General features: G+C 35.0%; 11 protein-coding genes, 1 long non-coding RNA gene and 1 pseudogene across 15 annotated transcripts; 10 read left to right on the plus strand and 3 right to left on the minus strand.

The window, feature by feature from the left end:
- The first annotated feature begins 3345 nt into the window (after positions 1-3345).
- LOC140804371 (transcription initiation factor IIB-2-like) lies at positions 3346-8112 on the plus strand. The gene is made up of 7 exons (XM_073160348.1): positions 3346-3786; positions 4518-4542; positions 6090-6219; positions 6297-6430; positions 6580-6668; positions 7368-7444; positions 7795-8112. Exons 1-7 carry the CDS (start codon positions 3440-3442, stop codon positions 7932-7934), a joined length of 942 nt encoding a protein of 313 aa, XP_073016449.1. The 5' UTR covers positions 3346-3439; the 3' UTR covers positions 7935-8112.
- Positions 8113-10288: 2176 nt separating this feature from the next.
- Positions 10289-12909, minus strand: LOC140805147 (UDP-URONIC ACID TRANSPORTER 1-like). Its single transcript, XM_073161353.1, has 4 exons — positions 12275-12909; positions 11358-11461; positions 10833-11061; positions 10289-10632 (listed from the first exon to the last, which is right to left on the minus strand). The coding sequence occupies exons 1-4, from the start codon at positions 12737-12739 to the stop codon at positions 10486-10488; spliced, it is 945 nt and encodes a 314-aa protein (XP_073017454.1). The 5' UTR covers positions 12740-12909; the 3' UTR covers positions 10289-10485.
- A 581-nt stretch (positions 12910-13490) lies between these two features.
- Positions 13491-15729, plus strand: LOC140805725 (probable glycerol-3-phosphate dehydrogenase [NAD(+)] 1, cytosolic; annotated as a pseudogene).
- An 8548-nt stretch (positions 15730-24277) lies between these two features.
- LOC140805148 (S-formylglutathione hydrolase) lies at positions 24278-27188 on the plus strand. Its single transcript, XM_073161354.1, has 7 exons — positions 24278-24504; positions 24655-24772; positions 25118-25165; positions 25691-25887; positions 25961-26059; positions 26162-26227; positions 26878-27188. Exons 1-7 carry the CDS (start codon positions 24358-24360, stop codon positions 27055-27057), a joined length of 855 nt encoding a protein of 284 aa, XP_073017455.1. The 5' UTR covers positions 24278-24357; the 3' UTR covers positions 27058-27188.
- Positions 27189-28407: 1219 nt separating this feature from the next.
- Positions 28408-34780, plus strand: LOC140804223 (eukaryotic translation initiation factor 3 subunit E-like). The gene is made up of 8 exons (XM_073160082.1): positions 28408-28732; positions 31691-31845; positions 32256-32483; positions 32571-32692; positions 33146-33365; positions 33573-33715; positions 34272-34409; positions 34548-34780. The coding sequence occupies exons 1-8, from the start codon at positions 28522-28524 to the stop codon at positions 34645-34647; spliced, it is 1317 nt and encodes a 438-aa protein (XP_073016183.1). The 5' UTR covers positions 28408-28521; the 3' UTR covers positions 34648-34780.
- A 611-nt stretch (positions 34781-35391) lies between these two features.
- Positions 35392-40444, minus strand: LOC140804224 (cytokinin dehydrogenase 1-like). The gene is made up of 5 exons (XM_073160083.1): positions 37435-40444; positions 37144-37271; positions 36804-37064; positions 35783-36045; positions 35392-35719 (listed from the first exon to the last, which is right to left on the minus strand). The coding sequence occupies exons 1-5, from the start codon at positions 38093-38095 to the stop codon at positions 35392-35394; spliced, it is 1641 nt and encodes a 546-aa protein (XP_073016184.1). The 5' UTR covers positions 38096-40444.
- A 24195-nt stretch (positions 40445-64639) lies between these two features.
- Positions 64640-65732, plus strand: LOC140805751 (uncharacterized). Its single transcript, XR_012112324.1, has 2 exons — positions 64640-65477; positions 65561-65732. It is a non-coding gene; the product is annotated as an uncharacterized lncRNA (long non-coding RNA).
- An 809-nt stretch (positions 65733-66541) lies between these two features.
- On the plus strand, positions 66542-70390 carry LOC140804805 (uncharacterized). Its single transcript, XM_073160940.1, has 11 exons — positions 66542-66972; positions 67376-67463; positions 68378-68469; positions 68555-68673; positions 68845-68960; positions 69036-69163; positions 69251-69337; positions 69537-69597; positions 69686-69726; positions 69813-69933; positions 70077-70390. The coding sequence occupies exons 1-11, from the start codon at positions 66626-66628 to the stop codon at positions 70134-70136; spliced, it is 1260 nt and encodes a 419-aa protein (XP_073017041.1). The 5' UTR covers positions 66542-66625; the 3' UTR covers positions 70137-70390.
- Positions 70391-70628: 238 nt separating this feature from the next.
- LOC140806112 (uncharacterized) lies at positions 70629-74803 on the minus strand. The gene is made up of 13 exons (XM_073162592.1): positions 74726-74803; positions 74562-74643; positions 74402-74466; positions 74237-74334; positions 74111-74162; positions 73899-73991; positions 73570-73680; positions 73069-73369; positions 71825-72294; positions 71602-71711; positions 71444-71502; positions 71167-71354; positions 70629-71080 (listed from the first exon to the last, which is right to left on the minus strand). Exons 2-13 carry the CDS (start codon positions 74632-74634, stop codon positions 70892-70894), a joined length of 1809 nt encoding a protein of 602 aa, XP_073018693.1. The 5' UTR covers positions 74635-74643; positions 74726-74803; the 3' UTR covers positions 70629-70891.
- Positions 74804-90034: 15231 nt separating this feature from the next.
- Positions 90035-90955, plus strand: LOC140805225 (probable calcium-binding protein CML36). Its single transcript, XM_073161464.1, has one exon. It carries the CDS (start codon positions 90123-90125, stop codon positions 90738-90740), a length of 618 nt encoding a protein of 205 aa, XP_073017565.1. The 5' UTR covers positions 90035-90122; the 3' UTR covers positions 90741-90955.
- Positions 90956-92669: 1714 nt separating this feature from the next.
- Positions 92670-94536, plus strand: LOC140804413 (mitochondrial fission 1 protein A-like). 4 transcript variants are annotated; one of them, XM_073160423.1, is made up of 5 exons: positions 92670-92826; positions 93374-93512; positions 93800-93921; positions 94090-94153; positions 94245-94536. In XM_073160423.1, the coding sequence occupies exons 1-5, from the start codon at positions 92734-92736 to the stop codon at positions 94328-94330; spliced, it is 504 nt and encodes a 167-aa protein (XP_073016524.1). In that variant the 5' UTR covers positions 92670-92733; the 3' UTR covers positions 94331-94536. The 4 variants fall into 4 exon arrangements, with proteins under 4 accessions (XP_073016524.1, XP_073016527.1, XP_073016528.1 ...); XM_073160426.1 differs by having other exon boundaries at positions 92720-92851; XM_073160427.1 differs by lacking the exon at positions 92670-92826 and adding an exon at positions 92886-93073.
- A 2154-nt stretch (positions 94537-96690) lies between these two features.
- Positions 96691-104736, plus strand: LOC140804412 (condensin-1 complex subunit CAP-D2). Its single transcript, XM_073160422.1, is given in 23 exon segments — positions 96691-96841; positions 96917-97248; positions 97250-97273; positions 97353-97513; positions 97601-97748; positions 97750-98175; positions 98177-98350; positions 98352-98783; positions 98944-99135; positions 99965-100087; positions 100089-100137; positions 100140-100603; positions 100696-100872; positions 101264-101331; positions 101430-101640; positions 101642-101653; positions 101737-101836; positions 101925-102040; positions 102122-102179; positions 102677-102828; positions 102937-103138; positions 103961-104116; positions 104198-104736. Coding segments are annotated over 23 exon segments (4047 nt in total). The 5' UTR covers positions 96691-96699; the 3' UTR covers positions 104326-104736.
- Positions 104737-105665: 929 nt separating this feature from the next.
- LOC140804348 (uncharacterized) lies at positions 105666-113517 on the plus strand. The gene is given in 17 exon segments (XM_073160303.1): positions 105666-105967; positions 106389-106487; positions 106577-106668; positions 107120-107220; positions 108008-108098; positions 108648-108706; positions 108810-108930; positions 109281-109349; positions 110068-110120; positions 110202-110310; positions 111487-111657; positions 111741-111899; positions 112111-112203; positions 112301-112328; positions 112331-112497; positions 112673-112890; positions 113005-113517. Coding segments are annotated over 17 exon segments (2130 nt in total). The 5' UTR covers positions 105666-105834; the 3' UTR covers positions 113372-113517.
- The last annotated feature ends 8379 nt before the right edge of the window (positions 113518-121896 follow it).

Genomic DNA, 121896 nt, shown 5'->3' on the forward strand with positions numbered 1-121896 from the left:
AAATAGGGAGCTTTGTTTTCATAATCATTGGTCTAGCAATCATTTGGAGACGTTTAATCAATGATTCAGCCAATCCATTCTGTGTATGTACATGAGCAACAGGATGCTCAACAATGATTCCCATAGACATACAATAATCATTGAAAGTCTGGGAAGTAAATTCACCAGCATTATCAAGTCTAATTTTCTTGATTGTATAATCGGGAAATTGATTCCTCAATTTTATTATTTGAGCAAGTAATCTTGCAAATACAACATTTCGAGTTGACAATAAACATACATGTGACCATCTGCTGGAGGCATCAATCAATACCATAAAGTATCTGAATGGTCCACATGGTGGATGGATTGGTCCACAAATATCACCCTGAATACGTTCAAGAAACATTGGTGATTCAGTTTGGATTTTGACTGGTGATGGTCTTATAATAAGTTTTCCAAGAGAACATGCTTTACATTGAAACTTATTATTCTGAAAGATCTTTTGGTCTTTCAGTGGATGACCATGTGTATTTTCTATAATTCTTCGCATCATTGTTGAACCAGGATGTCCCAATCGATCATGCCAATTGGTTAATATCGAAGAATTATCAACTACCATGTTTGATTCAATGAGACTTATATGTGTATAATGCAATCCAGTAGGGAGCATCGGTAGTTTTTCAATCACATATTTCTTTCCTGATTTATATGTGATAAGGCACATATATTTCTCATTCCCTTCATTCATTGTTTGAGTATCATACCCATGGGAATATATATCATTAAAACTCAACAAATTTCTTTTCGATTGTGGTGAATATAAAGCATCTTTGATCAAAAATTTTGTACCATTAGGTAACAAAAATTGTGCTTTACCACATCCTTTAATCAAGTCTACAGGACCTGATATTGTATTCACCGTTGTTTTTGTTGGTTTTAGTTCCAAGAAATATCTTTTATCTCGGAGGATAGTGTGCGTTGTACCACTATCGGGTATGCAAACTTCAGCTTTGCTCATAGCATTTTCCATATTTGAACTTCAAAAAAATATGCAATGAAATAAAATTACTGGCAAAATATAACACATATCATAATTATACAATAAAACATTATTACATGAATATATGAAAAATAAATTATTGTACATTTATATTCTACCATTAAATTGTTCATTTTCAGAAAAATCATTGAGAAAATCTGCAGCATCAAAATTGTTCATTTCTATCCCACCAACATATTGATCATTTCCAGAGAAATCGTTCATAAAATCACCAGCATCAAAATGAGTTGAATCACTCAATCGGTCACTGCGTTCATTGAAGTTGGTCTCCTTTTCTTTCCCCTTTAATGATTCTTTATAAAGTTTATAAAGATGCTCAGGGGCTCGACAAACTTTGGACCAATGTCCTGGAGTACCACATCTGTAACAAGAACTTTCATATCTTTTTGAGTGATTCTCATTAACACTTGTATTCTCATGATGCCTTTTCTGTGGATGGTTTGGGACGCTCTTTTGAGATGAGTTATAAAAATAACTATTTCTATTATTTTCAAAACCACGGCCTCGACCACGACCACGGCCAATTCCACGTCCACGTCCACGTCCACGTCCACGTCCACGACCTCGACCTCGACCAAAATCTTGTCTTTGAATTTGATTTTGGTTCCGAGGTTTAAATTCATTTTTATTTACAGCATTTACTTCGGGAAATGCTGTTGATCTAGTGGGTCGGGACTGATGATTTCTCATTAATAGCTCGTTGTTCTTTTCCGCCACAAGAAGACAGGCGATGAGCTCAGAATATCTCGCAAATCCACGTACTCTATATTGTTGCTGTAGAGTAATATTTGATGCATGAAATGTGGAAAATGTTTTTTCAAGCATCTCGGATTCTGTGACCTCATGTCCACAAAATTTTAGTTGCGAGATTATTCGATACATCGCCGAATTATAATCACTGACTTTTTTAAAATCTTGGAATCTCAGTGTATTCCATTCATCCCGGGCGGTCGGAAGTATAACTTCCCTTATATGTTCAAATCTTTCTTTTAATCCCTTCCACAAAGCCATGTGATTTTTTTCAGTCAGATATTCACATTTCAATCCATCGTCGAGATGTCGACGTAAAAATATCATGGCTCTTGCCTTTTCTTGTGACGTGCATATGCCATTTTCTTTAATGGTCTCGCTTAGACCCAATGACTCAAGATGCATTTCTACATCTAGAGTCCATGGCATATAATTTTTCCCAGTAATATCAAGAGCGATGAATTCGAGCTTTGTCAAGTTTGACATGGTGGTACTAAAAAAAAATTACGATGCATTTTATTAGTTAATAAATATTGCAATACAAAGTAACGGATAAACAACAAGTACAAGTATTTGTAAAAATAAAGAAAACGCACGAGGAGGATATTCTCCGATAAATACAAGACTCGTGAGTATGATAACCAAAATAATTAAAAATATCCTTGAGAAAACCATCTTCTTTTTTCTTCGAAAAATTTGATGATAGAATAATTTTTAGAGATGAAGAGAAAGTTGGAGTGATTGAATGTGTTTGTGAGATGATATTTATAGGGCAAAAACTAGCCGTTTGTTACCGTTTATGACCGTTGGTGTACAAAAAATAAATGTATGTATTTGTATAATTTTATGGTAATAATATGATGTATATAATATTAGACATGTTTAAATAATTATGTATATCATATCATAATATTATAATGAGTGTCATAATTTATTTTGTTTAAAAACCTTATAGGCTTTTATACTTGTCGTATCCCTTACCGGGAGTGTGGGATGTCGTCTTAACATCCTCCCAGGATTTATAACAAGTTTATGAAAAATTTATTTTTATTATTTATAATAATAACATTATATTGTATATTAAATAAATACACAATAAATAAATAACAGTAAAATAAATATTGTTACTTTTGTTATCTTTTTCTTCTGTTTGGAGCTTGGAAAAGTATGTAGGACTTTTAGAGCTTCGTGCTGATAACGTGTTGTGAAAAAGTAAAAATTTATGGTAAAAAGTAAAAATCTCAAACTCTCAAAATTTACCAAACTACTACACTTTATAATATTTTTCTCTCTACTCAATTGTGATTTTCTTCACAAATGAGAGATCTATTTATAGAGTTTCATTACACATAATCCAAAAATAAAATACATCATTACTATAGTCATCACACACAAATTTCTAACTTTACAACTCTTATTTTCAACATTCAAATATTCAACTATTACTTTTTTTCATATTAAAATATATTATTTCAACAAAAAGAACTTTTTTTATTGATTCTTTTATATAGGAACAAAAAAATAATTAGATAGATTGTAATAAAATAAACAATTTTGAGTTGAGATATTACTTCCGGCATTTCATTTCTCCCAGTTTCTTTCCCTTTGCCCCCGCTTGACGATAAATCTTTCAGGTTGACCCGAACCATGTCTGACACCTACTGTACAGACTGCAAGCGAAATACAGAGGTGGTGTTTGATCACGCCGCAGGGGACACCGTCTGCTCCGAATGCGGCCTTGTACTCGAATCTCGCTCCATCGACGAGTCATCCGAGTGGCGCACCTTCGCCGATGAGTCCGGTGATCACGATCCCAATCGTGTCGGTGGACCGGTTAACCCCTTCTTGGCTGACGCTGCTCTTTCTACCGTTATTTCTCGGAGTGCTAATGGTTCCAATGCGGATTCATCTCTGGCCCGCTTGCAGAATCGGGGTGGGGATCCAGACCGGGCTATTGTATTGGCCTTCAAGACTATTTCAAGCATGGCTGATAGGTGGGTTTATTTTGTTTTCCTTTAGATTTTATGGTTTTGTGAATTACCACTCTGTTGTTTGGATGGTACTTATCGGTTAGGACTCAGAGGTAGATAAAGATTGGAGCTTTGATGCGATCTTGTTCCCGGGAGGTCGATATTGGCTGCGATTTAAAATTGGATTTTATCACCTTTTTCCCCTCATTGGTTAGGATTGTTTGGGGGTTAGTCGTTTAGGGTTTTGGTTGATATTGTAATTTTTATGGTGTCAGATGAAATTGTTTTTCTTGCTTCTTAGCTGTTCATGTTTGGCGGTCTGTGTGTTTTTGGATTAGCTGGTTTACTTTATGCTTCTGGTCGCAGTATTAGTGTGTTAGAATCTTAGTTGTTGGTGTCTTGGTTTGCGATATGGTGGTTTTATGCACATAGATCATAGGGACAAAGATCTCACAGTGTTAAACTGCTGCCGTACATCAAAGGTGTCATGCTAGAAACACGGATAAATTTTTAGATAGATGAACAAGTGTCTTTTAGTTATGAGTATTCTGAAATTAACTCGAACTCTATTGACGACATGATTTTTAGATTTCCGTATGGGTGATAGATAGTGGGCTGGAGATTTTGTTATTTAAAAATAAGGATATGATACATTTATGGTTAATTTAGATTTAGTTTATTTACATCAATCATGGGATAAATTGATAGGATTTCTGATGAACACTTCTAACACTAGATTTTTTCCCTCTGTCCAGGTTGAGTCTTGTAACAACAATTAAGGTATGCTTGTTGCTTCAATTTTGTTTCGTCAAATTTTACGTAAAATATATACTCTCCATTCATTTGGAATTTGTTTGTCATACTTCATGCATATCTCTTTTGTCGCTTTCATTTCCCTTTTAAGTTGCTATTATTTTTTTTATCTGTTCTGGAGATGACGGAAAGTTGCTACAATATGTTGTTTATGGTTTGTAACAAGTTTATATCTGACATTAGTCAAAACTTTGTTTGCTGGGGAGAAAATTTATCAAATGACAAAGGCTGACAATCTATGTAGTTATAATGATTTTTTCAATGCTTGGCATGTCAAAATGTCTGCAGTTCTTTTTAAATTTTAACACCATGTGACGCCCTGTCCCAACCAGAAATTTGGAACCGAAAAGGAACCGCCCATCGTGACCATTGCTAATAAAAAGGTTCTCTTAGAATAGGCAAATAAATCTAAATAAAATTTGAGTGTACTACGTCTCCGAACCAATAACTTGTCTTAAATTTTGAAGATACCAATCATAAATTTTCTTAGTTCTGATAAACTTCCGACTTGTAATTTCACCTAGCTTATTTGATTTATGCCTGAAAAATTACGTCTAGCCCTTCTGAATTCTTGAATACTTTCTTTTAGAGCTCCTGATTAGTCTTAATTTATTGCCTTATCTAGACTTAAATATGACAATATATTGGCACAGATATCGAATTAAATTAAATGAAAAAATACATAATATAATCTTTGTTTTGTGAAATAATCCGATGAACAAAACAATGATACTTACATTGTCATGATTACCTAACATGTTATTTCACAAGTAATTACATAAATATACATCTTGATCTATACCCGTTGCGAGTGTGTAATGGAAAATCCTCAGTTATTCGCCATGGATCACACTTATGTATTTATTTTATCTCGCCGCCAAAAAGTTATATATAGATAGAGTTCGTCCACCGTCCCAAGTCCACAACGAGGATTAGGGCTCGAAATGTTATTGTCACATAATTTTTTCAGTTTATATAGGTGCCACAATACTCATAATTCTAAAATAATTCAAAATACAACGAATATTAAAAATTCTCTTAATTTTTTTTAAACTCTCTACTGATCAAAGTTCTTATCACTGTTCAGTGTTCATCATAAAATACATTTTCTAAAAAATTTCTTCATTCATGATTTAAAAGCTGTTTGCTTAAAAAATATTTTTAAAAATGACCACAACGGTTGCAATTGCTCACCCATAACTTACTGATTACTGACTACTAACCTTCATATCCTACTCACGTGTAGGTCACGGATTACTTCCGTTCCTGTCTGACTTTCTCAATTCAGATATGATTAGCTCTACAGCTTTTAAATTATTTCCTAATGAAATAGCCCCTTATTCGGGTGCTAACTTTGTGATATCGCGACACATAAAGGTTTTCGCACAACAGTTCCTCATAGGCTAGTTAGCTTTTCGCACATTCCCAACAGTTCCTCATAGGCTAGTTAGCTTGGTCAACATTTGAAATTTTCAAGCCCTTCCACACCTTCTGTATTGTGCTTTTCGTTGAAGGACCGGGCTAGCGAACTATATAAAAGGTTGGAGGATCAGAAGTGTACAAGAGGAAGAAACTTGGAGGCTTTAGTGGCTGGCTGCATTTATATTGCTTGTCGGCAAGAAGGCAAGCCACGCACAGTAAAAGGTGTCCTCCTTGATCATGTGAATAGTATTTTACTTTAATGTAGTTTGTGAAGGTCTCTGAATCTGAGTCTCAACCAGAAATTTGCTCAATGGTTGCTGGAGGAGCTACAAAGAAAGAAATTGGAAGAGCAAAAGAATTTATTGTGAAGCAGCTAAAGGTTGAGATGGGCGAATCCATGGAGATGGGCACCATACATGCAGGGGACTATCTGGTATGGGTTCCTCATATTTAAATTTGTCACAACTAGACCAATTTGATCTATACTTGTCAATTTCAAGCATTTCCTATGTGCTTTCTTGTTGTAAAAATCCTTCTTGTTTTGAGGGCTATCTCACTTTCCCACGCCTTCTGGTGTTGCAGAGACGCTTTTGTTCAAATCTTGGTATGAGTAACGAAGAGGTCAAAGCTGTTCAAGAAACTGTCCAGAAGTCTGGGGACTATGATATAAGGCATACTCTACTCTTCTTGGAACCTTAAAGATATTTTCCAGGAAATAGTTTTGTTTTATGTTGTATTCGAGGCAGTCACCTGGCCTTTCTCTTACATGGGAGTGTGCTTGCAATGAACCTGAAACCTTTGAATCCCCCAAACCAAAGTATTTATAACTTTACATCTCAAAAACTTTTTGTAAACATGTCACTTGTATTTTGCAGTGTTGTGTTCTAAAACAGTGATTAATGGACAAAATGTATTATATCTTGAATTAGTTGGAGATCATAAAATAAAGATCACTCCATTTGGTGCTAATGTTAATGTTCTTCACTCAAGATGAAGTATGATGCAGAATGTTTGTTACATTCAGTGATTGGTCCTCTTAATCCACAATTGATGATACCACGTTATTTTCACTTTTGGAAAGGAGATCAGTGTTTTTAATTTTCTCATCCGTCCAAATGCCTCATGTTTGTTTATGTTAATTTTGTAGCTATCTCTTGGCAAGTTAGAAAATTTTAGTTTTTGCCGGAAGCACGATCACAATTCATCCTTTGTTGTACCTAAATATAAGATATGGCTTGAAAATGCACTGATGAAATACCCGACAAGATTGTGTGTGTGTTGCCCAATTGATAGGAAACTGCTCAGTTTAGTTGTGTTACCTGTTCATAACTCAAAAGATCTATGCCAACAGTATGCTTCTTATCTTGCAGGAGGAGCCCTATTTCGATTGCTGCTGCAATCATTTTTATGATAACCCAGCTCTCGGATTCAAAGAAACCCTTAAGAGGTTCAAGCATTTACCATCTTTTTGTTCCTTCCATTTAAATTGATGTTATACATTGCTAACCATCTGGCTATCTTGAATTCTCTATTTACTTTCTTATTTATCTGCTGGAGGCCCTTGAAAGGGGCTATTACATGTGCGATGGTGAAAAGTTTTGTTTGTAAACGTTATGTAATATTTCTTGGAGGATTGTTATTCCCATTTTGTGCTGGATGGACTGGCCATTCAATCCCATGGTTTTAAACGTATTTAATTTATGTGTGTGTTGGGTAGTTTTAGGTGTTTTTCACGCTATCAAAGATTATATATTGTGTGTTTTTGGCTGATTGAATTTTGAAATGGCGTTTTTGCAGATATATCAATCGCTACTACCGTTGCAGAAGGGACGATAAAGAATTCTTACAGGGATCTGTACCCCCACGCAGCCAAGATAATACCAGAGTGGTATGCAAAGGAAAGGGATGTTAAGAACCTTTCCATTCCTAAGGCCTAACTGAGTGGGTTTTGATTGTGATAATTTGTATTGGGTAGGGTATTTTTAAGTTTATCTAGTTGGGAAGACACAAACAAAGTACATTTTTACTCGATTTTAAACTTTGTTCAAATTTTTAACCTTGTGATGTTCAATCTACCAAAATCGAAAAGAATTTATGGCGGAATTTCTTAGATAATATCGGGGAATGATAATCTTATGTTCAAACTCAGATAATTTGACCGTAAAACGTTATCTTGAAAGAAGTGGGACTATAAGTACACCTTCCTAGGTTGGATGTAAGTATTAATGCTTGATATTTGAATTCATGAGATGAGAGGTTGAATCTCAAAAACAAGAAAAGATAAAGGACAGTATGGGGTGGTATTTTTGGAGGAAGATTGGTTAGATGATCTTGTGAACAATCTTGTGGTCTTGTTCCGCTGTTTTGATGGGCTTTCAAGATTGTACTGTAAAATCGGTTGATTTGGTGATTTAGAACATGGAGAGCGCGTCTGATATTTGATACGATCTAATGTCTAATTTTTATGCAGCAATCTATTTTACCACAAGTTTATATATATATGGTCGTGAAATTTTATTATTAATGATGTATGTTGTGACAATGATAATGATGTATGAGTCCCTCTTTTTTTGTGGTCCATACGAAGGAGTTCCCCAGCGATCCCTTTTAAACCTTTACTTTAAGCATAGAATACGAAAAGCAAAGGCGAAGGTTACTTTACATCTCAGTCGAAAGCAATCAATTATAAAATTTGAATCAAACGTTTAATGAAACAAGATTAAATATATATATATATATATATATTTTATCAGTCTCCAGTCTCCACATTATACAAATGCATACAAACCGAATGATATCTGACATTGACTTACAAGAAATTTCCTTGAAACATAATTTTGATTGAAGTGAACGCTAAAAAAAGAACACCCTAAATCGATCTTTGGATTTCTATTTTCAAATATCTCATTAGTTGTTTGGTTGTTTAATCAAAGGAAGCTATTGGAGTGTCAAAAGAAAGGGGAGGTAGGGACAAAAGAAACTCAATCATTGTTTGGGCATATGATTTGTTCTGCCCTCTCATAATTGGTTCTTACTGTTTCAACTGGCTTTCCATTTATCTATTTGATGTTGGGCAAGGAAGTTCCTGTTTTTTGTCCTCTGCTAAATCATGAATTTTTTTTTCTGGCGTCATCCAGTTCTTCAATGAAATAAATAGCCGTGATATTGAGAAGATAAACATTTTCCATGAACTGTTCGGAAACTGGATATTTTTAGGAATCATCGCCTCTACAGTGGCATTCCAAGTGATCATAGTTGAATTCTTGGGCACATTTACTGGCACTGTACCTTTGAACTGGCAACTATGGTTACTAAGCATCCTATTCTATTGCAGTGGTTGACAGAAAGACTACCGTTGCTACTCGACAGCATGATGGTTATGATCAGCTTCCGAGTTGTCCAGACATCGCCTAAAAGAAATTGCATTCAAATGATATATATCTGGAGCAGCCCTTCAAATGATTGATTGAAGAGTATTTGTTGAATTCCATGTTTAGCCCTGTCATGGCACTTTCTAAAGTTCCATGGAACATTTTCGAATTTTCAACTTCAATTATGAAAAAGAAAATGAAACATATAAAACATTGGATACAAGTAGGTTTGGACTGGGGATGGTTTCAACTGAGGCCAATGTGAGTATTGGTATGTGTTTGGTATCAGGGATTGGAATTGATGACTCTTCTGTCTTCCTTGTGCCCATTCATGAGTAGATCCAGAAGTTCATGACAAGAAATTTGGGACTTGTGAATCTGAGCTTTTGCCTGCTGGTTTTCGTATTACTTTGATGATTGAAGCCTCTAGGGTTATTACAAATAAATCTATTTCGAATATTTTATGCCGAGCCTCGATCGGTTACACGTACCTTTTGCCCATAACGACACTCATTGTCAATGAAATGAATGTTGGTTTTTCCCAGCTCCGTGTTCAATATATTGGAGGTTCCCAATCATTGTGTTTATTAGTCATGAAGTCTTAAGTTTGTAATTCTCCCACGAAAATTGTTGCAAACTTTGTTTCGTTGGTTTGACTGAAAATGATGTATAAGCCAATTATTCAGATATCTAAATGGACGATTAATATAGTTTAAGACGTTTAAAGCAACAAATGAAATAATAATTACAAGGAAAATCCATCTCGAGGTACGACTTATTGTCAATTCCAGACCAAATCAATATCAATAGACTCGAAATTCATTCTATGCATTTAATCACATGATAATCGCATGTGTATTACATTTGTCCCGAATGGAATTACTAAAAGTACGAGGACTACGACTAAACTAAACTGATTCCCATCGGCTTCTTCTCCCTTCCATCCACAGGAAAGTAGATCCTGTTCTACACTACATCCAATTTACTACTTTACACCAGCTGATTGATGATGAACGCTCATCCAAAGATGCATGTCGTGCACATGTATGTATGTATGTATAAACATTAAATGAAAGGATATGAAGAACACAAGATCCAAACCGCAGAGATGACATCATCATTTGTATCTTCTTTTGGTTTCTCCATAAGCAACCACCCCCATCACAGTCATAGTGTAACCAGCAATACCGATAAACGTTACAGGGTTGCGAAAAATAAGTATTGAAATGACAACGGCTACTGCACCCTTTGCATTGCCCAACACCTGATCAAGAATAACAAATAATGATTCATATATCAACAAATTCAAAAGACGCTAATCTAAAAAGTTTTAACTTATCAAGTTTTTTCGTTCAAGATTCAAAGATTTCAGTTCTTCAGAGGTTTCGGAGCGAATATTTTGCAGTCATGTCCATAAGTAGAAGCTACACTGCCTTAGTCAATTGTGTGAGAGAGAGAGAGAACCTGGAGAGTTAATGCACTTGTATGCTTAGTCACCAAGAAATTGCACAAGTTGGCTCCATAAGCCAAAGTTGAATTAAGCAAAAGAAGAAGCCACATGAATTTATGTTCAATTCCAAGTAAAACTGTGACTTCCAATACATTGGGTTCCATCAGAAGGGCTGCAGGAAGTAGAACTATGACTGCTATTGGGGACATGTAAAGCATCAAATTCATTGAGTTCAACTTTTCCCTGCATCATCATCAAGGGTATGTTATATAGGCTTATTGTATATATATCAATCAAAGTGGACTCAAAACTTTTACCGAGCAAAGCAGAAAAGGGGCAATTATTGCTGTTTCTACTTCATACTTTCGACGATTATTGATGAGAGAGTGGAGCTTGAGGTAATTAAATTTCAACGCTAGACGCGGATGCAAGCAAATTCTCAAATAAAGAAAATGGATATAAAGCATAACAATTGAAGTTTATTTATTTATATGAAATGAATGGCGACTCATTCGCATGTATATACATTTGTAGCATACCCTTCGTTTGAGAGGAGGACTCCTTGTAGCACAGACTTGAAAGCCCTAGCTGCAGTTGCTCCTATGCACATGACAAATCCATAAAGATGAAAGCTTGGCTCGCCCTGCAACCAATTACATGCTTACATGTCGTTTCAAGCATAGGAACCACAGTTCACAATTGACGATAGGCAGAGGAGAAGATAAACAAACCAAAGTCCACTAATAGTGAATATATCTTGAAATGCCAACTCATCATGGAGATTATCGAAAAACTATGTCCAAGACGCGAATTTCTTGAGAATGCAGAAACTATAGTCCACTGTACAAATTGCTTTAGGTTAATGTTCGAGAATATTTCAGCAAGAATGAAGCTCGACAGAAGACGAAACATTGGGTTTCTTAGCATAAAAACACAAAAAGCAGATAGTGGCAAAATTTGAGGCTCATTGCAAGCCATGCAACACTATAAGAAAAGGGGTAGAAAGTAATTTTCTTGAATGTCCACTTCCTATGCATGCACTTTGAGGCATGAATATTTTAGTTTACAAACTCTACGTCTCCCCAGGTAAACCGTCCAGACTTGTACGTCTTTTCTCATTCGGAGGGGATACAGTGTAAACGGAGACTACATAGATTCAGTTTTATGTCTCACCACAAAAAATGCAGCCAAATTAAAATGATTAAACAGCCCACGAACAATACCCATACAACATAAATTCAAATCTGAACATTGAACAAATTCCAGATCTGATCTTAGAGAACACTCAAATCACACCACGTCAAAACTAAATCTGGACAAATAATATTAATAATGATGATGATAAAGATCAAATCTTCCGCAACAGAACCCACACGAGATTGAAATCTTGCCAAGAGAATCGCCATAAAAGAAATGACAAAAACAAGTAGATCTAAGTAGGAGATAAAAAGCATACCCCGCTAGCAATGACAACCCCAGCAACCACAGGTACAAGACAAGCATAGGTAACCCATGCCTCCCGCTTAAGGGTCATCATATAAGCAAACAAGGCAGTAAAAAAGGGTGTGGTCGAACCCACAGCTTGATTAAACGATACGGGCAAATATTTCAAAGAAATGTTGCCACCCACGACAGACCCACAGAACACAACGCTGAGGGTGGCGATCCTGAAGAACTGAGACCTGGATTTGATCCTCTGCATCGGCACAACTTTAAGTAACACAATGGAGATGTAACTGAAGACCGCACAGGCTGACATGTGGCACATTGTGAGGAAGATGGGAAAGGCAAATCCATAAGTTGAGAGCAAGAACTTGTTGAGGAGGAGGACACCAATGTTGGTTGAGTACCAAAGGATTATGAGGGAGGTGACGAGGATGGCCTGTTTTCTTGAAGCTGGAGATTGAATCAACGATGACATATTTTTCTTTGTGGGACTTTCGGATTTTATGATTCCTTAGTTTTCATAACATTTTGTCAGATTTGAGTGTGTGTTTCTTGGTTCTGTTATCACAAAAGGGAAAGGCATTTGGTTAGACCAAGATCCAAGAATGGGAGTAAATTGAGGGGATGGAATGTATTAGGGATCATTAAATTATGATTTGCAGCACTAAGTACAATTTTACAATATGATCATTAATATCATCAGGTTCCTATTTCTAAAACTTTTGCAATTATTTTCTTACATTCATGACTTGTGATTGTGACCTCGGATTTTTAATTACGTAAAATAATAATAATTAATCTAATGATGTGATTAATTATACTACAGGCTAGTTTGACACTTAAGTTTCGCTTTTAACAAGAAAATTATTTAATCGATTAATTAGCTCCCTCAGATACTATGTTATATTATATTATACACCATCACTCTTGTATGGTTGCGTTACATTTGTAGTTTGGAGTTGAGAATGTGAACAAAATAGCCTCCTAATTAATATCCGTTGTGTTTGAGAAGATGAGTTGGTCAAAACTTTAAATGCGTATGGTTTGGTTTGGCACCCACCCCAATGCCCAACTGTGTCCTCTTTCATAAATCAATCGAAAGTAAGACTCACATAGGCATACACATTTTACATGAGTGAATGTACAAAGATATAATCTTGAATGAGAAGCTGAAGGGTCACAAAAGCTAGATAATTGTCAACTGCTCAGTTTTCACAGGTGCAAGCAAGCATTTTTCTTGATTTCTCTCTTTCTATTATACTCATACTTGCAAATCTTAATTGGTTTCATGGGTTTTTAGAATTTTGATTAATTATTTCATGCCATCGACATGTAAAGGTTTGTGTCTTTTTTTTGGAAATCTGGCGCTTTTGTCTTGGAAAATCAAAAGTTGGTTGTTCCAAGTATTAAGCAGAATCCAAGAATCAAGTTTCTGGGGACCGCTGTTCTTGAGATTTATTTACTTTTTGGTACTTTGATAGTTGCTGCATTGTTTTGGTAATTATCAGATTCTGATTGTTTCTTGAAAAAGATGGTTGGCAGCATCGGCTTGACTAGCAACAAGCCGTTTGTGAACGGACTCGTTCTAAACCATAATGGTCTTGAAGAAAAACTCTATGAACTCCGATAATACTTAGGCAAGGTGGATGGCGATCTTTTGGAAGATTGTTGGTGTCGGGGCAGGTGCTTGGGGAAGTGTTTTTGCAGCATTGCTTCAAGATACATATGGACAGTTTCGAGAAAAAGTTCAAATCAGGATATGGAGGAGGGCTGGAAGAGCTGTTGATAAAGCGACGGCTGAGCGCTTGTTTGAAGTGATAAATTCAAGAGAAGATGTGTTGAGGAGATTGATAAGGAAATGCGCATATCTAAAGTATGTTGAGGCTCGTTTGGGTGATAGGACTTTGTACGCCGACGAGATTTTAAAGGATGGGTTCTGTCTTAACATGATTGATACTCCACTTTGTCCTATGAAGGTTGTGACCAACTTGCAAGAGGCTGTTTGGGATGTCGATATAGTGATTAATGGATTACCATCAACCGAAACTCGCGATGTTTTTGAAGAAATTACTTAATATTGGAAAGAGAGAATTACCACGCCAGTTATCATATCATTGGCAAAGGGTATAGAGGCTGACTTGGCACCTTTTCGTCGCATAATTACTCCTACACAAATGATCAATAAAGCGAGTAAGCAAGCATTCACTTGTTATGCTTCCTTTCTGTATTCGGTTATAGTTAATTATACAGCATCATCTGGCAGCTGGAATCCCAATAGAAAATATTTTGTATCTTAGTGGATCAAATATTGCTTCGGAGATTTACAATAAGGAAGGAATATGCTAATGCTCGTATATGTGATGCTGAAAAATGGAGATTGCCTAAGGCAGTCTTACTTCATTGTATGGGATAATAACGATCTTGTGACGCATGAAGTTATGGGAGGCCTTAAAAATGTCTATGCCATTGGAGCTGGTAATCTTGATCTCCATTTGAACATTAACATATTTCTTCTGAATCTGGAATAACTCGTGGTAGTATTTCACAGCTGATTGCAGGGGAAACTAGTGAATATTTGCTTATGATATTGATCAATTGTAGTCCTAAATTTGAACTTGGTTTTCCTCAGGTATGGTGGCAGCTCTAACAAATGAAAGTGCGACCAGCAAATCTGTATATTTTGCACACTGCACATCAGAAATGATATTCACAACACATTTGTTGGCTGAAGAACCTGAGAAGCTTGCATGTCCTTTGCTCGCAGACACATACGTCACCTTATTAAAAGGTCGCAATGCATGGTACGGACAGATGATAGCCAAGGGACAACTGAGCTTGGATATGGGAGATAGCATCAGTGGCAAAGGAACTATTCAGGTCTATCTCAAACTGTTAGATATGCATATTCATTATATTTACTTATTCTAGAAATTTTCCAGGGAGTTTCAGCTATCGAAGCGTTATACGAACTTCTAACTCAGCCAAGTTTGAGTGTGCCGAACCCTGAAGCAAACAAGCCAGTAGCCCCACTCGAGCTCTGCCCCATCTTAAAAACTCTGTATAGAACTCTTATAACAAGGTGATTTTTGATCATATCCCGATACATACTAAAGAGAGTGGTTAATATTTTCTTGTGATTTTTGTTGCCATGTGAAGGGAACAAGGAGTGCAAGCAATTCTGGAAGCTCTGAGAGACTAACACTTGAACGATCCCCGAGATCGCATTGAGATTGCACAAAGCCATGCCTTCTACAGGCCTTCACTTCTTTGCCAGCTTTGAGCATACTATTAATGATATGTTTTAATACTACATTGATTTATGGGGGTAGGCCTTTAATCTTCGTTTGTATATGTGTTCATTGTATAGAACTTGGTATTAAGATGTATCAGTGTTAGATAATTTTGCCTTTTGTTTTCTCTTTGATTTGGAGTGCTGTGCGACACAGTAATAGTTTATGATCACATGTCACTGTGTGATTTTATTTTGAATCACAGCAGTCTTAAAGTGAAAGCGAGTCGTGAGTAACTCGTAAACGGATCGGTTAAAATTTTACTCGAGTTCGATACGATATACAGACTCGCTCGAGTCGAGTTTGGATTTTAAATATATTATTTTGTATCCAAGAAAATGAAGCAATTTATCCTCTTAACAAACACAACCTACAGTTCTAAAATCGACAATTTTGGTACAAGAATCAATGGTTTTGGTTCCAAGTAAAGATGATTCTGGTTCCTTTGAACTAAAATATAATTTATTAAAAACAATTATGATAGAAGGGAAATTAACATTACAAAATTAATAATTAATTATATTTTATAATGTTGTTGATATTTAGTTGTTATTACATAAAAGTAAGATGTTTGTTGAAAATATTGAAAATTAGTGTGGAAATTAACATTACAAAATTAATAATTAATTATATTTTATAATGTTGTTGATATTTAGTTGTTATTGTTATAATAAAAGTAAGATGTTTGTTGAAAATATTGAAAATTAGTGTGCGATGATGTAATTATATTTTCAAAGAGATTCTATATATAGGTCTCTCAATTTGTGAAGAAGATATACAATTGAGTGGAGAAATTTTTATAAAGTGTGTAGTTTAATATATTTTGTGAGTTTGAGATTTTATTTTACCGTAAATTTTTTATTTTAATACGTTATCAGCACGAAACTTTAAGGTTCTCCATATTTTTTCAAGCTCTAAAATACAAGAAAAATGTAACAATATTCAAATACAATAATATTTATTTTACTGTTAATTTATTTTTTATTGTGTATATATTTAATATATAATATCATGTTATTATATAAAAAGAGTTTATGATAACTCATTATAATAACGTGATATGATTATATTATTATATTGTTTATATATTTTTTTTGTATTACTGTTTATTTATTGTGTATATATTTAATATCTAATATCATGTTATTATATAAAAATGTGTTTATTACACCTCATTACAATAACGTAATTAGATTTATATTATTACACAATTTATATATTGTTATTGTGTTACTGTTTATTTAGTGTGTATATATTTTATATATAATATCATGTTATTATATAAAAAGAATATATGATATCTCATTATAATAACGTGATGTGATTATTTCACTGTTTATATATTTTTATTGTGTTATATAATTATATATATATATATATGTATGTTTTTGAATAATGTCAGAGTATTATATAAAAGGAGTCCATGACATCTCATTATAATAATGTGATGTGATATACATAATTATTTAAACATTATTAACATTATATATATATATATCATATTATTACCATAAAATTATGCATATATATACATTTATTTTTTTAAAGATTTTGTATTTGTATAAACGGTCATAAACGGCTAGTTTTTGTCTTATAAATATGATTACACAAACACATTCAATCACTCTAAACTTACTCTTCCTTCCTAAAAAATTTCTTCATCAATTTTTCGAAGAAGAAGAAGAAGATAGTTCTTTCAAGGATATTTTGTATAATTATTTTGGTTATTTGGAGAATATTTGCCTCATGTTTTTTTTAAGTATACTTGTGCTTATAATTTATCTGTTACTTTGTATTGCCATATTAATAGATTTAGAACTTAACTAATAAAATGAATTGTTATTTTTTTTCTAGTACCGTCATGTTAAATTTGACAAAGCTCGAATTCGTTACGCTTGACATTAGAGGAAAAAATTATATGTCATGGACTCTCGATGTAGAAATGCATCTTGAGTCAATGGGTCTAAATGAGACACTTAAAGAAAATGGTATCTCGTCATCACAAGAAAAAACAAAAGCTTCATATTTTTGCATCAACATCTTGATGAAAGATTAAAATGTGAATATCTCATTGAAAAAAATCACATGACTTTATGGAAAGGATTAAAGAAAATATTTGAACATATAAGAGAAATTATACTTCCGACCGCCTGTTATGAATAGAATAGGTTAAGATTCCAAAATTTTAAGAAAGTCGGTGATTACAACTCGGCAATGTATCGAATAATATCGCAATTAAAATTCTGTTGACAAGAGGTTACGGAATCGGAAATGCTTGAAAAAATATTTTCCACTTTTCACGCATAAAATATAACTCTACAACAATAATATAGAGTGTGTGGATTTACGAGATATTCTGAACTTATCGTATGTCTTCTTGTGGCAGAAAAGAACAACGAGCTGCTAATGAGAAATCAACAGTCTCAATCCATTGGATCAACAGCATTTTCAGAAGTAAATGTCGTAAGTAAAAATGAATTTAAACATGGAAAACAAAATCAAAGTCATTGACAAGGTTTTGGTCAAGGTCGAAAATGAGGTCATGGTCGTGGACGTGGAAGTGGTCGTGGTCGTGGTCGCGGACGTGATTTTGAAAAAAAATCGAGATAGTTAGTTCTATAACTTATCTCAAAAGGGCGTTATGAACCACCCACTAAAAATGTATCATGAGAACATGAGTGTTAATGAAAATAACCCAAAAAAATTTGAAAGTTCTTGTTTTAGATGCGGCACTCCAGGACATTGGTCTCGAATTTGTCGATCCCCTAACGTCTTTGTAAGCTCTATAAAAAATCAATAAAGGGAAAATAAAAAAGATCAACTTCACTGAACACAGCGATCATTTGATTCATTTCATTTTGATGCTGCAGATATTCTGAATGATTTCTTTGAAAATGATCAATATACCGGTGGAATAGAAATTTAAAATATTTTATTTTTCATGTACTCATATGATAATGCTTTATTGTATAATTATGATTTGTGTTATATTTTTCAATAATTTATATATGTATTGTCAGTAATTTTTTCATAGCATATTTATTTTAAGTTCAAATATGAAAAATGCTATGAATAAAGCTAAACAATGAACTAATCACATGAAAATTTGCATACTTTTTAGTGATTCAACGCACACTATTCTCCGAGATAAAAGAAATTTCTTAGAACTAAAACCAACAAAACACTGGTGAATACAATATCAGATCATGTTGACTTGATTAAAGGTTGTGGTAAAGCACATATTTTGTTATCTAATGGTACAAAATTTCTGATAAATGATGTTGTTGGGTGCAATAATTGTCCCTGCTTGGTAGAGCGATCGAACCGTGGTGCTTGTGCTGTTGTGCGGTTTAAAAGATTTGAGTTGCACCATTACCACCAGCTATAGCTTTTGGTAAAACGGCAAGCACTCGGTCCTACAATTGGTATCAGAGCCAAGGTCACGGGTTCGATTCCCATTGATTGCAAGGAGTGCAATTATTGGGAGGGAGATTGTTGGGTGCAATAATTGTCCCTGCTTGGTAGAGTGATCGAACCGTGGTGCTTGTGCTGTTGTGCGGTTTAAAAGATTTGAGTTGCACCATTACCACTAGCTATAGCTTTTGGTAAAGCGGTAAGCACTCGGTCCTACAGATGTTTTGTATTCACCATAACCGAAAAGAATTTGTTTTAATGACATATCCCATAGGTATGATACTCAGACAATAAATGAAGGAAATGAGAAATATATGTGTTTTACCACATATAAATCACGAAAGAAGTATGTTGTTGAAAAATTATCAATGCTTCATACTAGATTGCATTATACACATAGAAGTCCAATTGAACCAAACATGGTACTTGATAATTCTTCAATATTAAATAATTGACATGATCGATTAGGATATCTTGGTTTAATAATGATGCGAAGAATTATAGAAAATACACATGATCATATGCTGAAAGACCATAAAATCTTTCAGATTAATAAGTTTCAATGTAAAACATGTTCTCTTGGAAAACTTATTATAAGATCATCACCAGTTAAAATCCAAACTGAATCTCTCATATTTCTTGAACATATTCAGGGTGATATTTGTGGGTCAATTCATCCACCATGTTGACCATTTAAATATTTTATGGTATTGATCGATGTCTCCAGCAGATGGTCACGTGTATTTTATTATCAACTCAGAATGTGGCATTTGCAAGATTACTTACTCAAATAATAAAATTACGAAATCAATTTCCCGATTATAAAATTAAAAAAATTAAACTTGATAATGCTGGTGAATTTACTTCCCAGATTTTCAACGGCCATTGTATGTCAATGAGAATCACTGTTAAACATCATGTTGCTCATGTACATACACAAAATGGATTAGCTGAATCATTGATTAAACGTCTACAATTTATTGACAGACCAATGATTATGAAAACAAAACTCCTTATTTATATATGGAGACATGCAATTTTACATCCTGATGCGTTAATTCCTATCAGATGCATATCATAAACACTCCTCATTGCAGCTTGCATTTGGTAAAGAACCAGACATTTCTCGTCTAAAAATTTTTGGATGTATGGTATATATGCATATTGCACCACATCAATGTACAAAAATGAGACCTCAAAGAAAGATCAGAATTTATATCGGTTATGATAGCCCATCAATCATTCGATATCTTGAGCATCAGATAGGCGAAGTGTTTACAGCACGTTTTGTTGATTGTCATTTTAATGAGAAAATCTTCCCAATGTTAGGAGGAGAAGAGAAACATATCGAAAAAGAAATTACATGGTATGTATCATCATTGTTACGTATGGATCCAATATCTAAACAATGTTAAAAAGATTTACAACAAATTGTGAATTTGTAAAGAATAGCAAATCAAATATCAAATACATCTGCAGACACAAAAGGGGTGTGTATATATATATATATATATATATATATATATATATATATATATATATATATATATATACACACCCCTATATGCGGTAAATGCCACTGTTCGAGTTGAAATTCTAAAGAAACAAATTGAAGACACTCGTGATATCATAAAACGATGGAAGCGTGGAAAGTCAATCGGTTCCAAAAATAAAAAATCCTCAAAAAATGCATAGAGTAAAACGATGATCATAAAATAGAAAATGATATTTCGACACAAACACATGATGATGAAAATGTTCTGTTAGAACCACAAACTAATGAGAATCGTGAAATATCTATCAATTATATTAATATTGGAAAAATATGGAACCGAAAAGATATAAAAGAAATTGATGAGATATTTTCTTACAATATGGCATTTGACATCATAAATGACAATGAAAATCATGAAACAAAATTTTTTTTGTGAATGTAAAAATCGATATGAAAGGAGAAAATGGAAAGACGTCATCATGTTGAATTGGATTCGTTAAATAAACGTAACGTTTTTGCACATATAGTCCTTACACCTGAAGGTGTAAAACCTATTGGGTACAAATGAGTTTTTATTCGAAAGAGAAATGAGAAAAATGAAATAGTAAGATATAAAGCTCGACTCGTCGCACAAGGTTTTTCTCAAAGGTCTGTAATTGATTATGAAGAAACTTATTCTCCGGTTATAGATGCAATTATGTTTCAGTATTTGATTAATTTGACGATATCTGTAACAACATATATAAGACGCATTTCTAAATTTTGAGATATCGTCAAATTAAACAAATACTGAAATGTAATTGCATCTATAACGGGAGAATACATTTCTTCATAATCAATTACAGACGTTTGTGAAAAACCTCTTGCGTTTTCATTAAGAAAACAACATCCGGATGCGTAATTATTGATGTATATGTCGATGATTTAAAGATCATTGGAATAAATAAAGAAATTCAAGAAGTTGTGTTGTATTTGAAGAAAGAATTTGAAATGAAGGACCTTGGAAAAACAAAATATTGTCTGGATTTGCATATTGAACAAAAAGAAAGTAGATTCTTTGTTCATCAGTCAAATTATACAGAAATAGTCCTTAAACATTTTAATTTGGATAAATCAAATCATTTGAGTACTTTAATAATTGTTAGATCATTAAACATAGAAAATGTCCATTCTGTCCATGTGAAGATGATGAAATTATTTTTATCCAGAAGTATCATATATAAGTGTTATTGCTACCCATATGTATATTGCAAATTGTACAAGACCTGATATATTTTTTGTTGTAAATTTATTGATAAGATTTAGCACATATCCAACAAAGAGACACTGGAACAAAATTAAACATATATTATTTTATCTACGAGGGACGACAGACTTGAGACTTTTGTATTCAATTGATACCAATCAAAGTATAATTGGTTATGCTGATGCTGTTTACTTATCTGATCCACACAAAGCACGTTCCCAAACCGAATATGTATTTACTCGTGGAGGCACTGCAATTTCTTTGCGTTCACAAAAACAAACACTCGTAACAACTTTATCAAATCACGCCGAGATTATTGCTCTACATGAAACAAGCCGTGAATGTGTGTGACTAAAATCAATGACCCAACATATCCAAATCTCATGCGGATTAGCATTCGACAAGAAGCTTGTGACAATATATGAAGATAATGTTGCATGTGTTACCCAAATAAACAAAGGATACATAAAAAAACGACATAACTAAACATATTCTTCTCCAAGTTCTTTGCATTCACCTAAGAGCTTTAGAAGAATAAAGATATTAATATTCATTATATTCAATCAATTGAATACTCATCAAATATCTTCACAATGACATTTCTTACGATAATATTCAGAAAGCGTATATATAACAATAGAATGTGCAATCTACAAAATTTGTGAAGAATCGTTCGTGTTAACATGAGGGAGAGTTTACTCAACTGCACTGTTTTTTTCTTTACTATGGTTTTTATCCCAATGAGATTTTCCTAGTAAAGCTCTTTTAACGAGACATCGTTAAAACATATAATGAAGACAATCATTGTATCATGATCATGATCATCATCACAAGATGAAGTGTTGAAAATAAGAGTTGGAAATATTGAAAATTAGTGTGTGATGATACATATAATGATTTAATTATTTTTAGATTATTTTCAAAGAGATTCTATAAATAGATCTCTCAATTTGTGAAGAAGATATATAATTAAGTGGATAAAATTTTATAAAATATATAGTGTATGGGCGAGATGGGTTTTCGACATCTTCAGACGTTTAACCAGGCGCTTCTAGCAAAAAAATATGGCGCATTATTGTAAACCCTGATTCTCTGGTTGCACGGGTTCTAAAGGCCAAGTATTTTAGACATCAAGATATCATGAATGCCAATTTTGGCAGTAATCCATCATATATTTGGCGATCGCTTTTGTGGAGCAGATCTTTATTAGAGAAAGGCTTGTACTGGCATGTGGGAAATGGGGATAGCATTGATGCATTCCAAGATCGCTGGGTGCCTGGGATTGGGCCAATTATACGACAAACTCCTGAACCCTTGAATCACTGCATGGTGAGTAATCTCATTGAGGATGGTCGATGGAATACTGAATTGGTGCTGGGCTTTTCTACCCCCATATTGCATCGGAAATTTTGGCCATACCTATTTATTCTTCGCGACATCAGGATTTTCGATATTGGGTGTTTGACTCCAAGGGTATATACTCGGTCAGGGATGGATATAAAGCTGCTATTGGCTTCTACGAGCCTCCAGCACATAGTTCAGAATCACAACTCAAAACTTGGTGGAAATTTTTATGGACTCTTTCAATTCCTCCGAAGGTTCGCATTTTTTGGTGGCGTGTGGTTCATCATCTCATCCCTACGTCGATAAACTTGATGGCTCATCATGTCCCTACATCTGGTGCATGTCCGCTATGTCATTTTGGCATGGATTCCACGACACATGCTTTGTTCTCATGCCGGGCTGTTAAAGCTTGTTGGAAAGAAACAATCTTTTGGAGGTTCTTGAAACAAGTTCGCCATATGGAGGTTTTGGATATTGCCCAATGGATGAAGGAGAAACTTACTAGAATGGAGTTTGAATTTTTTGCAATTCGTGCCTATGCAATTTGGTTAGAGAGACTAAAAAAGGTTCATGACTCAGACTCCAGAAATGTGGTGGCGAATGCGGAATGGTGTGAGCCTTTGCTTCGTGATTTTCAGGAGGCCCGGAAGTTGACATATTCTAGCAGTCTTGAACCCGCAAACTCCCCGAACTTGGATAGCTCTTCCCCTTAATCATCTACGATTGGATGTTGATGCAGCGTATAAGGAGACCTCTGCTAGCTTTGCAATAGGGGGAGTGGTGCGCAATGACGAGGGCCAACCTATGTTGGCGTTTGGGAAGAAAATTACTAAGCCACAGTCTATTCCTATGGCTGAACTAATAACCATTGCGGAGGGACTCTCATTGGTGCATGATCATCATCTTCAAATTCATCAGATTTGCTCGGATTCTCTTCTGGTTGTGCAAGCAGTCACACGTCCAGAAGAGGACTTTAGCTATGTTGGCACTTTTGCAACTGATATCAGACAACTTATGAGTAATCATACTTCTTTAACGTTGAGCCATGTGATGCGCTCAGCGAATAAAATAACACATTCTTTAGCTTTTTTTGTTATTTCTTCCCCATCCTCGTTTGTGTGGATGCCAGAACTTTTTTTCTTTGGTTAATAAATCTTGTAATTTTAGACATTGACATTAGTTGAATAAAATTACGAGTTTTACAGTAAAAAAAGATATATAATTTTTTAAGTCGGGATAAAAAGATAGGTGACCATAAAAATCTGGAAACATCGGCATTCGAAGAAGAATAGATCTGTGTGAAAATGGAGGGAAGCAATAAGCCTACTGAAATCGGCAGCACTAAAATGTTTGGCGGATACAACAAGAGATTCAAGCACTACAGCCCTACATTGGGATGCTCTATGAATTTCCATGTCTACTTTCCTCCCTCCCTTTCCACCAAATTTCCTGTACGTTTTCCCACTTTTTTTTTTAATTGAAATGGATTTGCTCGTTAATTCGTTGAAATTTTTGTTTTTGTGCATCTGCTTATCGAGGATCTTTCTGGGTTCTTGATTGATGATAATGAAGTTGGATTGCTCTTGTGTCTTTCTCTGTAGGTGCTTTACTGGCTTTCTGGTCTCACATGCACTGATGAGAATTTCATATCCAAATCTGGCGCTCAACGTGTTGCCTCCAGTGAAGGTGTTGCTCTGATTGTTCCAGATACTTCTCCCAGTAAGTCATTTTGGCTGATATTTTAGAACTTCCAGTATTTGCCTCCCCAGAATAAATTTCATTTGAGCATTTTGTCGATTATGTTGCTGGTGCGCAGAAATGGTACCACTTTTACTATTTTCTGTTATTGGTGTTTAGCTTAGCAATATAGGTGTCCTTTTTCATTGATCAGAACTTTTTGTCGAGGTTACTTTGGCTGCATCATTTTCGTTGTGGAGATTCATCATTCAAAACAATATTCTCTCTTTTGTGCATACTCAGAGAGACATCCTTTGCTTTATGTTAAAATTGATGTTCTTCTGAGCTTTATTATACTAAGAGTGGATCATTTACCTGTTACTTCAGGAGGCTTGAATGTTGAAGGAGAGTCCGACAGTTGGGACTTTGGCGTAGGTATGCATTATAGATCTATTGGTATATAGATATACTATTATGATAGGTGTCTTGCTTGTCTGTACTAGATCTGGCCATGGTTCGGGTTACCCGGACCGGACCGGACCGGACCCGGCCACGGGCGGTTAATCGGGTCAATAGTTTTGGCCTGGAACCATGACCGTGGTCGGTTACGGTTTTAGCATTAAAAAACCGTCGAGCCACCAGGTCGGTACCGGCCTTAGACGGCCGTCGACCCTGCGGGTCGGACGAGTCGACCCTGCCAGATTGATCAATCCGGTGGGTTGGCGTTATTATTATTATTTTAAAAAAATTGAGTGATTGGGCCTTGAAAGAAAGAACAAAACATTACGGAAGAATTCCTGGGTGAGGCCAGGGCACGCCCTAACCGCAAGCTATTGGAGTATTGTAAAGCGTTTGATAAATTAGTTAGCATAGATGTCAATGTTAAAAAACGGCTCAGAGAAGCCTTGGTATTGTTATATATCACAGAGCCACAAAATATTTTATTCTTTATTGCACCAGGGGCTGGTTTCTATCTCAATGCAACTCAAGACAAGTGGAAAAACTGGCAGATGTATGACTATGTTGTGAAGGAATTGCCAGAGCTTCTCACTAAAAACTTTCCACAGCTAGACACATCTCGGGCATCTATATTTGGTCATTCAATGGGCGGGCATGGTGCACTGACAATTTACTTGAAAAATTTGGACAAATACAAGGTACTTTACATTATTATTTAACATATTTATCTCAATGGTTTTCCTGTTCATGTTTACTTTTGCTTTGATTCAGTCCGTATCAGCTTTTGCACCTATTGCCAATCCTATGAATTGTCCTTGGGGCCATAAAGCTTTCTCAGGTTACTTGGGTGGTGATAAAACTGATTGGGAGGTGTGATCTTTTTAACGCAGCTATACTCTATTTTGAAGTGTATTTTTTCAAATGCTTTTTAGTTTTTAAATTTTAGATGAAAGTGGAACTATCAATTTTCAGGAATATGATGCTACTTTTCTGATATCAAAATTCAACAACGTTTCAGCAACCATTCTAATTGATCAGGTAAGAGCATAATTTGTCCTCGATTGTGGCTTGGTGCTATTGCTTGCAAGTTTGCTGAAACCGATTGAGTGGGCCTGTACTTTTCCTTTTCTTTAGAAAGGATCCTAGATAAAAGTTTTAATTAACAAATCCCTATTTAATGCCTTGACTTGGCTAGAACAAATTGGCTTAGCTTTGTTGATTAAAATTTTTAACTCAAATTTTTTAAGAAGTTCTCGTCCAATTTATTTAATACCGTCAGTAACTCAGTAAATATGAATACATTTTACAAGCAAACGTCCAACAAGTGCAGCATCAGATCACGTTCAAAGACTAAACAACAATATAGAATTAGACAATTTATGTCCAACTTGAATGTTGTGGCACTCAGAAACTTGGCTCTTTGACAATTTTTTGGCATTCAATTTGTCATGAGTAATGAATTGTGTTTATTCACATATAAGATACATGTTTTGTTCTTGGATTGTAATTTATTCGCATCGTAATGGAAAAGCAATATTTTGTTGACTGATAGTGGGTTGAGTATATCACACTTCGAAGGACTGGGTGGAGGTGTCGCTGGAGGGCATCCATGTGTTGCTATTTTGGTATTCTATCTTTCTAGGGAGAGGGCATTCATGTGTTGCTATTTTGAATGTTGTGTCTTTTAGGGAGAAGACGATAAATTCATGCATGATCAACTTCAACCGCACAAGTTTGAGGAGGCATGTCGGAAGGCTAACGTTCCTCTTCTCCTGAGGTTGCAACCCGGTTATGACCACTCATACTTTTTCATCGCCACCTTTATAGAGGATCATCTTCACCACCATGCTCAAGCCCTTAAGCTCTAATATTTTGTTGCCAAGTTTCTTGTTTCGGGTGTGATCCAGACTTGACTTAATGGATTGAGGAGATTGTACTTAATACTGTATTTCAGTTATGTGCTTGTTGCCTGCAGTGTGATGAGTTAAATCACACGGTATCCCCACTATTCTAAAATAAATTTTACGTAGTTTTGTTAATTTTCGAAAAAATCTAAATATCAATTCGGGAAAATCTAAAAAATAACTTTGGTCGAAAGTTAACTTTACCAAAGTGTATTTGAGTGTTGAGAAGGTTGGTTTTCGAATCAAGATTATTACTTTTATATCATTCCAAATATATCCTTCTTTAATCCACCCTTAGTCATTTAATTAAAGACTGATTTTGCTTTTTCCGATGGCACATAGGAAGGAACTTGATGTTAAATATTTTTAATCGCAAGGAAAAAGAAAAATGATAAAAGGAAGTAATTTATATTTTTCATTCAAAGTTTTTCTTTTTACTTTAATTTTGACTAATATTCGGATAAAAGCGTTGCAAGTACGTGAATTTTGTTTTAATGAAAAAGAAGTAAAAGAAAAAAAATAAACGATAAAAATACAAAAGTTGTGTTTTTGTAAAATCCACCAAATGGCAAAAAAAAAAGAAAAAAATGTGGCATTTGTAATTAAATAGCCATAAAAATTTAAAAAAATGATATTTCCGTAATTAAATACTCATCAAAAGACAAATACAAAAAAAAAAAAAAGGGTTTCAATTTGTATAACAATTTTGGTTACGGTTAAAATTAAATTAGGATAACTTATAAAATTAAATTATGACAACTTATAAATTTCTCTAAAATCTTCACCAGTTAATGTTTTGAAGGAGTTTCTACTATAATAATAATAATTAAGATTTTAAAATATCAAACATTAAACCATAGTTATGATTCGCGATTATTTATAATGAGAGGTTCTTACAATAACTATAGTTGGCATTCTCATTATTTTTTAAACTTTTTTCACATTTTAAAGGACTAACGATTAATAATTATATTTAGAATTATTTAAAATAATCCATCATTTATAAATTATAATTTTATATTATTTCTTTATAATGCATATTTCTGTAATAAATCTTTTAATTTTTTGCTAACAAAAATTTAAATATAATAATTTAATTATTTTACACGTGACCAGAATATTGATTTGACCACTTCGTAAAAGATTCAATGATTAAGCGGTGTAATTTTATAATCAGATAACGGTCATTATATAATAAGTATTTGGCCTCCTTCAATGCTAAACAATAATATAGGGATTCAAATTATATTAATTAAAACTTTCGACCCTGATTTGTAATATAGATATGAATTATTATATTTTATCCCAATTTTATGTATCAAAATCCGAAAGCTATTCCCCTAAAAAGAAATCCGAAACCCTAACTACTTGCGTGGTTGGAGGAACAGCGACACAGCAACGCATACTTTGAAGGTCCACCGAGAATTCATGGCCGCGAAATACGACCTGACGCAACGCATTGCGCCGCAGCTTGACCGTCATTTGGTGTTCCCTCTACTTGAGTTTTTACAGGAGAGAGGATTGTACCCTGAGGAGGATATTTTGAAGGCGAAAATCGAGCTGCTTAACCACACAAACATGGTCGATTATGCCATGGACATACACAAGTCACTCTATCGATCTGAAGATGTTCCACAAGGTATGATTTGTATATTTCGCCTTCAATATATACCTCAGACCAGAGAGAATTAGGGTCGGGGGGAGGTAGAGGGTAAGCGGATTTTGGTATGAGTGAACGAAAACGGTTTAATCTTCGTTCAGATGGATTTTATGACTGAGAATTTTGAGTACTGAAATTTAGTGCCTGATTTTCGATGCTTTGATATATTTTTTTTACTATGCCATGGATGTCTTTTATGTGCTAATAATTGTTATTTTAAATTCGTTTCAGTTTTTTGGGTCAATATAAAATATGACCCATTTAATTAAATGAAATTTATTACCTGATTTTCGATGCTTTGATATATATATATATATTTTCATATGCCATGGATGTCTTTTATGTGCTAATAATTTTTATTTTAAATTCGTTGCAGTATATATTTTCATATGCCATGGATGTCTTTTATGTGCTAATAATTTTTATTTTAAATTCGTTGCAGATTTTTGGGTCAATATAAAATATGACCCATTTAAAATTTAATTAAATAAAAGAGATTTTGACTTTTTTAAATCGAGAAAATTGAGTTAAATCTGTTATTTAGGTAGGAGAGATCATTAATTAGCTCATTAATTAGTCAGTTAGATTTTACTTTTAAAAAAATTTAATTGGTCTCGTCCCTCTCATCTCCAGGTTTTCATTCCATCTATTTTTGTGTTATCCACAACAAATAAAACAAAAATATAATCAAATATCATTTGAAAATTTGAAGATTTGTAAGAGAAATAAGTATATACTCGTAATGTTGTTGCTATTATCGTAGTGTTATACCAATTAAATTTGTTTCAGTATAGGTCTGTTTGTTAGAATTTTTGTTGGTGGAGTTAGCGGGAGTGTTTACGGTTGAGCAAGGTAGTGTGGGTTGAGTGTGCTAAATGTGTAGGTCAAGCAGGTAGTGTGGTGTGGGTCGAGCAGGTGGGTGGAGTGTGCTCAGTGTGTGGGTCGAGTGTGCTAAGATGTGTCGGTTGAGTGTTCTAAGTGTGTGGGTCGAGCACATAGTGTGAGCTGAGTATGGTGTGGGTCGAGTTTTGGGGTTGAGATGTGTAGGTTGGGTCGAGTGGGTAGAGATTGGGGTTTGGTTTAGGGTTAAGGGTTTGGGTCGATTTTAAGTCGATTTTGGGTCGAGTGGATAGAGTTGGTGGATTTTGAGCTTTTGATATAATATATAATTGATATTATGATGATTTATTTAAATATAATTAGAATGTATACAAAGTATAAATTTATAATTATGTAAATATTTTAATACGAGTTATATATTCTAATTTAAGTAAGTTGTTAAAAAATTCATAACAATAGTGGAACCTTATGTCAAAAATGTATCATTTAGTCGAGCCATGTGAGTTGAATATCGACTGAATGTTTAATGTATCTAAAATTCGTAACAATAGTGGAACCTAAAAAATTCATAACAAATTTCACTCCAACATTTTCACTCGAATGAATGTTTAATGTATCTCAATGGATCGAGCTTCCATGTTATTCGTGTACTGAACGTGGGTCGAGCAACCTCCAAACACTCCACTTGGGTCGAGCTCGACCAAAGTTGGGTCGAGCCACACCACTCTGGGTCGAGCTCGACCCAGTAGAGTTTGTCTCGACCCAAAACCCCAAGCTCTTATATATCGAAATTTTGTTATATATCGAAATTTTCACAACCCTCACAAAATTGAAATATATTATTAAGAAGGTTTTGGGTTATAATCAATTTAACTTTTGAAAAAAATTTAATTGGAGGTCCATATGTTAACCCAAATTGGAATCAATTAAACTTTACAACAATACAATGTCCACTCTTCAGACCTGGGTCGAGCTCGACCCAGGTGTGAGTTGTGAATAGCTGTTGGGTCGAGCTCTTCACAATTTTGTAAAGAGCTTGGGTGGAGCTCTTCACAAAATGTGAAGAACGTGAAGAGCTTGGGTGGAGCTCTTCACAAAAGTGAAGAGCTCTTGGGTCGAGCTCGATCCAAAAAAAGAGCTCGACCCAATTTTTTAAGATTTTAACGTTTTGTTTCGTCGATCCGCGTCGTTCCACCGATAACATGTCGTTTTCTATCTACGTAACGACGACCCAAAGCATCAACGTTCACACCCCGAAACTTTGTCAAGGTGGGCCTCGTTCCCATTCCGGAACGACCGTTCCGATACCTTTTCTGCAAACCATGATGAGAAGTTAGTCGTGAGAATTTTAACATTTTTAATTTAATAAAATTTTAAATTTTATTATCTATAAAATTAAAATGCACTAATAAGAAAATTAAATTTTAAATAAAGGGCACAAAAGTAAATTACTCTCCACTCCATTTTATTGAATAAAAACTTACAACGCTCCCTTTTTCCTCATTTCCCCGCAGTGTTTTACTTATCTCCATGTGCTGGCTTTATTTCTTGGGGTTTTGACATCTATTTGCTTTTTTCGTCCTTTTTTGTTAGAATTGAGCCTAACGCTACATAAATCTATCCAAAAAAATTTCCGATGCTGAACTTTGTTCTTTGTTTCTCTGGAGGATATTTCCTCGAAATTCTAAACGAACAGGACCACAAGCAACAGATACTCACAATACAACTGGAGAGAGCAGGGCTCCAGTCTCTCGAATGGGAAAAGGTTCAAATTGCATGTGAAGTCTTTACAAATGCAAGTTACAGCATTAAAATTAAACGGCCTTCTCATCTGCGCCCTCACGCGTCTTTGATAAAATTTATTAACCCGCTCTGAATCTAAATTATGTGTCCTGCATTTTTTGTTTTGTTCTTTTTGGAACTGGAACTTATTGTATATTTAATGCATATCGTATTTTCTGGGAATCAGGTATAAATTCTTTATACTTGTGCTGTGGTGAATTGTTATTATAGGATTTACATTTTATGATAAATTGTTCTGCAGTCTGTGCTTGACTGATCTGTCATTAACTGGATTTGTGTTTTTCCATGGTTTAGAAATGGTGGGTAGAAGAGCTGAAGTGGTGGGTGGGTTGAAGTCATTGGAAGAGGCTGCAGCTCCCATAGTTACCTTTCTGCAGAATCCTAATGCTGTTCAGGAACTGAGAGCTGACAAACAGCACAATCTTCAGATGCTCAACGATCGCTATCAGGTTGATTTTTAACTTTTGCGTAATTGTGGTTATCTTACTTTAGTAGATGTCAGCATTTAATTATCATGCTGGTTGGATGTTCACCCAATCTCAACATCCCCGATTTATGTCATTGATGTGAGATTTAAATTCTCAAATTTAGAGATATTTTTGTTGTGCGGTTGACGACCTCTTTACCGTACTCATAAGTGAAAACTTGCTTTCAGAGATTGTATGGGAATTGATTTATTTTCTACTTCATAATCTGAATTACACTTATATTTCTATTTATTGAATTGGTGAATCATGAATGGTTTATGTGATATTGTTATGTTATGGAATGTATAGTGAGATGAACGGAATTTACATTGTTCGGACCTTATCATGAACCTTTAAGGTATTTGATTAACCTTGTGTTTCTTGTTTCCCAGATTGGTCCAAAGCAGATAGGAGTACTGTATAAGTATGCCAAATTTCAGTTTGAGTGTGGCAACTACTCTGGTGCTGCTGATTATTTGTATCAGTACAGGGGCTTGAGTACGGACACGGAAAAGAGTACAAGTTCATTATGGGGAAAACTAGCAGCAGAGATATTGATGCAGAACTGGGATGTTGCACTGGAGGAGCTGAACCGCCTGAAGGAAATTATTGACTCTAAGGTTGCTAGAACTGCCATGTAAACTATTAGCTTGCGTGGCTACCCTTGTTTGATACAGGATATTGAATTTGTTCTTCATGTCTTGCAGAGTTTCTCTTCTCCATTAAATCAAGTACAAAGTAGAGTATGGTTATTGCATTGGAGTCTGTTCATCTTCTTCAATCATGACAATGGAAGAACCCTGATTATTGATTTGTTCAACCAGGACAAGTATGACTCTGGAACTTGCATCCCCTTCTTTTGTTTTATTTGGTCTGGTGATGTTACAAGATGAGTATGTTACTTCTCAGAAAGTATTACTTCAGTTGTCTAATTTCACCTAGAGATATCGAAGGAGGAGGTGGTATCGTTTGTCTTGTTATTATTACTGTGTTTGAACCAGGAAAAAAATCATAATGCTAGAATCATTGGCATGTGATAACCATTAGATGTGGACTCCGTCCCCTCCTACACCAAAAAACTTACCTTCCCTATATTCTAAAGTTTTGGTCAAGAACTCAAGTTTTACCCGACAACTTGCATATATATTACCATCCTTCCTGCCAAGCATCACACATTTTTTGGGATGCCATATTTTATGATAGTACCTGATGTGACATTGATTTGTTCCCTCTATCTAACCCATAATTCTTCAATCATTTCTAAATGATAAATCTCTTTCAGGTATTTGAATGCCATTCAAACAAATGCTCCTCATCTTCTACGTTACCTGGCAACTGCTTTCATCGTCAACAAAAGGAGGCGGACTCAACTTAAAGATTTCATCAAGGTTATTCAGCAAGAGCAGTATTCTTATGAAGATCCAATCACAGAGTTTTTGGCATGTTTATATGTCAACTATGACTTTGATGGGGCTCAAAGAAAGATGAAAGAGTGTGAAGAAGTAAGCTTCTTAACTGTAAATAGTTCCACTGCCAGATGAACTGTTTTTTAGATATTTCTGATCTCTGTGTTACTATCCGCTAAGCGGAGTAATCCAGTGCTATTGAGTCGGCAGGTTTTTACTTTTTGATTTGAGTTGACAGATCTTTGCCTTTTATTTTAACATGATCATGAGTTGGTTGTCATTGAGTATCCATGTTTGTTGCAGGCAATCCTAAATGATCCATTCCTTGGTAAACGCGTTGAGGAAGGAAATTTTACAACTGTACCATTAAGAGATGAGTTCCTTGAGAATGCTCGACTTTTCATTTTTGAGACCTTCTGTTGCATTCATCAGCGCATTGACATGGGGTATGTGCATTATTTCTAGGACAGCAAAATTTATGCCACAGAAATCTTGCCTCCCCAATTCGCCACATACTCACACATACGAAGCCCCTCTGTGTGTTTATGATGTTTTTCTATATTGTGAATATAATTGGCCACCAAATCTTAATGGTTGATAACAAATAGCTTGATTGATACCTAATTGATGCCTAAGTGCGACTTTGGTGCTTTCTGATCTTATGATTGTCGTGTTTCAAGATGCAAACATATTTTTTCTCCTGGTTATTTTAAGGGGCTGTTTTGTTTTATAACCCTGTCAAACTTTTTTTAAAAAAAATAGCCTCCAGTAGTGTATTTGTTCACTACATGGGAGGGTTATTTTTTTAAAAAAAATTTGACCAAGTCTATTTTCCCAAATATCCCTATTTTAAGAGTCTGAGTATCTTATTTGTGTTAAAAAGTCATTCTGTTTAATATGCATCTGTGCTGAAGTGCCAGCATATTGTTATGGTGTTGACTCTTTTTTCGTAGTTGAATGAATTTGGACCATTTTGAGTTACTACTTGGTGCTGTTTGACAGTGTGCTCGCTGAGAAACTGAATTTGAACTATGAGGAGGCAGAGAGATGGATAGTGAATCTCATAAAGACTTCAAAACTTGTTGCCAAGATCGATTCCAAAACCGGAACATTGACAATGGAACCGAATTTTCCCAATGTGTAAGTACACTAATGCAAATCATATTGTGACAATGACTGTTTAGACTTAATTTTGGCAGTCAAGATCTTGTCAATACTATATTTCGTGTACAAAGATAAAATAACACAAGCGAAACTAAAGCTATTTTTGACTTTCAGGTATGAACAACTTATTGACCAAACTAAAGCACTTTCAGGGCACACTTATAAATTAATAACCCAGCTCCTGGAACATGCTCAGGCGCAAACTGCTCGGTAGATTGTATCCCCAGCGTCGGGTGTTGATTTTGATCCGAAGTAATTTAGTTTTTATTTCTCCCAGTGTTTGATCAAGTACCCTTTTTATTGATTTCGATTTTTTATTTTATCAAGAAATTCAACAGTTTTAAATATGAATTTTTCGTATTTTCACAAGCTAGCTGATGGACCGGGATCCTGACCGCAAGAATTGTGTTTATTTTTTGGATACTGGTGCATATTTAATAAATAGTTTAAAATTAATAAGACCAAACAAGCAAAAGAAATATGAATAACGCTGATACTATACAAATTTATCGATAATCGAAAGAAGGTTTAAATACAAAAGTTTTAGTAACCAACAAGATCGGAGAGCGTGGTGGTATAAACATATACACAAGCTACAGAAGAGTGATCTCCATTTTCACTGGTTGAGCTTCATTGTCTCTCCGTATCTTCGCGGATGTTTGTTCCATTTATTTTAATTTTTGAGTTTTATTGCTCAAATTGGCCTACTTAGCTTGGTATTTCGATTTCGCATGATTGCAAAATGATTGATAATATACTATTAAAATAGGAAATCGTAGCATTTGCTTGAATATTCTCGGTTTGCTTTGGAGATGTGTTAAATTATGGGTAGTTCTGAGAAACATTATGCTATGCGATGCGATGCGATGCGATGCGCAGTGGTAATATAGTAAAAGCACATTTTTTGAGACAGAAAGTACAAAACATTTACACTTTTATGTCTCTATTTACCTGTGAATCATTGCCGTGTCAAGGGATCAGCTCTTGAGAAGATTTTTTGTCCAGGTGCCAGGATTGCAAAGGGATCATACGTGAATTTTCTTTTGCTGAAATCTTCCCACTGAGTTCCAAAGTGAGCTTTCCACTCTGCTTTAGTGTTATAATGGGGCAAATATTGTTTTACTCCGAGTCGCTGTTTTTCACACAACTCTAAAATTCTGTTGCTTTGAGCCAATATATATTCCAGACTATCTTTTCCCCTAGAAGATGGCATTGCCGAAGCTAGGAAGGCAACTAGGTAGAAAATGTCCTCCTCGGGTGTAATCATGGATGTTCGTGTTTTCCATCTGTGGCAAAGAATGAGTTTATATTGATTGTGGTTTGGATGGGAAGGTTCTAGAGATCAGTACCTTGATTTGTTGACGGGATAGATCAGGACTGGACCATTGCTTGTATCCTTTACGATGTTTCCGAAAACTTGTTGGGCGAACTCATGAATCCTACTCCGAGGAATAAGAAGATTTAGCCAAGGGTGTGGAACCTCCCACAGTCCTTTTTCCCGAAGTTTTATTTCCGACGTGTGCACTCTGTCCAGGAAATCTGTGTAAGGGACTTCTGACCAGAAGAGAGTGGACTTGATGTAATTCAATTTTGATAAGAGGGTATCCACGTCCTGCATGGTGAGGTCTCATAAATCAATTAATAATCAATCAAATTATCGAAAATATTATATGTATTTACATAAAAGATAATGAAGACCCAAGTACATTGAAGAAATGTGATTACGTGTAGGAGGAGAGAATTTCATTTCTCTTTAATCTTCTTAACTTGATACATATAGATAATATAAGAGAAACATAAATAAACCTTTCAATCCTAAAGGACGACAATGTCATATTGATTTCGGACTATCGTTTTGTTATGTTAAACAAAGTAGGTAATACTAGTAGAAGTCCTCTTTAAATGTCTGCCATTGATGTTATCTTATCAAATATGTTCATTTTCTATGCAAATATAGAAAATTAATTATAGATAAACAAGTTTATTGAAAGTGGTGAAATGAGAAAATTGATGAATTGTTATGGGATGATCTCATGTTTCTCAATTTGTGATATTTGCTTATATGGTGATTGAATTTGAATGGGGCATGTATTTTACTGATATTGGTCGGTATATATTGTCAACTAGTTGAGGATATATCTAGTGGATGATGTATCTGTCTGGGTTGCAATGTTGGTTGGTGAATGATGTATCCAACCTTTGATTTGTTGATATGATCACTAATGACAAGTAGATGACTTATCTGGTCTAGATCTATTGATATCTAGATAGTTGGTTACGACATATTGTTTGTGATTATTGATTTAAGAAAATGTGAAATATTTATTATAAATGGTTTTATTTAATTTATATGTTATTAAAAACTCTCACCTGATCAATGTTCTCGGACCCTTCTGGATTGAAATATTTTGCAACTTCCAGGCAAAATAGAATCTTTCCTTCTGAAGAGAACTGGTTTGCCTGAACATGGTCTTTTGGTTTGAAAGACGATCTCCAGTAATTTAGTAAACCAGTTCTGTTAATGATAACAAACCCTTCTATATAATCAAAAGTGTTTTCTGAAGATATTAGATGCTCTTGATCTTTGGTGAATGCAGAGAAGTCTGAATAAAGTGCTCTGATCCATTTAACCTGAGAAATGACAGCTTAGATCACAAACTAATGTCTTAGGTATTAACTTTGATCGTAGTAATGCTTGACGTATAATGACCTTTCTGGGGGCTGCCTCCAAGGCAATTCTAGCCTGGGTGATGATCCCAAATTGTCCTAGTCCTCCAAGTACAGCATGGAAGAGTTCAGCGTTCTGATCTTCTGAACAGGTTACTACTTCTCCTCTGCCTGTGCAAATATTAAAGTTAGTGCCTTTTGTTTTTTTAAATTCGCAGGACATGTAACTGCCCATATTCTAATTATTTATTTGAAATGCCTTTTATCTTTCTTAAATACACATGTCAAAACTAACTTTAACCATCTTAACACTGTGCATGTTCGGTTGACAAACCTGTGACCACTTTCAGTTCGTAGACATTGTTGATCTGCGGTCCATGTCGGAACGCCTGTCCACTAACTCCAGCATTTGATAGTGTACCCCCAACTGTGAGATGGAGATAATCAGTCCATGATTTTGGTGCCATCCCGTGTTTAAGACTCTCGTGCAGAATATTAATCCAAAGCTCTCCAGCTGAGACATCAACATATGGTAGTTTTCCATCGTGAAAACTCATTTTCGGCACCTGAAGAGATTCCATAATAATAACAACACCTCGATATGCTTGTGCTTGGCCTTGTAGGGAGTGGCCACGGCCTCTGGCAGCAACTGTTAGCTCTGAAGTCAAACCCATATGGAAAATACACTTTATCATGGAAGAAATATCAGAAACCGATTGTGGGTATAACACTGCATATGGCATGATATGGTATCTATTGCCAAAGTCCCTTGCTGCATGTTCAATACCATCAAAGCTTAGGTTCCCATCAAGTGTCATCTTTTCTAGTGATGAATGTATGACTGATGGAACTGAGTGAAGAGATGCTGTGGGAGTGACAAAAGGCTGGTTGGAGCAAAGGTGATCTCTATTGACTGTGAAGCCAAGTACAAAAACTAAAATAAGCCTTTGGGCTATATTTTTCAGCGGAAATAAATTTTGAGGTTGTGCAGTCATCGTATCCTTTTAGTTCCTTAAAGATAAGAAAGAACAGAAATTCCTTAAAGATAAGAAAGAACAGAAACTGTTCTTTTATAGTCTACTCTTTCTATGTGAGCAAACCAAGTAGATAAATGATGATATGCTGAGAATGGAAGAGAATTTATAGAGCCTTGTGAAGAAATCTCGTGGATTAAGTGCATACAGTGGTCTAATTGCAAGCAAAAAGTGTTTTGAGAAATTTTCTAGCAACTCTTTAAACCCGAGCGGAGATTTATACACAGCAACAAGAAGACTTACTGATACCATTACTTTATCAATTTAACTGCCACCTTTTTTATTTTCTTGTCACTGTTTTGTAGATTTTATTTGTTTTTATCAAATATATTGCACTTGGACCAACCTACAAACTGTTCACATTTTAGGAACTTTATTACCAGATGATTCTATGTAATTATTGTTCTATGTAATTATAGTTCATGTACTGTATGTCAGGCAAGGAATCCTGGATTAGATAATTACTAATATTTGGCCTAATTATCAGAGTCAATGGCAATGTGATAACTACCCAAACACTGTGTTTTTTTTATTAGAGGGGGGCAGGGGTTTTTCCGCTACCACCCAGGCTTCTCCCAGCACCACAAGTGGTGTGGCACTTGTTTGAAGTGTTGAAATCTCTCTTCAAATTCTCATAACCGCGTGATATATTTTATAATACTTTATTTGTTTTCATTTGCTTGTTTGTATTCTAAAGAGAAAATCATTTAATTAAATTATTGCTGGCGAGTTGAAGCTTTGGGCGGCCCCTACCAGATTTCAGTGCAGTAAGAGGCAGAAAGTCTGTTTCCTTTTCTATCTCTGAACCTTCTTTGCCGATGTAAGTGTTGCTTACCTTTTTGTGAAAAGTAATTTAAAAGGCGGACAAAATCCTTCTGCATTGATTCAACTGAAAAATAGGCCATCATTTATTACATTCTCGTTCATGACTACGTTAATTGGATGATTAATTTTGTCTTTCTACCTTGATCAAGATATTGTAGTCTCTCTATGATATTCGAATGAACGGCATTATTTGTTTCAAGTTGGTATAAATGTTCAACTTTGATACGATTGGATCAGTCCTGTTTGCCTCCAGGGGAATAATTCACGGTGCTTTGTTTCATCTTCATGCGATTTTCATATTTGAGAACATTTTTGTACACGGACTCAGAAAAAATCTGCTGTAAATATTACCTTCACTGTGATGGGTGATTGGTGCCTGACCTGGAAGATTATGGTGGATGAAAATAATTTCATCGCCCACTTCCTTTTGACCATATCTGAGAAATGATCATATAGTTAAATCTTTGAAGTGCAAGGTTAATCACCATCTTTTGACTGGTTACATTATCCTACTTATTTTTTCTTGTCAAAGCACTATCCATGTATCTAGGTTTTATGTCCGCAAGAAGATGTGTTCTTTTCTTGGATAGGATTTGAAGATACGAGTGGGAAGGAGATATTGCTTAATTACCATGTTTTTTCTTTATAATGATTTCGATACATTGATGTTGACATATGGTTGTAGGGCTTATTAGATAAAATTGAAGTTCTAATTATATGCTTGTTTGTATGGCTGTAATGTTTTGTGGGGGAGGGAAGTAAAGTAAAGCCCCCTATTCTGTCATTGTGGTTAGAAGCTGCAGCTTTGAGCTTCGGTTCATGTAGGGGCTTGGGGACAACTTGAATCACGTGTAAAGGTTTGAATCAAAATAGGATGGAAAAGTGATATTGGGTAGATGACAGTTTGAATGGAGGAAACACTGAATAAAGTTACCTATCAATTCATTTGGTCTTTGGAATGTTGGATCCCAGCACTTGGGCATGCCATAATCATGCCACAATATAGTAGTAGTAAATTATTTTATGTTGCTTTCTTTGCTAAACAATCCACTGTTATGAAAGTTACCACTCCTGGTTTGTTTTGGTTTCCCATCACTGGCTTCTGTTGCTTCAGCAACAATTTGGACAAGTATTTATTATTTTCCCCCGTCTTACACATTCAAACAGTACTTTTTCTGTTTTGCTGATTCAACTTCTGCCGTACAGTATTTTCCTCCTATCAATTACGCTATTTCAAAAAGATGAAACTTTCCCTTGTTAAACTCTTAGGTTTAATCCATCTGGCATGCTCGCAGTTTTTCCATGTATCAATTTCAAAGCGTATTATATGTTCAGGATGTTCAAAGAAAATGTAATCTGCATATGTGATACTGTCTTGGTTTATGCTTTATACACCACTAGTGCATTTACACTGCATCTGCTAGCTTTTTTCACTCACGGTGAGCTAAAAACTTTAGCATGTGTTACTGATTTTGTTGCAGCTACTTTTCAGACGGAAGCTGATGTTCAAAAGATAATGCACCGAAAGATAAGTCTGTACAAAGGCAGACACCAAAAGTAACACTCAAACCCACGTATTCATTACGTGTGAACATATTCACGGTTTTTTTTTTATGTTTCATGTAGGTTAGTCTGTGCTAGATACACCCTTGTAGCATAAACAATTACATTTATCAATACATAATGTGCTGAATATGGGATCCATGTGATCAGTGATTTATATGTATGTTACATGAAATGTGTCTCATGTGCTTTGGCCGTGACATGTACATGCTACCTACATGGGATGCACCCACGAAACTCACAGAAACAAACCCCCATGTATGCGCGTGAATAATGCATGTCAATCCTTTCGACATTCATCCATGATCATCCCATAGCTATGATGTTTAATTAAGGTACGTACATTGCATTCATAACCCTGTCTAATATCAAGTATGCTAATTCTTGTGTGTAACATGCTTTGTGTTGTGAACCTTAAAGGACCGGTTATCCTATCTCACTTGTTGTTGATGTACTGTTATGTAAGTGGATGTCCTTATATCTTGTGGTTGAAGTGTGATGTAGCTTCTGATGGTAAGGAGATTTCTGTACTCCAAGAAGATACTATTTGCTATTTAGGGAATGTACAAGACAACCTAAAACTTGTTTGAAAAATCTTTCTTGAACCCTTGGTTGATCAAATCTAGAGTACTCAACGTGTCTCCTACAAATATCAAATACAATTTACTAACTTTGTACGAGTCTGGTTTCTTACAATTTCACCAGTACTTCTGTTTTAAGTCTATTTGACTGTTTTATGTGATAAAAAATATTCATATTCAATACTCTCTCTTTTACGTGATCAATTATTACCTTTTGAATCCCAGTTGTGCCATCCGTTTCACTATTATTTTTTCCCTTTTTGTGGTCAGTATTTCTTATCGCGGTCCATAATGGCACACTTTGTCAAACTAATATGAAAGTAGCGTTTGTGTCTTAACGTTTATGCCAAGAGGCAAACTATACGTGGATGTCAATATTTATTCCTTTTTTAGAAACCTTTTTACCATTCCGGTAAATTGATATCATTATGCATATCTAAAACTGTTTACTTAGACGTGTATTCCATTCAAAGACTTTTTCAAATGATAGACTTTTATGGATTTGATATTTTTATTGACTTTTATAAAATATCATATATTTATAAACAGATTTATGTGGATTTATGTAGATTTTTTTGCAAAATTTTTATACACTTTTGTGAAATTTTTTTAATAAAATTTTTAGAAATTTTGTACTTAATTATAACATATTATTTTTTATTAATTTCTTTGAAACAATAATTAATTGACATATATAACATATTCAGTTTGAAATAGTTTTTCAATATTTATATAATAAATAAATGTACTTATTTAAAAGTTAAATCATTTAATCTTAACATGTCTATATATGTGGGTTTGTATGCATGTTTATAAATTTTTTTTAAAATAAATCAATTTATTAATATGTAACCTTGTTTTTGAATTGATAATATACATGTGAAAATAATATTATTTAGAATTGTGTGGATATAATTTTGTATAAAAATTTCATAGCTTACATATTAATTGAAAATGTTAAAGAATTTAAAAAATCATGGTTGTTGCGAGGCTATTCAATTATTAAGAATTAAGCGACATTTTTTTGAATCATATTTTATTATTATTGAATATTACATTAATTTGTATAAATCATAAATTAAAAATCACAAAATCAATTCTAGAATTTAAAATTTCTTATAATATTAAAATAAAAAATTATTATATGAACAATTAGCCGAAAAATGAAAACTTTGAAAAGGTGAGATGAAAATATATATAGAAATATGTTTTGAAAATTTGAGAGAGTGATAGAGATAGATGAGAGGAGAGAAGATGAGAAGAGATGTGATATGAAGCGACAGAGAAAGAAATAAATAGTTTGTGTATGATTTAGAATTCTTAAAAATCCATCCAATCTTTGGTTGAACCAAATATAATTTTTAACAATTTATAGTTGTATATTCGGCTTTGATGTTTGTATGTTGATGAATTCCATGAAGTTATTAAAAGTCTATTGAAATTTTGAATACCTAGACTTTTACAGAGTTTTTAAAAGTCAATGTTGAATATTACTTGACTTTTTAAAAATCTATGAAAGTCTATTTTGAATACCACTAGAGAGTATGTAAAAGTCTTAATTGAATACACTTAGACTTTTAAAATCTATAAAAGTCAATAAATCTCCTACATTGAATACACCCCCCTTAATGTATTTCAAAGTCAGATTTTTTATGCTATACCCGAAATTTTTTTTCCCATTTGTATCTATGATGTAGTGAAATTTTAGTCCTTTATTCTTCAAAACATGATTTCAACTTCCATTATACATGGAAGACCCTCATGTGTTGGGATATGAGGAAAATTATTTCTCGTGGAGCATAGACTAACTCTTTCAAGTGGTTGGTCTTATCAAATTCCTGTTAGAAATATGACATAATATTGAATTTAATTCGATCTACGTACGTACAACATAAAATGTAAAGATTGATATGTGGAAAAAATAAATGCATGAATGATCAAATTATAACTTCTAGTCATTGATATTGAATTTAAAATTGGAATTGACGATATCCCACGAACATGATAAAACATAGATCTTTTAAACTTTTATGCAATTGTAAAGATGGTGTATTTAGTCCTTGTATGTCACTATTTATATATTTCTCTAATCATCATAAAGAAACTCCAGATTTGACAATTTTTTATGATATTAATTCGGGATATGGTAAATCTAATATCAAGATATTTATCATCTTAATACAGATAATATTCTTGATTTAATTTTTTTTAAATATAAAACGTTATTATCCTAATGAAATATATTGACCATGATGACATTATTTTATGGACTTCAATAAAATTATTTAAGATTTTTCCACTTGGTCTAAATATTTCAAATAATTGAATAATCAAGAAATCAATCATCTTCCATAGTCTAGAAATAAATACACGAATCACTGCGATCGGTCTTCTTATACTTAGTATTATCTTTCATATATCACATGTATCATATTTCTTAATATAACTTACTTGATAAAACCAATGCTATAATAACTTAATTGATATTTTTTCAAGATAATTGAATATGTATATAACTGAATGTGATAAATATCATAACTAGATGAGTTTCATAATCAAAACCAAATGTATATACCAAAATACTTTAGGGACCAAGTTCATCATTAATTATAATATGATCGTTAAACATCTTAATTTGCATGTTTTTAAGTAAAATGATAATTAATTCAGTGACAACGTGTTCAGTGACCTTTTTTTTCTCAACACATTTTCGATTGGCTGTGATACTTAATCTGAATGTCGCTTTAGTCACAAATACCACAACTGAATTATGTGATATATTCTTAATGTCTTAGACAAAATTCACAATTTTAGGTCCAAATTAAACTCCATAAAATACACCATACAATAATGCTTCAAAATAAGATATGAATTTAGACATCATAGCGGAACTAATAAATTACTTTCAAATTTTCAATTCATCTATAATTAATCATGTAATATTTAGTACCATAAAGGTACCTCATAAACATTCTGTAGCTTTCTAGTGGTCATTACTTAGATAACTTTGATAAATTCTTAACAAATTATGCTCTCACTAACCTTTTGGTATACATAATAGGCTCCAATATTCTTAACAAAACTTAAGGAGGAGATAACATTGTGCAACAAATATCACTAATGTGAGACTCATTTCAATCTATCTAACTTTCTTAATCTTGTAACATTAAACATTCACCTATCACTAGAGAATAATCATCAAGGTTGTTTCACGTAACTTTCTTAATATATATCACTCTTGAGGAATTTTGGTTTCACATCTATTTAATGAAAATCTTAATCAAATGAGCTACTAATATCATGACCATATGAAGAGAATTTTCTTAAATACATGATAAAATATTTCTATGTAGTTAACTATCTTCTCTTGACTGAATTTCTTAGTAACTTTTGTTATTTGGTGTTGCCTAATGAGACTTTATTTGTCTTGAAGACTCGTATGCAATAAATGTCAACTGTAAGGACCGTGTATCAAATGTTATTAAGTGCATGAAGTATATACGTGACACATGTTACGGCTTTCAGCATAATTATCTGAATATTAGTTCAAATGAAATGACACCAATTTCATTAAAAATATAATACATGTACTAGAATTTTCATCTTTTGATTTTTGTCTAAATCCATTTGGAAATAGGGGCAAAATCATCCCAAAGTGTATCATGTGCATTGAAATTCCTGCATGGACATATTTTGGGAGAATAAGCATAACTTTCGCGTCTGATATCCAAATTGAGTGAGGTTAGTGGTCAATGAAAGCCAATACATAGATCTACAACTTTCATGTTGACCACTTTTGCTAATTCGAAACCTCGCGTTTCAGATAGAACATGGCGCGCTAGGGTGCCGTTTCATTTTCGCCCCAGCGCGGCATTGACATGCATTCTGGACAGAACGCAACTAGCTAGGGCACAAATTATTTACCGCCCTAGCGCGGCACGATAAACTTTATTTGTACAGAACTCGGCGTGCTAGGGTGTGACTTCTTGTGCGCCTCAGCACGAGTACCTCATCTGCCAATATTTAAGTGGTAAGAATGAAGTCTCTCAGTAATCAGTTGGAGCTTCGAGAGAAAGAAAACGAGGAGTTCAAGTTTTACGCGTACGAATCTACTTTGAAACGTTATCAAAACGCAAAAAAAATTATATATTCAGAATCCTCGCGTCGAGAGCATTCTTTTGAGGTAAGTTTCTTTTGGTTTCAACACCTTTATTTCTTGAATAGCTGAAATAGCATGTATTTGAAGTTGATTTCAATATATGTCATAGAAGTACGGGCAGGAAACTAATTTTCAAAGTCGGAATTGAATTATGTTATGATTTCAATTTGATATGAATTTTCAAAGTTTCAAAAGATTTTTGGAACTTTAATTGTTAATTTTAAATGAATTCCTTGATTGAAATGAACATGTTAATGATTTAGATAGATTTTCTGTACTGAAATCGTAAAGCTGCGTTGATTGGAGACGAATAATTTAGGTATGTTGCGACCGAGTAACATACGACAGGTATATGTGTCATATGATATATGTTTGATTGCTTTGACTGCTAATATGTGTCTATATGATTTACTTGTTGAGTTGATGTGGCATACATGACATTCATGATTGGTATATCGATGTGTAAAATAAACATTTTGTTAACACACGTCATTTTATTCATACATTGATACATGACATGCACGTTGAGTTATGATCATTGGATACCTTTATGTCATTGGATTTGGTTCTGGGGCCCTTAAAACATAGTCATTCGTGGCCCCGATGATTGATTGAAAGTTGGAAAAATTATAAAAGAGGGAAATTTATTTGTTCATATAATGATAAATGTTAGAAACTAAAATGGAAAGGAGAAAAAATCATAAATAAATAGTTATCTTATAAAAAATTTCCCAACCGGCTATTCGAAAACTTTATGTCAAGTCATTAAAGAGCTATTTATTGCTCACTTAATGAAATACATTCTTTGACCGGTTCAGAACATTCAAATGGTTTTGCACCGCTACAAGTCAACCATGTTCTGAACTAGTCCCGATATTGATCTGCATTTATGTCACTATCCCAGAAAAGAAAGATTACTTATATCCTACAAAGTTCTGATGGTAAAACTGTTGCCATAAAATAATACTCAGCAGTAACTCTTCAAGGAACGGGATTCAAAGTTGTGCTAGCAAAGAGAATATTAAATGCTTTGCTGAAGAACATTAATGTATTTACAACTGACAGTGACACATCATTCCAAGGTTACAGATTAACATTACTCATCTCTTTCGACCGTTGGAATGACAGCTTATATAAGAAGAGTTGGAAGTATGCAAGAAAAAAAAAATAACAATGCGATACATAATCATCAAGCTTTCAACAGTGTGATTATCTTCAAGCCTACATACTTAAAGAATTTGAGCGCAATCAAAGATCGCATATCTCATCGCTCATCAAGCACGCACTCAACAGAAAGTTATCTGATCATTCAATATTCATTTTTCATCCTACTAAAACAAATTGTTTTACTTACATCAATAATCTTTTGGTTATTTGATTAATAATGGTGTATGGTGAACTGAGAGTTCTTAACATCCAGAAGTATAAAGTGATCACTAAGAGTTCCAAAACATGCAATGTGATAAGTCCTGATTCGAGTGGGCTGTTGCAAAGAGTTTGTAAAGCCAAAGTCTTTTAGTGGAATCCTTTCTCCAGAAGACGAAAGGGTGACGTAGGAGCGTTTTATCCGAACATCTATAAAATTCATGTTTCCTTACTTTTTGTTATCTTTTACATTTCAAACTATATCTTGTTGATTAGATTGTCAACTGGTTGAAACTATCATTAAAAATATTGAACTGTCTTCCGCACTTTTTAAGTGGTTCATATTTCTAACCGTTTGAGAAAATCTATCAACCGCTTAAAAACGGTTGACAACAAATTTTCAAAGCAAATATTTTTTAAGAGTTTGTTCATTCCCCCTCTAAACTCTTTCCCCATCCCAACACATGTGATCTAAATTTTTAATTCAATTATATTCATACAATTTAATAATATAATTATTGAATTATGCTTCATTATTAATCCATACGGATAAATTAAGAAAATAATATAATATAGTATTCTAATTAATTATATTTAACGCAATAAATTTTTTTGTGGGATAGATTTTATTGTTTATACTTCATTATTAATCCATACAAATAAATTAAGAAAATAATACAATGTAATATTTTAATTAATTATATTTTACACAATAAATTTTTTTGTGGGATAAATTTTATTGATTGAATATAATTAATTACAATTTATATTATTTTATGACCAAATATGATTTTTAATAATTTATGTATAATTTTAATTTTTTTATAATCAAGCACTTATTAATAGGACAAAATTTATACTCGTTAGCCATGATACAGTTTTATCTTCTTATACTTGTGGCAGCGCAGAATGCACCTCCTTGGGTGCTAATGAGTCAGACTGTTAGGCTTATGAGTCTGAAAAGATAAATGTCTATCTGCTAGTGACGTCTCATATCTCTTAAAGATCAGTCTTACACTTTTCTCTATAGTTGGATATGTCCTTTAGCAGAGACATCATTACTCGTTAAGATCTGGCGCCACTCCTTTACGATCCACATAGCCAACCAGATCAAACGGCGCAACATCAGCAGTTTGACACACGAGAGCTTCCTAGAAAGTTAATCATCTCATTACTATTCTCATTCATGTACATTTAACCCAAAAGTTCGAAAATATTGTGGTTACTCATCAATTAATTAAATAATATGAATCATAACAATATTAAATTCTTTATGCATAATTTTTTTATTATTTATAATTATTCACTACCAAATATTTTATCAAAATTAATTTAATATGATAAAATTATGAATAATTTTATGTAATTTATGTCTGTTAGAGCTAGATGTGATTCATAAGTAAGGTATAGTTTTAATTCAATTAAAGTGTTGTGGTTATTTTTTAATAAATTAAATTATACGAATCACTAGGACATTAATAGATGATGTATACATATTTATGTTTTTAATCATTTACCATAATATATGTCATTCAAGTGATCTTCAACCCACTAAATGTATAATTTTGCATAATTAAGGGTGATATGGTTAAACCTTAATTATTGTAGGATCGAGTGCTTACCGCTTTACCAAAAGTTATAGCTGGTGGTAATGGTGCAACTCAAATCTTTTAAACCGCACAACAGCTCAAGTACCACGGTTTGATTGCTCTACCAAACAGGGGCAATTACTGCACCCAACAATCTCTCTCCCAATAATTGCACTCCTTGCAATCAATGGGAATCGAACCCGTGCATGACCTTGGCTCTGATACCGATTGTAGGACCGAGTGTTTACCGCTTTACCAAAAGCTATAGCTAGTAGTAATGGTCCAACTCAAATCTTTTAAATCGCACAGCAGCTCAAACACCACGTATTGATCGCTCTACCAAGTATGGACAATTATTGCACCCAACAATTATTTAAAATTAAACGAGTTCATTGGACAAATTTTAGTTTCACTTAAAAATTTATATAATAATTATTTTTAACATGATCATCATTTTCTAAGAGTGTTCTGAAGAAATAAAGGTGAGACTAAGGCATTTTAAATACATAATTTTTAGACAGAGCAACGCTCCTCGAAGAGATCAATGAAAAAGTTATGTAATTATATTGTTACAGATAGATGTGATTCATAAACTAATGTATATTTATAAGAGTATGTCTCATGTGAGACCGTCTCACGGATCTTAATCTGTGAGACGGGTCAACCCTACCCATATTCACAATATAAAATAATACTCGTAGCATAAAAAGTAATACTTTTTCATGGATGACCCAAATAAGAGACCCGTCTCACAAATACGACCCGCGAGACCGTCTCACACAAGTTTTTGCCTATTTATAATTCAATTAAAAATGTTGTAATTATTTTTTAATAAATTAAAATTATAAGAATCACTAAGACATTCAATTTATATTTTTAATAAATTATCATAATAATGATTATCAACCCATTGGATATGTAATTTTGTATAATTAAAGGTACTGAGGCTAAACTTTTCTTATTAAAAATGATACGGGTTTACCGAACAAATTTTAGTTTTATTTAAAAGAATTATATAATAATTATTCTTAACACAATCAACATTTTCTAATAATGTTCTTGGGAAGGATAAGCTCCTAGACAAGCAACGTTTCTCGAGGAGGCCAGTGGCAAGTCAATCCAATTTAAACTGGTCTACGAAAACTTCATCAGATTATGTTTTCATGTATATTTCATAATTATTATTAGTTAATTATCTATATCATGGATCTTTATAAATAATTTTTTTTTTATCTATTTGATAACTTTATTGTTCACATTTTAATTTAATTTATTTATATAAAATTATGTGAAATAAAATAAGAAAGAATAGGTATCTTGTGAGATAATCTCACGAATTTTTATCTGGTCAATCCCACCGATATTCACAATAAAAAGTAATATTCTTAATATAAATAGTAATAATTTTTCATGGATGACTCGAATAAGATATTTATCTCTCACAAAATATGACCCTTAAAATCGTCTCACATAAATTTTTGTCAATAAAAAATAAAATATGAACAAAACGTGAATCTCATTATAAAATTCTTAAATTTTATTTGCATGTATGATTATGAGAATAAATATAATCATAAAATTGCATAGTAACCAAACAATAGCGACCACACACCGATGTGCCGGTGGCCAGAAAAACCTCTTTCTCGCAGAAAAGTCGTGCCATAGCAACGACCGGATTTTGGAAAATCCGGCCAGCATGCGGCGAGATATGGTCGGTTCTTAATACCATCGTGATGGGAACATCTTGGACTACCTTTCTCCTCCACCGACGCTGCTTGAATGGTCGGAAATCGTACGCTTTATCGTCGAAAAATAGTGGCCAAACTCGTGCAACAGAGTCGCGAAATTCGGGCCAATTTCCGAGATTAAATTCTGACTAGCGGTGTCAATATGGTCTCCCCGGCGTGGGCTATAGGCCAGTACCCTCATTGGCCAGAGATGGGTTCCGTATGTCGGCTCTCTTTGGTGGTGCCATGGTTAGGTTTCTTTTCTAATTTTAAATTTTTCATTTGATTTTGGGAATTTTTTTCGAAAATTATATAAAAAAAATCATGATATAAACTTAAAGGAATCTATATAATTTTCAAAAAGAAAAAAAAAATTGCCGAGTTCGAAAATCTCAGATATATCAAAGCGGAGACAAAAATGTTATGATTTCAAATATATATATATATATATATATATATATATATATATATTTATTTGTATAGTTAAAAGAGGGTTGATATCAAGATGATCTGCATTATGTCAGAGATTCTTTTTTGAATTGTAACTATCTATCTAAAATTAAAGCCTGCGAGAGAACCCCACGCTAATTAAATTAAGTTTCTTATTGTATATGAATTGATCTATCATTGACGTGACACACTGAAGTTTCTCATTGACATCACATCGATCGATGTATCTATATGAAAAGATTTTCAAACAACTTATTGGTTAGATTTCAATAGGCATTCAGTGAAACATATTACCAGGCAACAAGTTGGCTATAGATTATGTTGTGATGATAATTGATACCCCTAGTAGGATCCGGGTCATAGTCAGGGTCGATTTCAGGAGTATCCGGGTATAACTCCTCTTCCCGGATGGTATAACTCCTCTTCCCGGATGGTATAACTCCTCTTCCCGGATGGATTGGTGTTGTACGCAATTCTTTATTATTTACCCGGGCTCTCATAGAGTTGGTCGGGTGCTTCTCCCCTGACCGGGTAGTGTTTCCCAGTTGCATATCCACTTTGGCAACCTCGAAAATAGCGTTACCTCGACAAGTGAGCCACACTTGAGTATAATCATTACATGCCATCTAATCTGCCAGAGCAACTTGGGCTTGGAGTGTCCGAGAAGTCATCAGAAGCTAGGAAGGTAAACCGACTTAGTAGATGTCACGGAAATCGAGGAAACTACTCATTCCTCCCCTATAAATAGCAGGTATTAAATTCATTTAAAGGAGAGACTCTTTGAACTAAAAAGTATTGTTCACATATATTCGCATATATATTGCTTAATTTCTTCTTTGCCTGCTGATTTAATCATCGGAGTGGTCACGTCGGACACCCCTCCGGCGCCCATTCGCGAGTTCATCTTCTTGTTTGCAGGTCAAGATTGAAGCCATATACCTTGTTCATTTTCCTAAACAACACTACAAATACTTGATTCGATCCGGTGGAGCACCCGACCCTGCTCATCTATTTCGCCTGGATCGCATCATTGGCGCCGTCTGTGGGAAATATACTGAATTCAAGACGTTGATATGGCTCGTACAAGAAGAACCGATCAGGGTGATCCTCATGCCCAGGGGGATGGGGGACAGACTTCGAGACAAGCCAATGTCAATAATACTGGGCCAAACATTACCCTGACCCCTGAGGAGTTAAAAAGAATGATGGCTGATGCCGTCGCATTATATGCAGCTGGAAAGGAGGTCTCTCGACCTGTTACACCACCCGGTGATAAACAGGGTGATAAACAAGGACATGAAGAGGAGCAAGAACAGGAGAGGAGGGAAAAGGAAGTAACAGGGGAAGATGAGGAGTCTAGCGCCGGATCCAAATCTCCTACCATGGCAGAGGAATTGTCAAATTTACGGCAGAAGATGAAGGTCCTCGAAGGACAGTTGGAAGAACGAAGCGTTGCCCGAACAATCTTGAGAGGATGTCCGTTCGCAGACATCATAGTCCGGGAACCTCTTCCCGGGAATTTCAAGTCCGCCAAAGTAAAAGATTATGATGGCAACGCTGACCCAGAGGAACACTTGGCCAGATTTGAAAATACGGCCATGTTGCATTGCTACACTGACCGAATTAAGTGTAAAGTATTCCTAACGACGTTGGTGGATTCAGCTCAGAGGTGGTTCGAAGGCCTGGCATCCCAGAGTATTAACTCCTTTCAGGATTTCCAGAGGGTGTTTTTACACCATTTCAGTAGCAGCAAGAAGTACAAAAAGACTGCTTTTAGTCTTTTTGAGGTGAAGCAGAGTCCCGAGGAGAGTTTGCGGGCTTACATCAAAAGGTTCAACAGAGTGGCTCTAGACGTCCCATCTTGTGCCACCGAGACCAAGACTACTGCCTTCACCCAGGGTCTGAGAGAGGGTGAATTCTTTAAATCGCTAACCAAAAAAGTGCCCGGGGATTTTGAGGATCTGTTATCCCGGGCAGAGAAGTACATAAATATGGAGGAAGCCCAGAAACAGAAGAGGGAAGCAGTGAGGAAAGAAAGGGGAGACCGGGTATCCAAACCCGAGGAGAGAGGACAGAAGAGGGGCAATCCAGGGCATTTCTCTCATCATGTGCCTCTGAAGATTGCCCGAGAGAGGGAGGTGCAGGAGTGTAGTAGGGATTTAGCTCCGGATCATCAACTGGCTCGGCCAGAGAAGACAGGATTTTGTGCGCTTCACAAATTAGGCTATCATAATACTGAGGATTGCAAAGTTCTAAAGGGAAATTATGTTGCGCCTTCCTTCCCAAAACCCACTATCAATACTCAAATGTCTAGGGTGCCGCCGTGGGCATCCCGACAGCCCGGATCTAGTTCTCAGAGAGGAGGTGTGAGAAACAACTCTAGAACCGAGCCCGGAAGAAGAAGGGGGCCTGAACCTGAGCAGAGAAAGAAGTCACCCCCCGTTGTAGGGACAATTAAAATGATATCCGGAGGCTCTACTGACGGAGACTCCAATCGGGCAAGGAAGTCAAGAAGTAGGAAAGAGTGCTTGGAGGTGGAAGGAATGAGGGGCAATGAGGCAGTCATCAGTTTCGGCCCGGAAGACCTGAAAGGGGTGAATCTACCCCACAACGATGCCTTGGTGATCCAAGCCCGGGTGGCGAATTATGACATTCTGCGGGTTTTCGTAGATTCAGGCAGTTCTGTGAATGTAATTTTCCAAGATGCTTTTGAGCAGATGGACTTACAGGGCTATCACCTGGAAACAGTGGAAACTGCTCTTTTTGGTTTCGCCGGACACATGGTTTATCCAGAGGGGGAGATTATTTTGCCGCTGACTCTGGGCTCTCACGATCTAAAGAAAACAGTGATGACTTCTTTCACTGTGGTGAACTCCCCGTCATCATATAACATTATCCTGGGGAGGCCGGCTATGAATGAGTTAAGGGCTGTAGCGTCTACCTACCACCAGAAAATAAAATTTCCTGTGGGAGCAAGGGTAGGAGAAGTTCGGGGAGATCAACCCTCTTCTCGAAAGTGTTATGTAGAAGCGGTCCGGGCGGATCGGAGCAGATTTAAGAGGGAGGGGAAGAGAGTTAGGACAGGAGAAAGAATAGTGGAGGAAGGGGAGATCCACTTTGTGGCAGAAGAAGAGCAGGAGGCGGTGGAAGTGGGGCCGGGACAGCAAATCCGGGTGGCTCGGGATCTCAGCATGACCACCCGGGTAAGTTTAATTAAGTGTTTAAAAACTAACATTCACGTATTTGCCTGGTCCCAGCAGGAGCTTACGGGGATTTCTCCCCTTATATCGGAGCATCATTTGAACATCATCCCGGGATCTCACCCCGTGAAGCAAAAAAAGAGGCATTTTGGTCCTGAAAAGGACAGGGTCATATCCGAACAAATAAAGGAGCTCCTGAAGGCAGGGCACATTCGGGAGATTCAATTCCCTACGTGGCTTTCCAATGTGGTTTTAGTACCTAAATCCACTGGCAAATGGCGCATGTGCGTAGATTTTCGTGATCTAAACAAAGCATGCCCCAAAGATCATTATCCACTGCCCCGGATTGACCAGCTGGTAGATTCCACTTCTGGTTATGAGCTGCTGAGCTTTATGGATGCGTACCAGGGGTATCATCAAATTCCCCTGGCCAAAAAAGATCAAGATAAGGCCAGTTTCGTCACCTCGGGAGGTACATTTTGTTATGTTGTAATGCCTTTCGGGTTGAAAAATGCAGGGGCCACCTATCAGCGTCTTATGGATAAAGTATTCGAGAAGCAGCTGGGGCGGAACGTAGAGGTCTATGTGGATGATATCTTAAGCAAGACCCGGGAGGTCACTACTTTTATTGATGATCTGGAGGAAACTTTTGCCACCCTCATGCAATATGGGATCAAGCTTAACCCGGCCAAATGTATTTTTGGCGTAAAGAGTGGCAAATTCTTGGGATTCATGGTCACAGATCGGGGAATTGAGGTAAATCCAGAGAAGGTGAAGTCTGTCTTATGTATGCCTTCCCCCCAATCTGTAAAAGAAGTACAAAAACTGACAGGAAGGATTGCTTCCCTTTCTCGATTTATATCCCGATCAGCACACCGAAGTTATCCTTTCTTTCAAATCTTGAGAAAGGCCCAGCAATTCGGGTGGAACGATAAATGTGAACAAGCCTTCCAGGACTTGAAAGCCCATCTTGCAGAGCTCCCGGTATTAGTAAAGCCCGAGCCCGGGGAAAAATTATTCCTATATTTATCCTCTACAGAGCATGCTGTCAGTTCAGTGTTGATCAAAGAGGAAGGCTCTGATCAGAAGCCTATTTATTACGTCAGCCACGCTCTAAGAGGGCCCGAACTCCGGTATACAGAGGTAGAGAAGATTGCATTGGCTTTAATCGTAACTTCCCGGAAGCTAAGACCGTACTTCTTATCACATCAAATAGTGGTTCTTACCAACAGCCCTCTTGGTAAAATCATGACTCATGCTGAGGTATCTGGGCGAATGATTAAGTGGACTGTGGAATTGGGGGAGTACGATATCGAATATAAACCACGAGTGGCTATCAAGGCACAAGCTTTGTCAGACTTCTTGTCTGAGATGATCCAGCCCAGTGAAGAGGAAGTGTGGAGAGTTTTTGTAGATGGGGCGTCTAGCCTGGCAGGGTGCGGAGTAGGAGTCGTGATGATATCTCCCCCGGGAGAAAAAATCAAATTGGCAATAAGGATTGATTCCCGAGTAACTAATAATGAGGCCGAGTACGAGGCTGTGCTAGCTGGAATTCGAGCTGCTCGGGAAGTCGGGGCTTCCCGAATAATTATATATTCTGATTCACAGCTTGTCACTCAGCAGATAAGGGGTGTCTACGAAGCCAAAGATGACAGGATGCTGAAATATTTACAGCTTATCAAAACACGAGCGGAGGGCTTTTCGGATTGGAGTATCGAACAGATACCCCGAGAGGAGAACAGCGAGGCGGATATTCTGGCAAAAATGGCTGCCTCCCTAAGTGAAGTAAGTACCCGAGAAGTGTTGCACGTCTCCCGTTTGATCCTCTCGACCGACGAAGGAAGAGCCCCCGATCCAGAAAACTCTTGGATGACGCCCTTAATCAGATTTATTGAAAAGGGTGCACTACCCGAGGACAGAGGTCAAGCCCAGAAGATTAAGAGACAGGCTTCCAGGTTTGTTTTCTTAAACTCAATCTTGTATAAAAGATCATTCCAGGGGCCTCTCTTAAAATGCTTACCTGAAGAGGAGGTAGATTATGTACTCCGGGAGATTCATGAAGGATGCTGCGCAGAGCACCTTGGAGGAATGTCTCTAGCTCGAAAAACCATGCTTGCCGGGTTTTGGTGGCCAACTCTTAACCGAGATGCCACCCAGATAGTTCAAGCTTGTCAGAGCTGTCAACATCACGCAAATTTTAAGCACAGCCCGGCCACTCTCATGAAGCCCATCTGGGCATCTTGCCCTTTCGATCAATGGGGTATGGATATTGTGGGTCCCTTCCCAACTGCTCGGGCTCAGAAGAAATTTTTATTAGTAGCAGTGGATTACTTTTCCAAGTGGGTTGAAGCCGAGCCCTTAGCCCGAATTACCGAGCAGGAAGTGTTGAAATTTCTGTGGAAGAATATTGTATGCCGATTTGGGGTGCCCAGAAGACTAATCTCGGACAATGGCAGACAATTCCAGGGCAAAGAAATTATGTTGTGGTGCCAGGAAATGAAGATTATTCAATCTTTTACCTCTGTTGCATATCCACAAGCTAACGGTCAAACAGAGGTTGTCAATAGAATCATTGTGCAAGCACTAAAGACCAGATTACAAGGTAAAGGAAAAGATTGGGTGGAAGAATTGCCTAGTGTTCTCTGGGCTTATCGGACTACTCCCCGGGCACCTACTCAAGAAACTCCTTTCAGCTTAGTGTATGGTTCTGAGGCAGTCCTTCCCGTAGAGATCGGAATGACTTCTTCTCGGGTAGAAGCTTACCCAAGCAGCAATGATCAGGCCAGGGCTATGGAATTGGATCTGATAGAAGAAAAGAGAGATCGAGCATGCATCCGAATGGAAGCATATAAGAATCGGATTATGAAATCATATAACAAAAGGGTCCGGATCCGAAATTTCCAAATAGGAGATCTCGTCATGAAAAAGGTCAATCCTGCTGGGGAAGTCGGAAAGTTAGAAGCCAGGTGGGAAGGACCTTACAAGATTACTCGAAAAGTCAGTTCGGGATCTTTCTATTTAGAAGATGCACAAGGGCGTTCCCTCAAGAGACCTTGGAATGTATTTAATTTAAAACAGTATTATGCTTAAATGGATGTATTGATTGAAGATATAATGGAAGATATATTTTTCTCAGAAGTGTTCTATTATTTCTTACATCTTAAGTTCGACGAGTACTAATCTTAAAAGCCCAGGGCACTACACCCTGGCTCGGGGCCACACACCTCGACCATTCCAAGTCCCGGGACATGCTCCCCGGCCCAAGGCTCCGCACCTTGGTTCTTAAAAGCCCAGGGCACTACACCCTGGCTCGGGGCCACACACCTCGACCATTCCAAGTCCCGGGACATGCTCCCCGGCCCAAGGCTCCGCACCTTGGTTCTTAAAAGCCCAGGGCACTACACCCTGGCTCGGGGCCACACACCTCGACCATTCCAAGTCCCGGGACATGCTCCCCGGCCCAAGGCTCCGCACCTTGGTTCTTAAAAGCCCAGGGCACTACACCCTGGCTCGGGGCCACACACCTCGACCATTCCAAGTCCCGGGACATGCTCCCCGGCCCAAGGCTCCGCACCTTGGTTCTTAAAAGCCCAGGGCACTACACCCTGGCTCGGGGCCACACACCTCGACCATTCCAAGTCCCGGGACATGCTCCCCGGCCCAAGGCTCCGCACCTTGGTTCTCAAAAGCCCAGGGCACTACACCCTGGCTCGGGGCCACACACCTCGACCATTCCAAGTCCCGGGACGTGCTCCCCGGCCCAAGGCTCCGCGCTTTGGCTCTTAAAAGGCCCAAATGACCATGAGGACCGGGTCTGGGAATACATATGTATTTCACATATCATTTAGTCACAAGGAAGAAAAGAAAGTTCTTCATTAAAGGGCTCGAAGGCCGGAAATTACAAAGAAAAAAGAGAGAAGGTAAACAATCCTACTCTAAAGGTGCAGTTTGATCCCCGGACTCCCCAGCCTCTTGGTCAGCATCACCATCTTTAGGAAGGGAGTTAATGGCTTTGTCAATATCCGGGAAGCCTTCTTTGTTAGCCGGGATTAAGTTTTCCTCTTCAAACTGTTCCCGGCATTTCTCAAAACCGACTTTGAAGTAGTTGTATGATCTATCTTCAACAGCCGCTTGGAAATCTGAGGATTGAAGGAAAATAGTCTTCCATTCCTCTTGAGTAAGCTGTAAGGATTTAAGCTTATCCTCAGCAGCCACGACTCGATGTTGTTGGCGAGTAGCTTCTTCCTCAAGGTAGCGGGTCCGGGATTCCAAGAAAGCAATCTGCCTTTGAGAGGCCTCTTCTCGGATTAAACTTTCATCCCGAGCACGCTGAGCGGAAGCCAAATGCTGGTTGGCCATTTCCAGGGAGGCCAGGAGACCGGTGACTTTCTCCTCATGCAGCTTGGTAGCCCGGGCAATATCTTCTCGAAGTTGATCATGAATTTCTTGAGCCGCCCGGGCTTGCCTATTTGTCTTGGTGGCTACTGCAGCCACCTCCTCAAAAGCAGACATTATCATTTGAGCAGCCTGAGCAAAAACAAAGAGCAAAAGTCATAAAGAATGTGTCAAAATATAAGTGTAATAAGGAGAAAAACTTACGGAATAGAGGCGATTCGATCCTTCCAGAAATCTATTGCAGGCCGGAACACTTTTTAGAAAGGCCGCCTCAGAAAGACTGAGCATCTGCTTAAAGCGTTTCGCGCCACTAGAAGTAGGCCCTTCGAAAAAAATGTTAGTCGAAGGAAATTCGGAGCTGGAGGCTTCCTTGAACTGCGGAGGAGGAAGGGATTCGTGGGAACCAGAAGGACCCTGATCACCTGCAGGAGGATTATCCAAGATAATCAGTTCGGGCTCGACAGCCAAGATCCTTTGCCTTTTACTAAGAGGAACCAGATCTTCGGCCTCCTCTGAGGTCTCAACCACCCGAAGAGTATCATCCCGGGAAGGATTCTCTCGAGTAATTTCGATTCCCCGGGGCGTTTCCTCCATAGCACGTTGTTTTTCTGCTTCGGCCATTGCCCGGTTTGTTGCGAGTTCCTTTTCCCGGGCCGCCTTTTCGACTGCTCGTCTTTTAGCGAAAGCTGCTTGCATCTCGGAGTTATCTGGACAGAGGAGAAGTAAGTGTTGAGTAAATCAAGGAAAGAACAAGGGAGGGGGGTGGCAAGAAAGAAGGGTGAATTACCGGGTTGAGGGCCCGAGCCCGCCACCTCATCAATCATGCGATCTTCGGGATCCTCACCCCGGGGACTCAACCCATATGTGATCAAATTATCATCAGAAATTAATGTGGAAGATGAGTATTTGCGCCCTTCCACCAAATCCTGGCTCACGATGAAGGGTTCTTCAAATTTATAGGTGCCGGGAAGCGAAGGTTGTGTAGGCAGAGAAGAGAGAAAGCCAGACAAGCAGGGAAGATCTCCCGGAAGTCGAATAAAAAAGTATCTTCCTTTCCACCCTTTTTGAGAAGAGGGAATATCATCAAGGAAGCGAGCGTTATGCCGGGCAGTCAGGGAAAAGGCATTATCCCCAAACCGGCAAGAAAAGTAATAGTGAAGAATGAGGGGGTTAATAAGAAAATTATTCATGTTAAAGAGGACATAAGTGGCAGCCATTATCCTAAAAGAATTAGGGTGAAATTGGTTAATGGGTACGCCAAAAAATTTGGCAACTGCAATGAAAAAGGGGTGAATCGGAAATCTAAGACCATTCTTAATTTGGTCCCGGAAAAAAGTAGTGTACCCTTGAGGGGGGTTTTTTGCCCTATCAGAGGACTCGGGTATTAAAATAGAAAGATTGGAAGGAATACTACCCAAGGTCCTAAGTTCTTCATCCGCCCCTGGGCGCAGGGTGCTACTCAGAGAGGAGAACCAGGGAAATCCCGGGGCCTCGACAGGAGGAGGGCTCACGGCCCGAGTTTTGCCCTTACCTTTTCTTTGGGCGAGAATTCGGGAGGAATTAGGAATGGAGGGTTTAGAAGAAGATGGTTTAATTAAAGAGGCTACTGGTCTCTTAGCAGGTTGGGTGACAGAGCGTTGGGGTGGGGGAGATTGAGAAGCATCGGAGCGTAACGCAGCAGATTCGTCGCTAGGAGAGCCTCGCGCATTGGCTCCCGACGTTGAAGAAGTAGAGTTTGACATGATAAAAATAGAGAACTTACAGGTTTTGAAGAGGAGCTTCGGAAGTGGGTGATTTTTTGCACGGAAGAGCTTCGAGGAGCAATTTAAGCAGGGCTTCGCCGGAGATTCGAATTTGAAAGTGATATTTTCAAAATAATTTAGGCACTACTTATAAGGAGAAGGACTCGATCTCTACCCTTGATTTGCATCTAATCGGATGGACGAGATGATCCTTGGGAATCGGTAAGGACACGCGTAATCATTATGGTGTCAGACTTATCAACGCCTCGAAATTCGAAACGTTAATAACCGTTGAAGCAAGAAAGGTACGTACTATCACGGTACCTTTTGAATTACCCAGTTTTTGGTAGCCCGGGGGGTTTAAGGCCGCGGCATGTTATTTGGGAGCCCGGGAGGTTTAAGGCCCCGGCATGTTATTTTATAAATCGGGAGGTTTGAGGCCTCGATATGTTATATGTTATGTTAAACCGGGGAGATTTTAAATCCCGGTTTTTACTTGGAAACACGTAAATTTGAGGGAAGTACACAAGCAAAATGCGCGAAGTAAAAGGCGAGGCCCCCGACAACTTGTTCGATAGCCCGGAAATTTAATTACCCGGGATTGTGTTTTTAGTCCAGGAAGAAGGATATCGCACCCCGGAATAGATTCCCAGACAGGTATATCGCGGAGACGTTTTCAGTTTTATAATTCGAATTATTACGATTGGTTGAGCATCTATTGTTGCGATGCACGTAAATTTATATAGATTTTCTGGAAAAGAGGCAATAAAGCAATAAAAAGCAATAAATTTCTCATTACATAAAGAAGCGGCGAGCAATTATGTCATCCATTACAACAGACACAGAATCTCGCCATTCTGTTATCCAGTTAGTCAGCTCGTGGATTCGAAGATTGACAAAGGTTTCATTGTGCATTATCTTGGTTAGCGCATGCCATTCTTTCCGCAGCATCATGTGTAGTAGAACCTGGTCATTAACCAGGTCTGTAATCCGAGCCACTGCAAATTCTCGGATATACTTCCTCGCTCTTGCTCTTTGTGCTCGAGTAAGAACGAGACTGTTGCGGTAGGAAAAATCCAGATCGTGGGCCTTATCTCGTACGGTCATAACTTTCCTCCACACGCTCTCCTCGATGCCTCTCTTCAGCTCCTCTAGATGAGGACGCATTGCCGGGGTCACCAAGACGTGTGTGCTGCTGCAAGCACTGGAACCGCCTGAACTCGACATGGTAAAATGGGAAATTGTTTTTTGTGTTCACCCTCTTACTTATAGGCAAACGTCCTTAAATGTGGGGGAAATCCAAGAGTCTCAGCCATGCGAAGCGTCTCCTTTATTATTCAAAGGCAAGAGTTGATCATAGCCATCAGATTTGGACAGGTGTATGATCAGGATGTCCCTCGTAAATTGCGCGGAGCAGACGAAAGGATCTGAACAGCTATCAAAACGTCAAGTCTGAGGTGCCTCGAAATACGGAACGTTTTTGTTTGGCAGGAGTTCAATAAATCTCATATTATTATGGCACCACGTCAGCAGACCGGGGGATTCTTGGTCCCTGTTTATTCCTTCTCTCGGACTACAATCTCGAGATCTCAACATAACAAACTGGTAGACCGAGACCTCATTGGCCTAAGCATTATTATCTAGGGATTATTAGTCATGTCAATTTTCATTATTTAATTTCGTTTAAGTGGGTTTCGCTATTTACCAGATAAGTGCTAGAACGAAAACAAAAGGACATTTCATTATTAAAAATGAGCACGAATTACACGGAGATGTTCATCCTCTACAGCAACCCTCCATTTGTGCAGCCAACCGCTAAGATCTCCGGTAGCGGTCTTGCCAAAGCTATCTGACCCGGCTATGTCTTCCAGGATCTTCAACTCCTTTTCTAGCATTAGTGCGTAGACACCATGGTGAGTAAATATGTCCACATACTCCGCAACACAAAGACGTTCACGGTACTTCTGCATACGAGCCACGTTCTCAGGAGCAGGAGCCCCTTCTGCGTACTGAGAAGATTCCAGCTCGTACAATCTTTCCCAAAATAGGAGTATTTTGTGGAAAACTTCGTCTTCCAAATCAGTCTTCCGTCTCTCTGTGACCGCACGCATAAATTCCCCCGCCATATCAGGAGCTTTCGAATTGCTTGAGCTTGCCATTGCATTGATAAGATGGAAGGATAAGCAAGGTCTCTATTTATAGGGTAGAGCGTTCATCTCTACCTTCGATTCAAATTTAATCGGACGATCGTAGGACGCTTAGGAAATCGTGCGTCCAAGTGAAGAGACGTGTGCAGTTATTGAGAGTATAGACTCATCATTACCTTGAAAAACGAGCAATTTTCAGTAGCATCCTCATTAATGTATTCGATCGATTCTCTCGAGAATAGTGATTATCAGACATCGGGGAGTCAAGGATATGGGATACGAGACACTCCAAAAGTTCCCTTGTTTAAATATTTGTTCACAATTGCAAAGAGTGCAGAAAGGATCAAATCGGGACAGCGAGTCAAGCTCTAGCCCGACTATTTTAGGGATGGGTGGTGATACCCCTAGTAGGATCCGGGTCATAGTCAGGGTCGATTTCAGGAGTATCCGGGTATAACTCCTCTTCCCGGATGGTATAACTCCTCTTCCCGGATGGTATAACTCCTCTTCCCGGATGGATTGGTGTTGTACGCAATTCTTTATTATTTACCCGGGCTCTCATAGAGTTGGTCGGGTGCTTCTCCCCTGACCGGGTAGTGTTTCCCAGTTGCATATCCACTTTGGCAACCTCGAAAATAGCGTTACCTCGACAAGTGAGCCACACTTGAGTATAATCATTACATGCCATCTAATCTGCCAGAGCAACTTGGGCTTGGAGTGTCCGAGAAGTCATCAGAAGCTAGGAAGGTAAACCGACTTAGTAGATGTCACGGAAATCGAGGAAACTACTCATTCCTCCCCTATAAATAGCAGGTATTAAATTCATTTAAAGGAGAGACTCTTTGAACTAAAAAGTATTGTTCACATATATTCGCATATATATTGCTTAATTTCTTCTTTGCCTGCTGATTTAATCATCGGAGTGGTCACGTCGGACACCCCTCCGGCGCCCATTCGCGAGTTCATCTTCTTGTTTGCAGGTCAAGATTGAAGCCATATACCTTGTTCATTTTCCTAAACAACACTACAAATACTTGATTCGATCCGGTGGAGCACCCGACCCTGCTCATCTATTTCGCCTGGATCGCATCAATAATGGAGAGGATGAGACACAAGGTTTTATTGTTAACGAATGAAGTTTGCTATTAATGTTTATTATAATGTTGGTCACCACCAGAAATATTTGTATTATTACGATTGTCTCCAAACAAGTCACAATTCATTCAAATTTTACCAAGGAAAAAAATATGACATCCAAGAAATGTCATCCCACGTGGGTGTAACTGACTTTATTTGTCTTACCATTCATTCTTCTCCTTTTTTTTTTTTTTGAGAAAAAAAAATTGTCAAGGAACACCTAGAGACTACTTTATAGCCGTATAACCAAACTAAGAATTGATTAATAAAAACGATTTGGCCAGTGTGACATTATATTATACCAACACTTTAGACGGACATCAAATTTCCAAGAAGGCTAATAAACTCGGTGGCTACTTTTGCGTGTAGGGAATGAAAAATAGACACCTTCCCTTCTTCTTCTAAGCTTGTTCTGTTCCTGTCAGCCATATCAGACTGATTTAACGTATCATTGAATTTCAAAGAAGAAAAGTGCCTTTGTCATGAATTTCGTTGGGGATGCATGCATGTCTGATATAAGTGTTTATCATGAAAATTTGTGTTAAATATGTCAAATCAAAATTTAAAATCTAATTATGTGAGCTTCTTTATAAACATCAAGAACCGGAAATTAATTTTAAAAAACAAACCAATCGAAAGTAATATCTATAAACAAAAACAAAAAAAATTTATTCTAATATAAATAGATATTTTTATAACTAGAAAATTGGAAACAAAATCTTAGGGTTAAGAAAAACTAAAATCATAGAAACCGGAAATAAATGAACTAGAATTGACGATATTTACAAAGCATTTTGCTTGATTTGTTGATTGATGAGCTGTGTTGACATCTTTTCTGATGATCATGTCTCATTTTTTTCATTCCTCCAAGCGGTTTCACCCATCTTTCACGACTAGTGATCGTGGATCGTGTGTCAACTTCCTCGATCATTTGCAGATCAATTTCTCAAACCGCACAATTCTTCTGACTTGGTGGAATTTATCATATTAGGCTTTGACCGACGATTTCGGTTGATAATAAATATAGCCGGACTAAGTCAAGTTATAGTAACTGGATGATGAGTCCAAGTATCGATCTCACATAGACTAATTTTAAATTACTATAATTTTTATCATTTAACTTAAGCTAGATAAAATAAATAAAAAGATGATATATGAATTATTAATCTACGTTATTAATTAATTGCGACTAAAAACGATGGATTTAAATATCAAGGAGGGATTCAACTTCAAATAAAGTACTAAGACATACAACAGTACCAAACTCTACTATATTGACACGTGTTAAAATTCAATTAATTATTTAATTCTCGACAATCACGGTGAAATCTTCAATTTATTTATTAAATGATTCATCGAGTTAATATACCTATTTAAATCTATCAATCCAATTATTTCTAATTGAATTTAATTAGATCTAAATGCATTAAATCTTAGTAGAATTTCAGTTTTCACCTAAAATCGCACACTGAAACCAAATACTATTTCTAGTCAGTTTAAACACGTGTTGATGTTGTTTTTTTGCTATATTTAACCAATCATTTTCTGATTCGTGATTAATCAACAGACATGTAAATAGTTGATCAAAGTATTAACAAAAAATATTAAACCAACATCAATTGATTATTAAAAGTATAATATATATATTGAAAAGAAATCAAATATCAACAAAGTATTGTATGGTCATATCATAGTCTTAGACTAAAGAAATATATTTCATAAATTCGGAACAAAAGTGAAATTCATATTTAGATTCATAGAAGAAAACAAAATAAAGAGGGTGTTCATCCTCTTCTTCTTTGCTGTTGTTTTCCATCTAGTTTCTGTTCACCTCTGTTCTTTTCTGTTTCCTTATTCTCTGTCTTCACGTCTCTTTCCTCTGCTTTCCTTCTTCTTTTCTCTTCTTTCTTCTCTGTTCTCCATTCTTCCTTCCCCTCCTTCCTTCCGTTCTCTCTCCTCTGTATGTCTCTCCTTTTCTCACACCTCTCTCCTCTTCTTCTTTATTCTCCTTTCTTCCCCCCTTCTTCCTCTCTGGTGTTCTCTTTTTTTCTTTCTCGTGATTTTCTCTCTTGTGTCTCTCTCTCTTCTCCTGCCTTTTATCTCTACTTGTTGAAAAGATTGTAGAGATGTAGAGATTTTATTTTTAAAATCTTGATGCTTCCTCTTTATCATATCTACATATATTTTCTTTCAAAACTTCAAAATAATAAAATATAAGAATATTTTACTTACTTTTTTTTGGATTCACGCCCTCTTACTCGACCCATGACTCCTATTCAGGTCATACACATATGTGCTTTCTGGATCTGCACTTTGAAAGTCGTCGTGATTCTTTTCTTTCCTTGATTGTGGCCAAGTTTCAATGGATTCTCAATTCTTGCAAATGTTTTTTGTATGTTTCTCTCCAGCTGTTCTTGACCCTTCAGGTCGTCGTCTTGTTTCCCACCGCCGAGTACTTCGAAAGTATTTATTTCATTTTGTTTTGTTTTCACCATTATTTGAGCCCATTCTCTAGATTTCTTATCTGGTTCTCATTTATTTTGCAGGAATGACCAATTGAAGAAGGTGAGGATTTGAGAACTTTAATGACCAATGCAAGAAGAAATACCTTAAAGGCTAATAAAAAAAATGAAGATAGGAGTGTCACTGACCAACTGCAAAGAAAACGATCAATCCTAAATGGAACATTTGCAAGTGGCTGAGAACATATCCATGCAATGTCACACACATCAGAAATAATTAAAAAACATAAATTAGGAGTAGTAGTTGTGCTAATTCACAATCTTTCATTTTTGTTTTGCAGTCTCAAACTTGTTTAGATGATGTTTTTTGGAGAGGGAATGTGGCATTGCCAACCAACAAATTAGTTTGGTTAGCTTCAAGATGATTTTGGATTTCACCAAGTATTATTGTACAATGCCTGCTTTATTATGGAATCTTTTTTAATTGTGTTGTCATTGTTATTTTTTCTTTTCGATATGTGACGTGTATAAAATTATAAGATGTACCATTTCAAAGAAAAATGTCAAACTTTTTATAAAAAACCGACCACATGGCCAGTATTTCATAATATATTTCACAACCAACGTATACATCTTTTTTTACACAATATCCCCTCCCTCAATTCCATTTCACCAAGCACATATGATGATGAGGGTTTTTTTTTAAAAAAATATTATAAATTAATATTCTCATTGTAAAAATGTGGCAAGTTGTGAAGGTTTGTAAAACAAATACAATCTGGTATCTACTGTCCCGGATTCATAATTTTTATTAATTTTTTTTTAAAAAAAGAAAGTGAGGCACGGATTCTCCATGTATCCGGATTTTAACTTTTTAAATTTTTTTTTAAAATAAAATAAAAGAGAGATCAACGACTGTTTGTACAAAACCATCATCTTATTGGAATTATAATACTATAATTTAGAATTGTTGAATTACCCAACACGAACGCATCATGGTAGTTTTAAGAAAAAGTAATAATAAACGAAATTCATAAAATTGTTTAAAAGGAAAAAAACAGAACTTGAAGAAATACCCTGTAGAAAGGTAGTGTATAATGTCTCAAGCCACAGCCATAGATCCAATAAGCCGGTATTTGACCATATAGAATGGCAGCTAGGAAGAGAGTTCTACCAGCCGCAGATGCCGCCAAACCCGACGACGGGAGATCCAAATCCGAAACCCCACAACCAGACCCTCCACTTCGTCCTGCTAAATTGTCTACGATACTCATATTTTTTGCAGTGTTTTCAATCCCATACTTCTGTTTGATTTTCTGTCGCTACAACATTGACTACGAACTCAAAAAATCGATTTTGATCAATGCATTCGTCAGCTTGTTAGGGTTTTTTATTACGATTTCCGTGATTCCCGTGGCTTCGAAATACGTTCTGAGAAGGAATTTATTTGGGTATGATATCAACAAGAAAGGTACCCCCGAGGGATCCATCAAAGTGTAAGTTAAATTCACTTTTGATTCTTTGTTTCATTTCGGGGGATCTTAAGGGTTTTGTTTGTGTACATATGTTTTGGGCGAATTTTGAAATGAGTTTGCATATTTTCTTTTAAGTTCTTTTTCTCTTGATTTTGGTTTATTTTCTAGATTGGCTGTGGATTTTTATTGTGCTTGGTATTATGCATGTGTCGATTATTTTTCCTTTGGTGGGAAGCAGGCGAGGTGTAAAATTAAGATGGAGAATTTTGAGCAGGGGCACAAAATTCTTTTCTTTTTTTTTCTAATTAAAATATTTATGTTTAAGTCAGATTTGGTTTATATTCTATATACCTTGGACTATTCTAGATTAGATGTGGATGCTTATTATAAGTTACTTTAGTTGTTAGTATTTGATATGATGCAGACCTGAATCTTTGGGCATTGTTGTGGGAATAGTCTTTCTAGTGGTGGCGATCTTGTTTCAATATTTCAACTTCACCGCAGATTCAAATGTAAGTATAAAATCTGGTATCATATGCATTTTTGCAGTCTTTGATATGCCTATGCTGGAGCATGGCACTCTTTGTTATTTTGATTTTAGTGTATTTGGCAACACTAGAAATCTTCCTTACTGTTTCAATTGTTTGTTCATAGCAGATTGTTCGTAATTTTTAGTAAAAACACAGTGACCTGATGAATGAGAAAGGGCGAGTATTCTCGCAACTATTAGTGAGTGAATAACTACCAAAAAGTCGATTGGTTTATTATTTGCCGTGCCAAGTTACAATATTGAGGGTATTTTCATTTTTCAAAATTTTCTAAATCTTTATAAGGGGCTTCTGAAGATATAAGAAAAGACGCAAGTTTGACTGGTTGAATTCTTCCATGAAAAGATTTGAAATTCATATTGGATAAAACAACAATAAAATGAGGGGACGTGGCAGCATAGTGTGGATCAGTTATGAAACTTTCTGAAGATGGAACTTGAAGAAATTTGGCTAATGGCATCAGCGTATTAAAGTTATGGAATTGCGTATATTAGTCTCAATATGCTGATTCACCATGATTGTAGAGTAAAAAAATATACATTTTTTGATAATTACAAGGCGGGATTATCAATTATGCATATACATTCCTAATAGAGATATGATGGTCTTGGTGTTTAGGTGTCTCATAGAAACTCATCAAAGACATGAAAATATTGTGACTTGAATAGCTAGGGAATATCATGTACTTAAATCTGAGACATTATAAAACTAAAGTAGATCTTATGTCTGTGTCAAGGCTTATTTTCTTTAACTTACATATCCTCTTTTTCCTTTTACATTTAACAGTCAATTTTTTTATTTGTTTTTCCATTTGATTAGTTTAGTTTAGTACCTTCATATATTCGGAGCATTAACATGTTGCCTTCTATTATGATAAGTGGCTTGTTGAATATAATGCGGCACTTGCGTCGATTTGCTTCATGATGCTTCTTGGATTTGTTGATGACGTCCTTGATGTACCTTGGAGAGTGTGAGCGTCTCAAATCTCATCTGTATTAATTTCAAATTTACTTCTTCGGTGGATACTTATTAAACTTATTAAATCCTGAAGACAGGAAACTAGTTTTGCCATCTATTGCAGCTCTTCCGTTATTGATGGCGTATGCTGGACATACAACGATTGTTATACCAAAGCCTCTTGTTCCATACATCGGATTGGAGATTATAGATTTAGGTAAGATGTTTTCAACAATATTTCTTTTGATACCAATCGCTACGAATAAAAAAACGGGAGCCATTTTTTGGTGGATTTGGTTTTTTTTTATGCATATAACGATATATTTGAAATTTTCCATAGTTTGTCCTCGTGTAACTTCCCTTTGTTCGTTTTCTTTTATGTTGTCAGGATGGATATATAAGCTTTACATGGGGCTCTTGGCTGTATTTTGCACAAATTCAATTAACATTCATGCCGGCATTAATGGCCTTGAAGTCGGACAAACAGTTGTTATTGCTTGTGCTGTATGAAAGAAGTATTTTTACATTATAATAATCAATTCAAATTTTTGTACCAAATATGACATATTTTAATTTCAGATCTTGATACATAATGTCATGCAAATTGGGGTGGCTACTGATCCCGAGTACAAACAAGCGCATGCATTCTCTATCTATCTTGGTCAACCTTTACTTGCCACCTCTTTAGCCTTACTTTCTTACAACTGGTAATGATTCTAGCATTCTTTCTTTAGGTGCCCATTAAGATTAATAATGTGTTGTAACTTCTGTGTATGTGCTTGCCTTTATGACAGGTATCCATCTTCAGTTTTTGTTGGTGATACCTACACGTACTTTGCTGGAATGACCATGGCGGTTATTGGCATTCTAGGCCATTTTAGGTCCGCTACTTCATTTTTGACTCCTGCATTATAAGACAAATTGATCTAGGGAGGCTTGCTCAATGTTGACGCAATCCGATGAAAATTATTGAATGTCAAATACTTCTAAGTTCAAACAGATGAAAGGACATGCACTTTCTGTTTACTCAATTTACCAGTTTCGAAATTTAAATTTGTTCCGCTATTAAATTGTTTGCAGTGAAACACTTTTGATATTCTTCACTCCACAAGTTCTCAACTTCCTCCTTTCGCTCCCTCAGGTTCTCTCTCTCTAACACACACAAAAATTAGGCAATGGTATGACAAGAAATGCCAAACTATGTGTTAATTCCTACTTACTTTTTTCAGCTAGCTGGTATTATACCATGTCCTCGGCATCGATTACCAAGGTTAGGTGTTACTTAGTTTCCCAATTATATTAATTTTTTCTCTCCTTCACTTGATATCTTAGATAAACTTCACTTGTTATACTCAGATTCGACCCGAAGACCGGTCTATTAACGGGGACAACTGATGGAACTCTAGTTAACTTATTTTTGAGACTGTTCGGTTGCAAGTCAGAGAAATCTCTGTGTGTTCTACTTTTGGCATTTCAGGTAATATTCTAAAAAGTTCCTTGTATCAAGTCAATAAGCGCCTATTCTCTCTTATACTTTTACGAGACTGCGCCAATGACAAAATTTACTGCTATATTTTGTTTCTTCTTCAAAATTTACTGCATGGTTTTAATGATTTGCAGGCCATTTGTTGCGGCTTCTGTTTCTTGTTGCGGTGGTTGCTCACAGGCTGGTATAAATAAACTCAAATCAGTGTGAGAAATTTACGTCAGTGCCCACTCTCTCTTGTGTGTCGAACCAATCCGAACCAAATTTAAATATACAGGAAAACGAGTGCTTTCCCTGTGGTTTTTATACCAAATACATGGAGTATTACCAATACATGGAGTAGCTTTGCTGGCCATATAACTTTAGTAGCATAGATAAACTTCTGAGCTGTGTACTCTGTTTCTTGTCGTAGCATACTGTTTAAATAAAAAGGTAACATTATCCCTTATTGTGTCAAATATAAATTTAAAACTGTTAAAACATATAAATAAATTCTGGCACATAATAGGAGAAAGTCGTACTCAACAAACAAGTTTTTTTCAAAAAACCAAATTATTCAAAATCTACTGGGCCATAACATATAGCTCGGAATTCATTATCATACGAAAGAACCAACAATATCCTTTCATATATTATTACTGTTAATCACTGTTTGAAAGAATCGTTGAACCGCATCATAGTGGGTACACGTCTTCAGAATTTTTTTATTACCAAGACATAATTATTAGATAAAAACTAAGATTATAATTAAATCATACCGAACTCCTATAAAAGTTTCCTCCCCATTGTTCAAGTTCGAAATACTTTATATTCCTAAGCTATTGCTTGTAATTTTAGTATGGGAAATAAACCATGCGCTAAACTTGCTTGTACACGTACGTCATTTTCCAGTGAACATTTCTGGACCACGAAACCGTGGGCATTTCCGCACAGCACTCATCAATATAAGTTACAGGGATTCTGCGAACTTTGTTGCTTCAAGATCAAGTTCTTGCTTCATGATGCAATTCATAAACCAATCCATGCTAAATGTCAAGATCCCCATCTTGACTGCTGCAAGGACTTCTTCCATGTCTTCTTCGCATGACAAAAATATTGTTTTCGATATATCCTCTACTTCATCTGATTCTCTGATCACCTAAATTTTTCCAAGAGAATGAAGCAAGTATTATAGTTGCAGTTCATGTCATTCAATGCCAAAAGAAACGGTTTGTGGTGGCTTACATTTCCTCCGGCCGACTTAACAATGGCTGAGAGGGTACTAGCTGGAGGTTGTACATGAGTTGCTGGCCATATATCAAGACCTTTAAGTAATGCATTGGGATTCACTTTAGCTCTAAACATTGCAGATTTTAGCTCGCATCTGTACTTAGTTACATAGTCATCATCTTTCAGAATAAATGGCATTTCATCTGCATAATCAGATGAAACCGAATTGTGTACCAGCACTAGATAAATGGGCGTTAAAATGATTCTGGAAAAAGTTGGACTTGTAACATACCTACGAATCTACCCTTTCTGAAGCTTTCTTTCAGCCATGCAGCGGAGATAACCCAGCATCTGCATTTAGTTCAACAAGTTTGTATATCACAGACGAACACAAGATATAATTAAATAACTGTAGCGCTACATTATATCTCTTTTAGAGAGAAGCCAAACCCTGAACAGAGAGCAATGCAAAAGTTAAATGTCTTTCTGGCTTCCCCTGAAACAACATGAGTGCTTTCACTTCCATTGGAGGTAACTACTCCCCCCATGTCTTCAATTATCTATATGAAACGGGACATATTGGTTCAAAATAAATATTATGCTATCTTTTTCCTGGCCAGAGAGGTGAATCATTAGAATAACTATGGTAGTGTATTAGCAGATTAGGTGGTACCTTGGTAAGAGTTAACCTCTTATCATCATCAGCAATGTTCATGAGCATAATTTTGATACATTTTTCCGCTTGTGGGACTAACAGGCAGCTATGATCATTGATGGACATATTTCCTGCTCTACATTCTTTGTATTTTCCGCAAGTGCTTTTACTCGTGGAATTTGCTAGTGAAGCTTCAGGCATAAGTTTGTGTTCGCTGAATGATTTCAGGTTTCTATCATGGAAATTCATTATACTTGCATCACTTGTCCAAACAGGACATTGAGAAGCCACTTGACAATCATTTGAATGAGTTCCCTTAACTTTTTTAGACTTCAGCGACGAGCTGGAAGTTTCCCATATCCGTTTCTTACCTCCTTGTACTGAACCAGAACAATTCTCCATGTCAGTTGCACCTCCAGCTTCTCTTACTCCATTGGTATTAGCCACATAACGCTTTGCAATGGGATGTGGATCAACGTTTGGGCAATCTATGACAAAAATAAAGTAGATTAAGAATATAGCTGAATTTGAAAGGTAAATGGTAAAACATTGGGCCATAGAATGCAGCGCACAGCATAAACTCAGCTATCTGAGACCACTGTTTTTCGTGTAAAACATAGTTGCACTTGACTAGAGATAAAAGTACAAACCTTTCAGGGTGCATTTGGATAGAGGTATTTGGGTTCGTGAGGAGACTTCAAATCATGTCATTGAAATGACTAGAGCAGCCGATTTTTTTAAATTAAGCAAAAAAAAAAGTATTATTGGACCAACAAAATGGATTTCATGTCCTTGATCTTAATACTGAGCTAAATGGATATAATAAATTTGAGATATGAATTTAAAATCAAATACTTTCAAACCCACTTATCCAAATGTCTCCTTGAGGAACTCAAATATCTTAAAAATGATGAAAGAAGTACAAATGAAATTACAACCGAGCTCAGTACTGTGCATGAGATACCCCATTTACTAAGCCGGAATTTTTGGTTTTTCATGAGCTACTACCTCCCGTACATGGTTATCAGCACTTCAGGCCAGTTCCATTTGCTTAGACTACTAAGCTCGTGAACTCAAGGACAAAGGACGCCCTATTTAGTATAATGTGATGATGTATAACAAATTTGGTATTTGATATACTAAATATAAGCAACCTCTTCTGGGTAATATGATTATTAACTTTAATATACATTGTGAACATGGAAAAAAAAATCAGAGGTACAAACATACCCTGGCATTGAAAATTGGCAAAAGACACGTACCGTAATTGGAAAACACTACAAGTCCCAATTGTTCAGATTCAGAGTATCCACTCCCAGTCCATTGAAGATGTTCTACTTCCTTGCAGGGTTTTTGGACGTGTGTCATGTTTGTCAACTCCGGATGCTTCATTTGTAGGGGTGGCAATGAGAGCTCCATAGCTTTGGATGAGCTATCCATGAAAATATGAGATACCATCAGAGTTGAACCAGCAGGAAAGCATAATGCCCGCCGAACACCAGCTTTAATAGGAAGTCTGCAAGCTCTTTCCTTTTTATTCGCCTTGCCAATCACCATGAACCCCTGCATATGACTTCAATCAAAAAAGTATGCAATTGCACATACACATACTGATTGTTTAAACAGAGGCAATAAAAAAGAAGCACGATGTTGTGAAAAAGCCATCCTTCTCAGACCATGCTTTGCTTCTACTTGAGTGCAATCACCTTAGAAATTTTTTCAGCAGTCATGACCAAAATTGAAACTCGATATCCAACACGAACCTGTTTGATCCAAAATCCTTCAGATTCTCTGTCTCCCCAACAGAGTAAGGTGCGAACACCTACACTCAGCAGCCTTTCTTTCAATTCCAAGAATATTAAACTGCCAATTCCCTGAAATTCCATCATTTATCAGTAATTCCAATCCAAAAGCCAAAAATGTGAAATATACATAACAATGAGCATAGAAAAACCTAATTCGGCAAGAGCATACAACATTTGGAAGGAAAAACAAAAGTATAGGAAGAGCTGGATTGACAAAGTATGTGTTATACAATTCGGATGCCATGTTACTGTATATATATAACAGGGGAGGAGATAACGCCTAGAACCTTGTTTTGGAAGATTGATCTAACAGCCGCTAGAGGTATTTCAGCATAAAGTGTATCAGCTGGAATTATTTGATAAGTAATCGCTGCAATGACCTGTTTAAAAATAAAATTGAACTGTAATCAGAGTGCATCCAATTTTTGCAGTAACATCTTCATAGGCAACAGAAACAGCAAAACTGGTAAGTTTATGGATTGCGACCAATGCAACGTACCTCTCCAGGCTGGTTTACATCCTTGGACTTCATTATTAAAGTACAATACTTCCTAGATAAAATAAGGCAACATTCGAAAGTTAAAAGAAAAAATTAAGGAGCACAAGAATTTGCAGGTCTCCTCACCCATTTGTAACACATCTTTGAAGAAACATGGATTCCTTTCCAGTATTAGCAGCATAATTCATTGCAGTTAACTCCTTAGTGTAAAGAGAAAATGCTTCCTGAAACATCAATTCAAATATTCATCATTAGTGTGAATCATATGCTTAGAATGCTGTACTTTTTTACCTGAACAAGGGACCTGCTATGGCTTTCTACATCGGTTGGTCTAGCTAGCACGAAATAATAGTCCCCTGGAAACATAGAAAGGGATTTTAACACAGCATGAATATGATTACCGCAACAAAAAGATAAAACAAAACAATTAAACTAGGTCGAAATCAGTTACCAAATGTTTGAATTCCGCCAGACTGGGGATCGGAATCAGATGTAAAATTATTCGCTTCCATTACGACCGTCATGACAATTTCCTTGGGGGGGGGGGGGGGGGGCAAGAAAGATTCAAAAACTGCAAAGTGGACTTAAACGCAAAGATTGGTAGGTTTTTGGTACCGATTGAGAGAGTTGAGAAACGAAGTGAAGAGCTTCTTCTTCTACGCGCCATTGGAATTCACCTACCCAGGTGTTATAAATTTTAATACTGGCGGGAAATATGAAATTTTTTCCAAGACTTTTACTTAATAATAATAAATAAAATGTTTTAAAGTTCCAAATTTCTCTAGAAAAAATACACGTCTAATCTTATAGGTTTGGGCCTGCAGCTGTCGTCCATATTATAATCACGCCATGGCCCAACTTATCTTGTATTTGGGCCTGGAAACTTCAGATGGTTTTCTACCAATTTTACATGTTCGACGAATTTTGGATTTTCTTTTTTTAAAAATATAATAATATATGTAGCAGTCATTACTCGCTACATTTTCCGACTTCAACGGCTACAAACCGTATAAAAATACGACGCCATATTAGAAAAAACAGTAGCTACCATCCAATCATATATGATAACGTTTTTTTATTTGTATTGGAATATGAAGATGTCAAGAAACCTTCACATGATATGACAATAGCAGTTACCTAGACCAGACATTGCCGCATGTTGATGTTTGATTAGCATACATCTTGATGATAACCTTGAAATTATAAAGTTAAAACAATTCCTTTTTTAAAGAGAATTAAATCTTATTTGTGGTGTTCTTCAAATCTAGATAACTGACATAATGAGGTAAATATTTGACATTCTTTTCTTAAAAATAATTTTGTTTCGTATTTATATTTTGATTTATGGCAATCTTCCTCAAGATACAACAACTATTTCTTAAAATAAAAGTACTATAAATTGAAAGAACAATGACCAAAAAATAAAGTATACTCTCTTTCAAAGAAGGAAGTATAGGATAAGGCACAAATGAAAGCAACGTATACATAAAGACTGATGATCCAAAAATAATCAATCATTTCTAGTTGTCTTGGATCATATATTTATATATCACAATTATCAGGGACGTGTTGTTTTGTCAAATAGGTGTCACTTTATCCAAAAATCTGATGAAAAGTGTCAAGAGACACCATTTAAATGCAAGATATTATTAAAACTCGCAATGTCAATCAGCGCCCCCAAGCGCCTAGGCACCATTTTACATGTGCCTGCGCACCTCCTTCACGACATGAAACTTCTAGCGCACTGGGCGCCTCCACTGCACGACAGGAGGCGCCTCTCATGTGGTCTGGACTCGGCGCCTCCCCTGGCTTCTGGTACATTCTTTTAAATTTTTCTTTGTTTAATTTTGATTCTTTGAGTCTTAAAACATTCCAACAGTCCCCTGTATAATAAAATTAATGCATGAATGCATATGGTGTCGAAAGGAGTGTACAAAGGAAAATTATCGTATCAGGATATGTGGTTTCGGATATTGAACCTTCCTTAGAAGAATGATATCAGATTTTCTGAGCCACAAAGTAAACTTGAAGTCTTGAGCTTCTTAACGACATATATAAGACTAGACAACAATACATGCACAATAAATTTCTTACAATTTCATTGGTTCTTTATTGGTTGTGTCCGTTTTGGTCATGTAACACTTCTTGGTTTCATATGAGTTTCGTTGAGACAGGTCCCGTCTTTACATTTACATACATGGTTTCCTTTTAAGAGTATGCTATCATACTCTTCCTTTTACATGCTAAGGAATCATTAAAAGCTCAATATTTAACCTCACTACATTGGTAGACATCAACACTCATTGTCCTATGAATGATAAGGGAAGAACTCATGAGTGTTAACTCAAATTTTCATAATTTAATTATCACATTGAATCAATAAATTGGGATTTTCAATCAAAAAGATTGTGTTTCCACTATGAAAATTTTATTTTATAGTTTTTAAACTTATTTCTCTAGACAAGTTGTGTATCTTATCTCTATTTAATTCTTTTGTAAGCACGACAATTTACCTTTTGATTTAACATAATCAATAGAGATAATTATATTTGAGATCAGTTTTGGCACTGTGTCATGTCTTCGATGAATATGTCAAGACCTACCATTTTAGATGCTTCTTTTGCCAACTGATTATCTCCAATGTCTCATTATTGCCGACAATCTTATCTTCAAACATGGAATATCATCTAGAAAGTTGCAAAGCCACTCCGTTTCTTTCACACCTTTATCAAGTGTTATGATTTCAGATTTCATTGTCGATCTAGCGATGCAAGTTTTTTTAGATGACCTTCAAGAGACTGCGCCACCTCCGATGCTAAATACATAGCCACTGCTGGGTTTCGAATATTTGGTATGAGAAATCCAATTAGCATCACTTTATCATTCTACCAGAATAGGATATTTTGTATAATGTCAAGCATATTACAAGGTGTGTCGTAAATATCTAAGCACCAATGTAGTGAGGTTATTGGTAATTATAATACTATCAACGACTTTATCATTTTCATGTATTCGTAATTATAATATTATCAATGAAATTAAACATTACCTCTTCGTATCTCTCCAAATGAAATGGACGATAAATTCAACAAATAATATTAATATATGATCGAAGTAGAAAAGATGGATTTTGCACATATAAATCGAATGAAAGAAATAAGTTGCGAGAATGAATATGACGAACAATTATTTTCGACGATGATGGAAAGAATACCTGCATTTCTATTAGTGACACGGCTTCTTAGAAGCCGTGACAGGATTACACGGATTTACCTTAGCGACGGTTTTTAGTTTAACCGTCGCCAATAGCGATGGTTTTGCACAAACCGTCGTCGATCTTCTTTTTATTTTTATTCTTAAAAAAATCTGTGCTCCACTTTCTTTTCTTTTTTTAAAAAAAAATAAAATAAAAATATGAATCCGGGACAGTAAGTCCCGGATTGTTATAGTTTTACAAAACTCCACAATTTGCCACATTTTACAATTATTTTATTAATTTATAATATTTTTTAAAAAAATCCTGTCTGGAGTCCCATGAGAAGTAGAATATAGCTCATTTCCGTGTGCTACCGTTTGTCGGCCACCCCACCCAGGGACGTAGCCAGAAAATATTTTCATTTTGGGATGAATGAATCGATAAACAACATTAAATAATATAAATCAAATATTTAAAACTCTTTCACGTGAAATTTCCAACCAGTAGGAGACTGACAGCTCTCATCATCTTGTTTCCATTTTGGGAGGACGACTGTGAAAGAAAACCCTCAAGAAATTGGCTAAATATTGGGATAAAAATTAAAAATACAAGGCTAAAATATATTAAAAAAAAAAAAAAAACTCAATCCATATTCTTAATTAGACCCAAAAAAATAGACTGGGCTGGAGCCCACCCAAGCCTTTGGGGTGGCTCCGTCCCTGAGTCCCCACCCCGTAAAGGTATGAAAAACCGTGTTCGAAAATATGTTCTGTTTCTTATTGTTTTCAAAAAAATTCTAGTAATTACTTCAATAATTCTCTTTCCCTTCCAAAAATATTACCTTATAGCAAAATCCGTATAAAAATATGTCGATTACTATAACTCGGTATCTTTATCTAATAAATTATCACTCAAACCAATGTGCAAGATAATTGATGCATGAATATAATTTAAGTGAACAACGAGTACATAGGACATTGGTTACTGACGCTTTGTTTAGATCGGAATTTTCACTTCAATATTAATCCTTTATATTTTGATAGATCCATGCCATAAAATGGAGATCCGATGTCTAGCTCTGTTGGTATAGCGCAATGCTCTTAGCTCTATGGTTGTGGGTTTGAACGATACAATGGTTGCTTCATATTTTACAATTCTTATTTGGCTCTCAAAAGGTATCCGATTTGGTGAAATGAGTGAATGTTTGATCGATAGTTAAGAGTTTGATTCCTCCTACTAAAACGTTCTCAAACTGTGTTAGTTTGGGGTTTACCAAATGTATACCAAATAATAACGGTTGCGAGTTTTCACATCATTTTTAAAAAAAATAAGAGGAAATTAAATAAATAATCATGAAGCTTGTTGGCAGGATGAAAAAAATTTTAGACATGAATTATTGTTTTTATTTATATTTGTAAAATTGTGGAGAACATTAATACATAGTAATAATTACAAATTCATATGTATATGATTGAAAATGATAAACAAATATATCACGGTTTTATAATATATCTAGATTATTGATCCTGGTTGCGGCATGTGCATGCAAAATCTTTGACATTCCAAACACCGTGTGTGTGTGAACTAATTATTATTAAGGATTTTTGTTCAAATCTTGGCACGAAATCCTAAATGTGCTATAATATATATACACACACACACCCACATATAAATATATGTTAAAGCACATTTAGGATTTCGTGCCAAGATTTGAACAAAAATCCTTAATAATAATTAGTTCTGCCTGGGTACTTAATGAGCTTCATTAGGACCTAGACCAAGCTTTTAAAAGAAAACTAGTATTTAACCCGTACGATGTACGGGATGATACTATTAAAAATTAGTGAAAAATGAATATATATTTAAATTGGAAAAAATAATATAATTATAAAAAATAAAAATAAAAACTATTTTTCGCTAATTTTTAAAAAAATTCTTAAATACAACGCATGTCGATTAATTTTTGGGCTAATAATCACTATCATATATCAAAATTTTAGATTGTATTAGCCTAAGGCAATGACATGATGCTTATCGTGTTTATTGTATTGATGTTGGCCACCAACCTTAATACATATTTAATTCTTAAATTTTCGAGAAGCTATATATTATTATTGTTTAACATGTGATGAAAAAATATTTTTAATCACATCCAATAAAATTAATGAGAAATAATTTTTTAAAAATTCAGTAATTTCGTCTAAATCCACATTCACCAGCAATTTTGTGACATGGTATGTGTTTGACACATTTGAATGATACCAATAATTGCTTCATCAATATATTTATCCAAATGAGTTGTAATTTTATTTACAAAATCTCTTCATAATATACACAACAACCTATTATTCCGAAAGAAAAATGAAACATGTGATCATAAGTAAATTATGTATAAATCAGAAAATTTATTTTATTAACATTTACTATGTGTATTCCAAAACAATGTCAATAAATTTTATAAGATGTCTTATAATAAGATGATCACTTTCTTTAGAATTCGTTTAATCATTTCCATTACGGGAATTTTATATTATTATATATCGCGAACTTTAATTTGTAATATAGAAGAAATTTATCACATTAGTAATACGTAAATTAAAATTTTGTATAAATAGATGAATAATATTTTTTTACTTCTCGATCAAAAAAGTCAGATTTCAAACTTAATGTCTCGTTGTTCTCGTTGTTTCCATATGTAGGTAGTTCATAATAACGAACAAATATAAATTTAAACGAACATTACATTTTGGAAAGATTCAACTCATATATGATACTGAAAAAAGTAGTCATTTCATAATTCAATTTTGGATTAAATAAATTTAGTAAGATAAATATAATAAAAATGGTTTCTAATATAATATATAATATTGCATTATTTATCATTTAAAATTCAAATAAGACATTCAAAGGAATAAAAATTATACATTGGATGCTTTTTGACAGAATTATAGCATACCTTAACTCTTTCAAATTATGTAAATCTCGAATTGCATGCATTGGGTGTCAAACATTTCTGATTATTGAGGGTAATATACATGTTTATTGAGAGTAATTTAATGTTCATTTAAAACTCTTTTGAATCTATCTATTTTAATTTTTTTGTGCTATCTTATTTGAAATTTTAAAAAGACAATTCATGATATACAATATACCAATGTTTTCAAAATCGGACCGGACCGGCCGGTCGGACCGGTTCAACCGTGAACCGGCCTCCAGACCGGTCCGAAGATACGTAAAAACCCGGAAAACCGGTTTAACCGGAAAAAATCGGTTAAAACCCGGTTAAACCGGAAAAACCGGTTGAACCATTTTGAACCGGTTGAACCGGTTATTTAAAAATTTGTGTAATTTTCATCTTAAAAATTAAGTAAAAACTATAAAAACATAAATAATCAATATTTTACTATTTTATTTATTATATAAAATAAATAAAATATTAATTTTATTGATCCGGTTCGACCGTTCGGTTCAACCGGTGGAACCGGTTGAATCATTTTTTAAGGCTTGACCGGTTCAATTAACGGTCCGGTTATAAAAACACTGCAATATACATATGATTTTGGAAGAAAACTACAACACATTAAGTCTTTCAAATTAAGGTGATTTCGAAATAATATGTATTTGGAATAAAAAAAATTATGATTACTAAATGGTAAATAATGTTCATTAGAAAAACTTATTGTAGTGATAAATTTTAACACTCAACTAATTTTATTTTTAGAAAAATTAAATAAACTAATTAAATATTGTTTTTTTTTTCAGTAAGTAATTTTGGGCAGGAAATTACTTAAAATAAAAAAATTTATTTTTGAATGATTTACCTCATGAGTGATACTGAACATTGCAATCATTTGTATTTTAATTTTATTTATATAGTTTTTAATTAAACTGATTGATATAATCAATGCAAAATTTTTACTATAGTTTATGTTTTCAATAGACTTTGGTTTTAATTCGAGTAAAAAAATAAAAAAAAAACATATAATACATAACTTATATTTGAAGTAATATAAAAATTAATAACATAAAAATTAATTAAATTCAAAATTGAATTAAATGAATTGATATAATCAATGCAAACAATAATTGAAGTGATCATTTATTGCAGTACACATATTTAAATATTTATGATAAACCTTTCTTTTTTTAGAAATGACATTTTGGCGGGAAATTACTGTTTTTGACAAAAACTCTGTTTATATATATATATATATATATATATATATATATATATATATATATAGGAGGAATAGGAGGACGGATGGCCTGCAGGTCGAAATGAAGGGTTGAAATCGGACAATTGGTCACTGGGTTCCTAGAGTTAATGTTGTAGTAGGCGAAAATTGGGTTCACATCAAGATTGGGAAAGCAATTGACGAAAAGGATACCCAAGGAGAAGGAAGTTGAACACCTTGTAGGTAATACTGTTTTTTCGCACCCAAGACATAATGAAAGTTTATAATTTTTTGTTTTGACGTTAAAAACGTTATTTGACTTCGTATCATTTAAATCATTCATAAAGTGTTTAGATTTGATTTACCTTTGCGTTTAAAATCGATGGACATCAAATCAATTTGAGATTAGAAGAGTTGTTCTTTCTTGCAAATTCGTACGAACTTTCTTCAACCTTCTAATAGATCTACAATAAGAGACTTTTTTCTTCGTGTAGACTGCATTATAAATCAACATGAAATTTGCGTTGAGATGATCAATCATCGAAAATAGTGTAGCACAATATATCAAATGGTATAGTACATAAAAGTATTGGCAAATAAAATCAGAGAAAATATAGTGAAGTAAAACAGTAGAGAAATGATAAAAATAAACAAAATCGAGGCCTATATGAAATACAATTTCCTTAAAACATATTTGTCCCCTCCTGTATGTGCTTCAAGGATCGTCTTGGACGTCTGCTTCCCAGGATACAACGAAACAACCAGCAGTGACTTAGCATGAGGCACTGCTACGGAGAACTGAAAACGTACATTTACTTTATCACCGAGATTTAACGGAGGTCAAATGGAAAAATTACAATTTGAAATGCAAGAAATTGCTTGAAAGAGATAAAATTTTCATGCATTTGAAATGAGGAAATGAACACACTATTTATAAGCCCCAAAATACATACCAAGAGTTATGCAAGATTAATTAACTCAATTAATCTTCTCATTAACTCAAGAATATGAAGAACCAAAAGTCTTCAAGTAACTCAAGAATGTGGAGAGCCAAAAGACATTCCCACATTCATGAGATACAATTTTTTATTCAACCTTTAAATTCTATTAAAATTTGCACTAGTGTGGTGGACAAAATTTTATTAAAATTTCCACTAGTAGGATTTCGGTAGAGTAACAGCGACTCTATGGCGAGTGGGGAGCAGCTTCGCCGTGGTAGAAGGGAAGTGATCGGTCAAGACCCACTAGTGTGGTGGACAAAATTGCTCTTGTCTGGAGAGAGAGAATCAAAATATGTGTAGATTTTCTAGTTGTGTGTTGTATTAATTTTGTATCATCAAATATTTAATAACATGTATTTAATAAATCAGCTTTTCAATCCAACCAGGATTCTCCTTGAATCACTATTCTATATTCCATTATTTAAAACTCTCATGTAGTATTTTTCATTTTTGAAAATATCTGGTATAATTAAATAATTATAAATTATTTATAATACATGATATATTAATAGTAAATAATTATTATTTAACTATTTAATAAATTAATTAATTATAGACGTCTTTTAGAATATTCCATGAAAATCTTATAGTAGTCACAACTACGCAATTACTATTTAATTAATATATTCTAAATTCACTAATTAAATAACCGTGAACTCATTATAACCCGGATCGATGATCAGCCAACGTCGATGTATCAAGGGCACAAATCTTGTCATAATGAAAGTACAAATTTTGAATGTACATATTTTTCACTATTCCATTTTTTTTTTTTTTTTTTTTGCATTTGCCAGTTTTGTGAACTCTTTCACAAAATTTGGAATTTGTACTCCCCTCACTTAATTAGCAGTTAAGCTAACTTCAACAACTTTCAATACCAGAATCTTATTATGAACTCTTTTATAAGCAATAAATTGATCTCCATCAAAATGCAGTCCCCAAATTCAACCCCTTGAATTTGATTATCTCACTGGGAACACAAATCCAATATTGTGTGATTTTCAATGATTCAGATATATAACTAGTCTTGGATTCACAATTTCATGTGATTCGAAATAACATTTGTTATTATTCGGGCCCACCCTAGTTAGCCGCATTCTTTTCATCAACCCCTTGATCAAGAATTTTAGAACCTAAGTGTGATTGCACCGATCGGGTCATAGTATGAGTGTCTAGTAGCATCGCCTCATGATCCCCTAGGTATCACTTATATTGTCGGCAAGAACCGGTAAATTATGGTTAAGATAATATCCCAAATGAATATGCAACCACTGATACATCAAGAGTTGAAAATGAATTCGATAACGATGTGATGTATCTTTGAGCAATAATAGTGAGATGATCTGTGTAACAAAGTGTGGGGACCCGGATGCTAATCAAGTTCTTAATCATCATTGGGACTAATTAATCAATTATAGTAATCAAAGTCTAATTTTTTTTTTAAAATGCGGAAGGTAATGGAATCAAACTCCTATACATATCAGTATAAAAGTATAAATCTCAAACATCATACAATAATTTACATCTCAGGTTCAACACCTAACTATCAAGTGTTTAAACCCTATCTCTAGTCCAAGTCCGGAATCACCACTCTAATCTCGATCTGTCTTCACCTCTGTGACCCTGTACCTGTCCCACATGTTGTCATGCACACATACAAACAAGACAACAGCCGGATAACTCCGGTGAGATATAAATATCCCAGTATAAACAATGTATTAAATGCAATCATATAAAACATATATAAAAGCATAAACAAACATCAAAACATGTATCTAGTCTGACTACATGAATCAATGACTCGTGATCTAATCTTATCTTATCTCAAATCTAGGGATCCCAATCTAATTTAGACTTTGGTATGTTGTATCGAGTGTCTGATATAGACGTCGATCTACATCTAAGGCTCTTCGATACACCGTAAGTCTAGAGTCTTATCGGTTCTGAGAAAGACTCGGCGGTTCTGCCCTAGCTAGGCTTATCTGTCCTAGACTCGGACTCTGACTCTGTTCTAAGTCAATAGATTAACATATCAATCTGATAATCTGTAAATATCAATGCAATAAAATAAAGTATGTGATTTAGGAAAACTCAAGTCAAACCTAACTCGAGTTGTGCAATCCCGAATCAACATTTATTTATATCTTTCTTCCTGTCGATCTGATACAATTAAAGTCTTGATTCGAAGTCTGTCACTGTTCAATCTGGTAATGACAATATCAATATACTGTATCAATATTCTAAATAAATCATAACATCTCTGTTTTATCGAATTCTGACAGTACAACAGTACAATCTTGCGATACTGCTAATACTATATCAGTCTGTACCAATTCCAATAATTTACAATCAACCTCTCTACAAATCTGATATCAATTCTAGTCAATTTCATTCTGAAATTCATAACAATTCCATCTTCAGTCCGTTTCTTAATCTGACTTCGATTCTACGCTGTCTAACATGTCAAGAACATCATATAGGAATTCCATTCAATTCTGACAATATCATAATTTCCAAACATGTCAAAACGTAATAAAACTTACGTCCCGTAGTAACCTGCGTTGATAGGAACATAGTACCGAAGTCGGATTTAAAATCTAACGGACGGATTGATCGTAAAATCAAATTCTAAACTCAAAACTAATTTCCTTCCTCGGCCTCGTTTTCTTTCTTCTGAATTCTGAGGGAATACGTTTCTTATATGTATATATATTGCATGCAACTTGCTACGTGTCAATCTCAAAATTCGTCCAAAGCCTCTCGCGCATATGCGCGCAACTTCCTCGCGCATATGCGCGAGGCTTAATTCTCGGCGCGTGTCTATACGGTGGCTCGCGCAGATGCGCGCATCTCTTCCGCGCATATGCGCGAGGAATTCTTCACAACTCTCGGGTTGTCTCGCGCATGTGCGCGAGTCTAAGACGCGCATGTGCGCCAAACCTTCTGGGCTTCTCGCGCATGTGCGCGCATCCGGTCGCGCATGTGCGCCGATGCTACTGTCCTCGCACATAAATTTTCGCACGCGATCTCATTTCGTGTCTCGGTTAGCCCTTTCATAATCGTCTCGATTAAAATCAATAATCGTAATTAACACGATATAAAATCTTGGGCATTACACAAAGAAAACACATTTTCGTAATGCATATGTCTTACTTTTACCAAAGATTCCTTGGATTATTAACTCATCATATCATATTAGATATTCACACTCGTGGACGAGCTGTGAATCCCCGATTACAATATATTGGCTCTTACGTATTTTAAAAATATACCAAACCTTGCCATCTGAAGACCCTCAATGGAAAATATATCAAAATATATGATAGAATGCAGAGCCTCCATGTTGTTCTAGGTCTAAGTACTAATGATGTACAAGCATAACCGTTGATTATTCCACTCTATAAATGATAATCAGTTGGAAAATCCGATCGACCGTTGTTCAGTACCTCATCAAATAAGCACACATCCGTATAAATAGACATACATGGGTTTACCAATAAAACGTGACATTACATCACAGATACTAGTATTAAGCTTGAGAAGCATTATATACTTGTCTTAGACAACTAAATTGATCAAGAACGAATTTAGAATATATAGTACACTTCGTAATTAAATTCATGAGTCACTCGACTCATGGACCTAATGTTGCTTATAGTATATTTAATGACTTTATCTATGTAACTTGTATAGAAATACATAAATTAAATTTCATAATTAGATAAAATCGTAAAATAGAATTAAAATAATTATTGTTTTTACATAAGAGTCAATAATGCTCAAGTCACATGTTAGCTTGCTGGACACCTTCTCTAACACACCTTTGTACGAGGAAACAAATAAATGAATTCAGACACGTGATGACTAAATTATAATAATCTCGAAACTGATTGTACAACAACAGAAATCTTGAACTCGCATTTCGAGCTCAGAGAAATAGCTACCTCACAAATTAACTCAGAAAATTATTGGGCATGAATACGATTGAGACTCGAAGGGAGGGAACTAGGCCCCAAATGGGCTATTGTCTCTGGGATATAGGTTTTATCCGAATAATTGGGAAAATATTGGACAGTGTTATAAGGGTCAACTAGTTTGCAATCATTAGTATGTCAGTCGGCACACAAATGAGCTAAAACTAATCTAACAATTCTAGTGATATGACATATATCTTAGGTCGTAGTATGAAATATAGTCTTTAATACAACATTTAATGGATAATTTAATGGATACATGTTACGATGTTGTTCTTAGCAGATTTGGGTTTTGCGACCGAAGGTCGTCATTATTTTTCTCCTATAAATACTAGGTTATTGTATTTATTTAATTAATTCAATATATAGCGCATTTTGCGTGTAAGTGCAAAGCGGCAATTGATTTTCCCATTCGTGAGGGAGATGAAGGTGGATCGAGCACTGCTGCATCGTGACCACTGTAGCCACAACCCCGAAGACGGTCTCAAAATGAGTCTCTCGCATTCATGGCACATCTGGACCACGTCAATGCTAACTTCAATGATCATTTTGCCCTATGTGGAGTCTCTGATGCACACCATGCTCATCCAAGGAGGCGATGACCAGAGACCATACCACTGTCGCCGTAGTTAATTCACCTGTTCTAGTTCCAATATGATTATCAGCAAGCACAGTGATGAATCTGGGGTACCAACTCCAGAACATGAGGAGGATGAACCTTGATAAGGAGAGTTTACTGTTTTTTTTTCTGTTTCATCATGTTTTTGTCATCCGTGTTTCATTGTGTCATATGCTCTACATTAGTTTCTATGATTTGCAACCGTGTTTAGTTTGTATTTGTTTAAGTCGTATGTTGCAATGGGGACATTGCACACTCTTAGTATGAGGGGAGTCGGGGGTCAGTCAGTTGTGTTTATTGCATGTTATCTATTATTGTTGAATCAATTATGTTGTTGGCCGATGATGATTTGGATTGATGACTTACAGGCTTATTGGTCTTGTTACTCGTTATTGATACCCCATTTGTTTAAAGCTTGAATTTTGATTTGAATATTGAATTTTCTTATGCACATACAATGAATGGGTTTCGATTGTTGTATGAATGATAGTTGAGTTTAAAAATTTGTGGGAAATATCTATGGAAATGAGTGACTAACCAGTAGCATGCAGTCGAGTAGAAAGCTTATGTGAACTTGAAGTTGGAATAACTTTTTTCTTAAATGTGCATAGAGCCTGAAAATCATTCTCTGGTCAGCCTGAAAATTATTCCCTGGACCAAATGAACTTACATGCCCTATATTCAGAGTCTAGAGAGTACACATGAGAAAATTATGTACTAAAAAGAAAAAAGAAAAGAAAAACAAAAAGAGACGTAAGGTGAGGGGAGTCAAAAAGGGGAATGAAATTTCATCCCTAGGCTGAAAATGTGGAGAGTACGAAGTTGAGGAGTGTCAGATTAAAATTCTGAAAAGCACATAATGAAAATGATCGGTGCACTCCCAATATTTTTGGATCGCTAGAACGTATTTGACAATTCCCCTCTGAACATTATTGTGAAAATATGAAATCCTATTGCATCATGTTTACCGGTTGGTCACGAATGGAAATGAAACTCAGGAGAGTGGGGTTATTTTCTTAGCTACACAAATCATGTCTTATTACTCAATGATACATCACATTGTTGTCGAATTCATTTGCAACTCTCGATATACTAATGATTGCATATTTGATCGAGATATGTGAGTTGAAGAGATCGTATCGTATGCTAACCATAACTTACTAGTTCTTGCAGGCACTATCAGTGATACCTATAAGATAATGGGGAAATGCTTCTAGACGCTTTGACCATGATTCGACAAGTGCAATCAGACTTAAGTTCCAATGTTCTTGATTAAATGGTTGATGAAAAATGAGGCTAATTAGGGTAAGCCCGAATAAGAACAAATGTTCTGAATCACATGAATTTGTGAATCAATATATCTCTGAATCACTGAGGGTCACACAAATATCGGATTCTATGTTATCATTGAGATAGTCAAATTCACATGGTTGAATTTGACCATTGTATTTTGATAGAAATCAAACGTATTGATTATTAAAGAGTTTATAAGTAGATTTTATTATTGGAAGTTAGATTAACTGCTAATTAAGTGAATAGAGTGCAACTGTCAAATTCAGTGAAGTAATTCACAAAACTTACAACTGCCACAAATAGAATAATGAAAAATTTGACTTTCGAAATTTTCACTTATTTATATAAATAAGATTTGTACCCTCGATATATTGTTTGTTGTCTAATCGTCGAACGAGGTTATAATGAGTTAAAAATTATTTAATTAGTGAATTTAAAATTTCTGAATCAAATAATAATTGAATAGTAGTGACTACTATATACGATTCTCATATAATATTTTAGAAGATGTATATAATTAATTGTTAAGTAACTAAATAATTATATCATGTATTATCAACAGTTGATAATTATTTTATTATATCTGGTTTCAAGAATAATAAAATATAACATGAGAGTTTTAATTAATAGAAAAATAGAATACTAATTCAACGAGAATTCTGGTTAGATGCACTTGCTTAATCTGGTAAGAGATTTTTTACACTAGTAACTCATGAGATCATATAGAATATCCATAATAATGGGTGAGCTGTGAATCCCGATTATAATATATTGACTTCTATGTATTTCAAAATTACACCCAATATTGTCACCCGATGATCCTCAACGAAATTAGTAAACAGATCAAAGTGTGTGTTATTACACAAATCCTCCATTATATCATAGGTCCTAGGACTAATAGTAGTACAACCATAACCAGATATTATTTCAGTTCGATAAATGATAACCACTTGGAAACTAAACTCTAAGAGAGAGTTGTTCATTATCTCATCAAATGTTCACTCATCTATATGAATGGACATTTTCATGTCCTTACTAAAAAACATGTTGTTTATATCACATATAATAGTCTCAAGTTTGAGCGATCTTCATCTTTGTTTTAGGCGACTGAATTGATTAGGAACGAATTTAAATATACGTAATATTTCCTAGTAAATTTCATGATCCACTAAACTCGTGGAACTCATGGTATTTATAGGATATTCAAACTTTATTTATACAAATTGCATTAGTATACATATAAATTAAATATCATAATTAGATAAACCCATAAAATATCATTAAAATAAATATTATTTTTATATAAAAATTAATAAAGCTCGAGGCATAAATTGACTTACTATATACCTATTCTAACCCACCTCCTACGAGGAAATGAAGTGATGAATTCAGACACTTGATGACTATATTATAAGAATCTCAAAACTGATTTAAGTTATAAAACAAGAAAAGAAATTTTAAAAATAATCTAAATCAACTGTCTATTTAAAAAAAAAGTGACCTTCTTAAATATATTTCAAATTTATAGATTTAGATTGCCCTATCTCACTCAAGAAAAAAATAATTTAAAACCTAAATTCAATAAATATACTCTCTCTACGAAACTTCGAGGAAGCTCACCAATGGCAGTGGCTACTCCATTTAACCCCCGGCTTCCTGAGTCTCACCACATTCACAGTTCACACCCCCGATTCTTATTCTTCTTCTTCTTCTTCTTGTCCTCTCTGTTGGGCTGGTGACTTCAGAATTCCGCCATGAAACTCAGTAACATCAACCCCGCAAAACTTTTCAAGAAACACAAGAAGTTACGCTCTGTCTCCAGATCCGAGACCGACCCGTCATCCTTCAGCTCCCATACATCTTCGTGCTCGGACGACGGGTACAAGAAACCCAACACCCCGAAAAGCGTCCTGCCTTCATCCTCAGAGGACTGGTCAGACGAAGTTTGCTTCGAGCTTAAACAAGCTTTCGAGATGATCGACAGGGACGGGGACGGGAAAATCAAGAAGGAGGAGCTCGAGGACTTGCTCAGCCGTCTTGGGGCGGAGCCTCCCATACGGGAGGAACTGAAGTTAATGTTAAGCGAGGTGGATACGGACGGGGATGGATGCATCAGTTTGGAGGAGTTCTACGCCATAGGGTCGGCATTCGCGCCGCCGTCCTGTGACCTGGAGATGAGGAGGACGTTTGATTTCTTCGACACCGATCACGACGGGAAGATCACGGCGGAGGAGCTCTTCCAAGTGTTCAAAACCATCGGAGACGCCGGGTGCACGCTAGAGGAGTGCTGTCGGATGATAAGAAACGTGGACATGAAAGGGGACGGGTTCGTCTGCTTCGAGGACTTTCGCCGTATGATGGTCCAGCAATGATGATCCATATTTGTTCCTGCATGTTTATTCAAATGTAAAAAAAGAAAAAGAAAAAAAGCGTCGTCGTCTGCTCCAACGAGTTTGGACGGGTTTTACTTTTTTCCCCATCAATGGTTTTGGGGGATGAAAAGGTCAATTTATGATCGAAAATGTTTATGTTGAACCGAGTATTAAAATTTTCAATTCTAATAGTACTTCGAATGAATTGGAACAAATTGCAGCAACTCTGAGAAGAAGGAATCTGACAAAATGAAATCGATATTGCAGGATACCCATTTTCCATACAATTCAATAAAGATTTTATGTGATATATGCCAAAACAATCCTGCTCTTCTACAAATTTGTTCCGATTCTGCCTCCAAATCGTTTTACCGACACTTTTCGAATTAGAGTTGGGTAAATCTCCCACCACTTATCCCACGTTTTCTTCAACCATGTTTATCCCTCGTTCAGTTTTATTTAAAACAAAAATTTGTGTTACACGATTTGACGCGTCGTATTTTGTGAGACGGATTTTTTTTTATTTGAGTCATAAAAATTTATTATTTTTTATTATGAATATCGATAGATTGATCCGTCTTTTATTTAGATAATTAATAAAAAATATTATTTTTTATTGTAAATATCGATAATGTTGATCCGTTTCAAAAGTGAGACTTATTCTTTATTTAATTGAGTTGTCTCATTTGTTTTCCTTTCCTTTTTTAGATTTTCATAGAATAAAATCAATTATATTTTATATTTCTCGATTAGGGAATTTTTAGTCGCCTTAGGACATTGTTTATAAATAAAAGTATTCCTATGTATTACTGTTAATTATATTGGATCCAAATGTCACACACTATAGTCATTTAAATAGTAAGCTCAAACATAAGAAATTCCTCCGCAAATTCTTGGAAAATCATAAAAATTAATGTTAAAATGGGAGTTGGACTGACATTATAATATGTTTTAATTAGTATTAGCATGCCTTGGCCCAAGGGCACGTTTGGGTGTAAAGTTGTGTAAATTTCCTTGTTGGAATAATCCAGATGGATAGCATAATGTGCGCCACTACGATTCCACCAGGACATTTCCATTTTATATTTTCAAATATTATTATTTATTTATAAACTATCTATTTACACTCACAAAACGACAATCAACATATAATATTTGAACACGTCTCATTTTTTATTTTATTTATTTTTGGTTTAAATTTCTTCATGGCATGCAATATCATTTCATTGCATCTTTCAAACCTTAATGAATACACTTATCTCCAAAAATTAATGATGCAACAAATTAAATATATGTAGTCAGTATATCTCAATTATCATCTGTACACATTGACGAGATGTTAATTAATAGTCCCACCTATTATGTTAACCTAATGATATATATAGATAAGACTTGGCATTCTAAGTAAAATTCATCTCTATACTATAGGTGGAAACGATTCATTAATGAATGTATCTGCACCAATCCATTCTCTAAGAGTGTGACAAGGTTGCTGTGCTTTAGAATTTTTAGGCAAAAAAAAAAAAAGAAGCCAGAGTTGAGAGTTGTAGTAGGTAATGGGTGATGGAACATATAAATAATGGAATTGAAATTTCATGGAAGTTTCAGTCCTTTGACAATTATTAAAAAATGATGATGGCGTGTGACTGACAAGCTTTGGATGTGTGTGTATGAATTGATTATTACTCTTTTTTGAAAAGAACCGGAACGGTGCAACGTGTGTCTGATGAATTTGGTGTCGCCCATAACTACAATCCAGTAGGCATGATGTGTTCCTTGTATTGTAACTGGCAGGTTCCTTTCCAATCTATCAATCATTAATATATTCACTTTTAATTGATTTTTCTTCCAATTAAAATATATATGAATTGTTACCAATTTATTTTATTTTGATGGAAGCCCACTTATTTTATTTGATCATAAAAGAAAAATATTTACCTAACAATCCAGTTTTTTTTAGTCTAGTTTTGTTTCCTTCTTTCAGGTAAAGTCGATGGATGCTAAAATTACTCAATTCTTCGAATCCGTCACCAATTTCTTCACCGGCGGTGACAACATCCCATGGTCCTCTCCCGACGTTATTGACGTAAACAATCTTGATGATAGTGATCGTAAAACATTTCATTTTCTTTGCCTCCTTAATTCCCATACGGGCGTAGAATCATGGAATTTTTTTTTTTAATGTTCTATGGGTAGAAGACACATATTTGATTGGATAAATTTATATGCATTTTTTGTGTTTACTAAACGTGGTGATATTTTTGTTTGCTTTGTCTCCTTATTTCTCTTACGTGTATCCAGTTTGACGATTGTGTTTCTTAATGACATTGATGGTAATTTTTAATGTATTGTTTTTCTTGAGTAAGATCTTAGCTACATCTCTTGTGTTATTCTAGTGACAAATTTAAGGCTCGCAGCTTTTTGGTGGATCCCATTTAAAAACTATGTAACATGAGTCTCTACCACATCGATCTTCATCTTAGTTTTGAAGAAATTAGAACATGTGTTGGGTAATCAATCATCCGGTACCTTGCTGCAATCTCTAACATCTCCTTCTGTTCTACCAGTCTTATTCGGTGAACGTTAACATGATTACTTTTTCTTACTCCGTGTTCTAATTTTCTTTAAAACAGGGCTGTGAGAGAGAAGTTGTAGAGGCCACAAAAGAAGAGTCCGATGAACGAAAGAGTGAAAGCATCATGCGTTTATCATGGGCTCTAGTTCATGCCAGACAGCCGGAAGATGTGCAACGAGGGATAGCCATGCTTGAAGGTGAGAAATAAATCAGATACATGTAATTGTTCTGCGACTGTTGGCATTCATGAAGCCGGTGCTTCTTGTCATATTGGAACCTTTTTCCGTCAACTGGCACTAGTATAAAAGTAGTTGCAAATTTCGACTGTAGATTGTTCCTCGTTAATGTGTTTCATTGTTTGTTTGTTACCTATAATTCAGCTGATCAGTGTTTTCCTTTAAATGGCAAAGGTAAGGCTCGATCTTTCTTTGTGCTCTGCTCTGTATTCCGTATTTACATAATTGAGTGGAACAAACTATGGCAGCATCACTCGCCAACACCAATAGTCCACTTCAAAAGAGAGAGAAGCTATATCTACTAGCTGTTGGATATTACAGAAGTGGTGACTATTCAAGGAGCAGGCAGCTTCTAGATCGATGCTTGGAGGTTTGTTATCAGTTTCAATTCCATATGATACTGTAACTTATTCTTGTCCGAGTCAACCTCAAAAGTCTACCCTATCTCCATAGCACTACATGAACTCGACCCTCAAGTTCGAGCTTGTAAGTGCATAACAAAAAGAATAAAAATTGGATATCCGTTCATGATTCGCAGATCGCACCTGATTGGAGGCAAGCACTCTCTCTAAAGAAGACCGTTGAAGATCGAATTACCAAAGGTACGTAGTGTCTCTACTACGATCGATCTTTGGATACGCTTTCTGAATTCAAGTTAGAATATGAGCTCATTCTCTCGAACATGAGTGGCAGATGGTGTTATTGGAATAGGCATCACCGCAACTGCAGTTGGACTTTTAGCAGGAGGGTTAGCCGCTGCACTTGCTCGAAAGAACTGACCTTCTCGACTGGGTGCCCCTTTTTTACTCTATGATCGAGGTGATTCGAGAATAAAGGTTTTTTCTTTGCAGCGTTGAAACATATATTTTCCAGTGCCGAGAACATTTTCCGTATCCTTGCTTTGGTTGGTTGTAGTAGGGTTGTTAAAGATTCAATCAAAATACTGACGTTTACTCGTTAATTTTCCGTATATTACTACCAAAATCATGTGCTTTTTGCAGAGTTTCTCATAAAATTCTCATCACGAACTATCTCAATATGGATTCAAGTTTCCTCTTAATTGCTTTTTACATGCAAATGTGAAATGGTACAAACAATTGAAATGAATAGAAGAATGCAATAGCGTAATTACTTCAGAGCATACGCGCATTATACTAAAGATCGTTCCAGCAGGGGTTCTTTTTAGCCACGATGTTTCGTCTGAAAATTGAATGAGAACCTGCACATCAATACCAAAGCTTTTGGTTTTTTATGAAATGTTTTTCTGTTTTTCAGTCGACTAAATATGTACATATGAGAGGATGTCATCTGTAGGAATAAATCCGAAGGAGCAAAACAACAAATCAAGAACTCGGACTTGATTGCATATAAAACAGAGAGTACAACATAAGCTAAAAATAATAGTAAGAAAATGCAAAGTGGGTATCACTACTACGAAGCAAGAGCTGAATGCAAGACATCTTCAAGATAATTCTCCCCACCGCCTCTTCTTGTCCTCAATAGCCAATGCAGCCAACGCCTTATCCTGCATAGAATTCCGAACCTTGATATCAGTCTTCCGAAGGAACAGCTGGAAAATGCAAATAATGAGTGAGAAGAGGTAAATATGGTCGAAGGCAAATCTTGGTAGCTTCTCAGAGTGTCGAGCATCGGTTTTGTTTTCTTCTCTAGGTGTTTCCGGTGCTCGGCCATTTCAACTAATACTCCTTTACTTATCTCAGGGATGTAGCTCACACGATTGAGCATCGCGGATATGATTTCTTGTTCTTTATGTGAAATTTAATTTATGCACAAAAAGATCAACACAAGATCATCCATGTTTACCAAAAATATAGATCACAAAAGTTTATACATGATGGAAGACAAAGATGAAGCATAGCTATGAATCCTATGATCCTCAACATTATAGTTAGAATACTGCTGCAAATATACTTTCAAAATTTAGCATAAAACATGAAGAGAGAAGAACACACCTACTTAGTTCGGTGTCTCTAATATTCAACAGATTTGCCAAATTGGCAAGAACTTGAGAGGATGAGATTTGATGGATAACTCTCTTGCACCAGCCCCACGTGCTCCAATATCTCTCTTATCCTCACAGTTGTGGTCATAGGAAATAGTGCAAGCCTCATAAAAAAATTTAACACGTATGACCATAACTATAAAACAGTATATCCCAGTTCATTGAAAATCCACAGATCTCTACTCTGGAAAGTTAACAACACAAAGAAAATCAACCTTCTTCCAATTGTTTTGGCACTGAAAAAAGACCTACATTTACAAATTGCCACACAAGTAAAACTCATACACAAATATGACTACTGGATGTAGGACCTTGGGAGTGATACTCAGCTTCTTTTTGTCATAAGTCAATGGCAACAATGGTAGCGGCTTGAGGTCTGAAAATCCGGCACATATTTCCCAGCTGCATCAAACTGAGAAACAAGTTATGCTTTCACTTAAGCAATTCGGCTAGCATCAAAACCAGTGCCCCTCACTCTTTCACTCATTGTTTTATTCTTTCCTTGCTCTCAATAAGGCAGAGAGCCTAAACAACATAACATTCGAAATGTAAATAAATGCAGAAATCAATGAATCTAAATTCCAAATGGCACGAATCTTCAGAATGGGTTTTTCAATTTAATAAACACAACCAGATCCGACGAAAACACAACCAGAAGAACAGTGATGTATGAAAATTTTGAACTTAATCTACATTATTATCAATGGATCTTTTGGTTTCAGAAATAATTTGCTGCAATTGTTAGTTGAAATTTTAAAAATGTTTTTTTAAAATAAAAGTTATGATATGTTTGTGCTTAGATAAATATTTAAAAATATGTTTTTTAATTTATAAAATTTAATGAAAAAATGATTTTTTAAATAAAAACTCTCTTTTAATCCAAACACATAAAAATTATAAAAAAGATATTTTTTTTAAAAGCAAATTTTTTAGTCTAGCTTTTTAGCCAAATAGGGCTTACAAGAATCAAGAAGCGCGACAGGGATATTGGAAAGTACTTTATCTGCCCAAATATAGTGGGCCGTTAGGTAAAGCTATTGAGGCTAACAGAAATTGGGCCCATTTAATATTTATTTCCCGCTGTCGTAATTTCAATTCAAACTCCGAAAACTCTCTCTCTCTAACATGGTTCCATCTTTCGTGTTCCCCAAATCCCTCTCCTCTCTGGAAGAGGATGACGCTTCCGATTACGCCCCCCGACTCACTGTTCAAAATTCCTTTTCTATATCTTCCCTCCGTCCCTCGGAGCTTGAAGAATTTGTAAAAGGTATCTTCTGTCACACGCGCAGATTTTTGCAATTATCCATAATTTTTGAGCGTCTTTCACACTTTTTCAATACAGGGACTTGCTTTGATTTGTCGGACAAGGAACTCTTTTGTGTGGAAGAGCAGGATATTTTCGACAGATTGTACGCTTTGGTGAAGGGATTTACTGCCCTGAAGCCGGGTTGCAAGTTCAACTTAGTGGAGTCGTTGAGGTCCAATTTAAGTGTTTTGTTGCCAAATGTTGACTCTCTCTCTCGCGCACGCCGGTCCCTCTCACTGTATGATGGTGAGGGCGATGACTGTGCTGCTGATCAACTTGTGGTTGATAGGGTCGCATCTCATCGAAATGCGTTTAAGATTTACACATTTTTCCTTGTCCACATCCTGCTCATCGAGGAATCCTACTTCTACTTCTGTTACCAATGCTGCTAAAGTAACATGTTTTTTCCCATCACCTCTCAATATTTAATCATATTTATATGAACACACATTGAATATCTTGGTTTGTTTAGGTGGCAGCTAGCAGTAGGAAGAGACAACCTGTGAACTCATGGAATTGGGAGATCCAAAGGGGAAGAATAATGAACTTGATTGCTAACTCACTGGATATCAACCTCTCGTTGCTCTTTGGCTCACCTGACCCAGAGGAAAATTTCTTATCCTTCATTGTGAAGTAAGTTTTGTGCGATTTCTTTTTGGTTTTCAGATTTATTAATTATTAATGCTTTGACATCTGATATGACAAAATTGTTATTCGTAGAAATGCATTCGCGATGTTTGAGAATCCTGTTCTGTTAAAAGATTCGGACACTAAAGATGCTTTATGTCGTATAATTGGAACATGTGCTACAAAATACCACTATGTAGCTCAGTCATGTGCTTCTATATTGCACCTAATTCATAAATACTGATTTTTCCGTTCCGCACTTGGCTGATGCTGTTGCTTGGGCTGAAAAGAAATATGCTGATGGAAGCATGGCTACATCTCTCATAAGTGATATTGGAAAGACAAATCCGAAAGACTATGTCAAAGACACTGTTGGGGCTGAAAATATTGGGCGGTTTTTGGTAGAACTTGCTGATCGATTGCCAAAGCTGATTTCAACTAACATTGGTTTGTTGGTCCCACACTTTGGAGGAGAATCTTACAAGATAAGGAATGCTCTTGCTGGAGTGTTGGGTAAACTTGTATCTAAGGCCTTTAACGATATAGAAGGTGAGGTGAGTTCAAAATCTATACGTCTTCGAACAAAGCAGGCCATGTTAGATATCTTATTGGAACGCTGCCGTGATGTCTCTGCTTACACTAGAAGTCGGGTTCTTCAGGTATGGTCCTGAATTATGTGAGGATCATTCGATTTCAATTGGTTTGTGGAATGAGGTCTCAGCAGTTGCTGCAGGTAGGTTGGAAGATAAGAGTGCCATAGTGAGGAAGTCTGCTCTTAATTTACTTATAATGATGCTGCAGCACAACCCTTTTGGACCTCAACTTCGAATTTCTTCTTTTGAAGGCAACCTTAGAACAGTATAAGAAGAAGCTAAATGAGCTAGTACCTCAATCTCCGCCCAAAACATCTGATGATGTTCCTTCAGATAATGACGTTTCTTGTGGCGACAGTGGAGTTGAAGATGGAGACATTGAGGTGGATTCAAAGGAGCACTATAGCATGACAAATAGCTCTGTACCTTGTGAAATTGACTGCTCAGTTCAAACAACTTTTGTACCAGATGTTGGGAATGTGGAGCAAACAAGGACGTTGATTGCTTCATTGGAGGCAGGCTTGAAATTTTCAATGTGTATATCTGCCACCATGCCTACCCTCATTCAGTTAATGGCTTCATCTTCATCAAGTGATGTGGAGAATACTATTCTACTGCTCATGAGATGTAGGCAATTTCAAATTGATGGTTCGGAATCCTGCCTCCGCAAAATGTTGCCTTTGGTAATGCCTCACATCATCGTACTGTTATTTTAGGGCATATAGAGTTTTTCTTGCCAATTGTTATTCTTCCCCTTGAGCTCATGTTATTACCAACTTTTGACTATTGTCAAAACATTTTATTTTGATTTTCTAACCTCTTTATTATGTATGTGGCGAACAGGTATTTTCTCAAGACAAATCGATATATGAGGCCGTAGAGAATGCATTCACTACAATATATTTGAGAAAGAATCCTATGGAAACTGCCAAGAATCTTTTGAATCTTGCTATTGACTCAAATATTGGAGATCTTGCGGCCTTGGAATTCATCCTGGGAGCCCTGGTATCCAAAGGTGATATAACTGCGTGCATGGTGAGCTCCTTCTGGTGAACTTAGCAATATATTTGACACGAGTTTTCTCATCGTAAGACTAAATCATGTGTGTTACTTGGTGGAGAAGGATTTTGGAATATTGATTTATACCTTTTTAACATATCTACACACATGATGAGGCTTAAACCAAGAAACTAGTTCTTAGAAATCCAAGTGCTATACGACTGTTCTCATTGGTTGACCAGAATATTGATTTATACCCGATCTTGTTCATTTTACAAGGGGCAGCACTTTGGAAGAATGCTGATGGTCACATGGAATTGACATTTGCAGATCTTTTGTCTTTCTTCCCTTGATTAATTGCACCATGTCTGATTTACTGTCTGGGAAATATTTGGCTTTTCATTTGGTGTTAATCTTCAGTGTTAAGAAACAATATCAAATATTATAAAGTGGAAGATTGTTTGGTTTGACGCCTGGATGCTATAATCATTGTATATGCTGGTAATGGATATCATTTCACTTGATTCATTCACAATAAAGTTTGAGGACCAAAAATTTGAATATGTTAGGAACCTTCGTATTAAAGCAAGTAATATTAGTTGGGTGATTTTCAAGAAGTTTACATGAATATCATCCTCATACTCTCGAAACCTGAAAGCATTCATTTTATTTAAATGACCCCAAAACGATGGAAATTCAGCTGCTTTGTCAGAGATTTTTAAATTATAGAAAAACTGTTCTGAGAAGATGACTTTTATCTGCTGATTCTGTAGCCTTTCACGTAAGTTATGTTCAGTCAAAATTTCCATATTTCCATGTCCTGAAGTTGAAGGATTTTTGTTAATCCGATTGATTTCTATTCCAGTTATCAGCACTATGGGATTTCTTTTGTTTCAATTTCGGTGGAACAACAGCTGAGCAAAGTCGCGGTGCTTTATGTGTCCTGTGCATGGCAGCAAAATCTTCTGCTGCTGTTCTTAGCTCTCACAGTACAGGACATTGTTGATATCGGATTTGGTCGTTGGGCAAAGGTGGAACCTTGCTTGCTAGGACCGCATGCCTAGCATTACAAAGGTTGTCTGATGAAGATAAGAAAAAGTTGCTGTCTTCTAATGGCAGTCGTGTATTTGGTATTTTAGAAGGTTTGATCACCGGGTTTTCACTTCCAGAAAATATATGGTATGCAGCTGCTGATAAAGCTATAGCTACTATATACACCATTCATCCAACTCCTGAGACAATGGCTGCTGATTTAGTGAAAAAATCTGTCAAGTCTGTATTTGATTTTTGCGAAGGTGAGTTGGACGATAGTAGTTCCAATGTCCTTACAGCAGTTCCTGTTTCACAACTCAGTAGATCTCTATTCATTGTTAGTCATGTTGCCATGCACCAACTGGTCCGTATTGAATCTTGTGTGAGGAAGATTCAGAAAGAAAAATCCAATAAAGAGAAGATAAATGCTGAAAATAGAGCTAATGCAAACACAACAGATGATGCTCCACAGGTGATGACTTTGATATTAGTGTTTTCTGATTTTGGATCTGTTGTTTAGATCGTAAGCATTTATAGCTATTCGTTTGAAATTATCTCTTGCAGGACTTGGGCATCAACGCTGAGTTAGGTCTTGCAGCCTCTGACGATGCAATGCTTGATAGCCTTGCAGAAAAAGCTGAAAAAGAAATAATATCCTGTGGAAGTACCAAAAAGAACTTGATTGGCTACTCTGCACCATTTGTGTCAGAATTGTGTAGAAACTTTAGTTTGATGCAAAAGGTGATTGTTATAGTATATTGGTCTCAGCATATCAAAGATTTAGGATATCTTCAAGGTTTAGAGTGTTGTGCGCGTAGTTTTATCTAGCACATCATGAAGGCTTCTTGGAGTTTTTTTCCTCAAACTTAAGCTGATGATTGTTTGACTGTGCTGTCATTGTAGCCCATCTTGCCATGATCGATATAATCTGCATGTTGTGTTGTTTATAGCTAAAGGTTGTTAGAACATTACGAGTACAAATTTTCCTCTGTGTCTGCTGAAACAAATTTGGGCAACACAATTAGCTGGGGTAGCCCGTGCTAGGATTACCTCATGATAGTTTGATTTATTGCCTACCTGTTTTTTCTGTCGAATTTGTTTTGGTGAACTGGCTTAATTTCTCTTGTTGTAGCATCCTGAAATGCAGACATCCGCAATGCTTGCTTTATGCCGATTAATGATAATTGATGCTGCATTCTGGTAAGGAAAGACCCTCTGCATGTCCATATGTGTACAAACCATATATGCATGTTCAAACGTCTGATTAGCTTTCATCTTATTTTGTACCTGCTTCCCAGTGAGTCAAATCTCCAACTGCTTTTCACTGTTGTGGAGAATTCGCCTTCAGAAACTGTACGTTCAAATTGCACCATAGCTCTTGGAGATCTGGCTGTTCGTTTTCCCAATCTGTTGGAGCCATGGACAGAAAACATGTATGCTCGTCTCAGAGATCCATCAGTATCTGTTCGAAAGCACAGTGTATTGGTGCTTTCGCACCTTATATTAAACTGATATGATGAAGGTTTAAGGAGTCTTACTGAACTCTACTTGTTATTTTTTGTGTTCACTTGATGTTAGTATTGTGCTTGACTATCAAATGTCCAGGTTAAAGGTTATATAAACGAAATGGCTGTGAGACTAGAAGATGAAGATGAAAGGATCTGTAATCTAGCCAAACTTTTCTTCAATGAACTTTCGAAGAAAGGTAAAATCACTGACCAAAGTTTTAAAATTTAAAATCAGTGTCCATAATTTATATATCTTGTATTCTCAGTAAGGATGTTCTGTTGTAGGAAGCAATCCTGTATATAATTTACTTCCAGATATCCTTGGAAAGCTATCCTACCAGAACCTGAAAGAAAAGTCTTTCTGCAACATAATGCAGTTTTTAATTGGTTCGATCAAGAAGGTATTACACATTTTGGCTACTCATTCGGGATAAAAAATTTCTCTGAGGTGTAAGTTTACTGAGCCAGTTGAAGTTCTCCAGGACAAACAAATGGAAGCTCTAGTTGAAAAGTTATGTAATAGGTTTGTCGGAGTGGCAGGTAAAGTCAGCAATTTTGGTATAATTTTTTCCTTTCATAAATCTAATCAATATGCCAGTGACAAACAAGAAAAGCATTTTTGATTGCTCCTTGCAGTAAACTTTGAACTCAGTGGTAAACCTTTACCTGTGATCCTATATCCTTTGTTTTGATCAAAATATTCAAGACTTCTTGAATAAATTCAAATCAGTCTTGTCCACTGCAATATTGATGAGACCTGTGTTTTTGAGAAATCTATAATATGATATGTCCAAGAAATGTTGACTAAAGACCTTTTTCACAAATCTGTTAGTGAGGGCCTGTGTATTGAATTCTGATTGCATATATTAGTTCTCACGTAGCTGAAAATCCAAGATTCATTTTGTATTAAGACAGAAAATCATGTTCTGCAAGAGCTTAGTGTATTTTCAAAATATGTCAAATTAATAGTAGAATATATTGGCTTATACATTTCACTAGATTACACTTAATATTGTTCTTTTAATCTTAAATTACAGATGTCAGACAATGGGAATATATTTCATATTGCCTCTCTCAGCTAGCCTTTACAGAGAAGAGCATAAGGAAGCTGATGGAGTCATTTAAGGCCTATGAACATGCATTATCTGAGGACACCGTAATGGAAAATTTTAAGAACATAATTAGTAAGGTATTAATTGAAGATTGTTTAGTTAATGGATTAGGTTGCTCTGTCACATCCTATTTGACATATTTGAAAAGGTCCACACTTCTCTGCTTAATTTCCATACGCTCTCAGGGGAAGAAGTTTGCTAAGCCAGAACTAAAATCAAGCATTGAAGAATTTGAAGAAAAGATCAATAAGTTCCACACTGAAAAGAAAGAGCAAGAACTTACTGCAAAGAACGCACAAGCGCATCAACTAAAGACAAGTAGCTCAATATATTTTGATGCGATTAAGAAAGATGCAGAAGAAAGTGACAGATCTGAAATAACTGAAGGTAGGTTCCACTAATTCAATGATTTTGATTCTCTTTTTTCTTGAAGGGCTACTGGTTGGTGTCATGGCTATTCTGATTTTCATACGTGCTTATGAGTTTTTCTATCAAAATGGCTCTTACATTTCATGCTTGATGTGTTTGAAATTCCATTATCTGTGTTTCAATCATTTAACAAGCAAAAAAGGAAATTTATGAAGCTGTTAAATGTATAAGCTATCTAGGCCAAATTTGCGACATTTAGTAGGCTTTAATTTAGTTATGCACGGTAAATTAGACTTCGTAATATAGGTTCAAGCCATGTCCCTAACTTATGAGTAACAAAGTGAGAAAAAATATCAGAAGAAAATGAGTTGTCCTCGAACAATTTTGATATTGGCCGATGTTGCTTGGATGTTCATAGTGTGATTTACTAACCAATGCTTAAACTTGTGGTGTTGGCTCTGTTTCCCAAAATGTTTATCATTAAAATTCTCACCTCTAGCTTTCATGCTAGTTTAGCCAAGAAACTGTTAAGTTCAACTGCTAGCAGAACAATAGCCATCAATGTAACTCTGGGTAGGTCAATTAGATTTGATTGACTTCATAAAATTCATACAGTTTCTGCTAAACCATGTTGGTGCATTCCCTTTCTGACATGTTATGGGAATGAACATCGTCCTATTTTTTTGGCTTTTTTATTTTGTTTTCCATAATGTTCCTCTGCTTTGTCATTTAACTTGTATTGAAGCTGTCTGGATCGAGATAAACATAAAGTGTTATTGGAAGAATTTCTTGGTTGATTCAATATAATCTTTTCTTAATCTTCTCTTTGAAATGAAACAGATGGTGAAGCAAGTGACCATGCTATTCGAGAGACAAGAAGTATGCTCTTAAAATCAAAAACCACCAAGCCAAGAACACATTCACATGCATGTAGTGAGGTGGCAAACTTACAAATTGATGATGATGAAGTTCAGTCGCCTCTTATTCATAGAAGAGGTAATGCATGCTTCAAACTCGGAAACAACAATGAATTCTTCTTGGGTTCAGGTGGTGCTCATTTATTGTCGATGGTTGCAGGTGAGTCCAAATCCAGGGCGAAGAAAAGCAACTCCAAGTCTCAAAATGTTGATTCTTACAGCTCAACTAGAAGAAATAAGAAGTCAACAAGGAAGTCAGTATCTCTTTCCTTCTTCTCCCCGCCTTAGTGTTCAATTATGCCACACTGACACATTCATTTAGTAGTAGTTTTGGCATCTCAGCTTCATATTAACTAAATTTTGTTTGCTCACATTTACGAGCTTCATTGTTTTTCATTTTATGACTGCTAATTTGGCATCTCTCCACGATTCCATCTTCTCAGATTTTGAGTCCTTTTTTGGGTAAGCTTAATATCAGAAGTTTTTGGTGTCAAAGATTGTTAATGCCAACTAACCACGAAAATATTTTTTTTAAGATCTCAAAGAAATGTAACCCGGCTCAATCACAATATTGAGGTCCTTAACCTTGCGCTGGAAGCAGACCTTGTTTCATATTCAATAGTTGTTTTCAGTTAGTCTTTGTAAAAAATTTGTATTTTTTGCTATACTTAATTTCATGGCCCGTCTTAAATCTCAAAATGCGTTCTTGCAAAAAAATTGCAGGTGAGGATAGGACCAGCAAGGGACCAGATATATATATATCTATATGTATCTGGATATTTTTTGTGGTTTATTGACATTCATCCTCAATATTTTATTCACGAACGTGTGTATCTGTTGTTTCTAAGTTCGAACCTTCCCATTTTGTGATTTTTTTTTGTAAATTACTCGAAAATGTGTATAAATTAATACATACACCATCTCGATGTAGGACTAATGTTCTATAAAGCAAGATTAAGCGTCCAATGTGATATAAAATACAATGATCTACCCCTTAGTTTGCATTAATTGTGCTCAATGATTGATAAGATGCTAGAAATTTAATTTCAACTTAATATTATAATATATTGATATTTTATTTAAAACTTTCCTTATGATTTTTAAACAATCTAAAAAGCTTTCCATAAGAATTTGTTTTTTGGCTTAGTTATTTTTTTTTTCAAAATTCTTGACGAAAATGAATTTGTTTTGTATGAAGTTGAAGATGACTCAGATGAAAAGAATTAGATTAAATCGAAGTTCCAAAATGAGTTAAATAATATTCGATTCTTTCTGGTATCTAATATAAAATAAATTATCATTATATTATTTTTTTTATCGAGTTTTTGGTATAATCAAAATTATTTTAAAAACTAAATATAAGTGTTTATAGTTAAGCTTTTAACCTAAATTGAGCATTTCCAAATTATTTTATCTAAGCTGTTTGGTATATTTTATATGTTACTTAATAACGATTAATAAGAGCTGCCAAATATATTATGACTATCAGACTATCGTTTTATACTTTGTAATATCGCAATTATTAAAAAGTATGCTGGGCTTTAGTCTTTAGACCCAATCAAAGCCCAAATAAGCCCAAGATATCAATAATGGATCTGCTTTAAACTTCTGTTTCCCACCATCACCATAGCCCTACTAAAACCCCGTGGAGGCGCAAGAGCTAACTGCCACCGGTCACCAACAGCGGCCGCCTTACGCCACCACATACCGCCAGATTGCAGAAAGCATTGTACGAGAAAATATTTTCTTCCTATATATATTTGTATATCTGGAGAAGACTTAACGAGCTCAAAAAACATGGCGTATCAAGGGAGTAACTTGAAATCAACCTCCATAAATGGAGTGAAAATGTACTCAGTCGCCGCCAACAACCGCTCAGTAGCTACGTGGCTTCCTCCCAAGAAGCGTAGAGCACTTCGTAAGAACCCAGGTGAAGATTTAACAATTCGAGTTTTCATTGTCGAAGCTTTATCGCTGCTATAGCGCTCGGGTATTCCTTATCTTTTTGCCAGTTTTCTAGTCTATTACTGAACAAAATCGAATCTTTCAACCGAGTTACTTAATTTTACGAGAAATTGTTATTTAGGTGCTGTTCAGTGAGGTAAGAAATAGTTTGTTTTAATTGTATAAATGCCCTTGCAAAAGCTTGAGGATTCTAACTTTATTTTATTCTTGAGGAAATACGAGTATCAAGCTACTTTAAACTTGTTTTTTCATTGTTCCGGGGAGTGAACTTGGTCTTCTAGAAGCGAAAATTACATCTGGAATAGTTTTAAATTGCATCAATCTTTATCATTGTATGTTTTGTATAGTGATTGTTAGCAATAACTAGTTTCTACTTGAGTCTCCAGATTATCTGCAGAGGGTAGATTTGATTCAGGACTTGAAGTTTGAAACTGCAACGTCTAGAATTAAGGTGACCCCTGATGGCGAGTATTTGATAGCCTCAGGTGAATTGTTGATTTGATTGACCCGTCATCTTGATCTTCCGATGTATTGTATGATAGAAGGATACTGACTATTTTTTAGTAATTTTCAGGCATTTACCCACCACAAGTCAAAGTATATGAGTTGAGGGAGTTGTCACTGAAGTTTGAAAGGCATTTGGTTTCCGAAATCATTGATTTTGAGGTAATACTTTTGGCAAGAGTATTTAAATGAAGATTGTTTTGCAGATTGTTTTTTCAAAAGGTTATATATTATTAATCTGCGGCTGAAGTAGAGGACTAAAAGTAGGAGATAGATGTGCTCGACTATATACCTTCAGCAAGATATCTGCATGCATTTGCTTGCTTAAATGAAAAATAGAAATGAGGATGCACATGGACCATTCTTTTTTTCCATTTATATACTATTGGCAGTAATTCTGTATAGTTTGGGTGGGTTCAGGATGTGTAATTATGAATGTATCTCAAACTTCTTGTTTAATTGTCAACAGCTAGCTTTCATCATTATGAACTCTACCGGTTCCCATGAAAGCATGACCAATTTGACTCCCAATCCTTTGAACTGTGCTGTGTTCTAATTGTAACCCAACTGTCACGTGAAACTGAGTGAATTTGTAATTTTCGATCTCTTCCAGGTGTTGGATGATGACTATTCAAAGCTTGCATTTCTTTGTGCTGATCGTTCTGTTTGTCTCCATGCAAAATATGGAAGTCACTACAGTCTGCGAATCCCAAGGTCTCTCCTTCTCTCACTTTGTTTTCAATTAATGCATGCTTTGTGTATGTGACCATGGTACTGAGACTATGTAGTACAGATACTTCTCTGAAGTGTCGGACACGGGTATGACACGAACATGGATACGGTATTCCGATACGCGTGTCAGATACCACAAAATCCGTGTCGTTGACTTTTTGTAAGTTTGACGAATCGGATACGTCTTGGACATGACTAGGATACGCCATGGACACGGGGATTCTTCTTGAATCATTCATTTGAAGTTGTACATTATATATATATATATATATATATATATATATATATATATATATATATATATATATATATATATATATATATATATATATATATTGATAATTGTCGTATCCTAGCCGTCTTGTGAGTTATATTTTCAAAATTTGTCGTATAGCTGTATCGTATTCAATAATGTACCCATTTGAATTTGCATTACTATTCTAATCATGGATTCATGGTGGCACACTGAACATTTAATTTGTTAGAAATGTATAATATTTACAATGAGATAATTATATTAGGACATAGAGACACTTGCATTATTATTCTTAAATTTGCCATCCATCTGATTTCTAGTCATATCACAGCTTTGCTTCCGATTTACACTGAACATGGTTAGACTGCACTAATTGTTGACTAGGCAGTCGCCAGTCCTTGTTTTGGATAATAAACATTTTTAGCTAGATTCTCACAGTTCTTTTTCTTCCTCAATTTTTTTTTAAAAATTGTTTCTCATTTTCACCATGGCTTATGCTTTTATTCTTAACAGGATGGGCAGAGATATGACATATGATTGCTGGTCTTGTGATCTTATCTGTGCCGCTTCATCTCCAGATCTTTACAGGATAAACTTGGAACAGGTTTGTCTTGCGGAAATTTATGTTCCCATTTTCTTGAAAATGCTGTAACATCTGTTTTCATCGCCTTCTTCCCATTGTCTTTGAAAGCTATATTGATGAATAAGGTGTATCTAATTTTTCCCTCAAGTATTATTTTTATGTGTTTCAGGGTTTAGGTATTGGATTTATTTAATATTATCGGTCTTTCCTTTTAGTATAATTGGCTTAGTGTTAATTTGGTTTTTCCCCATAATTTTTTTTATTTGTTACATTTTATTGTTCTTAGGAGGCATTTCTCTACCCCAGTTCTTCATTTCATATGTGGTTTCCTTCTTGTTGAGTACTTTTTAATAATATTTGACTCAGCAATCAAGAAAGAAGGTATCCCTTTCCCATTAAGAAAAATTTGTTAGTTCAAAATGTTAATTTGGGGCTCTCTATTGATATCAGTAATTTGATTACTTGTCATATTTTGTTATTCCCTTTTTTTGATTCAACAACATGAAAGTTAGCTGTTTATTTATTCTTTGCTTCTGTTTAAATCTTCCAAGTTAGTGATTCTTTTCACAGGGGCGTTTTCTTTCCTCGCTCAACACCCAATCTCCAGCTTTGAACGTAGTTTCTCGAAGGTTTGTGAAACTTGATTTTCCTTCTAGCACTGTACTGCACCTTTTTTAGTTGTATTGTAGCTGGATGGTCTGTATAACATAAATTGTTCAATTGTTAATGCAGCAAGGTGCATGGATTAGTTGCTGGTGGGGGTGAAGATGGAGCTGTGGAATGTTTTGATATGAGAACGAGGTCTTCAGTAGGCAGGATAGATGTTGTTGCCTCCTCTGGCGACATAGATGGGGTAACTAATTCTTTTCTTTTCATTTCAATTTAAGCCGATGCGTTCTATAGATCTTAAACTTATTTAAATCTCTTTCCCCTGAAAGTTATCTTGTAGATACCAATATCTTGTATTTTGGTGTGAATGTTTTCGAGTGAAATTGAAATAACGTCAATTTTTCCACTTATTAGTTAATTGTTTGGATGTAGTTAATTGGTTACTCATGTCTGTTTCCTTCTAGATTGTCTCAATAATTTCAATATAATAATACTCCGTTCCAAATGAAAAAATGTTGTAAAGCTGCCTAAACTGTCAGAACTACTCCTGTTCCCTTTGTTAATATGATGATGTTGATTGTCTGATACATCTAGGAGGTTACTTCGATTGAATTTGACGGAGATGGAGGCCACCTCATGGCTGTAGGAAGCAGCAACGGGAAGGTTGTGAAAGTGCCTTGTTAACCTTGATTGCAATTATGTTGTGTTGGTCTCTTTCATTTTCCTTTGCTTTATCGTGTCTTCTGCATTGAGTTCGGTACATGCATGTCTCCAAAATTTTGTATTCTGAATATAGAGTTTTAATGGAAAAAAACCACAGAGATCACATAAGAACTCCAATATAATATTTCTACTTATTAACTACGTATTGATGAGTTTTGTGCTGGACATTTTACTATATTTATCATGTGACTCGCTAGCTTGTTCTCGGTCAATGTTTAGCTATAAGTCAAATACCAGGCATACCTTGACTTTCAGCTTCTGTTATTTATGGTCCAAATAATCTCACATGACAGCTTGAACTATACCTGCCACTGGTGGGACGTTGTAGTATGTTTGAAAATTTTAGATAACGTCTGCCCCTGTCAGCTTGAACTATACCTGCCAATGGATTTTCCATGAGTAGAATAAAGAGCCTTTTTCCAACGAATTGATACCATTTTAGTTATTTGTGATACAAAGATAATGTGGATATGACAGCTACATATTGCAAAAAATTGAAAAAATCAGCTGCTCAAAGCTAACACTCAGAACGAAGTAATTTTTGTTTTCCCTCTTTTTGAATGTTTTGTGTGCTGAATTTCTTTCTGTTGCATCTTTTAGTGCTAATTTCATTACCTCGAATATATTAATTACATATCAAGCCCGCTATAAATTGCAGATTCTTGTTTATGATTTGCGCTCATCTAATCCTGTTCGAATCAAGGACCATATGTGAGTTCCCGTTTTTGTTTTCAAATGAATTTAATTACTTGAGTTTCTTTTTTCAATCAGTATATTCAATTTGCTTTGCAGGTACGGAAGCCCAATACTCAACATCAGATGGCACAAAACTCTAAACTCTGAGCAAGCAAAATTAATAACTACCGACAAGCACATAGTCAGGATTTGGGACCCTGAGACTGTAAGACCCTCTACCACATTTTGTGATTAATAATTGACAGATGACTGTATCTTGCTCTTTGTATTAGGATGACTCATAGTTGTCAAGGGCGCAAGGCGCACCAAGGTCTTTTTCCATCGAATCATAGTCCTCAGAACTTTCTGACTTGTATATATTCTTCCCGGTTTTCATAATTTTCTTGATCAACATCAATTTCAATTTCTTCTTCTTTGTCCAATAGATGTGAAATCGGTCTTTTCCTAGTTGTTTTAGATGTAGATGCTTTCAACTCATTCTTCTGTTTCAGCGCTCTTTTTTTCTGATTCCAGCGTTGGAGCGTTGGGTTGCTAGGATTTGGATTTGGGTTTGGTTTTTGTTTTAAACACGTAATTAAAAAGAAATTCACTAAGGAAGCGCGACTGAGTGAACTTCCAAGACAGTCCAGAGCTCGCCTAGCGAATTGCTACACCTAGGATGACCCAAGGCGTAGGGTCGTTCATCGCCTTAAGATGAGAGGCGCTCGCCTTTGACAACTATGGGATGACTACATGCAAATAAGATTAACCACTAAGCATTATAGAGTTAAGGGATTTAGAGTTTGTGTTTTTAATGTATGGGAGCTTGAATTGTCATGTTACAAAACCTTATCAAGTCTAGCTATTAAGAGACTTATTGTTAGATCAGACAGTAAATATATTTCCTGACACTACATTTACATCAAGAAGGATAGCAACCAATTGTAACAGTAAAGATTTATCAGAAAATGGCCTTTCATGTCGCAGATTCTCATTAAAAATCACAAACAGTTGGATTTGTTGTTTTTACGCAACAAATATTTTCAGAAAAAGGACTGCTATAAGGATGAAAATTTGGATCTAAGAATCTCTGTTGCCCAATAAGTTACCATTGTTTTTTACGCTGCCTGTCCCAGAGAACGAATTAAGGCCTAGCCACTCTTGGAATGGACAAGAAATGAACAACCATGACTTCAACAAAATGTTGAAAATGTGAAGCTCTTGGATGCAACCAAACAACTTCTTTGTGCTCCTGTCTCGGGGATTTTCAAATATGCCCTTAGTCCCTCTTTTATAATTTTATTGTTGCATTATCCCCTACTCATAATCTTATCCTAATAATTACTTAGTTCATTGTGTCAACTTGTTCGGTTTGTTAGATATTGGGTTGTGTATTTTTCAGGGAGAAGGTATGACCAGCATTGAACCAACTGCTGGAAAAATTAATGATACTTGTGTCTTCAGCCAAAGTGGATTGATTTTGTTGGCTCTGGATAGCAGCCAAATACCATCTTACTTCATACCAGCTCTTGGACCTGCACCAAAGTGGTGTTCTTATCTAGAGAACTTAACAGTATGTTCATTAAGCTTGCTTTGACGATTATCTTGTACTTATGAGAGCTCTATTTGGTGCCAATAAACCTAATCATGCCATAGGAAGAGCTCGAGGAGGATGGACAAACAACTATTTATGATGATTACAAATTTTTGACGAAAGAAGACCTGGCAAAGTTGAATTTGACTAATTTGATCGGTACCAATCTTCTAAGAGCCTACATGCACGGCTTCTTTATCAATTACAAGCTGTATAAAAAGGTAATATTTGCATCTTCAAATGGGCCAGTTTTTTTTATTGAATCTTGATTATATTCATAAAATGAACTGTCTGTAATTTTCATGGACTGGTGTGTTAATTGTGCTGTTATATTTCTGGACAAATATTTTGTAAGGTCTTTATGATTTGAAGGATTAGTATTGAATATTCTTGTTTATATCTAATACATGGCCACGATGACTGTGAATACAGGCAGAAAGTTTGGCAGATCCTTTTGCTTATGATACATATCTGGAGAGGAAAAAACAGGAGAAATTGGAAGCTGAACGTGCCACTCGAATCACGGTAAGCTGTTTGAGATTCAGTTTGTGACTTTTGCAGAAACCATTCTGCATTTTACATTATATTTTAAACCTATTGTTTTGTTTATATTTACTTGCAGATCAAGAGGAAGCTTCCGAAAGTTAATCGAATTTGGCTTCCCGTCTACTTGAAGAAGATGAAAATCATGATGATCAGAAGGGCACTGATGGTACTGATACTCTGAATGTACCGGACAAGAAGACATCAAAGAAAAAGAAGGGTCTCACCAGTGAGGTTCTCAAAGATGAGAGATTTGCTCCAATGTTTCAAAATAAGGTAATTTAAGCAGGGAACCATTAATAGGAGCTAACAATTTAGTTTTTGGTTTGCTTTTTGTTTTATTGATATTTGTGTAAAATGTCCAAGTATCACGAATTGCTGGAAATTATTCATCTCAAATTTTGTTTCTTCAGTGTCTGATTTCACTATTTTATTCTTAAATGTTTTGCAGGACTTTGAGGTTGATGAGTTCTCACAAGAATATTTGGCTTTCCACCCTATGGCAGCACCTACAAAGAAACCATCATTATTTGACGAGCACTTTGAAACTGTTGCAGAAGAAGATGACCAGAGTATCAGTGGTTCTGATGTGCCATCAGATAGCGAATCAGAAGAAGATGGGAAAACAAATAACAATACCAAATTTACAAAGAAATCTCGAGTTCCAAGGTTCCCCATCCTTTTTTTTTTCTTGGATGGTCTTTATCATATTTAAGAAAATTAATAAGAATATTAATCTAGCCAGCAGATTGTTCATGCCTTCTATTTTGTCTACCCTTCCAGATTTTATGAAGTGAAGGATAACCGGCATGCAGAAGCATTCAGGAATCGTGAGTCTCTCGGACAGGAGGAGTTTCTCCCCTTGGGAGAAAGGTTAGCTCTTAGGAAACAACGGGAAGATGTTTCGAAGAGTGTAAAACATGGACAAGGAGGGTCCCGGGAAATCTCTTTCAATCCCAAAAGCTCGAAAAAGTACATGGAGAGCGATGAGGATGATGAGGGGCGACCTGGAAAGAGGAGGGGTGTACAATCGCTGAAACTACCTGGTCTTGGCGGTCGTGGCGGCGGCAGAAGAGGTGGTTTTCAAGGTCGTGGTGGTGGCAGAAGAGGTGGTTTTCGAGGAAGGAACAGAGGAAGAGGTAGGAGTTAAAAGTCTACTGTTGTTTCTCAGGCGATGCGATATTTTTTGCTGGGTTCGTACCGTATCATCAGCTTTCAACAATTTAGTGGCATAAATGCTACTACTATATTCTTGTTTTTACTGTGATTTTAAATTTTGTTTTTCAATTTTCAAAGTTTTTTTCACTGAACTTTTAATGTGATCATTCATTTCATAATATTTTGTCATTGCATATGCGAAAAAAATTCAATTGAAGAAAACTAAGTATATCGTATTTTTCATAAAAATGGAAAAAACACTTGTTTAAAAAAAGAAGAATAAAAACCATGTAAATTCACTCGGTGTAATTTTCGTGGTTATCTTTAAATAAATTGGATTAAATTAATTACTCTTCAAATCTGTCAACATTTTTTTAAATAATATTTCCTTTTGTTTTGGAAGGGTGATGCTATATTACTGGACCCGGTTGGTATTTGGACTTACTTTTAACAATTGCCAATTTACATGAATTCACGCACTTAAGTTACAAGGAAAAAAAGTTGGTGGAGATGCCTTTTCTAATTGCTAAATTGGGGTGATAATGACTGGATTTGGGCAGAGACATTCTATTGTTTTCTCCAACATTGAATCTTGATTAACAAAAACAAACAATGCATGATTAAAACGCAAACCAATCCCCACTCTCCACCCCCCCGGCCGACAAATATAATGAACTTTTTCTATACATATCAAAATTTTAAATTTCTCAAACTTTTGAAGGATATATCAAATTATTTTTAATTTCTAAAAGGAAAAAACATCAAAATTTGAATTCAAATGCGCCACAATTAGTTAGTTTAAACCCGGGTTCAAGTTAAATGGTAAAAGAAAACAAGTGATAGGCTCTTTCATAAACCGACATTATACAATTTTTAATGTCGTAACAGAAGAAGAAATTAATTCTTATTATGTTTCAGTTGAAAATTAATATAAGGAACACACCAAAATATTACTGTAAAAGCTTATATATTTCCTTAATTAATATTGTGACGTGAAAACTATATTAAAGCCAATGGCTATAAAAATGAGACGTTTTTTTCAAAATATTTTAAGGTCGGAACTTAGTAGATTGTTCGGAAGAATTTGAAATTCATATTGTAATAAACATAACATAAAGAAAAGGAACCATTCAATAATTTTTCTTGATAAACTTATTCAATCGATAAAAACCCACAATTTAATTGGTAAAATCCAAAAATTTTTTATAAAAGAGAATTTTGAAACCGCGATTTTCAAAGTATTAAGTGTATCAGGTTGATGATATAATGCAAGCATGGTTGCCGGCCGTATACATTTAATCTTCTTTCTGAAAGCTGCTGTGTCAGCTAGCCTACATAATCAATAAATTAATGTAATTATTTCACGTGCTACGTACAAATCAATTCTCTGACAGATATATAGATACATGCATGAATATATATATATATATACATTATTTCTTAATTTCAAAAATTAAGATTCATTTTATTCTGAGTTTATCCTAACATTAACACACTTCGAAAACATATTTTCACATATATAATATTTCTAAAAACTCACGAGGTTAAGGTTTTTTTTTTTTTTATTTCACTTAGTAGCTAGAGACACATGCATGTCGTTGCAAACGTGAATTATATATTCATTGATCCAAAAAATTCAAGATAATATGCTTTTGGTGTGCGGTTGATTATAGTATATAATTACGTACTATTGATGTTTATAATTATATATATATATATTGTATTTTTTGAAGATTATTTTGTTTCGTAACATGTTCTATATTTATAATTACACAAATAATGCATGATTATGATTTAGTTTTATTTCTTTTTAATTTATATTATTTAAAGTAGGGTTTTGGAAAATATTTAATTTTCTAGGGTAACGTTCCACGAATTGAAGACGAAGAGTTTGGCATGTGAAAGATCTATTATGCCCTTTTCAACATAACATTCTATCTCGTAAAAATCCTTTTTGTCGATCTCTTACTTTATTTATTTATTTATATAATAAACAATGTAATCCTTTTTATCATATGCATGTAAAATGAATAATATTGAATGCAAGTGAAAGACACAATTGCCCTCCGGGCTGGCAGGCGTAAACGTACCTAGGTAGGTAGATAGATAGATGCGGTCTCCTCAGATTTCTTCCCACTAGCAAAATATGTACACAAACACTGCTTTGTATGTAATTATATATATATATATACACACACACAAAGCATGAGAATGAACGAATGAATGAAGAAGATGATGATGCATAGAATCTACGAGGGAAGGCTTTCATTTGCGGAGCCAAAGTATATCACTGAAATTGATTTTGACATTCAAAGGCGGCCGCCATTGATGTGCAGGTACTTCAGCTTCAGGAGCATAGTTTTGATGGTACTTTTAACGGGGTCTCTCTTGTTTCTGCCGCTAGTCCTGCCGCCGCTTCCGCCGCCGCCCCCTCTGATCCTCCTCGTCCCCGTCGCCATCATGCTCATGCTGATTTTCTTGGCCTTCACGCCGCCGCAACAGCCCGACCTTGGTTTTAATCCTCAAGCCGTGTGACCCAATATAATTATGAAAACAAACGTTTGTAAGTATCCTTTTGATATATATAAAAGTGGATTTTGTTATGGAAAAAGGGAACTGATCAGGTGATCGATTGATCATGTTTTGATTATATTTTTATTTTAAATAATAATGGTTCTTGATGATCGATCAGTGACGTAGAATCTTGGCCAGATCTTCTAACGTATTTCACATTAGTTAATTAGCAGATTGTTTTTAACATATTAAATTGCAATTAATCCACTTAATCCGACAAATACGTACATAATATATCATTTCTGTAATTTGTGTTTTTATGTTTTAATCAATTAATATTTCAAAGTATATAGAATTTCTGAATAAATAGAGCTGTTGTTCCTGATCTTGACAAGAAAGTAAAAAAAACATCATGAATTTCACGTATTGAAACTCATAGGATAATACTAATTTTTATTCACTAGTAAAAAATATACTTTGTATTTTTTATGTTTAATATCAAATTTCTTTGAGATGTTAGCTTGTAAAAAATTCCCTGTACCGCTCCTCAAATTTCTTTCAACATCTGTAAGACATGATAATTTTTTTTTAAAAAAACCCTTGCCTTTCAATTTTGTTTTTTTTTTTTTTGAAAAAAATATCACATTATATGAAGTTCTATATCGCAAGTACGTTTTCATTTTAAAAACTATTCTCATTCATATTTAAGCTTGATTCAGTGGCTTTTTAATTGGTCGTAAATTTGAATAATTATGGATCCAATTAATGGTCAGAGGTCCACACACATTCATCTTCAATTTCGGGGAAAGAAACAAATTTGAATATTTAAAGTATTTTCTGAATTTATTTTCAAGATGCATGTTTCCTAGAAAGAAACAACATCTCCCAAGTTATAAATTATTAAAACTTTATTAATTGTTTTATATTAAACAAAAAGGAGCTTAGCTTCTTGAAGGAAATCGATGAAACTTAATTATTAACGGAAATATTAATTTCATCCTATTGGTAATGAATGACATGATAAATCAAATGAAAAATGGAATCGAACACCAAAAATATCTCAAAATCGAGAATTATTAAGTCAAGGAAAATTTTAATTAAGTATTAAATAAAGGAGGTGCCATTTAATAAGCCGTGTGATACAGATTCATCTGTACGTAGCCATAATATTCCCAGGAGTGGTCCGCCAAGCTTTTAGATTAATTTGGCAATTTAACTTTTCATTAAAAAATATTTAGAAATTTAAACTCATTTGATTCGAGATGTTTTTTTTTTTAAAAAAATTCTTTCTTTATTCAACCCTGCAAGTAATTTTTTAATTATTTCACGTATAATTTAGTTATTTTATTGGATATTAGGATTAATTAAAAGAAATTAAATTTTTATTTTATAAAAAAACTAAGAACATATTTGATAAATTATAAAAACAAGAATGAAACATCTTTTGATTTGAAACAAATTTAAAATAATGCGTCTATTAAAATAAAATAATAGTAATTACCACCATTTAGTTTATATTAGTTTAAATTTTTATTCGTGTTTTATATTTTATTTATGGATATTAAGAAATTTAATTATAATTTTTAGTAGTTAATTGAGAATCATTAACAAAATTACTTAGAAACAGCAAAAGGTTAATAATGTCGACTTATATATACAACAAAAAGTAAAGAAAAAATATCTATTTGTAAAATAGTGGTAAAAATCATGATTTCAAAGATGATGAATTTCACAGTTTATATGAAATCGGTAAATTTGAGAAAAATACATATGTGCATGATTTGTTTAAAATTCAGTACCCAACAGATTTTTTTTTGTATTTTGGTACCTGACAAAAGACCACTTTAGTTTTTACTACATGTTTAATGTATTTTTACATTTTTACCCTTTTAATTAATAAAAAATATATAAATACTTATTTTTGTTGGACATTTTCTCTTTCCACTCATCAATCCCGATGCATTTGGATGACATGTATATTTAATTTAAATATTTTTTTATTAAAAAAACAAATTCTCAACTAATTGAATTTTTTGAAATACTTAGTTTTGCTTGTGAAATACTTAGTTTCAATTTTAAAATACTTGATTCAGTAAATGAAATACTCATAATGTTTATTAAAAACTGGATATTCGAATATGCATTTAAAAAAAAAACAAATTCGGAACTAATTGAATTTTTTGAAATACTTAGTTTTACTTGTGAAATACTTAATTTCAATTTTAAAATACTTGATTTAGTAAATTAAATACTCAGAATGTGTATTAAAAAACTGGATATTCGAGTATGCATTAAAAAAAAAACAAGTTCGCAACTAATTTAATTTTTTGAAATACTTAGTTTTACTTATGAAATACTTAATTTAAATATTAAAATACTTGATTTAGTAAATGAAATACTCAGAATGTGTATTAAAAAACTGGATATTCGAGTATGCATTAAAAAAAAAAAAAAACAAGTTCGCAACTAATTGATTTTTTTGAAATATTTAGTTTTACTTCTGAAATACTTGATTTAAATATTAAAATACTTGATTTAGTAAATGAAATACTCATAATGTGTATTAAAAAACTGGATATTCGAGTATGCATTTAAAAAAAAAAAAACAAGTTCGCAACTAATTGAATTTTTTGAAATACTTAGTTTTACCTCAGAAGGTGTATTAAAAACTGGATATTCGAATATGCATTTAAAAAAACAAATTCGCAACTAATTGAATTTTTTTGAAATACTTACTTTTAATTTTAAAATACTTGATTTAGTAAATGAAATACTCAGAATGTGTATTAAAAACTGGATATTCGAATATTCATTTAAAAAAAAAAACAAATTCGCAACTAATTGAATTTTTTGAAATACTTAGTTTTACTTGTGAAATAATTACTTTTAATTTTAAAAAACTTGATTTAGTAAATGAAATACTCAGAATGTGTATTAAAAAACTGGATATTCGAATATGCATTTAAAAAAAATCGCAACTAATTGAATTTTTTGAAATACTTAGTTTTACTTATGAAATACTTAATTTTAATTTTAAAATACTTGATTTAGTAAATGAAATAATCAAAATGTGTATTAAAAAACTAGATATTCGAATATGCATTAAAAAAAAAATCCCAACTAATTGACTTTTTTGAAATACTTAGTTTTTCTTATGAAATACTTAATTTAAATTTTAAAATACTTGATTTAGTAAATGAAATACTCAGAATGTGTATTAAAAAACTGGATATTGGAATATCCAACGCAAGTTCTCCAAATGCTCGCATTTCCATCCAAGATCCATTTGTATGACATGTTCATTTCATTTAATTATTTTTTTTATTGTTTAAAAAACAAATTCGCAACTACGCATTGAACTTTTTCAAATACTTAGTTTTACTTGCGAAATACCTAATTTCTATTTTAAAATAGTTGATTTGGTAAATAAGATACTCAGAATGGGTATTAAAATACTGGAAATTCGAATATGCAACTTAAGTTCACCAAATGCTCGCATTCTATCCAAGATGCATTTGGATGACATGTTCATTTTATTTAGATATTTTCTTTATTTTTTTAAAAAAAAATTCGCAACCAAGCATTGAACATTTTGAAGTACTTACTTTTATTTGCGAAATACCAAATTTCAATTTTAAATACTTGATTTGCTAATTGAGATACTCATAAAAGTTAATAAAATAATGGATATTCTAGTAGGCAATGTAAGTTCACCAAGTGCTCGCATTTCTATCCAAGATGCATTTAGATTACATGTACTTTTCATTTAAATATATTTTTTTTTTATTTTTTAAAAGAAAAAAAAAATTCGCAACTAAGCATTGAATTTTTTGAAGTACTTAATTTTACTTGCCAAATACTTAATTTCAATTTTAAAATACTTGATTTGGTAAATGAAATATTTAGAATGCTGTATTAAAATACTGAATATTCGAATATGTAACGTAAGTTCACCAAATTCTCGCATTTCCATCCAAAATGCATTTGGATGACATGTTCATTTCAATTTAAAATACTTGATTTGGTAAATGTAATACTCAGAATGTTGTTTAAAATACTGGATATTCGAATATGCAACGTAAGTTAACCAAATGCTCGCATTTCCATCCAAGATGCATTTGGATGACATGTTCATTTCATTTAATTATTTTTTTATTGTTAAAAAAATAAATTCGTAACTAAGCATTGAACTTTTTGAAGTACTTAGTTTCACTTGCGAAATATCTAATTTCAATTTTAAAATACTTGATTTGGTAAATGAGATACTCAGAATGAGTATTAAAATACTGGATATTCGAATATGCGACGTAAGTTCACCAAGTGTTAGTCTTTCCTCAGAAGATACATTTGGATGACATATTCTTCTCATGTGATATCTATTTTGTAAAAAAAAATATCAAATTCCCAACTAAGTATGAAACTTTTAAAATACTTAGTTTACTTGATAAGTACCTAATTTTAGTTTCAAAATACTTGATTTTATAAATGAGATACTTAAAATAGATAATAAAATACTGGATATTCGAATATGCATTATGATGCAATTTCAATGCTAATGAAATTTTAACAAATACATTGCTCATCACTTCTCATGAAATAAAAATAACAATTTATTTCGGTATACAAATAAAGAACTTAGTTTTACTCCGGGACAAGTATGCTACTATATTTTTGTTAAAAGTAAGTGCTTATTTTGATCTACAAACAACTTACTCTTACTCCACGATCAGTAATGAACTGTTTCATTTCTTTAAATGACATTAATAAGTATTCTAATGAATCTTAGTTGAAAAAACCAATCATGACTAAATTTACGTTGCATATTCGAATATCCAATATTCTATCACATATTATGAGTATCTCATTTACCAAATCAAGTATTTTAAAATTAAAATTAGGTATTTCGCAAGTAAAATTAAGTATTTCAAAATGTTCCATGCTTAGTGATCGAGCAAAACTTTCATTGTAAAATTCTTAGTAAAAATTAATAATATTCAAGCTCGAATTAATCATAAGTGTACGATGTCAAGTAATAATATAGCGTAAAAGAGTACGATTATTGTTCCTCTAAGGACTGTATTTCTCAATTATTATTCTCAGTTATTCAATTTTTAGCAGCGATACTTCAGATGATTGTTTACTACTACGATTATTAAATAAAAACTCAATGAAATGGTTCAAGGATTAAATGATGAAATAAATAAGCTAGAATGATTGATTAAAGTTCAATTGAGAAATGAATTTATTGAGAATCTCGGTTCACATACCTCTCGGTAATCTACTTAATTCGTTCGACAATGATCTATGCTTTCGACGAGATTTCATATCCAATTGAACACGCCCTCTCAAACTATGCCAAACTAATTCAACTCAGTGAAGTAATTAAATCTCTTTAATTATTTATCAAGGGTGAATTGCATGTCGTTTTATTAAATCCACTAGCTTTCGACCTACTGAACTATGACTATCGACGTATATCCGACTTCATATTTCTCTGTAAATTGTAAATCCACGGATTAAGTTACTCGTTCCTATCACGAGATATTCTCTCGAAGAACATTGTCCGGAAATCTTTAAATCTTCGCTCTAAGCCTTTTTTTCTTTTTCAAAACTTTTTGGCTGCTGAAAAGTCCTTGAACATGTCATTCAAATGCATCTTGGATGGAAACGTGAGTACTTGGTGAACTTACGTTACATATTCGAATATCCAGTATTTTAATACTCATTATGAGTATCTCATTTACCAAATCAAGTATTTTAAAACTGAAATTAATTATTTCGCAAGTAAAACTAAGTACTTGAAAAAGTTCAATACTTAGTTGCGAATTTGTTTTTCTTTTAAAAATAAAAAAATATTTAAATGAAATGTACATGTCATCCAAATGGATCTTGGATGGAAATGCGAGTACTTGGTGAACTTACATTGCCTACTAGAATATCCAGTATTTTAACACACATTCTGAGTATCTCATTTACCAAATCAAGTATTTTAAAATGAAATGA

Source organism: Primulina eburnea, chromosome 11, assembly GCF_022965805.1.
Source record: "Primulina eburnea isolate SZY01 chromosome 11, ASM2296580v1, whole genome shotgun sequence".
NCBI lineage: Eukaryota > Viridiplantae > Streptophyta > Magnoliopsida > Lamiales > Gesneriaceae > Primulina > Primulina eburnea.

Bases quoted from the DNA above. Each gene is read 5' to 3' on its own strand.
- LOC140804371 (XM_073160348.1), top strand. From the start codon at position 3,440: ATGTCTGACACCTACTGTACAGACTGCAAGCGAAATACAGAGGTGGTG. The intron at 4,543-6,089 runs GTATGCTTGTTG...TTTTCGTTGAAG, and splicing joins GTCTTGTAACAACAATTAAG to GACCGGGCTAGCGAACTATA. The intron at 6,669-7,367 runs GCATACTCTACT...CTTATCTTGCAG, and splicing joins TCTGGGGACTATGATATAAG to GAGGAGCCCTATTTCGATTG.
- LOC140805147 (XM_073161353.1), bottom strand. From the start codon at position 12,739: ATGTCATCGTTGATTCAATCTCCAGCTTCAAGAAAACAGGCCATCCTC. The intron at 11,462-12,274 runs GTATGCTTTTTA...AATTGGTTGCAG, and splicing joins GGGTTGTCATTGCTAGCGGG to GGCGAGCCAAGCTTTCATCT. The intron at 11,062-11,357 runs GTATGCTACAAA...ATGATGATGCAG, and splicing joins GTCCTCCTCTCAAACGAAGG to GGAAAAGTTGAACTCAATGA.
- LOC140805148 (XM_073161354.1), top strand. From the start codon at position 24,358: ATGGAGGGAAGCAATAAGCCTACTGAAATCGGCAGCACTAAAATGTTT. The intron at 24,505-24,654 runs GTACGTTTTCCC...CTTTCTCTGTAG, and splicing joins CCCTTTCCACCAAATTTCCT to GTGCTTTACTGGCTTTCTGG. The intron at 25,166-25,690 runs GTATGCATTATA...TTATTGCACCAG, and splicing joins CAGTTGGGACTTTGGCGTAG to GGGCTGGTTTCTATCTCAAT.
- LOC140804223 (XM_073160082.1), top strand. From the start codon at position 28,522: ATGGCCGCGAAATACGACCTGACGCAACGCATTGCGCCGCAGCTTGAC. The intron at 31,846-32,255 runs GTTGATTTTTAA...CTTGTTTCCCAG, and splicing joins TGCTCAACGATCGCTATCAG to ATTGGTCCAAAGCAGATAGG. The intron at 34,410-34,547 runs GTAAGTACACTA...TTTGACTTTCAG, and splicing joins GAACCGAATTTTCCCAATGT to GTATGAACAACTTATTGACC.
- LOC140804224 (XM_073160083.1), bottom strand. From the start codon at position 38,095: ATGACTGCACAACCTCAAAATTTATTTCCGCTGAAAAATATAGCCCAA. The intron at 37,272-37,434 runs GTTTGTCAACCG...ATATTTGCACAG, and splicing joins CGAACTGAAAGTGGTCACAG to GCAGAGGAGAAGTAGTAACC. The intron at 36,046-36,803 runs GTGAGAGTTTTT...CTCACCATGCAG, and splicing joins GGTCCGAGAACATTGATCAG to GACGTGGATACCCTCTTATC.
- LOC140804805 (XM_073160940.1), top strand. From the start codon at position 66,626: ATGGCAGCTAGGAAGAGAGTTCTACCAGCCGCAGATGCCGCCAAACCC. The intron at 68,674-68,844 runs GTAAGATGTTTT...TTATGTTGTCAG, and splicing joins ATTGGAGATTATAGATTTAG to GATGGATATATAAGCTTTAC. The intron at 68,961-69,035 runs GTATGAAAGAAG...TTTTAATTTCAG, and splicing joins CAGTTGTTATTGCTTGTGCT to ATCTTGATACATAATGTCAT.
- LOC140806112 (XM_073162592.1), bottom strand. From the start codon at position 74,634: ATGACGGTCGTAATGGAAGCGAATAATTTTACATCTGATTCCGATCCC. The intron at 73,992-74,110 runs GTACGTTGCATT...ATTTTTAAACAG, and splicing joins ATGTAAACCAGCCTGGAGAG to GTCATTGCAGCGATTACTTA. The intron at 71,503-71,601 runs GTTTGGCTTCTC...AACTAAATGCAG, and splicing joins TGCATTGCTCTCTGTTCAGG to ATGCTGGGTTATCTCCGCTG.
- LOC140805225 (XM_073161464.1), top strand. From the start codon at position 90,123: ATGAAACTCAGTAACATCAACCCCGCAAAACTTTTCAAGAAACACAAG.
- LOC140804413 (XM_073160423.1), top strand. From the start codon at position 92,734: ATGGATGCTAAAATTACTCAATTCTTCGAATCCGTCACCAATTTCTTC. The intron at 92,827-93,373 runs GTAAACAATCTT...TCTTTAAAACAG, and splicing joins CCTCTCCCGACGTTATTGAC to GGCTGTGAGAGAGAAGTTGT. The intron at 93,922-94,089 runs GTTTGTTATCAG...CATGATTCGCAG, and splicing joins TTCTAGATCGATGCTTGGAG to ATCGCACCTGATTGGAGGCA.